This window comes from Crinia signifera, chromosome 7, assembly GCF_055691185.1.
Source record: "Crinia signifera chromosome 7, ASM5569118v1, whole genome shotgun sequence".
Classification (NCBI taxonomy): domain Eukaryota; kingdom Metazoa; phylum Chordata; class Amphibia; order Anura; family Myobatrachidae; genus Crinia; species Crinia signifera.
The window spans coordinates 69566723-69674155 of NC_139223.1; the positions used below are offsets into that span (position 1 = coordinate 69566723).

The 107433-nt window shown below is 42.6% G+C and overlaps 3 protein-coding genes across 9 annotated transcripts in view; 2 read left to right on the forward strand and 1 right to left on the reverse strand.

The window, feature by feature from the left end:
- The window catches only part of MYH11 (myosin heavy chain 11), a 96229-nt gene extending 78123 nt beyond the window's left edge, over positions 1-18106 (forward strand). For 2 of the 3 annotated variants that reach the window (XM_083153293.1, XM_083153294.1), the window contains 15 exons: positions 952-1096; positions 1187-1393; positions 1511-1615; positions 1717-1869; positions 2965-3213; positions 3308-3520; positions 3702-3914; positions 4076-4237; positions 4538-4666; positions 4770-4858; positions 6333-6456; positions 6533-6741; positions 8732-8840; positions 9706-9878; positions 17063-18106. In XM_083153293.1, the coding sequence (XP_083009419.1) occupies positions 952-1096; positions 1187-1393; positions 1511-1615; positions 1717-1869; positions 2965-3213; positions 3308-3520; positions 3702-3914; positions 4076-4237; positions 4538-4666; positions 4770-4858; positions 6333-6456; positions 6533-6741; positions 8732-8840; positions 9706-9878; positions 17063-17204 (2422 nt within the window). In that variant the 3' untranslated portion in view covers positions 17205-18106. Of the gene's footprint in view, positions 1-951; positions 1097-1186; positions 1394-1510; positions 1616-1716; positions 1870-2964; positions 3214-3307; positions 3521-3701; positions 3915-4075; positions 4238-4537; positions 4667-4769; positions 4859-6332; positions 6457-6532; positions 6742-8731; positions 8841-9705; positions 9879-12580; positions 12614-17062 lie in introns of all 3 variants that reach the window. The other variant, XM_083153295.1, reaches the window with a different exon arrangement.
- Positions 18107-22902: 4796 nt separating this feature from the next.
- NDE1 (nudE neurodevelopment protein 1) lies at positions 22903-71143 on the reverse strand. The gene is made up of 9 exons (XM_083153302.1): positions 70816-71143; positions 57303-57434; positions 56472-56625; positions 50651-50799; positions 42365-42501; positions 41085-41264; positions 39956-40053; positions 28068-28216; positions 22903-23930 (listed from the first exon to the last, which is right to left on the reverse strand). Exons 2-9 carry the CDS (start codon positions 57425-57427, stop codon positions 23837-23839), a joined length of 1086 nt encoding a protein of 361 aa, XP_083009428.1. The 5' UTR covers positions 57428-57434; positions 70816-71143; the 3' UTR covers positions 22903-23836.
- Positions 71144-71558: 415 nt separating this feature from the next.
- On the forward strand, positions 71559-106785 carry MARF1 (meiosis regulator and mRNA stability factor 1). 5 transcript variants are annotated; one of them, XM_083153296.1, is made up of 26 exons: positions 71559-71900; positions 74145-74352; positions 74892-75566; positions 77332-77500; positions 77626-77840; positions 78186-78303; positions 78558-78730; positions 80346-80774; positions 81071-81249; positions 83839-84000; positions 84081-84264; positions 84964-85142; positions 85269-85349; positions 85604-85840; positions 89457-89576; positions 92798-92973; positions 93186-93406; positions 98972-99114; positions 99339-99472; positions 100168-100370; positions 101322-101549; positions 101863-102093; positions 102176-102388; positions 102890-102950; positions 103158-103313; positions 104305-106785. In XM_083153296.1, the coding sequence occupies exons 2-26, from the start codon at positions 74203-74205 to the stop codon at positions 104523-104525; spliced, it is 5058 nt and encodes a 1685-aa protein (XP_083009422.1). In that variant the 5' UTR covers positions 71559-71900; positions 74145-74202; the 3' UTR covers positions 104526-106785. The 5 variants fall into 5 exon arrangements, with proteins under 5 accessions (XP_083009422.1, XP_083009424.1, XP_083009427.1 ...); XM_083153298.1 differs by having other exon boundaries at positions 74149-74352; XM_083153301.1 differs by having other exon boundaries at positions 71560-71900; positions 74892-75044.
- The last annotated feature ends 648 nt before the right edge of the window (positions 106786-107433 follow it).

Consider the following 107433-nt stretch of genomic DNA (forward strand, 5'->3'; position numbering starts at 1 on the left):
TAGTTCGCTCACTAGAGTTATGTTCACGAAACTACAATTTAGGGCATAGACATAGTTGGTCAACATACCATTTATGTCCAGTAGATAAAGTATGAGTATTCACAAAAAATATCAAAATGGATGCTTTATCTAAAACTAGCTATTCTATTCATTGAACAATTAGAGGTTGTGGAGCATAATAATTATGTTTTATTATTGTTTTCATGGATTTTTTCTTATGTTTTCCTTGTCTCTTCACAAGCTATTAGTAATTTGCCATTTCCCCCCCAAAGAAATCCTCTTCAAACCCCCTACTCATCTATTTGTATCTGAAATTTGAAGTAAAAAAAGATAACACCATTTTTGAAAATGTCTAAGAGCCATTTCTTATTTATTTATGATCCTTTATTTAAAAATCCATCTACATCCATCTCTTAGAGTCCATGACACTTACTCTAAGGCAGGGCTGGGCAATAGCGGCCCTCCAGATGTTGATGAGCTACACATCCCAGCATGCCTTGCATCAGGTTCAGCATGGCCACATAGCAAAACTAATGCAAAGCATCCTGGGATGTGTAGTTCATCAACAGCTGGAGGGCCACTGTTGCCCAGCCCTGCTCTAAGGGGTAGATTTACTAAGGGGCAGATTGTCAAGGCTGCCAATCATTGGCAGCTTTGACAGATAATATTAAAATGACAATTGCAATAAATGCTTAACCGGGCATGTTTAGCATTTGGTTTTAATTACCATTTTAATGTATGAAAGGCATCTATGATTGGCAGCTTGACAACCCACTCCTTAGTAAATCTAACCTTAAAATTCTGTTATTGTTTGGGTTGTTATAACATAATGCTTATCGATTATTCTTGAATTATGTCTATAATTATAGACAATAAAAGCAATAATAGTAATAAGTTTTAGGCTTAAAGTGCATTTTACATTGAGAGTAAACATGACAATTGCATTTACAGAGCAAAGAGAGAACAGGAGGTAACAGTCTTGAAGAGAGCTTTGGAAGAAGAGACAAGAACGCATGAAGCTCAGGTCCAAGAGATGAGACAGAAACACACTCAAGCTTTTGAAGAGATAACAGAACAACTAGAACAAGTGAAAAGGGTAATAGGTCTTATTATGTAGCACTAAATATAAGGGCATTCATTAGATGCCCAATGTAACTTAACGTGGTCACAACTTCCCTGCCCTTAGGTTAAAATCAACTTGGAAAAGAGCAAGCAAGGTTTGGAGAAGGACAACTCTGAGCTCACAGTAGAAATCCGATCACTAAACCAGGCCAAGCAGGATGTAGAGCACAAGAAGAAGAAACTTGAAGTCCAATTGCAGGAGCTGCAGTCTAAGTACACTGAAGGGGAACGGGCCAGAAATGAGCTGACAGAAAAATCATACCGAATACAGGTAGGGAGGTGCAAAATAAAATGTACTGAGGCTCTTTCTCTTCTAAAAAACCCCCACCATTCTCAATGTATTGTAGCTGCCAATGCTTACTATAAAACAAGTGTCCTTTATCTGTAGGTGGAGCTGGAAAATGTTACTGTTCTACTCAGCGAAGCAGAGACCAAGTCCATTAAGCTTTCCAAAGATGTTGCAAGTTTGGGATCTCAGCTCCAGGACAGTCAGGTAAGTAGTTCTACCTTAACTATATATCTATAGATTCTTATTGCACAATCTTAGGCATGTGCATTCTGAGAAGACATTGACCAATGGATTTGGTTCTGTAGGAGTTGTTACAAGAAGAGACTCGACAGAAGCTGAATGTGGCTACAAAACTCCGTCAGGTAGAGGATGAGAAGAACAGTATCCAGGAACAGCTAGATGAGGAAGTGGAGGCCAAACAGAACCTGGAACGTCACATCTCCACACTGAATATTCAGGTAATCGATCCAGTATAATGTAAGAGTTCATGTGTATTGCCCATTCTATTAAAAAGGTTTATATATATGTAGTGCATAAGCAGCTATGCATGACATCGTTCATAGATATTTCACGTTGGTCTTGCAGCACAGCTGAGGCCAATATATATGGCAGACAAATTGGCATGTATGGTTGTGTGTACAGATGACCCGCTGACCACAGTACCTGTAGGTACTGACATCACAGCAGTGCAGGCAAATTCAAATGATATTAAGACACATCGATTGGCCTGTAAGTAAGTGCGTATGCTTAGAAAGTCATCCACTATGTTGGCATATAGGCCTGGGAATGTGTTATTCGTGCATTATCTCATTATATTACTTGTATTTGAGTCCAATTACCAGAGCAACAGGAATGTGATGACCGGACATTGTGATTCATACATCTAACCTATTATGAATCACAATGTCCGGTCATTGTGATTCATACATCTAACCTATAGCGCCTGTGACTTATCCTCCATATCTTCCTTTTCTTTTGTTCCTAATTACTGCTGGTTGATTGAAGCAGCTGGAGGAAAAATAGGTTGCTGGGACAGGGCGCATTTGATTTGATCCACACACCACATTGTATATCGTCCAGGAATGTGATATAATCCCATTTTAATAACATAATTTATGTGTTATAGGGTTATCATTAACTGTTCCCTTTGCCTGCAACTGGTACTGCAAACAAGATACATACAGTACTTTTATAAAAAAGTGTGTCCACTATTCCAGAAAGGCCCATGGAAATAAATCTGTATTCTGGGTGTTTTTACATTTGAACTTTCTCTGCAACTAGAACTGCTCAAATTACACAACTGACACATGCATGTTTTACATACACAGCAGAATGTTGTGGAGATAGTGATGTTAGTAAAATATTCTGTAATGTTACTTGACTCTAGTAATGCAAGTTCTGACCCACGCTATGCACACATCTGTCATGATTAGAAACTATTGATCCTGGACAGTAGGTTGCCACATACCAATAATCAGTGACCCGAAATGCCTTTTAACAAACAATACATCAATTACCCAGCTTATCATGCACTCCCTACTTCCTGGTTTCAGCTCTCAGATTCCAAGAGAAAAATGCAAGAGTTTGTTACTACTATAGAGGCAATGGAAGAAGGCAAGAAGAAGTTCCAGAGAGACATTGAGGGCATGACCCAACAGTTTGAGGAAAAGGCTGCTGCTTATGACAAACTGGAAAAGACCAAGACCAGACTACAGCAGGAGCTCGATGACCTTGTAGTGGACTTGGAGAATCAGCGCCAACTTGTGTCCAGCTTGGAGAAAAAGCAAAAGAAGTTTGATCAGGTGTGTTATGATGGCTGCAAATGACACTATATATATGTATATATTAATATATAGGTTCATGAATATGTGGCTGATTATCATTTCTTTCTTACAGATGTTGGCAGAGGAGAAAAACATCTCTTCAAAATTTGCAGATGAGCGAGACAGAGCTGAAGCGGACTCCAGAGAGAAGGAAACAAGAGCATTAGCACTTGCCAGAGCTCTCGATGAAGCCTTACAATCCAAAGAAGAACTTGAGAGAGTGAATAAACTACTGAAGGCTGAAATGGAGGACTTAGTCAGCTCCAAGGATGATGTAGGCAAGAATGTAAGTGCCACCTTCCATGTTAATGAATGATGATCAGTGTATAATTAAAGCTCTCACAAGCTATTTAATTTCTATTTAAACAAGTAAAAAATCCTAGATACTAATCTAACATAAACAAAGTTTTAAATAGCTAATCGCCATGTAAAACGTAATGGTGGAATTATTTTTTTTTTTTCTGCAGGTCCATGATTTGGAGAAAAACAAGCGTGCTCTGGAAACACAAGTTGAAGAGATGAAGACACAGTTAGAGGAGCTTGAAGATGAGCTTCAGGCAACAGAAGATGCCAAGCTTAGGTTAGAAGTCAACATGCAGGCTCTGAAAGCACAATTTGAAAGAGATTTACAAGGTAGAGATGAGCAGAATGAGGAGAAGAGAAGACAGCTGGTTAAACAGGTGACTAATTTACATGACAAAGGACATAATGTATAATACTTTGTTTAATTAAGATTACTAGACTTTGATGGATTATAGGAATTTTGCAATCTTTGTTAACCAGAAGTGACTTTGTAAGATTGTATAATCAACTTGGGTGATAAACATTTTCCTTTTCCAAGGTTCATGAGTATGAAACAGAACTGGAAGATGAGCGGAAACAGAGAACCGCAGCAGCTGCAGCCAAGAAGAAGTTAGAAGTTGACCTTAAGGACTTAGAAGGACAAGTTGACTTTGCCAACAAAGGTCGGGATGAAGCTATCAAACAACTTAGAAAGTTACAGGTTAGTATTATCCGAAAAGCTAATTACAACATATAGCCATAAAATAATTTAGCATGTTTTATAGTATACACAATGGTTAATCATAGTAAGTAAGGTTGAATAAAGACCTACGTCCATTGAGTTCAACCCCCCCCCCCCCCTAAGATTAATTGACTACTGATTATGCTTACAATAATGTTCCCCTGTAATCTATGTTCAATATGCAAAGTACAAAATAGTTACTTTAACTGAGGTGGCATTACTACGTACATATTACATAATACGTATGCAGGGTTTTATTAAATGTTTAATTTATTTCAGGCTCAGACGAAAGACTTCCAAAGAGATCTTGATGATGCTCGTGCAGCCAGGGAGGAGATATTTGCCACTGCAAGAGAGAATGAGAAGAAGGCCAAGAACTTAGAAGCTGAACTTATGCAACTTCAAGAGGTAAAATAGGTCATCTTTTCTTTGAAAGAAAACTAAACAATTGTTGCATGAGAACACATTATAAATAGTTCCAGAACCTCATAGATGGTATTTATTCTCCTAGGAACTGGCTGCTGCCGAGAGAGCAAGAAAGCAATCTGAATTGGAGAAGGAGGAACTGGCAGAAGAACTTGCAGGAAGTGCATCTGGAAAGTAAGGATAGAGCCAAAGGCCTAGTTATTATATACTTTTTGGATTAAACATAGTGTAACCTTCCTAGCATTGCATTAATTCAGGAGATGGTTTCTTGGCAGTTAACACTCTGTATTGAGTTTCACACAAAATATATTTTGTACGAGAATGAGCAATCCTTATCATACCTCCCAACTGTCATTGGTGGACCAGCGGGACCTTTGCATGCGGTGGAGCGTGGCCTCGCTGTGAGGGGGCATGGCCTTCAAATTGCATCATTCATGCGAGGCCATGCCCCCGTTTTGCTGCTGCTGCCCCTCTGTCTGCAGGGAATAGATGCTGTGCACATACGCACATCGTCTATTCCCCGGTGACAAGCGGGTAGCAGCGGGGACTCCCAACTCCCCCCCCCCCCCCACCGTGGGACACTGCTGGCCCCAGGCGGGCTGCCGGACCGTCCCCAAAAACCGGGACGTTCCCTTGGTAAACAGGACAGTTGGGAGGTATGCTTTATTCTTTATAATGAAACATTTCTGGTTTGAAGGAGTTACTAGGAATATACAGGCGCTGCACATAGGTCTTGTTGTTAAACTATATTTCTAGTGGCTATAGATTATCCGGTCTGGTGTACTACAATAGCCATAGTCTTACATTTAGCCTTATGCCTCCAGGAAGGGGTGGGATTCCTAGAGAAATGTACAAAATGTATATTGATAGCTGTAAGATTTTCTGACTTACAATACATATGTTTAACATTTCCCCCCATAAAAAGAAAGCAATATAAATAAACCAGATTGTATAATTAATTCCATGACTAATTAATCCCCCGGGGGCTATTCAACTAGTTCTAACAAGCTGGCACTTATTGGGAATTACACTTTGCATACCTAGTACCGATAACCAGGCCTTATGGGGCATACACACGGGGAGATTTGAGCTTGATTTCTAAGCCATCTGGCTAGATGGCTTAGAAATTAAGCACAAATTGCTCAGTGTGTATGCCCCATAGGAATGGCGATGCGTGGTCCCGCGTGTCACTATTGCCAGGCAATATCATTTAACCCTGCAGTATATATCTAGTCATTGTAAATGTTCTATCACCAGAGAACACTGATTGTGACATATTGCTGGAGCAGAGGTGTGTGCTGAGCAATCTGTACTTAACTAGATCGCTCAGCACAAAGGCACAGTTGCCCCATGTGTATGGAGCATTTTTGCTAAAATACATAGGTCCGGGAACTTACCCTGGAGCCCATATGTTTCACAAGAAACCCGGGACATGTTTCAGCCAAAAATGTAGAGGGGCTATGATTGGACTGATAAGGACAACTGGGCTTAAATCCCATACAGTCAGTCAGCCCATGTTGTCTCTGACATCTTTCTGTGTGTTTTATCAAAGTACCATCTATATCATGTTTTATTTAGCAGTATGTAAGTATTGAAATACAATAAGGGAGAACAGAAATTTACAGAATCATTGATTTCATGTACTTAGATCCACTCTACAGGATGACAAGCGCCGCCTGGAGGCCAGAATTACTCAGCTAGAAGAGGAGCTGGAAGAGGAACAGAGTAACATAGAGGGCATGAGTGACAGGATGAGGAAAGCAGTGCAGCAGGTAGGTACCACAACACTGATCCTTATTTAATTAGAAAGAAACTGGCTGCAATAGACCATGTCCATCTCTTTTGCAGGCAGAGCAATTGGCGAATGAACTGGCAGCTGAGCGCAGTACTACACAGAAGAACGAGAGCGCACGCCAGCAGCTGGAGAGACAAAACAAAGAACTCAAGAGCAAACTGCAAGAAATGGAGGGCACTGTCAAGTCCAAATTCAAATCCAGCATCACTGCTCTGGAAGCCAAGATCTCTCAGCTGGAGGAACAGTTAGAGCAGGAAGCCAGGTAGGTTGTGCCGGCAAGTAGTAAATATCCATGGAGGAAACAGTATATTTAGGGTCAGTCACTATTACAAGTCGATGGCTTAGTGCAAATGTCCAGCAAGAATAGTGTTTGTTCAATATTGTGAAGAATGTAGGTAATGATGTGTGTGCAGGCGATATATAAAGGCACCCACCAGTAGATGTATCAAACTACGAACAGCCCAGTTACTTAACAAGTGGTGTTGATTTATTGAAGTATAACAGGTACAGCCGTACACACTGTTGTATACACAACATACAGCTCACCAGTTGGTGAGTATATACTGCTTGCACATAGTGATGCAGAGTTGCAAAATATCACTTACTGGTTTTGAGATATACTGTAAGGAGTCATTGACCTGAGATACATATATTTTTTCTGATTGCTATATGGTAAAATGAGAGTGTAACATCATGTAATAGCTGGAAAGAGAGAAGAAGAGAAGATGGAGTCTTTAGCACAGCAGAATTCTTTTGGTAATATGGTGGCGATCTGAAAATGAGTCAGCCCATGATTGAGAACTGATTGTGCTGATTATAAGAGACAGTGTAAAAGGGACACAAGTAGCTCAGATTTTTTTTAACATCACTTTATGGGTTCTGTTATGCTCTGATGATCAATTTCTATAATGCCCAGAGCTATTCAATTACAGCACCTGGTAAATCCTTATGAGGGTGCAAACAAAAATCCATGTCAAGTGAATCCTTGGGGATTATCAGGCTTTCTGCATGATACTGTATCTGCATAGTTCCTTAATTTGGAATCTACAGTATGCCTTACTGCACATTAGGCATAGTGCTTAAAGCAGGATGTGGAGCTTACTGCAGGATATAATTGAATGGCTCCAGGAATTTAACCTGATAAACCCTGTGGCTAATTGAATTCCCCTGTTACTCTATCATTGTTAATTGAGGGCCCAAGGATCAGTACATAGTCAAAATACAGACAGAGATTAAAGGGTCAATCCAATAAATAGGATCGACCCCTATGGTTCTAAGCAGTAATCCTTACAAAGGATAATAGGAAATGCTGTGAGAAAACTATTTTATTCTAGTAATAGGTCGGCACCAAAGGTTGGCATGCACTAAGTAAACATGGACATAGGGTTGACACAAGCAAAAAGTCGACATGGAAAAAGTTTGCCATGAGTTGTTCATGATTTTCATGCTGTATCATTCATGTGGACTCCGATTGGGATGAGTAAAGTGTTCCGAGCCATACGTGGGTATGCACTAAGCAAGGGGTTCCCAATGTTTTTTGATTCACGGCACCCTAGAGAATCAGAATTTTTTTTCACGGCACCCCCAGGTCCAAAAAAATTTATTAGATTGGGTTTATATGCGATTCTTAGGGTCAGTTATGTGGTAAAGGGCAGGATTTGCTTCTGTTTGTACACATTCTATGATTGGCAGCCCCCAGCACTGGTTTTGCTCCTAAATAATTACCATTAATAATTTGACTTTGTCCTGGACCACCAAGCCGCGGCACCCCTGCATGTGTCCCGAGGCACCCCAGGGAGCCACGGCACACAGTTTGGGAACCACTGCGGGACTAAGCTAATTGGGGATCCACATGCTCAGGTGTCGATATTGACACAAAAAAACCCTTAAAGATTCATGACCTTTGTTACTGTCGGCCTAGTGCAATTTGAACTTTTTGGTGTGGACCTATTGCCCGTCTCCTTAGACATGGTCTGTGAGCTAATCCATACCTGGCTGTGGGTTCTTGAGCACCTTCAATATTTGTACTGCCCCAGCCACTAACCGGATCTATGAAAGCAATTCCAGACCCTTGTATGGAGGATGGGGGTAATCTATTATACCCAAATATTTGGCTCCCATGACTATATGACTTGTTAGTTGGTTTGTCATTACTCAGCTGGTTAATGTCCCGACCATTCCTCCTACTGTACACCAGTCGTTAGTGTTGCATCCCACACAGTTTACATAGGGATCTGTGTCACTCATTACAGAGACAAGCAGACATCAGTGAAATCTCTACGTCAAAAAGACAAAAAGCTTAAGGAAGCTCTTCTGCAAGTTGAAGATGAGAGGAAGCAGGCGGAGCAGTATAAGGAACAGGTAAGCTCTGCAGTATGGTATGATGTTTTTGCTGCTTAGCAAGCTTGGAAACTCAGCCCACCAGGCGAGCAAATGACCTGCAGCCCCCTGCTGCATGAATTCCCATGCCGGCATCTGAATGGATGTGTACTCTTACACATCCATTCGAATGTGGGTGTACGGGGGAAAAAAACTTCCATGGTTGCCGACCATCTAATAACTTTTTGCCTGCTCGCAGATAAAGGTCAGGCTGATCTGGAGATGGCCAATCAGGGGGCAAGCGCTAAAGTCATGTGATGTCAGCCGCTCACCTTCAGCAGGCACCGGCTCACCTGCGTTCCCAGGGGAACGCCCAGCATTTTCATAGGGCCGCCTCTCTCCAACCCCTTCCCTCCCCTGCCCGTGCGAATACCCGGCGAGTGTAATACTCACCAAAAGCGTTCACACATCGGGTCTGCACGTGCGTATTTTAGCCTAAACGCATGCGCAGACCCGCAACAGCGATCTCCAGACTTAATTTGTCTTACAGTGATCCAACCTGAATTACCCCCTAAGTTTCCTAATGTTTTGTAACTCATATGCAGATGTCTTTAACGTTTGCATCTTATTCGCATCTCAGACTCAGGTTTCTTCCCACCACTGCACCTCCTTCTCTCTGCCCACCGAGGTGCAATCCTATCATACAGAGACCTCTCCTGTGACTAGGTACATGCACACTGGGGGTGCAAAAGAACCTGCAATTAGGCATTTTAGCTATATATTCTATATTAATAAGGGAGGGTTATTCCTTAACCAACATGACAGCTAAATCTGGACTTATTCTGTCTGTCATCCAGGTTCTGGACAATAACTGGGTTCTGTCTAAATCCATTTTTCTTCATTTTAGGCTGAAAAGGGAAATGTAAAACAGAAACAACTGAAAAGACAGCTGGAGGAGGCTGAGGAAGAAACACAACGACTCAATGCTTCCCGCAGAAAATTGCAGAGAGAGCTGGACGAGGCCACGGAGAGTAACGAGGCAATGACCAGGGAGCTTGGTGGGCTTAAGACCAAACTCAGGTGAGAGATCCAAATTCACTGACTTCTGAGCTTCTTTTTGCTAAAGGTGGTACCATTGGTAAAATAAAGGCACTCAGGTCAAAGTCAAGAAGACAATTAATAGGGATGAATGATTCAAACTTTCAAATGTGTTACTTAAATTCAGTTGTTTTGATCTAGTTGACAATATCCTGAGTGTTGCCAAGGCAGGAATATTATTTATCCAGCCAGTCTATTAGTTGGGCATTTGTGGCTCTTAACTTGTAGTTAAAGAACACAAGTTGTACTAGCTACAAGAAAATAAAGAGATATAACATTTAGCAATTGGCCTGATTAGAAGTCTAATAGTCTTAGGAGTTCTATAAAATGCCCCTGTATTTATTGTATGTAATGGTACCTTAATTTACCTTCTGAACAATGAAACCAAAAGACATTTATGAGTGTGAGAACAGGGGTGGAGATGAAAGAGCATTATGTATCACATGGTTAAGCATTGGGGCATTTTAGGACAGTACTGTTTATTATTCCACACTGTGGTCACTCCAATCCCTTATTAGACCACATTATCAGGGGAATTGAGTGTGCCAGTATACTGTGCCAACCATATCTGACATCTTGTCCTTTACTTTACCATGTATGGTAGAAGACATAAAGTTTGAGTAGTAACAAAGTATTTCTGTCAAGCTAAATTCTACCGAACATTATTATGTAACCAGAGAGCTATTCAACTGTTGTCACTTGTTAATGGAACGGAAACCCCCGGAAACTGCTATCGAGATAGCGTTGGTTGGACTCATAATAGGCTTTTACATGACAATTTCTGAACAGCCATATTTAAAGTAAAGCCATTATATGTACATGAAATATAAATATATTTTTTTAAAGGTACTTGTTGATTTTGGGAAATTTAGAGTTGGTTATGAGATTATTGGGCTAGGTATTCCGGAGACGATCTTTTGTACTTCTGAGCTCCACACATAGAACTCTATGTAATAGTACCATCAGAGGCGCAGTATGTGGGCTCATGTTAAGGTTACTAAGGAGAGTTAGATAAAAACAACAACTATTCTCTAGTTATAAATTGGTGCTGTGCAGACCATGGCTAGGCGATGCTTTATACGGATTAATACGATACTGTGTGACATCATGACTCCATGTGGAAGACATACAAGATGTACAAGATCATGTGATCAGGAAGGAGTGCCTGTAAGTCATTCAGTGGTGAGATGGGTCTGTCAATGAATATACACTGCGTGTACTCTTAATTACTGCAAGCCCTGAAGTACCGTACTGGAACGTATTCCTAGCACATATAAAGGACCTGTTAGCACAAGGATGACGTCTTCTTGTTTGTTTTTATTTTATATACTACATACTGATAGAAATATTAGACAAGCCTATGTAACATGCTTATTAGCCTGGGCGGTGCTCTATCTCCACCCATTGGCTGCAGCAGTGCAATCTATGCCGTACAGGAGCAGCTAGTTATCACCAGAATCTCTCCCATGTTGGGAACTTGGTGTAGATGTATAAAGCAGTCATAAGGGAGGATAAGTGAGCCAGAGAAGAAGTGGCCCACGGCATTTTATATTATGCAAATTATAGATGTTACTTCAGTGCTGATTGGTTGCCATGGGCCACTTCTCCTCTGGCTCACTCCTCCTCCGTATCACGTTCATACAGCTACCCCTCAAGGTGGGATGGGAACATTTTATTTTCTATCAGTGTGTGGTTATTAGTACAAATTCCTCCTGGTTACAGAGCTATATGAATGTTTTTAATCGCTCACCGCCATCAATATCGACATTTCGTACATACCAATGTAATAATACAGAGGTGTCCCAACTGGTCCTCAAGATCCTCCAACAGTTTTAGTTTTCAAGGCTACCTTTGGGTCTGTAGAATGTATGGGGGGGCGGTGTCTTGAAATGCACATCCTAATAATATACATGTATCACGAGGTGCCATCATGCTGGGACCTGTAGTTCTATAAAGAAAGACATGTGGTGCCTGATGCACACTCTATAATATTAAGCTCTGCTATTTCATGTAGAGCAGTAAATTGGGGTTCTTGGAATATTTATTGGCCAAGAAATACTAGCCCACCAACCACATCAAGGTGACCTCAAATTTTCTGGTGGTCTGTAGAATGTGTCAGTTAGGAATGAATGCAGAACATGTTTGAAAATGTGGTTAGTAATGACTACACCTGTGCACCATCTAGGTGGTCTGGAAAATCAAACTATTGGTAGATTCTGAGGACCGGTTTGGAAAGCCCTATAATAATACATCCGTCACCAATACACTTTGAACAATATATCATTCACTGCCACATTTAGAATGCATACCAACGTCACATCTGATGTGCAGAACATCAGATATGATGAACCCGATGACTGTGGACAGGAGTGCGCTATCATGGGTACACACCAGACAATCTGAGCGATATATTCCTCCTAAGATATTAAAGAATTATCTAATTAAACTGGTTTAAGGACCAGTTATAGATTGAGTTTGATTAAATTGCAATACCATACAAAACTATAAAGGAACGGTTTGTTTTATAATGTTTGTGGTTTTTTTCCCCAAAGGTTTTTATAAAAAGAGCCACAATACAGCTAAAAGGGCATAAATACAAAAGAATGTGTACTTAAATGTAATTGTACTTGTTTTGTTCTTCTTTATGATGTGCTAGTATAACAGCTGCAGACTTTCTGTTTCAGAGGGACACAGGACACTACGCAATGACTAAGCAGGTACCAACGCCTTCAATTTTGCAGCTCCTCTTGGTCGGGCAAATTTCCACCTTAAGCTCCTTGTTTTAAAAACACATTGTATGTCTCAAGCGCTAATTATTTGGAAACCACATAAAAGATGATTGTGCTTAGAACACAGAAAGAGTACGCTCATTATAAGAACAATACTTTTCTTTTCCAATAGATACAATTGGAGTAGCACGTTGGGAAATATGAAACATGCAATGTGTCTTTAAACACCCACCCTTTCCCTGCAAAATCTGAAGGCTTGGACATCTAATTCATAAGGGAATATTTATATTATGAAGACTAACGTTCCCCACTTCTATAGACATACTACAGACAGTATATGGCACGTAACTAACACGTCAGTCTCTCCATTGTCATGTTGGAATGTCTCAGTCATGCATGATGAGGAACACTAGTAAAGCAGAATTAACTGTACTTCATTTGGAAATGGAAAATCAGAAATTGTTGGTGAAAAAAGAGATTGTTTTGAAAGGCAAATTCTGCATATGTTGACAATATCCAGGCACCCTGGATTATTATAAGGCCATTATTATCCCTCGTATTTGGAAGTAATGTTTTATAGCAGAGTTTCCCAAACTCCAAAATTGCCGTCCAGGTTTTAAGGATACCTATGCAGTGGCGTAGGTTCGTACCAGTTGGCCGGAGGCAAGATAAATATTGGTCTTGTCTGCATGTGTTAAGATCTGAGCGGGCAATAGTGACGCACTCGACCGCAAATCACCATCGCTTTGTTGCATACACATAAAGTGATGTGTGCTACATTTCTACAACACATACGCAGTCGTTCGATTATTAGCCAGCCGGCACACACTCGCCTCCCAGCGATCAGGTCTGAATAACCCCCCGTATCTGAAGTCAGTAGAAGTCATATGCCTAATAGGGAACAGGGAGAACAGTGCAATATGATTAAAATAGGTTTGAAAAAATGTATGCATTATGCTTCTAAAGGTGCCCTTATATTCGGGTGATTCCAAGGCAATTTGGTAACTTTTCATTTAATTCCGGCGAGAAATTGGATCAAAAGTGACCAAATCGCATGTGTTTGACCTCAAGATGCACTGCGATGCGCGGTCCCGTGCACATCGCATCGAAGCCTGATAATCGCACCCACTGCACGATAGATTTATCAACAGGCTTGGCTGGGATTGCATAGGATATATATTCTATGCAAACTGACTGCAGTCCTGCCACCCAGGAAGTTTCTGGTTGGTTCAAGGGGGACCCCCCTCGGAGAACTCGCCCTAGTGTACGTGTGCACCCTAAGATAATACGTTTTGGTTAGCACTATTCTCAATACACATCCAATTGGGGATGCTTGATTAGATAAAAAAATGGTCTGCAAAGTGCTAATACACTAACATGTAGGTGGGAACTGAATTCCTGATGAAGGGTACAAATTGCCTTTGCAGCATCTTTTAAATGCTGGCAACAGCACTGCATCTCATACCATTTGCTCAAAAGTGCGCGATCGGGCTGCTGTAAAACCCAGCTATTGCCACACTGATTCAGGTGAATGGGTGTCTTCAACTGGTACTGAACTTCCCACACAGCATATTTTCTGAAGATCTGAAAAAAGTACATTGAGTTTATTGCATTGTACATTATCCAGGGTGCCTGACTAATCGGAGACTGTATGGATATTGGCAACATTACGGATTTCTTCAAAAATACTCTTTGCTCTACTGAAATTGCTAAAAAGTCTCTATATCTACCTCTGATTTCAAACCATGTGACTTCAATGGGCTTTGATATTTCCTACAGTATCTAGTACTTTTATATAATGCAAAGCAACAAAAAATTCTGATAATAATGAATAATGTCAGGGATATGATCCTGTTAATTAGCTCATTTTAAACCTTAACATTATTTTACCAACAACTTTATTTGTCATGATATAGGTGAGAGAAGGTAACTCGCAATACATCCTGCTAATACTGCATATTATTAACTGCATTGGAAAACCCATTTGCATGGTCAACCCAGTAACATGACTATCATCAAATACAAAATGCATGCAGTAAATGTATATTCTTTTTTTAACAAGGCGAGAATGTAAGACTTATCATTATAACATATTGTCACTGTCAAAATAAATGTACTTCCACACTAATCCACTTCTATCCTATTACAGGGGGATCGTGTACAATGTATATGCGCTGTATCTGTTTTCTACTGGTTCTGATACAGATACATATATTTAAAGGGGATTTCTACTTAAATACAAATATCCAATTATTTCACTGATCACTAAATTATTGCATAACTCTCAACTGTCCCACTTATCGCGGGAACGTCCCAGTATTCCGGAACCTTCCAGCGTCCCTCCCGCGGCTGACAGTGTCCCGTGGCAGAGGGGGCGACAGTTGGGAGTCCTCCCCTGTCATCCGCACAGCGTCTATTTATTGCAGCCAGAGGGGCTGGGGGCATAGTCAGCAGCTCATGGAGCTGCTGGGCATGCCCCCACAGCGGTGAAAACAGGGGCATGACCTCGTGGCAGCGCCACAAGTCCAACCAAGCCTCCTTTTCTATAGACATTTTCCGATAGCACAGTCCTTCATCACCACAACCGAATGTTGGGAGGTATGTTATTGACATTACATTTCCTGAATAATGCATTATTTGCTGCTCGCTATTAAATTAGCCAAGAGGTTCTATACTAGAATCTAATAATAAAGAATCTAATAATGATTACCTAGCACACATTGTGGTGACATGGGCTCCTTAGCTTGGAATAATATTCCTATTAATAGAGGACAGCCTAATTGGGGCCTATGTGTTTTTAAACAATCAAAGTATTCAGTACTGGCTGCTATTTCTGAATACTCCCCTGTATCTCAGCTGACTTTTTTTTTATTGTTAACAAAAATGTGCCTTCCATTTTAAAAATGAAACTTGCAGGGAAAGTGGACGTGAGAACACAGGGTAAGTTTCTGGCACGGAGAGAAGCTGTGGGAGAGGGGTTGTACGATCCCTCTCCTGCAAGAATGCCTCCATAGTTATAAAGGGTGTGGTATAGGGTTACGACAGTCAGGATCCTGACTGGCCAGACTCAGACAGCATGGCGAGCGCAACAAGGCCCCTTGTGGGCTAGCTGCGCTTGCCACGCTGCGGGCACGGTGGCTCACTACACTCGCCATCTATTCTATTCTCCCTCTATGGGGGTCATTGACCCCCATGAGGGAGAATAGCCGGTGGCCGTCTGGAACCCGTCTGCCGGTGTTTTAACAGTCGTGATGCCGACGTCGGGTAAATGACTGTCGGGATCCCATCCGGCACCCGTTATAAAGCGGTTTATACCCTTTAAATCAACAGTGAAAATGTAGTCTGCAGAGTTAGTTAGCTTTTTGCACGATTAGTGCATGCTGCCGTTTTTACAGCATTTTCTGACTGGGAAAAAAGGTTTATAAATAGGCCTACAAACCTTTCAAGTTATCAACAGTATGACCTGATAATTATGAGACATAAAGACTTAGACCAGGGTTAGCCAACTCCAGTCCTCGAGAGCTACCAACAGTGAATGTTTTCCAGATCTCCTCACAGAATCACAAGTGAAGTAATTAGCTCCATCTGTGGATCTTTTAAAATGTGTCAGTCAGTAATGAGTGCACCTTTGCAGCAGCGAGGTGAGCTGGAAAATGTGAACTGTTGGTAGGTCTCGAGTTGGCTACCCCTGACTTAGACAAATGAAATATCGGCAGAAACAAGTCAGCTAGCTTTAAAGTGCAGGAAGAAAAGAGTAAAAAATTTAACTTAATTAAAAGTCAGTCTTTCCAGGATTAAAAATGGCATACATTGTGATAAACGTGGCACAGACAAATAAAAAGAATTACTTGAAAAGGGTATAAACTACATATCTAAATTAGCTGCATGCATCATTTTCTATCATGTTCACTTTTCATGTAACATGCTATATGCAGAGAGCTTATGTAATTAACATGGAAGTACCAGGGTGGATTGTAGAAGCATCACCGATGATCTACACAATAAAGGTGAAAATTTCACAAGATTTTAATGAACAAAATAATAAAAGGACAAACATTTAATCTACTAGAATTTTCTACTGATCAGTGAAATTAGGAAGTGACAACCGTAAGAGATCTGAGATCCCTTTAAATATTAAGGGTTGTATTTATCAAAGCATGGAGAAAGTGTAACGATCCAAAGCACTAAACAATCAGCTTCCAACTCTCATTTTACAGATGGGGTTTGAAAAATAACAGGAACTAAATTTCATACTGCTTTATCTCTCTCCACTTTCTCTCTCTCCAAGCTTTGATAAATATTCCCCAAAATCGTGATTGCTGGGGACAGAGATTCAGGCATTCTAAATGTTTGTTTCCTCTGTTATCAGAAAACAAAGGATAAAATAGTGTAATGGTCTCTAAATAAGAGTTTAACAGTTGTTCTTATGCCTGGCAGACGGGGGAATGAACCTGCATCATTCGCCCCTCCTCGGCGATCCGGAGGGAACAGAAGAGCTGTAGAGAACGCAGGAGATGGGTCTGAAGAGGATGTGGAAACGCGAGAAACAGATTACAACGGAACAAAAGCGAGCGAATAATCCTATTCATTGTCACAACACGTGCCTTTGGACTCTATCACAAGTTTATTTATCCCCTTCAATCCACGAGATGCCTGCAACACTGTTTCAGGTGTACCGGCAATGAAGAGTATACCCACCAGCGCACATACAACAAACAGTGACCAAGTAACTACCGCAGCCGGGCCCATGCAGAAGGTCATGCTCTTTTTCAATGAAAACATCTGCTCTATGCACAATAACTGTTGCAATGCATTTCCTGAGGCAGCCACAAGCACTTATGTAAAAGAGGACAAAGGTTCAGCCCTCCGGTTTGCCATTACTAGCAGTAAGCGTGTGCTGAACTTTTTGCCTCTTGGGCAAATTGAATCCTGTCTCTTCAGTTTCCACCACACAAGATTGTAAATTCTGCAACAGGCCAATGGGAATGTGCGTAACAAGTGGTCAATTAGATAAACCCCTGTAAACTTAGCAAAATGACATCCCCCTGGCTACGCTGGCTGACAAAGGAATTGACTCCATATTTTAAGTCTATATCCTTCTATGATCCAGTGTACAAACAAGTGTCTTAACGCTCAAGATTTCTTTTTTTTTTCCATGCACTTAGTGCCTTTCTGATCACAAGTATTGAAGATATTTGTTTAAAAATAAACCCAGATCTATTAAACACAGTTTCCTGCTGCACCCGGATTGTGCCAAAGCCACATCCACTGAAATTATAAAGCACCAGATTACATTGTAGTGGTCTTCTCTATTCGCTGCACATATTTTAGGGGTAAAATTAAAGAGGGTATTTTAAGAGTGTTTCCTTGATTTTAACAATAGTGGACTCTTAATCCAGCTCTTTGTGTTACTAATATATTTTTAAGTGCAAGGTCTTTTGATTTGGCTTCTCTAATAAAGGTCAATTTTATTGCAATCTCTAGGAGTTGTTTTACTTGCTTTTTATACCTTTGCTGATAATGAGTTTAATGCACATACAATGGAGGTATAGAAAGGGGAAAATAAAGAAGGGGCAACATTTACTAACAAGTTGATTAAATGGAAGGCTACATAATTATTACCTATGGTATTTACACCATGGCACAGCAAATGACGACACTTCAGTTGATAGAGATATCCACTATCACTGCCCAAAATACATCTAAACCTCCTTGCCTGCTCAAACCCCCAATGGTCTTCTTATAAGACTTTCCAAAGCTGCTATAGAACTTCACCTCACGCAAATGTTTAACTTAGTTATGGACGGAAATACCTTTCATCCAGAAACTATTAAGGCCAAAATCAGTTATTCCTAAACCCAACAAGGACTCTCAATTGGTAACTATTGACCCATATCCTCCTCAATATTGACCTGAAAATTTTACTAAAGTGCTTGCCAACAGATTAAACCCGATCCTTCCAAACCTTATGCATTCCGATCAGGTTGGCTTTATCCCGTCCGGACAGGCACTAGACAACACTGGTCGGACTATCCACATAATGAGAGCTGAAGATCTCTTTTGAGACTGTGGTGCCTATGTATCAAAGCTTGAATAGAGACAAAACTCCAGTAAGTCAGCTCCTGTCATTTTAGAAGTGGTGTTTGAAAAAGGCCAGTTATGAACAGATTGGTATTTTTATCTCTCTTCAAGCTTCGATACAAAGGCACTGGATCACAAGTTGATGGATCTTGTGAGATTCCTTGTGGTGCTGAAGCTTGGTGTCGCATGGACTATGTCGATTTTAAAAACTGCAGCATGGACGGTGTAATGGTTAGCATTACTGCATCACAGCACTGAGGTCATGGGTTTGATTCCCACCATGGCCCTAACTGTGTGGAGTTTGTATATTCTTCCCATTCTTGTGTTGGTTTCCTCCTTCAAACCAAAAACATGCAGGTAGGTTAATTGGCTCCTAACACCATGAACATCAGTGTGAATGTGCGTGCCTCAACATGTGGTAAGGAATATAGGATTGTAAACTCCACTGGGGCAGGAACTGATATATAGACCAGTAGTTCCAAAACTGGGTGCCTTGGATTGGTGTTCCAAAACTAAATTAAAACAATTTATGGTCAATGACGGTAAAACTAATGCTTTCATAAAACATGTGGACAGACAGAAGCAGATCGTATCCCACATAATTGAACCTAAGGATGACAAATTGAATATTTTTTGCTAATTGCTCAGAAAGAAACTTTTGGCCTAGGGGTGCTGTGAATTTTTTTTTTTTTTTTTTTTTTTATAATCTAGGGTGCTGTGATTAAAAAAAAAAGTTTGTGAACCAGTGGTATAGGCACTGCAGGACACGAGTGCACTATATAAATAACTGGTAATAAATAAAATCTTAACACATCAATTTAGAGGAATTTGGACACACCCCTCTCAAAGCTAAACCTTTGTGCACATTTTGTATCTGAGCCACCTACAGTGCAATACGGTGTAACCCAGGTGGACAGTGACTTGCTCCATAATAGTTTATTCTTTATTCAGAACCAGGCCATGAATCCCAAGTATCACTTCAAACTGGACAGATTGTGTAATATTTTTGATTAGATTTTGCTTCTAGAAGCAACATCTAATTGAAATGGAACGATTTTCAGATGCGTTCAATCCGCACTCCCATTTGGTCTAAATCGAATACAAAAGTAGGACTGTGCAGGCAAGACTATATCGGATACAATCTAGTAAATCAAATGAATACACTCAGAAATCAATATTGAAAGCATAAAGTACAGATCTAATGCCAAATCTAATGGAAAAAAAAACAAATCGAACCATGTGTAAACACCATTATAGAATAACAAATGTTACAGGCAAGTGGTCAGGTAACCAGGGTATCTGCAAAAGAAATAGGTTATTATGAACAAAGACTAGTGAACACACACACTAATGGTGTTTCAAACACTACTTTGTATTTATTAGTCATACAGGGGTTTATAGAACCTTTTTAGAGCAAGTATCATAGAATTTATTTTCTTATATCATATTCTGTTGAGCTTTACCGATATCATATTTGAGAGCACACGTAAGCTTTTGCTAAAAGTCTCATCAGAATCATGTACACATTTGAGTGTCACTTATATTAGCAGCATTGCCTAAATTATTATTATTATGAAGAAACAATTACAGATTTATAGACTTTCCTACTATACTATACTATACTATACAACTATTGGTCGACAAAGCAAAACAAGATCAATATGCACAAAATTAACAAAAAGTTTGACACAAGTAAAAGGTCTACATGGAAATGGCCGACACAATAAAAGGTCCACATGACTTCCACAGTTCTTTGGGCTCGGTTGACATAGAACTCCAATTAGTGTAAAGTGTAAAGTTCGGAGAGTGAAAAAAAAAAAAAGTCACAGAAAACCTTTTCATGTGTCAACCATTGCCATGCCAACCTTTTGACCAGATGCCTACAAACATGGACATTGACTCCTTTGCGGTTCACTAATTGCTCAGTTAGGTTTGACTATGAAACTGATCATGGAGCTTGAGCAGTGTGTTAGATAAAAATTGGTGGATTCACAACTACAGACTAATCATTACCTCTCAGATAAAATGAATGAGTTCTAATAACTTCAGATTTATAGGTATTAAGAGCCGTTCTAGGGATTTGAATTTATGGATTTTTCGGTACTTATGTAGTATCTGGGCTGCCGATTTCTAAATCGGGTACATCGCATCGCATGCGACCATCGGATGCGATGCGATGCGATGCGATGACCCGATTTTTCCATAGGAATCAATGTTAAAATGGACTGAGTCCATTTTAACATGGAATTCAATGGGAAAAAGGGGTCCTTTTCATACCCCTACTATCCAAGTGGGCATGGAGTTGGATATAAACCTGTGGCGAGCGTAGCGAGCCACCGAGCCCGAAGCGTGGCGAGCGTAGCGAGCCCCGCGAGGGGACACAGAATACCGTCGCTTCGCTCGCCACGCTTCGGGCTCGGTGGCTCGCTGCGCTCGCCACAGGTTTATATCCAACTCCATGCCCACTTGGATAGTAGGGGTATGAAAAGGACCCCTTTTTCCCATTGAATTCCATGTTAAAATGGACTCCATTTTGGAGTCCATTTTAACATTGATTCCTATGGAAAAATCGGGTCATCGCATCCGATGGTCGCATGCGATGCGATGCGATGCGATATCGCATCGCATCGCATCTGATTGTATGCCTTAACTTAAGGCATACAATCAAAAAATCGGCAGCCCAGATACTACATAAGTACCGATTTTTCTTTTGTTGAATTGGTTCAATCTGTGCAGGTCACTAGTACCCCTGGCTCTACACAGAACTGGGACTCCCGAAGAGCGACCCCATGTCCGGTCACTGTCTTCAGTTGAATGGCTTCCTGTTTATCGTGTTAGCTTGTTACTATGTACTGAGCATTCTTGATTCCTGAAATATTCCACATACCTTAAAGTCATTGTCCGGGAGGTTTATTGCCTGAACATGGCTGCTAAACTTAAGAGGGATCTGTTGCATCTTAAGAAGCTTCACACAGGAAATGGTCGAAGATGTGACCTTTTATGAAGGGTTTTATATACATAATTAAACTTTTTTTCCACATATTGTATATTCACTATAATAGAAGATACAAGCACAACAAACTATAACTGAAGCTGGAAACTACAAGTACCGATTGATTAGAAGTAGCACAAATTTAAAATATGGCACATGATATAGGTTATTTGAGAAATAATAAGTAAGCACAAGATAAGTTAATTATGAATAATATAAAGAAGGGCAATATATCTGAGGCTCGCAAACACACACGACAGTAGGAGAAATAAAGTGAAAAGGGAGAAGAGTGATGATAAGAAGAAGTAGCAAAACTCAAAGTACAGGGCAAGAAAGGACTCGGGAAAAAATATCAGTAACACCCCAGCAAAATGAACAATAACCACAGGAAATGACAGATTATACAATATTCTGGATAAAGGGGGAAACCGGGAAACACTGGACAAGCATGTTATATGTGTGTGAAACAGGGAAACCATGCTTTTCAAAATATGGCTGTAATATTTCATGATCATTCCCTTGTTTTACAATGTTTGTTATTTATATTTGTAAAATTGAATAAAAAAAAAAAAAAAAGCTTCACACAGACATTGGGGCTGATTCAGTCTCTCACACAGTCATCAACTGGTTGTAACTAACCAGTGTTTTCATTACTGCGCATACACCAGAATGGCAGTGTCCTACGTCTGATGTTGATCTGATGCTGCGTCTCTGATAAGCTACTGGTAAGTGTGTTTACACAAGACACCTTCTGCAGCTTTCGCATATTTTCATGCAGAAGAGATGCAGTTACCTCTTACCTCAGACTCTTGCTACAGTGCCCTGAGCTCTTATTGCCCTATCACAATGTACTCCTGTAGACATTATGACTAGTCCTTATAAAAGGCACTTTAGACGGTTTATTAGAATACAAACTTAACATGAATACATGATCCTTTGACTTAAATTGCATTGTTGAGCAGCAATCCCTTCATTTGGTACAATGGTTTCATATAAGAACCATTTAGAGCAGTCACTAGGTACTTGTTAAAAAGTTAATTAAAAAGTTATTACAACAGAGAGCAATGGCTTGAACACAAGGTAACTGAATTTTTCCTAGACATTAGCGAATGTTCAATTGCGTTCTGCCATAATTAAATCACTTGGATTTAGTAAGAACACGCAGTTTATTTCGAAACTTAACCAGAAATGTTTTCAAATAAAAAAAAAAAAAAAAAAAAAAAACCCCATACACACTCTACAGGTTTTCTAGTTAAAAAAATAAAATATTTTGATTGGTGTTAACATTTTAATGTAATGAATTACACTGAGGCATACCAAAGCATAGACATTAGTTGGTATAACAAAATTAGGACATGAGAATCTTCGTGCCTCATTAAAATGATGACAATTACCTATACATTCTTCAATTATAACACAGGTATATGTTGAAAAATAGCAAAAACACTAATACACAAAAAAACTTAAAAGGTTACTATAAAGTGTGAAAACATGAAAGACGTGACCCCTTACTATTCAAGACTATGGACATGTAATTAGCCCTTCAGATCTGTATGATATGGTCTTAACATGTGAAATGTAAGCTGCTGTACACGTACAGCTATAGCATTGACCTCACATCCACTAAATACAGTTTAACAGCTGTGTAAATAACTGTGTGCATAAAATGTGTTTACTTGAAAAGGAAGATTTAAAATGATTCTACTTTGTGGATTTCTTTCCAATAAGAGCTTGTTGTGGGACTAATAGTCCACTACATGATGACTTGGGCAATTAATTCTTTACAAATATTAGTAACTAAACCCATACTCCATATATAGTGTTCATTTGTTTTTAAATTTTAAAAAGCTGTGTACACAGTACCTTGACGTACGGTTTACTTTAGCCATAAGTTATGTGCATATACCTTAACTACTGGAGTTAGATACTGCAACTCCATCTTGAAAATAAAGATCAGTTCTAAAACCACAAAGCTGAAATAACTACATGCATGATCACCATTATTGGTCCTGTTATATTCTTGAGTAGAACATTAGTATTGTCTAGCGAGATCTGCTTGTACAGTTTCATGTGCAGGTTTCTTGATGCGATTTAAAGCTACTAAAATCAATAAGTTAAGTTTATAGTCAGTAAACAGCCTACAGTATCATTTTCACTACTCCTTGAGGCGAGTGCATCCCCTGCACAGGTGTATTCTGAGATCCCGATCCATAATCCAGTCTTCTAAATAACCTGGGGAAATAAAGGAAAGAGAAATGGATCCATAAAATAAATGATGACGTACTAGTTACACTCATCAACCTCCCCACAAAAAGCAAAACAAAAAACTTCATAATAATAAAAAAAATCTTCAGTAAACCCTTTCCACAATTTTAATTTAAAAACAGGTCAGTCCATCCCAATTGGAGATATTCTGGGAACCAAACCAAGCCCAGGAGAATGCCCTGTGCAAGAGGTTAGCACTAACATTAGGAGTTTCATTTCCGCTGTATAGTTTCTTTGTGCGAATTCCCTTTGTAAAGTCTCCCTGTGTTTGTATCGATTTCCTCAGGTCTATCTCACCTTGTATAGATAAAGAGAATGGTTTACAGCCAGGCATGTCCAACGTTGGCCCTCCAGATGTTTTGAAACTACACATCCCAGCATGCTTTGCAGTAGTTTTAGCATTCTCTAATAGCAACACTGTGGCAAAGCATGCTGGGATGTGTAGTTTCAAAACATCTGGAGGGCCAACGTTGGACATGACTGGTACACCATGCCACACTATTGTATAATATACACAGTCACTTAAATAATATATATCTCTATTGGGAAACCCTTTATAGATCCAAATTTCATCTAGAATATACTTGTATTGTCAGGGGGTGCTATCCCAGTCAACTAGGAATCATAAAAACAAAGAAGGAGTGGTCTTCTATGGATGCGCATACATTTAAAAATTAAATTACTGAAATAGAACAAAAAAAAAAAAAAAAATCGCAAAACAATTTTCCTAGGCAACTGACATAAAAAGAAGAATATAGAAGTGTAAAAGTTAGAAAAAGTGTTTTCAAATTCACACCACACTGTATGGATTGATAGATAGATATGGTAATGAGAAATTAATAGATTAGATACGGCAGTCGATAGATCGTTGAATACAATTTGGTAGCAGAGAACAAGTCAGTTGGTTCTCCATCATAACAAATTTTTGAATGGATACAATTCCACTATTCACATACACCTTCCTAATATTAGGCATCAGATAGAAGGTATTCCTGTAGAAATAATAACCTTCTGGTGAAAACCATACCAGTAAATCAGTACGCATACACTAACATCCATGTCACGTTTTTTTGTGTAAGGATGTGAAATGGTTTGGTTCCGATACATGTGTGTCAGGGGCAAACGCAGGATTTTCAGAGCCAGGTCAAAGAATTATAGATAGACCAAATGTATATAAATAATAATAAAGATATATAGTGGAGTGGGTTTATTATTCATAATTTTCTGGTGGAAGGACAGCTTGCTTGACTGCAGATATCTCCAGTTCCCAAAAATAGATTTCTTATATTTTAATGGAATTAAAAACTAGAGAATCCCACCTACCAAATGATACTAGGGATTAGGGGTTTAGAGTTCAGGAGGCAGAGCAATCTGTCAATGAGTATATAAAACTACATACCAGGTGTGTGGAGTTGGAGCAGTAACCAGCTGCTGGAAGGCTGATAGCTCTGCCTCTGGGAAAAGTAGAGACAAGCTACTAGTGTCCATCAAAGGGGGAGAGTCCCAGCTTTTGGAAAATACCCTCAGAAAAACTCCACGACAGACAAAACCTGAAATATCTGACTGGGAAAAGCAATTAACAGGCTTGGATGGGGACCACTGCTTTGAAGTCAGATATCTCCGGTTCCCAGGGGCCGATTTTTTAAATGCCTTTACCCATGGCAAGTGGGGACCCTCAGCTTTCAGTCCAGGGCCCTTAGACTCCTAGGGGGGTTTCTGGGTACTCAGAAACCCCCCTGCGTGCGCTACTGTGTGTAGTATCATTCTATTAAAGGTTAGTGACTAGTCAGCATGTATGCATAGTGTTCCCGCTAGGCTTCTTTCATAGGGCGCTGCGCCCTGCCCCTTTACAAGCCGTCGAATTTTGCCCTGCCCGTTTCCGGCCGGCCTGCACAGTTAATAGCCGCACTGAGAATTCACTTTTCCTACCCGGCCATGGCTGCAGCAAAAGTCTCCACCCGCTGACATTGTGTGTGTGTGGCTGCTGAGCAGCGGTGGCATGTGGACACTCTCCCCTGCAGTCTCCGTAGCCTGCACTCCATAGCTATGCCTCAAAGCATGCCTCCTCCCCCCTGCTGCGCTGACACGCTGGTCACCAGGATCTTTCAGGTGCTTGCCCACCCCACCCAGAGTATACAGTATATCACAGCGGCGGATAGGAACCCAGCTGCTTATTGTCCATACGCCGCAGAGACCTCCTGCCCACAGCGGCTCCTGATTGACAGGTGGACCACGAACAGGGCAGGCGCGATATTTAAAATAGTCATGGACCTGCTCTGGTGTCTGATACACGGCACCACCAGAGCAGCGCGATCTCCTCGAGTCTGCCCGGCTCCAGCTGCCTGATGCATTTGCCCTCCCCCACTCGGCAACAGGAATTCCCCCCCCCCCTCCCTGGGCATTGAGCATGAAGGCCCTGGCATTGAGCATGTAGGTAGGCAGCATTTATATGGCATAATATATAATCGCCATTAAGCTATTTGGTATATGTAATGGGCATTACCTTGTGTTTGGGATAACGTGTAATGGGCATTAGAGTCTGTGGCATAATGTGTAATTGGCATGTATTATACTATGTAATGGGTGAGTGATGTACAGTATAATAGGCATTGTGGTGTAAGTTTTTGGCGAGCACCTTTGGCGCGCACTGTCCCAGTTGCCCTAATTTTTTTTTTTTTTTTATTGTTGAGCCCTGGCATAATGTGTAATGGAAATTATGCCATGTGGTATAATATGGGTGTGTGACGTGTAATAGGCATTATGGTGTAATTTTTGGGCGCGCGCCTAAGGCGTGCACTGTCCATGTTGTCCCTCATTTTTTTTTTTTATTGTCCAGTCATGGCATAACGTGTAATGGGCATCAAGGTGTGTGGCATAACGTGTAATGGGCATCACGGTGTGCGGCATAATGGGCATCACAGTGTGTGGCATAACGTGTAATGGGCATCACAGTGTGTGACGTTACCACAGCCAGTTTAGTATAGGTAATCCGTTTTGTGCTACCATGATAAGATAGATATATCTATCTATCTATCTATCTAGATCTCGCATCATTTTGCCCTTCAAAATTAAAATGTGCCCTCACGATTGAAAAAGGTGCCCTGACGATTGAAAAAGGTGCCCTACACGTGGTCAGCACCCTGCCCTAAAAAAATTTCTAGAGTGAACACTATATGCATGCATAAATCTGATTATAAGGCAGTGCACACGCTGTTCCAATGTTATTCATCGTGCCCCGCCATGAATATGCTAGGATACCCAGAGTATATTGTGCATATATATATATAATGATAGGCTACCATTTCAAAAGCTGCTCCTGTGCCTAGATGTTCATGTAACAATTACCTAGTCCTGCCGCATCTGTGTCAGCCGGGACAGGCAGCTTGTGCCTGAGCAGTTGTACACCAGCATGCGTGTAACTACAAACACATCTGCTGGCTCCCACCGCAAATGCACCGGCTGGGACAAAGATACACATATATACTAACTAAACAATTCCAACATAAGGCTCGCGACACAGTTCTACGATTCAACCATTCTCTATCTCACACAGCCGGTAAACAGACATGTGTTTCACAGTCTAGCTGTTTTTACACCTTGGGCCAGATGGACTAAAGACCTTATTCTGGTTGACTCGCAAGGCTGTGAATTTCGAGTCCCCCAGACAGTGCCCGGCGCGTGGCCACTCACCGCACACTGCGATCTCCCGCAGGGCTGCGAATGGATGATTTGCATAATCATTTGATGCTCGGTGACCTTGGAATGAGGTCTCAGATCTGTGAGCACTGGAGAAACCTCTGTGCTAGAGGTAGAATTCCCAGTGTTCCCCAAGGAAGTGAAAGACTGAAAAAAATAAGTTGTGCAAAAGGGCGTGTCACAAAAGTGACTATTTCCTCAATGAAGTTGAATTTTATAAATCAGAAATAAAATCGCTTCGATACAAAATACAACGGGGGAAATTTACTAAGCATTCGATTTTTCGTATTCTTAATAAGAATGAATACGAATGCATACGGCCGTTTTAAATGAGGTCCTTTCCTGGCACTATCCCCCAAAAAAATTGTTTTCTTTTTCCCAACATAAATTCTATTACCAATGACTTACCCTTTATCTGACGGTGACATAGACATGCTGAGCCGGTTCTCATTGCTTTCTCTTGTCTTGTTCATTCGAGCGGACAAGGGAGACACCAGTCTATTCGGGGACTGTTCATAGACAAAGTTTCTGCAAGATGCTAGCTTGGACTCCAATGCCTGTGAGGAGAGGCCTTTAATAATTAGTCACAAGTTGAAATGCATTTATCCCCAGTGTCATAAACATTCTAATGCAGCCACACCAGACACGCGTCTGTTTTGTTAGGTTTACTCTACGAAAGTATTGACAATTACTATACAGGTAACCTGACAGTCTGGGCTTAGTGCTACTTCTGGAAAAATAAAGTCTTCATTTCCTCAAGCACAGCTCAGTAAATGCTCACAGTGACTATTGCAATAAATAACATAAAACATTAGTCCCAGATGCCAATACGGAATCTCCTCTGTGGTAAGATAATTACAATGAATGGTTTGATGTATAAATTATAAGCCCATCCTGCATATCAAATCATATGTGGTGTGGAGCACACTGTAAACCATTAAAAACAGTGTGAATCAATAGGAAACATGATCAATGCCATGGGGGAGACTATTAAGTGCATATCCCAGTAGATGCCTTGCACATAGAATCACTCACTTGTTTAGAATTCTTCAGTATAAACACTCAGAGGGTGGTATTCAATGCCGAAGGCAAGGGGTTTTATTCGGCGAGGATGACTTGTTTTTGGTGAGGATCGACGAAAACAAGCCATCCTCGCAGTCTAACCCCCTTGCCGTATTCTATGTTACTGGGAAATCCACACCATCAGAGGATGGTGAGGATTTCCCAGAACAGGGAGGTTTACCACAAATGCAGCGAGCACGCTGCATATAGTGGTAACCAAATAGGCGTGTCAGGGTTTGCAGCCAGTGTTGCTCTTCGACTCAGAAAAAGTAAAAAAAAAAAAACAATTCCCAGTGGTGGGACACTGGAATCCAAGGGTGTCCCAGTGCATACAATTAAGGGAGGAGATACTCCTGTGCTTCTCTAAAGACTCTACACCAATAGGCCCCATTGACAGAGGTAAAGGTGGCAAAACTGTAAAAATGTAATGAAAGTGTGGGAAGATGACCATGTTGCTGCCTTGCACAGCTTCTCCGCAGAGGTACAAGGTCTAGACACCCACAAAGTCCCCACAGATGATATTGTTTGAGCCTCAATAGGCATAGGGATACACTGATTAGCCAGAAGAAAAGCCGCTTGAATGGCAAGATGCAACCAATGGGCCAAGGTAGTCGTAGAACCCAGCCAGTAATGCTTTTGAAAATCAGAGCACAAACAAAGAATCGTATTTATGAAGATCTTTGGCACGATCTACATTAGTACAGAGAGCACAAACCTCTAGGCCAAGAAGCCAAAATCAGTTTATATTGTAAGCGAGAAAATAAATAAATAAAAGGAACCACAACCTCCTGGTTTATGAGGAAACGGGAGACCACTTTAGGAAGGTAATCTAAGTGGATACACATATTTGCACGGTGCAGCAATCCATCCAAGAACAAAACCCAGCTTGCCGAAATGATCATTTAAAAAAACAACACACAAACAGGTTTCCACATTAGCCAATGAAGATAAAATCTAAAAGATTCAAATGGGAGTCCAGTAGAACTAAAGGGGCATACACCCGTATAGATTAGGTATGCTAAGCGATTTTCAGAAAGGAAAGAGCAGACACCTGAACCTTTAAATGAAACATGGCTGTTAACCCCTTCCTGACAGAGCTAGTTTTTGCGTTCCTGACAGAGCCATTTTTTTCAAATCTGACATGTCTCACTTAAGTGGGGATAACTTTTTTTTGCTTTTACTTATCCCAGTGATTTTGAGATTGTTTTTTCGTGACACATTGTACTTCAAATTAGTGGTAAATTTGGGTCGATACAGTCTGTGTTTTTTTGTGAAAAATACCAAAATGTCGTGAAAAAATGGAAAATTTAGCGATTTGCAAAATGTTAAATTTTCTGCTTGTGAGACAAATAATCATACCACTCAAAATAGTTAATAACTAACATAGACCATATGTCTACTTTATATTTCCATCATTATTTCAACTTCCTTTTAATTTTTTTGGACACTAGGAGGCTTACAATATGAATAGCAAATTCTCAAATTTTCAAGAAAATTTCAAACACTGATTTTTTTAGGGACCAGTTCAGTTCTGATGTGACTTTGAGGGACTTGTATGTGAGACACCCCCATAAATGATGCCATTTCAAAAACTGCACCCCTCACAGTATTCAAAACAGCATTTTGGAAGTTTGTTAACCCTTTAGGTGTTTCACAGGAATTAAAACAAAGTGTAGGTGAAATTTCAAAATTTCATTTTTTTTGCAGATTTGCAATTTTAATACATTTTTCTAAGGAACACAGTACATTTTACTAGAGAAATGTGACTAAAAATTGATTCCCCCAATTCTTTTGTTTTCATAAATATCCTATATGTGGCCCTAGTGTGCACGTTGACCAAACCACAGGCTTCATAATAGAAGGAGCACCTACTTGATTTTGGAGACTCCTTTTTATGAGATTATTTTTTAGGCACCATGTAGGTTTCTAGGCACCATAAGATGCTAAAATTTAGGAACCCCCCCACAAGTGACCCCATTTTGCAAACTACACCCCTCAGGGAATTCATCTAGGGGTATAGTGTACATTTCAAACCCCCAGGGGTTTCACCAATTGTGGTACAACTGGGCAGTGAAAATGAAAAATTAAATTTTTTACACAAAAATGCAGTTCTGGCTCAAAATTTTTCATTTTCAGAAGGAATGAAGGAGACAAAGCACCCCAAAATCTGTGCCCCAATTTCTCCCGAGTACGGCAATGCCTCACATGTGACCAAAAAATACCAGTTGGGTGCATGGCAGGACTCAGAAGGGAAGGAGTGATTTTTGGATTTTGCAGCACAGATTCTGGTGGAATTTTGGTGGGTGCTATGTCGCATTAGCAAGACCCCCCAAGCACCAATACAGTGGAACCCCCCCACAAGTCACCCCATTTTGCAAACTACACCCCTCAGGGAATTCATCTAGGGGTATAGTGTACATTTCAAACCCCCAGGGGTTTCACCAATTTTGATACAAGTGGGCAGTGAAAATGAAAAATTACATTTTTTTACACAAAAATGCAGTTCTGGCTCAAAATTTTTCATTTTCAGAAGGTATGAAGGAGAAAAAGCACCCCAAAATCTGTGCCCCAATTTCTCCCGAGTACGGCAATGCCTCACATGTGACCAAAAAATACCAGTTGGGTGCATGGCAGGACTCAGAAGGGAAGGAGTGATTTTTGGATTTTGCAGCACAGATTTTGGTGGAATGAATGGTGGGTGCTATGTTGCACCAATACAGTGGAACCCCCCCACAAGTCACCCCATTTTGCAAAGTACACCCCTCAGGGAATTCATCTAGGGGTATAGTGTACATTTCAAACCCCCAGGGGTTTCACCAATTTTGATACAAGTGGGCAGTGAACATGAAAAATTACATTTTTTTACACAAAAATGAAGTTCTGGCTCAAAATTTTTCATTTTCAGAAGGTATGAAGGAGAAAAAGCACCCCAAAATCTGTGCCCCAATTTCTCCCGAGTACGGCAATGCCTCACATGTGACCAAAAAATACCAGTTGGGTGCATGGCAGGACTCAGAACGGAAGGAGTGATTTTTTGGATTTTGCAGCTCAGATTCTGGTGGAATTTTGGTGGGTGCTATGTCGCATTAGCAAGACCCCCCAAGCACCAATACAGTGGAACCCCCCCACAAGTCACCCCATTTTGCAAACTACACCCCTCAGGGAATTCATCTAGGGGTATAGTGTACATTTCAAACCCCCAGGGGTTTCACCAATTTTGATACAAGTGGGCAGTGAACATGAAAAATTACATTTTTTTACACAAAAATGCAGTTCTGGCTCAAAATTTTTAATTTTCAGAAGGTATGAAGGAGAAAAAGCACCCCAAAATCTGTGCCCCAATTTCTCCCGAGTACGGCAATGCCTCACATGTGACCAAAAAATACCAGTTGGGTGCATGGCAGGACTCAGAAGGGAAGGAGTGATTTTTGGATTTTGCAGCTCAGATTCTGGTGGAATTTTGGTGGGTGCTATGTCGCATTAGCAAGACCCCCCAAGCACCAATACAGTGGAACCCCCCCACAAGTCATCCCATTTTGCAAACTACACCCCTCAGGGAATTCATCTAGGGGTATAGTGTACATTTCAAACCCCCAGGGGTTTCACCAATTTTGATACAAGTGGGCAGTGAACATGAAAAATTACATTTTTTTACACAAAAATGCAGTTCTGGCTCAAAATTTTTCATTTTCAGAAGGTATGAAGGAGAAAAAGCACCCCAAAATCTGTGCCCCAATTTCTCCCGAGTACGGCAATGCCTCACATGTGACCAAAAAATACCAGTTGGGTGCATGGCAGGACTCAGAAGGGAAGGAGTGATTTTTTGGATTTTGCAGCTCAGATTCTGGTGGAATTTTGGTGGGTGCTATGTCGCATTAGCAAGACCCCCCAAGCACCAATACAGTGGAACCCCCCCACAAGTCACCCCATTTTGCAAACTACACCCCTCAGGGAATTCATCTAGGGGTATAGTGTACATTTCAAACCCCCAGGGGTTTCACCAATTTTGATACAAGTGGGCAGTGAACATGAAAAATTACATTTTTTTACACAAAAATGCAGTTCTGGCTCAAAATTTTTAATTTTCAGAAGGTATGAAGGAGAAAAAGCACCCCAAAATCTGTGCCCCAATTTCTCCCGAGTACGGCAATGCCTCACATGTGACCAAAAAATACCAGTTGGGTGCATGGCAGGACTCAGAAGGGAAGGAGTGATTTTTGGATTTTGCAGCTCAGATTCTGGTGGAATTTTGGTGGGTGCTATGTCGCATTAGCAAGACCCCCCAAGCACCAATACAGTGGAACCCCCCCACAAGTCATCCCATTTTGCAAACTACACCCCTCAGGGAATTCATCTAGGGGTATAGTGTACATTTCAAACCCCCAGGGGTTTCACCAATTTTGATACAAGTGGGCAGTGAACATGAAAAATTACATTTTTTTACACAAAAATGCAGTTCTGGCTCAAAATTTTTCATTTTCAGAAGGTATGAAGGAGAAAAAGCACCCCAAAATCTGTGCCCCAATTTCTCCCGAGTACGGCAATGCCTCACATGTGACCAAAAAATACCAGTTGGGTGCATGGCAGGACTCAGAAGGGAAGGAGTGATTTTTTGGATTTTGCAGCTCAGATTCTGGTGGAATTTTGGTGGGTGCTATGTCGCATTAGCAAGACCCCCCAAGCACCAATACAGTGGAACCCCCCCACAAGTCACCCCATTTTGCAAACTACACCCCTCAGGGAATTCATCTAGGGGTATAGTGTACATTTCAAACCCCCAGGGGTTTCACCAATTTTGATACAAGTGGGCAGTGAACATGAAAAATTACATTTTTTTACACAAAAATGCAGTTCTGGCTCAAAATTTTTCATTTTCAGAAGGTATGAAGGAGAAAAAGCACCCCAAAATCTGTGCCCCAATTTCTCCCGAGTACGGCAATGCCTCACATGTGACCAAAAAATACCAGTTGGGTGCATGGCAGGACTCAGAAGGGAAGGAGTGATTTTTTGGATTTTGCAGCTCAGATTCTGGTGGAATTTTGGTGGGTGCTATGTCGCATTAGCAAGACCCCCCAAGCACCAATACAGTGGAACCCCCCCACAAGTCACCCCATTTTGCAAACTACACCCCTCAGGGAATTCATCTAGGGGTATAGTGTACATTTCAAACCCCCAGGGGTTTCACCAATTTTGATACAAGTGGGCAGTGAACATGAAAAATTACATTTTTTTACACAAAAATGCAGTTCTGGCTCAAAATTTTTCATTTTCAGAAGGAATGAAGGAGACAAAGCACCCCAAAATCTGTGCCCCAATTTCTCCCGAGTACGCCAATGCCTCATGTGTGACCAAAAAGTGGCAGGACTCAGAAGGGAAGGAGTGATATTTGGATTTTGCAGCACAAATTCTGGTGGAATGATGGTGGGTGCTATGTCGCATTAGCAAGACCCCCAAAGCACCAATACAGTGGAACCCCCCCACAAGTGACCCCATTTTGCAAACTACACCCCTCAGGGAATTCATCTAGGGGTATAGTGTACATTTCAAACCCCCAGGGGTTTCACCAATTTTGATACAAGTGGGCAGTGAACATGAAAAATTACATTTTTTTACACAAAAATGCAGTTCTGGCTCAAAATTTTTCAATTTCACAAGGAATGAAGGAGAAAAAGCACCCCAAAATCTGTGCCCCAATTTCTCCCAAGTACGGCAATGCCTCACATGTGACCAAAAAATACCAGTTGGGTGCATGGCAGGACTCAGAAGGGAAGGAGTGATTTTTGGATTTTGCGGCTCAGATTCTGGTGGAATGAATGGTGGGTGCTATGTGGCATTAGCAAGACCCCCGAAGCACGGTGAAATTATGAACCTAATATTCCATAGATGTGTGGTATAATTTAAAACACTCCTTTATACATAGGCCGGGTTTGTCGGGGCAAGTGTCACACTGGAAAATAGTTTGCTTTCTTATTCCCTTTTTATAGCAAACTTTGCACCTTTTTTGTGTCCTGCCCTTTTTTCCAGTGGAGGGGATTTCATCAGGAAAATGCTGCCCTGGTACAATACGGGGGCCAGTACTAGAAGTACTGGGGCCCTCTGCCTGCTGGTTCCCAAATATTAGGCCCTTTATGACTTCCTCTTGAAAGTGCATAAATGTCCCCCTCTGGCCGGTAGAACGGAATAGCACGTAAGCGTTATACAGTGCCATCTGGATGATATACACGGCCACCTTCTTGTACCAGATTTTTGTTTTCCGCAGGGCACTGTACGGCTTCAGTACCTGATCTGAAAGATCCACTCCGCCCATGTACCTATTGTAATCCAGGATACAATTAGGTTTGGAGGTGTGGGTACTGGTACCTCGTACAGGGACGGAGGTGGTACTGTCTCCGTGAATTGTTGTCAGTATAAGGACATCCCTCTTGTCCTTATATTTGACCAACAACATATTTTCGTTGCATATTCCCCTGCTTTCACCCCTTCTCATTACTTGGGCAATGTGCGTTTTTGGGAGGCCTCTTTGGTTCTTGCGCACAGTACCGCAAGCTGCTGTACCTCTTGAACCAAGGGCCTTAAACAGGGGGATGCTAGTGTAAAAGTTATCCACATAGAGGTGATAACCTTTATCCAGGAAGGGGTGCACTAAATCCCAGACAATTTTCCCACTAACACCTACGAGGGAGGGGGGGCATTCTGGCGGTTGAATTCTTGAATCCTTCCCTTCATAAACCCTAAACCTGTGGGTGTACCCTGAGGTGCTTTCACACAGTTTATACATTTTTATGCCATACCTTGCCCTCTTACTGGGAAGGTACTGGCGGAATTTAACCCTTCCTTTAAAATGTATAAGGGACTCGTCGATACAAATAAATTTTTCAGGGATGTACACCTCTTCAAATTTGGCACTGAAATGATCAATGACCGGCCTGACTTTGAATAGCCGGTCAAAGGTGGGATCATCTCTGGGTGGGCACTGTGCATTATCGGTGTAATGTATAAATTTAAGAATTGTCTCAAATCGAGTCCGGGGCATGGCCATACGGTAAAATGGAGTACTGTACAGAACATCTGTACTCCAATATTGCCTAATTTCTGGCTTTTTTACTATGCCCATATGAAACACCAGACCCCAAAACGCCATCATCTCTACTGCATCTACAGGGGTCCACCTAGCAAATGATGACGTGGGGTTTTGAGCAATAAACTGCTGGGCATATAAATTAGTTTGGTCCACCATTAAATTTATAAAATCATCAGAGAAAAATAATTTGAAAAAGTCAATTTCTCTGAGACCTGTGGAATCAAATTGGATTCCTGGCATGGCCAAAAACTCAGGAACCTGGGGCTCAAAATTGTCTGGTGGTGGGGTCCATACTAGATCAATTATTGGGGGGGGGAATCTCAGCTGATCTACGGGGGCGTCTTTGAGGGGGTCCCTCATCACCAGAGGAGGAAGAGGAGCTTAAGACGAATCCTTCAAATTCCCCGCTTGCATCACTGGCTGTGTCAGAGTCAAAGGCTAGCATGGCATATGCCTCCTCCACTGAATACATTCTCCTGGATGACTGGGAGGACATTTGGGAGGACATTTGGGATGCCATTTTTATTTTTGTGTTACTGGTAGTGAAATGTTTCAACACGTGTATAGTGTAGGGGGGGGTACAAACTTTATTTCAACCCGGGGGGTATGTAGTGTGTAGTGTGTATGTAGTGCAGAAAAAAAAAATACTTTATACCAATAAAAAAAAAAAAAAAATGAAGGGGTTAAAAATAAAAAATTGAAGGGGTTAAAAAAAAAAAAAAAAAAGGTCCTGCGCCAAAAATTGAGCACAGATGTTGGTCAGTAACGTCTGTCACTGAACAGCGCTCAAAGGCAACAGGAATCTGATCAAAAAAAAAAAAAAAAATAGATCAACCCTGTGCCGAAAAAGCTGATCAGTGATGTACGTCACTGATCGGCGCACAGTGGCCACAGGACACCCACAAAATCAGTGTGTGTAAAAAAAAAATTAAAAAAAGACCCCACAGCACTCACAAAAAAAAAAAAGGTGATCAGTGATGCGACACTGATTACCAGTGAGGGACAGCAGGTGCACAACCTTTGGTGCAACTGACAGTGCAACTGGCAGCAACTGACAGGTATATATATAAAAAAAAAACCTCTGCGCCCCCAAAAAGTTGCTGATCAGCACAGATATACTGATCAGCACAAAAGGAGGGGTAGCAGACACAAAATATACACTCTCTATCACTCTCTGTCACTATCTCTCTATCTCTCACTATCTCTCACTATCTATCACTCTAGGACACTGCAGCAGCAGCACTGACAGTTATATGTATAAAAAAAAACTGCACCCCCAAAAAGGGGGGGTAGCAGACACAAAATATACACTCTCTATCACTCTCTGTCACTATCTCTCTCTATCTCACTATCTATCACTATCTATCACTATCTATCACTATCTATCACTCTATGACACTGCAGCAGCAGCAAAATAAAACCCCTGCACCCCCAAAAAGGGGGGGTAGCAGACACAAATCTCTCTATCTCTCTACCTCTCACTATCTATCACTATCTATCACTATCTATCACTGTATGACACTGCAGCAGCAGCACTGACAGTTATTTATATATAGAAAACCCCTGCACCCCCAAAAAGGGGGGGTAGCAGACACAAAATATAGCTCTCTCTGTCACTATCTCTCTCTATCTCTCTCTATCTCTCTCTCTATCTCTCTCTATCTCTCTCTATCTCTCTCTATCTCTCTCTCTCTATCACACTGCAGCAGCAGCAGGAAGTCACAAGAAGTCAGATCCAGGAAGCATCCAGCACGCTACAAGCAGTGAGTAGGTGATCAGGTAAGGTATTTGCAAGGATCAGGTAAGTATTAGCAAGGATCAGGTCGGTATTCACGGCAGGCAGGCACGGTGACCGTTCTGCACGCTATTCCAGACCGGAATGGCGTCTGCAGCGCAGTCACCGTCAGTTTAAATGTCGCGCCTTGGCTGTGATTGGTCCGTGGGTCCCACGGACCAATCACAGCCTTGGGGGCAGGTGGGGTGAGGGTGGGGTGAGGTGTCATCGTCACCGATGACCCCCTCATGCCCCCTGACGCCCGGCGGTGATTGACACCTGTGTTACCGAGCGTCTGATTCGCTGGTAACACAGGAAAACGCTGTGAATGGCTGTTCACACTGAACAGCCAATCACAGCGATCGCCGACGGGGGGGCGGCATCGCAGCCCCCCCTGGGCATGCAGGGACATGTCTGCTGTCAGGGACAGCAGACATCGTCCCACTGTCACTGCGTCTCGAGACGCAGTGACAGTTTAAACTCATGACGTACATTTATGCCATGTGTCGGGAAGTACCTCCCGGCCATGACGTAAATGTACGTCAAATGTCGGGAAGGGGTTAATGGCTGAGACCAAGGTCCACGCCACACTGCAAAAAGGCTAGAACTCTAAACAATCTGTATAGCCTAGGATTAAAGCTTTTAGGTTCACACCAAAGGAAGTATTTCGACCAAATACAAGCCAAGGAGCCAATAGGGCATCCATTAGGCAGGCCTGAGGATCTCTCATTCTGGACCCGTACAAGGGCAGGTTTTTGTTGCGCTGGGAGGCCATCAGGTCCACCATTCATTGGGCAAACCCAACGATCTGTTAGGAGGAAGAAGACTGTGGTGAAGGGACCATTCCCCGGAGTGAACCGTTTGGCAACTTAGAAAGTCTGTCTCCCAATTCAACACTCCGGGGATGTATACCGCTGACAGGTACCTCTCTGCCCACGTCAGAATTTGAGTTACTTCCCGGATTGCCACACAGTGGCGGGTTCCCCTTGATGATTCACGGATGCAACTGTGTTTCAGAGTAGCGAAAAGTCTGATAAATGGCCCGCAGTTCTAAGATGTTTATTGGAAGTGACCACCAACCCTGGAAGGAGCGGTCTTCCACCACCGTGCAGGCTGGCGTCCGTTGAGACCATGACATAGTCGTGGTTTGCAAACGAACGGCCCTTGCAGAGGTTGCATGAGCGTAGCCCCACTGGAGAGAAATTCGAGCCTCCTTCGAGAGGACGAGAAACTGTGTTTTGAGATGGAGATGTGAGCAATTCCATCAACTCAGTAATGCCAATTGGAGAGAATTAAAGTGGAATTGCTCGAACTGCACCATTGGAAAGCTCGATAGACACTCTGCGTTGGGCCAAAAATGATTATTTTCAATCTCTTGTTCTATGGAATACCCAATATCCCAGCATCCACCACTGACCGACAGCTACTCTGTCAAAGCTACATAGGCTACATACAGGGCCCTTTGCGGCCAGTCCAATATGACCACAATTGCAGTGACCCCTTCCAATGTCAGTTTACAGAGCACTCATGGAAAAAGACTAATTGGAGGGAAGAGGTACACCAGGGCAAAGGGCATAGGGACTGCAAGAGTGCCTACCAAGAAAGTATCCAGGTCCCTGGTGTGGGAACTGTAGCTTGTGGTCCTGTTTGAAGATGCAATATGACAGACAAAAAGTGGACAGGCACAAGATTGACATACAAAAAAAAGCTCAACATATAAAAAAAAAAAAAAAAAAAACCATAAGTTTTTTAGTATTTGTAGATTTCAGCACATGGACCGCAAATTTGGATTCCTATGTGGCGAAGGTTGGCTTCCATTATTTGCAGGACCTTCGTGAATACCTGGCGTGCGGTGGATAGACCTAAAAGGCAAAGTCTGAAATCATAAGTGACTTCTCTGAACTGCAAATTGAAGAAGCCTATGATCCTCCCAAATCAGAATATGCAAGTAGATATCTTGGATGCCCAAGGAGTCCTAGAATCTATGAACCCCCGAGGAACAGGTTGAGGGGTTTAGATTGAGCAGGTGACAGAAGGATCAGTCTGATTTCTGGACAAAAAGACCAGGAAGTCGCCCGATAGGCTCATGTGTTCGGCAGAATTTTATGTATGTGAATCTGCAATTTATCGATCATGTTTGTACTGTTCTAATTTCAGTACAAACAAACAATCACACAGAAATTCAAGTTCTTAGAGACGCAAAAGCAGGGACTAAGGGCCTATTTCAGACCTAATCGTAAATTTGTTCTCAAAATGGGCAAAACCATGTGCACTGATTTTGAAGATCATAAAATGAGCCAAAAATAAACATCCGAGGCAGACATAAAGGAATAGGCCATCTAATTTCATGTAACATGAGTTGTTGAGAACAATTCTTACCCCAACTTTTTTAAGAAGATCCCCCACAATGTTCAGTGCAGAGATCCGTGCTGAAGGCGTTAATGGTGTGCCACTGCCACTGTAGCCTTCATCCAAACCTGGTAAAAGCCAGAAAATGGTTAGAGCAGAGTGTAACAGATGGAAAAAACAACAACACATTTTATATTAGTTTTGTAGGTGCAAATATTAGTGCAAGCTCCCCTGATCACTATGTCTCTTAAAAGGCGCTTAATGTGATGGCTTCAGTAAACCTGTGAAACATAATAAAAAATAAATAAATAAAAAAAAAAAAGGAAAAAGAACAGAACAATCTCTATTGCATAAACACATCTAGATCAGAAGCAGCTACAAAACAAGCTAAAGATAGATAGATATTACAGGTTGAGTATCCCGTATCCAAATGATTCCGAAAACCATACATTCCAGAAAGTGATAAAAATTTTTTTTTTTTTTTGCTAAAAACTCACTGGGGACATCTGTAACAGCACTACTGAGGACATGATATGTAACTGGCACTATATATGTACAAGAAAATGATTGCTTGGCATTCAAATTCAATATCTGAGATAGTACACAAATTTTGTTTCATGTTTTAAAACCTTGTTTTTTGAACAAATAAAATATATTTGTATGCATTTTAGGTGGTTGATGTGTTTATACAGCATAAATGCAAGATACTTCAAAATACATCATTGAAATATTAAAATATTCCGAAATACGGAATAATCCATTATCCGAAATTCTCCTGGTCCTGAGCATTTTGAATAAGGGATACTCAACCTGTAATAAAAATATTTTGGTATGGATACTGCAGAAAGACCTAAATGTATACAGTTCCGGTCCCTTAATATATGGAAGGAGTAGTGCTTGACCCTCTGACCCCATGTAAACAAATTTGTGGCCTATATCCCATTGTTTTAAAAAGTCATATTGTGGTCTATTAGTGATAAAGGGAACATTCACTCATTGTACAACTAATAATAGTAAATCACCAGACCCCAAGGTATGAGAACACATAGCATTAAACGTTCACCTAATGACAGATGGGAAGTGCCACTCATAGTTTGGTGCCACACTTATCTGAGCAGGTATTAACTTTTAAAAGAAGCATCAGGCAGAGGCTACTTACATGTTCTGATTTGCATTGGTAAACTTAATCCAGATATTGACCCTCTGTGACCAACAGGGGTTGATGGATGGGATAGAGATGCTTGGACAGCTGTGTCTATGCGTTCAGCTTCTGGGGTATCATTTACAACAGGTTTCACGGTCTCCTGCTTATGCTGCACGGCTAGCTCTTGTCTTAAGTCTAGAATTCACAAACACAACAAGCTTAAAGTATTGCCATTTCAGGACCGGGGGGGCTCCCCTTGTCCAAAAAGTAACAACCTCCAGAATATTAAAATATTCAACTATAAATATATGTTTCATAGGCATCAGATCTTATGGTATATGGTATAAGTGTTGGCTGAGGAGTCAGTTAAACACAATAGAGGAAGACATAACACCACAGGCACTTATACACTCACATGTCAATGTGTGCACACTGGGCAACTGAACTGAAATCAGCTCCGTTTACTCGTCTGAGCTGCTTTTGTTGCGAAAGCCGCCCAGTTTGTACGGGGCAATGATGAATGGTGAGCACTGATGTGTGCTCCCGCATCTTCGCTGGCCCATGGCCACTCATCTGCTTGTATTACCAGCAGATTATCGCCGGAGTTGATGCATTTCCATAGCGTCCTGCTATGAAAAGTGGCCTGCACAGCCAAACTATTTTTCCCCATCACCGTTATCCATAAATGCTTGGAAAAACACCTAGCGTGTATGTACCTTTAAGACCATTGTATTAAACCCCCCCCGTTTCTTGAAAGGGTAAAAACAAATACCCTTGAATCCAGTTACCAATGTAGTTGTTAAATTAACCCCTTTGACTGACAACATCTGTGAGAGGTTTAAAATATCTACTACAAACACCAGCGTCACTCACATTTGTTATATAAATTCAAGTAAAAAATGGCTGTGTAAAAAAAATAAAAAATAAAATAAAGATTATATTTCCTATAGAAGGTAAACATTACAGGTCATTATGATGAATAAAATGGTTTGCTTGGCAATTTTCACACCTATTTTGACAGATTCACTTGGCACTCAAAGGGTTAATAGGCATAAACATTCTTCAGTACTTTCAATAAAGCAGAATAGGATTACAGAATAAAATGTGAATTCTAATTGTTAACAATAATGAGAGCTTGCCATATCTCTCTCTCTCTTACACAAAACTCCCTTTCGGTAAGCGTTAAAAGCTCTGGAAAGCCTTAAGGCAGCTTAACCAAAAACGGTTTAATACTGCCATCTAAGCGACACAGAACAGTTTTCCATTCCAAATGTGTGTCCAGAATATCCTCTTACCTCGCGTTTCATCTTTCAACCTTTGGATGCATTCAAGATGATTTTCCTTCTCATCAAGCTCGCTTTCAAGGAATGCATTTCTTTCAATTGCCTGATTTAAACGCTGCTCAAAATCCTCCAATGACGTGATCGTAGACCTGTTGAAAGTAGATGACAATTTTAAGCATGAACTCCCTAGTACATGAAATACTACACTAGCCAGATGAAGAGTAATACGGTAAAGCACATGAATAATACCTAGAAGAATAGAAAGGACTTTTCCCACTATAAATCTGGAGACCCTGAACCGCAAGAATGAACACCTCTCTAAAGCTCCCCTACTTGGGAGTTATCCTAAACAGGGGGAGGAACAGGGCTATTGTTCTGATTTGTACTGCACCCTAATTTTCAGCTTTGCAGTTCTACAGTCTGGCTGTCTTAATGCTGTAGATGTTTGATCCATTCAGTAGAGCCGCTTGTCTTGTAGCAAAAAACAAAAACAAAAAACAACACACTTATCAGAAGTGTTCTGGACTCCATAATGTTTCACAATATTTCAAAGTGGGGTAAGTGATCCTTTCTTTTCATAAACAATAGAGTAACTGGGATATCCTTAAGAAGGATCCCGTAATAGGAAAATAAATTCCTATTGCTCCGAATATAATTTTTAGACTAGCTCCTAACCTAAAAAATAAGCTTGTAAAAAGTATATGTGCCCAATTTCGCCCAAAAAATCATTAACTACCTCCAAAGGGTTTTATCGTTGTGGCGAATGTGTTGGATGCAAAAACATCCCCAACACCCTTTGGCATGAAAATTGAAGATCTTGTCATTAATGGAAAATCGTTTAAAATTAGGGATTTTTTAACTTGCCATACGTCAAGTGTAATTTATGCCGTCCAATGCACTGACAGATTTTATATATGAAGAACGAGTAGACCCTTCAAGATCAGGCTAGGGGGGTGAATGTGATAAATATCCGTAAGGGTCTCAAAACTCATGCTCTATCAGCCCACTTTAGGTCTTGTCATGAGTGCAGTGTAACGGGATTAAAGAATTTCTATGTTTTACAAAAAGTGTTACCTAACATAAGGGGTGGAGATTTAACTAAAAAACTGGCAAACAGTGAAATGACGATTATTTTTAATTATAATACCTTGATTCCTAATGGTCTCAATAAAGATTTTGAGACCAAATGGTTTCTATAGGTTTTTTAAAATGTCATGATGTATTTTTATTCTACTTGTTTTATCTTTATACATTGTTATATATTTATACATGTTTTTTCTATCTCTGAGGTAAATATCCTGTGCAGAAAGTAATTGTCATCTCAAAATGCAACTATATAAATTTCAAATGGCGGCCGCAACTACAAAATCAGCCTCCGGGGATGTAGAAATTCATCACTCCCGGAAATACCGCCAGTGGAACGCAAATGACCGGAAGTGACGCTCCGCCCGCGACCGGAAGTCACAGACCCGCGATCTACACCCGCGAAAATGAGATTGATGCCATCTCTGACAAGAGTCACAACAAAATTGAGTAATGGACCTTTGGATTTTAGTTTTCTTATGTGAATGGGTACTTGTGTACTTTCACGGCTCCCATCGCATGCCATATGTAGTGGCATGCGATTTTTAAGCATTAAAAAATAAAATAAAAAAAAATTGCATGCGATTTTTAACAGAAATGCATCCAAATGCATTAAAATTAGTATCAAACATGTTCAATGGCCCCCAAATGTAATTTTTCAGGCTGTACCACCCCCACTATCAACGCGAACCCAAAGCATGGCGAGCGGCGCCGGTACGCGTCCTACGACCTTTTCATACCCCCACTATCCACGTCGGCGTTGAGTATAGAAAGCCCGAAGCGTGGCGAGCGCAGCGAGCCCCGTGATGGGACGCGGACACCTGTGAAGCCCGCGAGGGGACGCGTATACCTGTGAAGGTATCCGTGTCCCCTCGCCACGCTTTGGGCTCGGTGGGTCGCTGCGCTCGCCACACTTTCTATTCTCAACTCCACGCCGACGTGGATAGTGGGGGTATGAAAAGGTCGTAGGACGCGTACCGCTGCCCCTTGCGGACTCGCCACGCTTCGGGTTCGCGTTGATAGTGGGGGTGGTACAGCCTCAAAAATGACATTTGGGGGCCATTGAACATGTTTGATATTCAATGCATTTCTGTTAAAGATCGCATGCGATTTTTTGCTATGCGATGGACATCATGGGAGCCGTGAATGTACACAAGTACCTGTGAATGTACTTAGTGGATAGGAACTCCATGTCTGGAAATAGGTTTGACCAATTATGTGAACATGAGAGGTATAAATATCAGACCTGGTACAACAGGGAGACATGCCTTGAAAAAGACACTGTAAAGTGTCGAAACCGGTTGGCTTGCAAAGCAGAGGAATGAGTTTGTGGATCCCCACCGCATGTCAGCATTCAGGGATGCCTGATTGTACCATTCTTATGCGATATTTGTCTGCATTTGTTTGTAGGCAAAAACATATGGTGAGAGTCCTTAATTACCTGAACCTGCTGTTTTTACTGTTTATTAAAATTTACTGCACCATGATATGTCTTCTCCCATCCTTTTGAGTTGAAAGCATCACTAAGGAGGATAAGAAGCAGAATCTATTGGTGACAGATTGTCCCTCAACCAAGCGCATTTGTCTACTATCAAATGTAGACAATTTTATTGGTACGGGTCAATAATATTCGAGTCCACTAAATTGCCAGTATTTTAACATAACAGTATTACACTATTGTATGTTTCTTTTTTGGGTTTCATTAATATGGAATAATTCACCCAAAATTCAACATTAAGCGCCCAGGGAACCTCCCAACATCTGTTTTTGGTATCGTATAAGCTTTTTTGAAGTGGTTCTTCAATTGATTGGCCGTGTGACCTAGGCTGCTTAAATAGCGCATGATATATTGGATTTAATCTTGCTTTGTTAATAGAGTAACAAGTTTAAAATATTTGGCCCATTAAAGTTTGACGTGAAGAAATTAATCCCTGATGCTTTCACCATAGAGGCAAAACTGCGGTAACATACCCCCGCCCACCTCAACTGTACCTTTTTTGGCCGGTACAGTACTGGCCTAAAAGGGCTTTGCACCAGGTTTCTGCTTCGCCAACGGTCCACTGAAAGTACAGGAAAGGGGCTAGCCACACCCCTTTTCTGAATTTGTACCGATTTCAGCCATACAGATGTTGGAGGGTATGCAGTCAGTATCCTCCATGTCCCAGCAAAATGTGACTGTTCAAACAGGGGAAACGACGGTGGGGGCAGAGACTGGCTGACAACTTTAGCCAGGGAGGGAGAAAAATACCAGCAAGTGACCATCTCTTTCTAGAAGAGCACGGCAACCTAAAATAGACACGAAACCAGGGTAAAGGACACTGCTGCAGAGCCATGTACATTTCACCCGCTTCTACATTTATGACTGAAGAGGCTTGATGGAACAGCCACAGAGTTGGTTGTTAAGTGTAAATCCTGCTTACTCAGGCATCTTTGGCAACAAGTATAAACTGATGCACTGTGAGGATTAGTAGCACACCAAACACACAGATGTAGTCAAGAACATAGAGCTGTGGGTATTACTGGTACTGCATATGTAGTGGGATGCTGCCAACGCTACAATCTGACTATATACTTCCTGGGAACAGTGCTGGCCACTGAAGGTCATGGTCGCCGGTATATACACATAAACCCCTCATTACAAGCACCCCTTCTACACCTAAAAATACCTGCAGCAGTAGCGCCCCTTCTACACATAATGCCCGAGTAGTAATAACTTATACACATAATCCCTGAAGAAGTAGTGCCACCGATACACATACTTGCCCCAGTAGTAGTAATAGTGCAGTTTACACACCATGCCTTTAGTAGTAACATCGCTTATACACATAATGCTCGTAGCAGTAACGTCGCTTATACACATAAAGCCCACAGTAGCAGCAACATTGCTAATACATATAATGCCCACAGTAGCAGTGCCGCTTATACACAATGCCTTCAGTAGCAGCATCGCTTATACACATAATGCTCGTAGCAGTAACGTCGCTTATACACAATGCCCACAGTAGCAGTAACATCGCTTATAATGCCCACAGTAGCAGTTCCGCTTATACACAATGCCTTCAGGAGCAGCATCGCTTATACACATAATGCTCGTAGCAGTAACGTCGCTTATACACAGAATGCCCACAGTAGCAGGGTTAGAGCAGAGCCAGCTGACTAGATTCACTATTGCAGCCAGGTTGAAGAGAGCAGAGATGTCAGTAGGCTGCAGCAGCTGCACACAACCGGGGCTCAGCCTCATGCAGGCAGGAAGTTACTGGTCGGATCGGACGCTGCAAAGATTGTTATAGTTTAATCATAAGAATACAGTAATGTTTTTAGACAGTGAAACGCATGAGTTGGCATAATGCCCAGTCTGAATGTCTAGTAGTTTAAGAAATAAATGTTGACAATGGGACTGAAGTAACGGTTTCCCTAGGCATGGCAAAATTTGTTGTCACACTGCATATTTACATGCACTAGAATTGAAGGTGATATCTACACTATGACAACACTGAAGTTTGGGACTCTGTAATAAAACATAAGCAGATATTAAATCCTACATCTGCAAAATTAATTCAGAGATTCTGCACATATTCATAGGAATTCAGCAGCTGGGGTTAAAATGTTATAGTATAACCCATTTTGAGAGTATCTTATACTGGCACATACCGTGTAATTTACGAAGTTAAATATATTAATCAATTACATTACATTACATGGCCAGAAGATGGCATCAGAGATCCATCCCAAGTAAATAACCCAATACCTCATAATCCGCTCCGTTACACATACCTGAGTTGATCATTTAATTTTTATACACTGATATTTTTCTATTATATTTAGCACATATAAAAAAAAAAGGCACATATTTATGATACCATCTGAATCTAAAGGATTTAATTAATTACATCGCAGAAGAAGTGGACACTGTGTCCACATGAAGTAGATTGCATAAAAATGACTTCAGTTACGTGTACCATTCAGGAGCACTTACCTGGTCAACATTGTCGGCTATACTTGATAGACCTCTTCACATGGACATCCGTGTAATTTTTACACACTAATTTCTTTGAGCACATTGTATAAGAATCAGAATCACCTTTATTGGCAGGTATACTTCCGTATACAGGTCGAGTATCCCGTATCCGAATATCCGTTATCCGAATTATTCCGAAATACGGACATTCCAGAAAGTGAAAAATTTTTTTTTTTTTTGCTAAAAACTCACTGGGGACATTTGTAACAGCACTACTGAGGACATGATATGTAACTGGCACTATATATGTGCAAGACAATGATTGCTTGGCATTCAAATTCAGTGCTGAGATTGTTTCACGTTTTGAAACCTTGTTTTTTGAACAAATAAAATATATTTGTGTGTATTTTATGTGGTAATAAAATATATTTGTGTGTATATTATGTGTTTATACAGCATAAATGCAAGATACTTCAAAATACATCATTGAAATATTAAAATATTCCGAAATACGGAATAATCCGTTATCCAAAATTCTCCTGGTCCCGAGCATTTTGGATACGGGATACTCAACCTGTACTAGAAACTAGATTTGGATTGCTGTGCAACAGCCAGGGCGGGAACTAGTAAACAGTGACCGTACAGATATGCACTAGATCAGTGGTAGCCAACCCTAGCCCTCGAGAGCTACCAACAGTTCACATTTTCCAGACAACCTAGCTGCTGCACAGCTGCACTCATTAATCACTGACACATTTTACAAGATACACAGATGGAGCTAATTAGCTCACTTGTGATTCTGTGAGGAGACCTGCAAAACATGCACTGTTGGTAGCTCTCGAGGACTAGGGTTGGCTACCCCAGCACTAGATGTATCCTGATGAGGGACACAGACGTGAGGAATATATTTGCTAAGCTGCACAGCCCCCAGGCAGCCATTCAGCAGAGCCACTTGGTGATTGCAACAGCCAGATAGGCAGCAAGTGAAAAACAGTACAGATATAGAACACAACAGGGGTGACACGGGATACATATTTCGGCTAGCGGCACAGATCCTAGGCAGCCATCAGCGGCACCATCTTGATGTTACTACTCCGAGGGCAGCAGTGGAGGGGTTCAACAGGCCGCCTCCCCTTCAGCACAGTGAGGCCTGGGGCCGAAGATGGGCCCTATCTGGGCTGAGGTCTTCTGCCGCTGCCCCCAATTTCTGGAGCCATACCTACTTCTTGGGGGTCCTCCCAGGTCACTGGGTTTACCGGGTGGGGACGGATGGGCTTCACAGTCCAACTGAGGGCTTCTCCTCTGCTGTACAGGCCAGCATGGTCCTCCCCTGTAGGCCGGTATCCTCGTCTGTGCTTTGGCATCTGCCTGGGGGGGGTAGCAGCTGGGATGTTCCTGGGGACCGGAAGGGGATCCTCAGGCCGATGGTGTTGCCACATCAGGGGTTCGTGCTGAGGGCTGTGACCCCACCTGTCTCCTGTCTCTGGCTGGAGGGCGCTGATTCCAGCGTTGAGGGCACACGGCACTCCTCTGAACTCTGTCTCGTCCTCCCGTCCATGCTAATCGCCACTTTTTCCAAGGGGTGTGGATGGAAGCTCTGAGAATGGAAGACTGGAGCTCTCCTGCATGCGACCATACCTGGCCGCCACTGGTGTATGTGTATATGTTTTTTTTTTGTCTGAGATTTAACCACTGTTTGTATTAATTCACGTACAGAAACACAGGGAATTTTAAGATATCATTAATAAAATTTTAATTTTAAAATGACGACTAGTTCGTTCACCTTGACAGTCCATTCCTTTATCCTGAAATTTTTTATAGTTTAATCAGCCCTGGCGAGAACTAGCTGGCCAATTACACACTACGCAGTCAAACTGCACGGAGACACCTTCTCAGCCCAGCTCTGATTGAATAGACGAGGAACATTGAAAAAAAAGGTAAAAAACAGGCCATTTCTCCTTCATTAATATAATAAAATAAAGAAGCCTTTATTATGGTCTTACTAGTTAAAAGCCCATCAAAATGATGGCTTAGTCCTGATTTGCTTCTACCTAATCTGTTTTTACAGCTCCCTCTCTCCATATCCAGTAGAGATGGGTCGTTCGCGAAGGAAGCGGGTATTTTGGACGGATCCGCCGTTCCCAAAAAGGTGAACCGTTGTTGTTTTACTTCCAGTTTAGTTTTTCATTACAATGCATTTGCCTGCTCTCGGCACTGCCACCTGTGGCAGCTGAGATGTACTAACTCTGGAGACTAAGTACAGTGCTGCGACTGCAAGTAAAAGAAAGAATAACAAGGCTTCTGCTGCTAGGAATGGCCATCGGTGCAGACGCCATCGATGGTGATTCTGCACCCAGCCATCGATCAGTTTTACTCGGTCATGTATGTTCTTATTTGTTCAGCTCACGGTTTTAAAAAAAGTTAAAAAACGATTGTAAAACAAATTATGCTTCTTTATTATCAAATTACCCTTTCTCTCAAAGTGAGTCGATGATCAGTGTGAAAGATCCGGATCTTTCCACGGACTGATCTGCTGGATCCCAGCTCTCGATAGTGCCCCGTTTTGCCCATCTCTTATATCCAGCAGGTTTGAAACAGATAATTTTTCTTTCACTTTCGGTTCCAAGTAATTTGGTCCATCCAGTGTCTTTTAGTGGTCATTGGCAGTACTTCACCTCAGAGTAGAGAGATAGATTGGGAAAAGGTCTTAACCCTTTGTGCCAACATTTTTGAGATGCGAAAAACATATCCACTTAAACTCCCAGCGTCGTTCTTATTTGTTATATAAATTCAAATAAAAATATGTTGCAGTTAGATATGAGGAATAAAAAGGTTTGCTAGGCAATATGCACATCAAATTCCCTTGGCACTCAAAGGATGATTTGATCCTGCCACCAGTTCAGGTAGGGGGGGCACCTCTAAAATTTAGAGTATAAATAGTATAGCAGTATAGCTTAGTGGTCCTCTGTCTTTGCTGACTTGTTTTTTTTAAATGTGCCCTTCAGTGTCTTAAAGGTCTTTACATCATCTGGGATTGCTCTATAAATAAGGGTCTTTTAAGATGGACCTTTCATTTGACATATGTTATATTGTTATTGGTGTACTACCATTCTTTTAATGGATGAGATGACCAACATGATGTGCTTTTCCTCAATAAAAAACATATTACAAAATAAAAAAAAAAAGCTCAACCTCAAGATTAAAATATTATATGGTCAAATAATTTTCATTTGATAACCAAAGTAGAAGTCACGTACCTCTTCGTCCTTTCCAAGTCATCGTTTGCTTGCTCCAGTTCTCGAACATATTTCTGCAGTTGGTTTTGGACTGCTTTGGTCTGCGATAGATCACTTTCCAGTGTGGAGATCTGTACGTAGCTGCCGGCATGCTGTTCTTCATACTTTTCCTAGTCGGTGAGAGATACCAAAGTAAGACACATTAAAAGCTTACTGTAGTTGGGCAACCATGTGCAATTGTAGGGTAAAAGAAATAGGGTATAATTAATGGCAGTTTAAAGCCCCGTACACATAAGACGTTGCCCGCCGCAAGCGATATCTGTGGTAGTGGGGTCCCAGCAACTGTATACACACTTACTGATGCTGGGGCGTGGGGGTGTTAACAAGGTCTTCTCTTGTTTGAACTTCACAGAAGAGGGTCATTAACAATGCACAGGAGTGCGCATCGGCAATGATATTGAGTGTACACACTAGACGAAAAATTTAAAAGATATCACTCGGAAGGGCACTACTGAGTGATATCTTACTTTGTCTAGTGTGTATAGGGCAGTGGTTCTCAAACTCGGTCCTGGGACCCTACACAGTTCACCTGACAGGTGCACTCATTACTGACTGACACATTTTAAAAGATGGAACTAATTATTTCACTTTATTCTGTGAGGAGACCTGCAAAACATGCACTGCGTGGGGTCCTGAAGATCGATTTTGAGTACCTGTGGTATAGGGCAGAAGTCTCCAGATCTTAAGCAGTACAATATGGCAGCTTTTGTTTCATACTATAGATTGTAAGCTTGCAGCAGGGCTCTCCTACCTCAAAGTCTGTCTGTTGTTACCCAGTTTGTTTTATCACTGTTTACTATTGTAAAGCGCAACAGAATCTGCGCTATATAAGAAGCTGTAAATAAATACATTTATAAATAACTTTAATCATGGCACTGCACCATTAATAAGGAGAATGCAGCCTATCAAGTCATTATCAGCCAGTGACATCCCGAAAGCACTCAATGGGGCTGATCCCAGGGGATGCAAACTTCACCACACAGCCGACCAACCAGTCCCACTGTGGTCCCAAACGGAGCACAGTAATTTATCCAACCTGAAAAGAGCAGATTATAAAACATGATGACACATGCAGCTCACTGTACATCAGCTAATGTGGGCTAACTTAGTAAGTGATCCTGTCCTGGGATGAGCAGCAGAGTGCGTATATGGTTTATTTCCTAGCAACCAGTTACCGTACCGGTAAACAATGCTTGTCAGATTACTAACACTTTGGAAGCACAGTATAATGAGACACCTAGTTGCCTCCACCCCCCGTGCCGTCTGAACAGGCAGTTATAAAAAAGGTGGCATATTTCTTCATTAGTAGGCACAAAACCGGACAGAAAATAAATCTGTTTATCTGTTTCTAGAAACAGGGTAATTTCTCATGTGGATTACCTCAAACCCTAACTACAGTTAAAGCATTACAAATAATATGACAATTTCCAACTTTAATATTGTGGAATTTTATTTTTTTGGTCCTCTTTTTCAGCCCCTTAGGGAGTTCTATTTCACATGGGATGTTGCTATAGGCAACCAATCAGAATCTACTTCTAATTTATTTAGCACATAGAAGAGAGTAGACAGAATCTGATTGGTTGCCCATAGCAACATCCCATCTAAAATATAACTCCCATTTTAGTACATTTCCCCCGTGGACTCCTATTGGGCGAGTATGGCAAGCCATGGGTAGAGATGCGGTACAGTCATTTGGAGTCTACAAACAGACACCAAAAAAACTCAATACAACCATTTCCACTTCAACCTTTCTATCACTATTAAATACAGAGACTGTATTTAAAACAGAATTATTGAAGGCAACACAAATCCTTACAAATGTAAAGTTTTATATTAAAGTGTACTGACTTGTAAAGTTATTTAGCAATACTCCTAGCTGTGCTGGCAATGACTAAGTAGCTGTACCTGCCATACAGTCATCTGGCAAAGAAGACATTTATTTATACTGTTGCTGTTCTGGAATGGGAACATCAGTACATATCACACAGGGTCTAGGGTTGGGCAGAAACCATAATTTGCCTCCAAAGTGACTAAACAAAGGGTATAATTAAGTAAAAATCTCTCTATTAGGCAGACCATGCTATAGTCACTGCTACTCCCCTGCATAGTGCTCCTTACTGTACACACTGCATATAGTCACTGCTACTGTACTGCATATTGTCACTGCACCACACAGTGCCCCTTACTGTACACTGCATATAGTCACCGCTACTGTACTGCATAGTGCTCCCTACTGTACACACTGCATGCTATTGCTACGGCCCTGCATATTGCCCCTTACTGTACACACTGCATATAGTCACTGCTACTGTACTGCATAGTGTCCCTTACTGTACACACTGCATATTGTCACTGCACCACATAGTGCCCCTTACTGTACACACTGCATATAGTCACCGCTACTGTACTGCATAGTGCTCCCTACTGTACTGCATAGTGTCCCTTACTGCACACACTGCATATTGTCACTGCACCGCATAGTGCCCCTTACTGTACACACTGCATATAGTCACCGCTACTGTACTGAATAGTGCTCCCTTACTATACACACTGCATATAGTCACTGCACCACATAGTGCCCCTTACTGTACACACTGCATATAGTCACCGCTACTGTATTGCATAGTGCTCCCTACTGTACACACTGCATATAGTCACTGCTACTGTACTGCATAGTGTCCCTTACTGTACACACTGCTTATTGTCACTGCTATTGCACTGAATAGCGCCCCTTACTGTACACACTGAAAATAGTCACTGATACTGTACTGTATAGTGCCCCTTACTGTACACACTGCATATAGTCACTGCTACTGCACAGTGCCCCTTACTGTACACACTGCATATAGTCACTGCTACTGTACTGCACAGTGCCCCTTACTGTACACACTGCATATAGTCACTGCTACTGTACTGCATAGTGCTCCCTACTGTACACACTGCATATAGTCACTGCTACTGTACTGCATAGTGTCCCTTACTGTACACACTGCTTATTGTCACTGCACCACATAGTGCCCCTTACTGTACACACTGCATAGTCACTGCTACTGTACTGCATAGTGTCCCGTACTGTACACACTGCTTGTTGTCACTGAACCACAGTGCCCCTTACTGTACACACTGCATATAGTCACCGCTACTGTACTGCATAGTGCCCCTTACTGTACACACTGCATATAGTCACCGCTACTGTACTGCATAGTGCCCCTTACTGTACACACTGCATATAGTCACTGCTACTGTACAGTGCACCTTACTGTACACTGCATATAGTCACCGCTACTGTACTGCATAGTGCCCCTTACTGTACACACTGCATATAGTCACTGCTACTGTACAGTGCATCTTACTGTACACACTGCATATAGTCACCGCTACTGTACTGCATAGTGCACCTTACTGTACACACTGCATATAGTCACTGCTACTGCACAGTGCTCCTTACTGTACACACTGCATAGTCACTGCTACTGCACAGTGCACCTTACTGTACACACTGCATATAGTCACTGCTACTGCACAGTGTACCTTACTGTACACACTGCATATAGTCACTGCTACTGTCCTACATACGGCTTCTTACTGTACACACTCCTTACTGTACACACTGCATATAGGGCCTGATTCAGACATGTTGTACTGCAGGTGGGGTAGATGGAACATGGGCAGAGTAGTTTTTGTGGAGCTATTTTGGTTTCTGTGCAGGGTCAATACTGGCTATTTATTTCATACACTGCAATTTAGATTTCAGTTTAAACTTGCCCCACCCAAATCGAACTCTGCACGTTACATCTGCCCCAGCTGCAGTGCACATGGTTAGCGAAAGATTTTGCTTTTGAGATCCTTGCAGAATTACCCCCAATAATCTGATCATAAGAGAATATTCAAAACCATAATGCCAATAACACACAGTATTAATTAGCAATAACATGTGGCACTATGGTAATGCATATTTGATCTGCAATATTCCACAAGCAAGCTTTAATACATATACTATGCGATTTGGTCCCGATTTCACACGATTCAGATATATCAGACAGTAAAATCGGGCCAAATCGCATGTTTAGACACCTGGTCCAACCCGTTGTGTGGTCCCGTGCGCATCGGATCGGAGTCGGGAGGTCGGACCGGCTGCACATAAGGGGCTAGATTCTCTAAACTTCAAAAGTGATAAACTGGAGAGTGATAAATCGCCATCCAATCAGCTTCTACAGGCCATGTCACAGACTGTTTGAAAAATGTCAGGCAGAAGCTAATTGGTTGGCTGTTTATCACTCTCCATTTTATCACTTTTGAAGTTTAGAGAATCTGGTCCAAGATCTGCTAAATCTTATGTGCAGCCAGGCAGGGGACTCTGGGGCAGATTTATTAAGCTCGGTGAAGTGATAAAGTGTCTGGTTTTTATCACCAGCCAATCAGCTCCTACCTGTGAAGTTACAGGCTTGGCTTGAAAAAATGATTTATCGGTGATAAAAACCAGACACTATCACTTCACCGAGCTTAATAAATCTACCCCTCTGTGAGGTGGCTGGCGAGCCAGAGCAGGGAGCTGTGCTCCGGGCAGGTGGTGGGAGCAGGGTGGCAGTAACGGAGAGCCTGGAAGGGGAAGCAGGGAGCTGTCAGCACTGGAAAAAAAAAAAAAAAGCCCATACAATGAATGGGCAGCCTGTGATTGGCTGAGCGCTCTCTCAGCAAGTCAGCAATTGGCTGGGAAAGCGCTCAGCCAATCACAGGCTGCCCATTCATTGTATGGGCTTTTTTTTTTTCAGTACTGACAGCTCCCGGCTCCCCCTGCTCGGCTCTACGTTACTGCCGCCTCTGTGTCACTGTCGCCCCCCTGCTGCCTCTGCCCTACTAGCAGCGCCCCCCGCCAGCTACCTTGATGTCCGCCGCCCCCCTGCAGCTCCCCAGGAGTTGCATAGGATACATCGCATGCTATATATCACATGCCAAACTTGGCACATCAAGTGCCTAATCGTGTGCCCCCCTCCCGGGGAACTGCAGGGGAAATCAGGTCCGACTTGTCCAGGCCTTAATGACTAAGAAAATAAACTTTGACAGTTTGATTGTGCTAAGCTAATTTGTTAATTTAATTTACGGTCAAGTGCAGAGAGCTTTGCATAAGTACATATAACTAGCTCACGGTTTTAAATGCTCTGTAACAAGGATTATGGTGAGCGGAAGAGAGACAAGCGATGCCGTGCTATTGTTTAAGGACATCTGCTGTTCCCCTCAATGGAACCAGTTTCACAATGCTGTTTTGTGAGGAGAGATTTCTGAAGCCTCACACTACAAGCTTTGAGACACGACATGGAAAATTACTTAGACATATTTAATGGTCTAAAAATCTATTTATTCCTAAGAACAGTATTAGGAAAAAAAAAAAATTAGAAAATTATCATTTTAATATTTTTTTTGCAAGCAATTGAGATGCTCTACAAACATCAAATTTATAGTGATCACAAGTAATGGATATTAAAACAGCATGGGAATCAGGTAAATCACTCCGGAGGGAACTCAATTGCCCAGCCCCCCCTCAGGGCCACGGCTAGATGGCGCCCAACAGAGTAATTCACCGGACACTTTGTTTGGACACGATTAGCCTCTGGAGGGGACACATTTGAGCTCACAGACCATTTTAAACATGTTAAGATGCTTTACGCGGGGCGCGGCAAATCGGGCAGGCATAAACAACTGACCTACCCCCTCAGCACCTTCCAGGAAAAGCAGTGCACTATTGTAGACAGAAAAAAAAAAATACAGGAGGTCTGTCCATTACCTTTATAGACTCAAGATCCATACGTAAACGGTTATTTTCTAAAAGGAGTTCTCTGTTTCTGCCCTCAGTTTGATGCAGTTGTGCCTCTAGCTCCGCTTCATATTCCCGACTGGCCTCTTGAAACTCATTCAGTTCTTCCTGGGCTTCTCTTGCACTAGAACAGAAAAGAGTGTTACTGCCAAACACCAGCTGTAGCAGGGACCCCCTCCTCTTTGTGGTCATGTATTAAATGAAGGTTTTAAATCCTGGTGGCAGCACAATCTGTCTATGTATTCTGCTATTTGTAAATATAATTCTTGATTTTTTTTTTTTACAAAATGTATTATACACTCACCTAAAAGTCCACTGTGATAAACCAATAATACTTGGTTACTTTTACCTTGGAAGAGGAGCACAGAGAGCCCCCACCAACACTAGCTCCATTGTTAGGGGTCATATGAATCTTGTTACAGCAGGTGATACAAAAAGGGAGTGTCTGTATTTGAGCAGATGAATCTGGATCCATAATACTGCTACTCAGACACGGAGCAATATGAGCGCTGAGCAATGCTGGCTTAATATTGCTCAGTGTCCTGTTTTATTCAGCGACCAGCGATGGTCGCTGATGAAAAAGACTCTCTGCCAGGGGAAGCCACTGGTCGCAGGAGCATGCTCCTCCCAACCAGTGACCACCCCAGGGCTGATCACAGGAGACAGTCGCCCCGTACACATGGGGACATGGTCATACACACGGTAGTAAAACAACTCCTCTGACTGGGTGGCAGCTTAACCCTATCGTCACCCCAGTATTCATGCTCTCCATACAGTGGAAATCAATACCAAGACACATACCATTTACTATAGTTTGTTGCCAGATGTTTCCAATAACGTATCTCTTCCTCCACAGAGTCAAAGGTGTTTGGTTCTAGATCATCCATAGCGACAATTCCATTAGCACTTGCATAAAGCACTTGCATTCAAATTCTGTAAAGATAAAGTTTTAAAGCCATTTTAAAGCATAAAAATATTACATATTAACAGTTATTACATAGCGCATAAATATTCAGCAGCTCTTCTACAGAGAATCTTGGTAACAGGATCCCGGCGCTTGGTATGCTGCCAGTCAGCGGTATCCCAATGGTCAGGATCCAAACACCTTTTAGATACGTATACCTACCCTCCCTGCAAGCAGCCAAACCCTAAAGCGGCCCCCTCTGCAGCCTAATGTAGGGTACACACCACGACGACCCGCTCACGATGCACATCGTGAGCGGGTCGTCAGTGTCTCGTCCGACCCGCTCACGGTGACGCGGGGGGGGGGCACGACCCGCTCACGATGTGCACCGTGAGCGGGTCCGATCCGATGGCGACCCGCACCCGGCTGTATGGTTGTCATTCAGATCCTACCTGCAGCAGGTAGGATCTCAATAACGATCGACCGACCCGCGGGACCGCGCATCGGTCCACACCAGGACAGAAAAGGGCCCAATCACCACACAATCTACATCCAATTGGTCGGAATTGGATCTAGATTGAGGGGATCGGGCCCTAGTCGTCCTGGTGTGTACCCAGCATTACCTTAATCAAACCCCCTTAGTGCCAAACCCTATCACTCCCTTCTTGGGGGGAGTATTCAATCTGTGCCGATATTTCCCGACAGGGAAAATATCGGCACTCGCCTATTCAAAGCTGCTGTTACCAACCGTATTGAAGTAACAGGAAAAAAGGGATTGTGGGAGGGGCTGTGCACAAGCTATTGGGTATCCAATATAGATAAATACCACAATATATGGTGTCTAGACTGAAAAGTCTTTAAAGTATTGAAGGCTGTCAGATGAGACCTTTTTTTTTTTTTAAGTTGGGTCTGTTTTGTCGGATACGGCCATGGATTGTCTTATTCACGTCCATTTTCAGGACTTTCCGACACTCGACTGTCTGTACTTAATACCAATAGTAGAATTACTGTCAAAGCCAGCAAAAACGGCTGGGATTAGGACTGTCGGGATGTTCTGAGCAGAATTGTAGATTTTTATTGCCTCACCCTAAACACCCACACACTAGCGCCAGCATTGTGAGTGATATGGGATGCTGACCGTCAGGATTCTGGCATTGGCGATGTAAGCGATGTCACCTTCCTGACCAACAATATGCTAACTCACTAGCCACATAAGTCCTTGCCCCAGTAGAGCTGAATTATTATTTTTTTTTTTTAACAAAACCGTACTAAAATTTGAGTTTATAGAAACCATAAAGCAAATCATTTAGGTACAGTAGTGTGTTCTAGTACAATGCATACAATTAAGTTCCAGTAATAGCAATCTGTACAGTTTCATTAACATTAGTATGTACATTGTACACCCTATCATTTTAATGCAGGCATGGCCAAACTATGACCCTCCAGCTGTTGTGAAACTACAAGTCCCATCATGCCTTGCCACGGTTTTGCTATTAGGGAATGTTAATACTATGGCAAGGCAATCTGGGATGCATAGTTTCACAACAGCTGGAGGGACACAGTTTGGCCACGCCTGTTTTAATGGGACCTATTCCATGCCCGCATGTTACACTAATACGCCTTTTCCACTAGTAAATTCTACCCGGGTTTTTGCGCTGGGACGCGCACCGACACAGGTTTTCTGTTAGAGTGAACGGCCCGACTTCCAAAACACAGGTAGAGAGACCAGGGAATTCTACCAGGGTAGAACACAGCAATGACACGTGTCTGTGCACAGTGTAAACGCACATTACCCGGGTATTTATATCCGGGTAATGCTCAGAGGCCGTTTATTGGTTCTTTATTGGAAAAAAGCTATGTCTTGTGGGCATTCTTGGTTTTTTTCAAAGCTTACATGGGTTTAGTGTAAATGGCTCCGACACGGGTCTATGTGCAGTGTTTTACCAGTGTCTTACATGGGTATGATCCGTGTTCAAAAACCCGTGTTTTAACACGGGTTTCAGATGGAAAAGGGGCGTAACAGTGAATATTCAATGAGCCATGATATATGGCTTTTGCATCGTGCATCTCAGATCTCCCTGCTTCTCTGCACAGCCTACTGTAGCTCAGCTGTAGTAACTAAAAGGTGGTTTGGGGAAACCAACAAGGGCCCTTCAGAAACAAATTACAGAGAATACTGTGCATATAAGCAAATGCAAAATTAAAACTATGACCATCTGTGGAATGTGCCAGGTACACATTCAAATAAGCTATGGAGAATCAGTTTTCTTCTTCAGTCCACCATGGCAGCTTACAGTTCCCGCCACACTTTTGCAGAACACTGTGCCATTAGTGTTCCTTCTAGGAACCGTGGCAGGCAGGGCGCCGCTGCACGGGGGGCATCGTCAAGGGGGCGGACCGGGACCGCCGACGTCACTGTTCTGGGCGGTCCCGGGCCGCGTCGTGACGAAAATGGGTGGGCCCGGCCGTTGTCGTCAAGAAAATGGGCGGGCCCGGCCGGCATCATCATTGAAAGGGGCGGGCCTGGCACCGCTATATACGGCGGCGCCGGGCTTCCCCGGTATCACGCTAAGAGTAGGAGACAGGCTGTTTTAGCAGGGCGCTGCCAGAGGGGCAGGGCGCATTTTGCCCTTTAAAAATCGGGCAGGGCGCAGCGCCCCGCTAAAACAGCCTAGCGGGAACACTAGCCATGCCCATAATTCATGGCAGCCAGTCGACCTTCTGCAGAACTCTACAGCTCCATATGCGCTTTCCTGTTGCCGTGACCTCCAGGTGAATTGTTTTAGTGACTATAGAATGCAGCGTCTACAGCAAGCAGCATTACGGGGTACAGTAGTAGTCACTATAGCATGCAGTGTGTACAGTTATGAGCACGATGTTGTACATCAATAGTGACTATAGCATGCAGTGTATAAAGTTATGAGCACTATGCTGTACAGTAGTAGTCACTATAGCATGCAGTGTGTAAAGTTACAAGCACTATGTTGTACAGTAGTAGTGACTATAGCATGCAGTGTGTACAGTTACAAGCACTATGTTGTACAGTAGTAGTGACTATAGCATGCAGTGTGTACAGTTACAAGCACTATGTTGTACAGTAGTAGTGACTATAGCATGCAGTGTGTAGTTACAATACAGAGCATGAAGAAGGAATATTCACTAGGAATAATCAGGCGCTTAGCAATGAGCTGATCCTACAATGTAAGCAGCTGCTTCAGTGTGGGGGCAGTCACTCCCCACTGAAGGAAAAGAAAAAGGGACTCGCACTAGGCGGGTTAGGCAGCACTTATGTCAATGAATAGAACTCAATGGTAAGAAAAATGTAACAAATTTTACTGTTTAAAAATTGCATACAAGGTACAATATTACATGAATAAAGCAATAAAACAATGATCTATAATAATAACTTAATAAAATGAATAGGTGGGGAATAAAAGTAAATTGGAATTAACGAAATAAAAATAAAAATAACCCCGCCTCAATGGACATGTCTGGTTGTATTTTTTGTGATCACTTTTTTGGGGGGCAGGTAAGTGCACGTTACCAACAGAAGACTCTGGATCCTTTGAAGAGTATACAGTGATAAAGCTGCAGGACGCAGTGAAACGTGTTAGATGATCTCCCCCCCTGCCTCTGGACATTGCTGTGACGCTGTATCCCACTGTGGACAACATTTCACTTCTCCTTCATTTGGACATTATTCCATGGCGGACACCGTGCTCTAAAACCCCTGGTAATACCATCTACACCAGTGAGGCTTTATTCCTGGGCACGGAAGCCACATCTGATCCAATTGCTGGAACTTCATTTTGGGCGCATCGCTTCAGATACACCTCCGGTGTTCGAGACAACCAACATCTGCTCTCACACCCCCAATTAGAGGACTGAATTACATCAAGCGAGCCATTTCTCCTCCAGTGGCAGTCCATGTAGCCGCACACATCGTGAGGACTTTCCAGCTCTGTATACTCTTCAAAGGATCCAGAGTCTTCTGTTGGTAACGTGCACTTACCTGCCCCCCAAAAAAGTGATCACAAAAAATACAACCAGACATGTCCATTGAGGCGGGGTTATTTTTATTTTTATTTCGTTAATTCCAATTTACTTTTATTATTATTATTAATATTTGACTCCTTCAACTTAGAGTAGCACCCCGCCCACCTGATCTGAACATTAGTTCACCAGTTTGGTCCCTGGTAGCCACAGACTGCAAACTGTAGGCACAATGAAGGTAAGACCTAAAAATTTACACTAATTGCTAGTCTTGGAGATGGATTTGGGGCGCGGCTCCCCTTGGGTTGGTGTAACCGAGTTGCTTTCGGGGTGGCACACCTTAACATTTATTTAGCACTATTTGTTTTCACTAATATTATACTTCCTAGCACTACACTTTTTAACCTCTAGCTCCTGCTTCTTTCTTATTAACACACATTTATAGCTTAGTTATTCACTTGTGTGCTGCCCTGGGGTGACTGGCTTATACTGGCCTTTTTGGGGTTCCGCGCCCCAGATTTTTTTTTTTTTTTTAATTAAGTTTTTATTTTCTTATGCAAAGTACAAACATAACACTTAAATACAATACATCACATATACATAAAACAACGCTTACCTCCCCATGGCCGGTCACTCCCCCAACTATACAGGAAATCTCTACACCTATATGCTATAAACACTAAGGCTGTGAATGGCACTGAATCAAGCAATCCTATCTGCTGTAACCATGAACACAAAAAGGAAGAGAACCAATCATCAGTCAATATAAAATTATTACTCATGAATTCATCGTGATTACACTTATACCCCTTATACTCCTATACTTAAGACCCCACTAAAATAATTACTATCTTATCATGAATCAACAAATACTATCATTATTAAACAGTGCCTAAATAATTCACTAAATACAATAAGGGCATTTATTATTGCGTGAGTCCAAATGTTTTAACAAAACTATATAGTATTTAGATAACCTCCTCCCACCCCAAACCCTATAAATCTATAAACACACCCTCGTGTAGCATACACGTAATTTCATCAAACCAGGTACCCCATAATGCATGTTAATAATTCATTAAACTACGAAATGGAATCAAATATTATATCCACCTATATCCTCAATCGTGACCTTAACTTATTTACCATTATCTCATAGTTCTATCAACCATTATTATCTTTATTAAACCGTGCAAAAAATAATTCACTTATAATGATAATGAAAACATTTAACAATAAGTGAGTCGAGGTATCTTTACAAAGCTATATAGAATTTGGATGTCGTCCACCCACCCCATACCTTATAAAATTTAGAAAAACACCCTCGTGTAGCATACATATATTTTTCATGAGAGCAGGTAGCATTGACTAAATTAATCCATTCCACCACCGAGGGCCCCACCATTGCCATCCATTTCCTAGCTATAATTACTTTAGCACATGATACTAAGATCCTGATCAATTGGGTCCATTGCCCACTTTGTTGAGCATCCACCACCCCTAATACTAAACAAATAGGGCTAAAAATAGAGCTTGAAATTCCTAGCTCCAGCATAACATTACAGATGGCTGACCAGAACGCTTGCACACCCATACATTCCCAAACTAAATGCCAATGTGTCCCAGGCTCAACTCCACATCTAGGGCACCCCGCAGTGGCTGGGTTCCCCATATGCCTCAGTCGCTCCGGAGTAAAGTAAATTCGATGTAAGATATTAAATTGAACCTGCTGGACTGAGAGAGACATTGAGGATTTGCCATTGGCCGATAGAACCTCCCTCCAATCTATTACCAAGACTTGAGGGATAACCCTAGCCCACTGAGACCTCAGCTTATCCAAACCACCTTCTTGTTTAAAGGAGTGGATAAATCTATATATTTTAGAGAGGTGCTTCCTGGTACCCAGTTTTTTCATAAATTCCTTGCAAGGAGCTTCCCTAATATTCAGGGATCCAATCCTTGTCATACAGGCTAACGCGCTCCTGACCTGAAGGTAATTAAAGTACGCTTTCCTAGGGAGGTCGTGCCCCTGTTGTAGGTCCTCAAAGGAACGAATTATCCCTTCCTGTACCCACGATCCTACAGCTAGCAAACCATGCGCCTCCCACACTCCCCCACCTAAGCCCTTCAATTTTTTGACCTCCGCCAAGGAGAAAACTGAGGTCTGAGGGTCCGTGTCCACAAAATTTGTCAACTTTTGCACCTGTCTCCACACGCGTATAGCTTGGCCTATCAGGGGGGGTGCTTTACCCCTTAACATCCCCGCCAACAACAATTGAAGAGGAGACAACCCTGATTGCCCAGCCAACGCCAGGGTCCTGAATTCCCCGACCTCCTCACATCCCTTTATCCATGGGCATAGATGACATAACTGGGATGAATAATAATAGAGTCTAAAGTCCGGGAGGGCAAGACCCCCCTCTCCCCTATCCCGGGTCAAGATGGACATTCTAATCCTCGAGCTTTTATTTTTCCAAATAAATGAGGAAAGAACACTGTTCAACTCATGAAAAAATTTAACACCTATATAACACGGAGAATGGAGCAACAGGTACAAAAGTTTTGGTTGAATACACATCTTCAACAGATTAACCCTGCCCAGTTGCGAAAGTGGCAAACCCACCCATCTCCGACACTTAGTTTTAATTTCCCTTAAAAGCGGCCTCAGATTGTCCAAAATATAATCCCGCGGGTTGTCAGAAATCGTAACGCCCAGGTACTTAAATTTACTAGAGATTTTTAACGGGCAGGCAAGCTGGATATCGGGAGTCACGGAACCCAGGAACATAACATGGGACTTATCCCAGTTCATTTTTATACCTGACATACCCCCAAATTCATTTAAGAGGTTCACAATTAATGGGAGATCAACGTCCGGACTGTCGGAACCAATTAGGAGGTCATCGGCATACAAAGATACCAATTTACTCCCACATGAATTATAACAGCCCAGCTTCTGTCTAAGTAAATGAGCCAGAGGCTCCACTGCCACCGCGAACAACAGCGGGGACAGCGGACACCCCTGCCTTGTACCCCTGGCCAACGGGAAGGAGGAGGAGGTGAAACCATTAACTGAGATACGAGCCAATGGCTGCCGATACATTAACCTTATCCATCCAATAAAACCCTCCCCGATACCAAATGCTCTTAACACGGGCCATAAATACTCCCACTCAATTACGTCAAATGCCCTACTGGCATCAAACGAGGCCACGGCCGCACTTTTATTACCAGAATTGATGATTTGAATATAAGAAAGTACCCTCCTCAGGTTGACAGCCGTCGACCTACCAGGTCTAAAACCAGTCTGGTCTTGGTGTACAATTTCATCCAACACTTTTCCCAAACGGTTGGCCAATATTTTTGCAAAAATTTTTGCGTCCGAAGACATAATGGATATAGGTCGATAGGATCCAACCTGGGAGGGATCCTTCCCAGTCTTGGGAATCATAACTATATAAGCTTCTTCCATAGAGGGAGGTAGCCTGCCCTCAGCCTGAACACCACCCAGCAATTCCCATAATGGAGTGGCCAGGACATTAGAGTATTTTAAATAAAATTCCCCCGGTAACCCGTGCAGCCCCGGGGCCTTATTTCGGGGGAGGGCTTGAATTACAGACGCTACCTCTTCTAACGTGATTGGAGCGTCCAAAAACTCTTTAGAGGCCCCAGAAATTTGCGGGAGTTCCAGTGCCCCCAAGTAATCAACAATAATATCATTGCTGTTCAAGGACTGAGAGGTAAACAGTTTTTTATAAAATGACACAAAACTGGATACAATTGCGGGGGTATCCATTACACTATTCCCAATGTCATCCTTAATTTCAGAGATGAGATTAGATGAACGCTCATTCTTAGCCATCAATGCTAGCCATTTCCCACCCCTATCCGAATTAACATATCGCCTATGATCTCCCGTTCTTACTCTCTGACAGAAGGTGTCCTGGACGTGATCGCGCCATTCATTAAGAGCAGCCTGCCACGCTACCCGATCCACTTCCAGACCGCTGGAAACATAAATATTTTCTAAATCCACTGACCTACCCTCCAGTCTTTCAGTCTCCACCCTATAATTCTTCTTGACAAAAGCAATCTTTTTGATGAACACCCCTCTAATATACGCTTTAAATGAGTCCCATAGGGTGGAACCACAGACCGAGCCATAGTTCAGTTGGAAATACTCCCCAATCAACTGTTCCACCTCCTCCACCTCGCCCATCTGTGTGAGCCAGAATGGCTGCAACTTCCAACTCCTATATCCAACCTGCCTTACCAAATCAAGATCAACAATAATCGGAGAATGATCCGAAATACCCCGCGACTTGTATTCAACCATCTGGACTTTATTTAATAGGTCCTTCGAGAGAAGCACTAAATCCAACCTCGAAAAGACCCCATAAGAATCAGAGTAGCATGAAAATTGTTTTCGGTCAGGGTACCTTATCCTCCATGGATCCCATAATCCAACTTCCTGAATAAATTCCCTAAACTTACTACCTTCATTCATGGGCTGCACACCAGGCCTCCACCTATCCAGTCGGGAATCTAAAACCTTGTTGAAGTCTCCAATGCATATAAATCGAAGCTTGAGGGAAACCAGCCGCAAATTCCACTGCTTTCTTAATAACCTCGTAGGAGAACGGGGGGGGGATATAAACTGATAGAATACAAATCTGAGTTTGATCTATACGACCTTCAATAAATATATATCGACCGCCCGGGTCAATTTTATGACTACCGAGAGTAAATGCCAGGGACTTCTTGATCAATATAGAGACCCCCCTAGACATATTAGTGTAAGGGGCGTGAAATACAGGGCCAATCCAGGGCCGCCTTAAGGAATTAGATCTTTCCGCACTAAGATGAGTCTCTTGGAGGCATATAACATCTGCCTCATACTTTTTGCATTGCCCCAAGACCGTCGCCCTCTTGACCCTGTCGTTCAGACCCCTAACATTTCATGACAGAAAACGCGCCCCCATACAAAGTCAGCCTTATCTAATACCTCTCCATCCACAGCCAACCAAGTTATTAATAATCCCCGCATAGGTTCTATACTCTCTCGGGGGTGACCGGACCATGTAAGCTCCCAAACAGTAAAATGACATCGACAAACACAACCCCCCCCCCACCCCCCCTCCCTGTAAGCCCTACCCCGGGCATACCTACCCTTAATTCTCGCTCTCCCCCCTTTTTTTTGAGGCTTACGATAATTAACCACAAGGAAACAGAAAAAAACACCCCCTCCCTCCGACTCGCTTACTGACCGCCAGTATAAACCGGCATGGCCTCCCCCAAACCCGTTAGACAATATGCAGGATTTAAAACTCCCCGGACCACCAGGTGGCGGGTCCCCCAATCAACTTAGCTGGCCAGAACCTGGCGCTTCCCTGGGTATGAGCGGTCTAGCCACTCCGCCACATCTCCTGGGGAAAAAAAAATGTTAGACACACCATCCACCGCCACTCTTAATTTGGACGGGTACAGCATATTAAACTGAATGTTTAACTCGCGTAACCGGGCCTTGACCAATTTAAATTTCATTCTGTCCCTCTGCACCTCAAGGGGAAAGTCAGGAAAGGTGGAAATCTTCTTCCCATTATAAGCCAGGTCCCCCTTATCCCTTGCCATTCGAAGGAGGGTGTCCCTGTCCTTAAAATGCAAGAACTTAGCAATGAGAGTCCGCGGTGGTGCCCCCGGTGCCCTGGGATACGGTGGGCCCGCTCAATAGAAAACTGGGGAAAAAAAATGTTCCTTCCGAATACTTGGACCAACCAGTCCTCTAGAAACTTTTCCGGTTCACTGCCTTCCACCCTTTCATCGAAACCCAGAAAACGAACATTGCTTCGTCGAAGCCTGCCTTCCATATCCGTGAGTTTCCCCCTCAACTCGCCAACTTGTGAGGAGATAGATTTAATTTGAGAGCTTAATGGAGTAGCCAAATCCTCTAAAGACGAAATACGCGTCTCCACCTCTGTCATCCGTTCTCTCATTCTTTCCGCATCTTGCCGGATGAGCATAATATCCGACTGAACTTTGCCCAACTGCTCGGCAAGGCGAGTTTCACATTTGTTAATTGCCTCTATAACCTGCTGCAAGGTTATATCCGGGGTGGCATGGGCCCCTTCGCTCTTACTGGGGGATGATACAGGGGTTACCGTACGTGAACTGCTCCCAGACTGGGACAGAGCCTGGGTTCTAGCATACTTCTCGAGCCTGGCGGCCGCGGTGCTTTGGCCTGTTTTACCCATATTAGCCAGAAACAATGTTGGACTGATACTCAAAGTACTATGCAATAATCACTGGAACACAGTCACTGACTGAGCAGTCCTTCAACCAGTAGGGAGACAATAAGTATATATTCAAGTGATCAGTCCCGTCCTGAATTACTCCAGACGACTTACTGTTCCCCACCCCTACTCCTCCAGGGCCAACTGGGTACAACCACCTCCTCTCAATAGACGTTAATAGGGCAGTTATAATGAGTCTTCCCTCTACATAATATGCCCAAAAAACAACAGTCCCAGCAACAACCTGAGAGAAAACAGGCTCTTTCGAATAGCAGTAGTTCAGGGCACTCACAGTTATTGCAGGCAGTTCTGTGCAGGGGGGGGGGAACAGGCGGCCTCACCACTTGATCGGGTGGGCAAATTCGTTACCTTAGGTTGGCTCACCCTCAGGGAGCGGGCACCCCACCGGCACTCTCCTCTTTCGCTGGTATGCACGAGGGCTCTAGGCTGCAGCGTGGTCAGTGATGTCGTCTGGTGAAGTGAGTCCGTCAGCGTGTACTCTCTCACAGTACAGCTGCCGGCGCCAACTGTTGAAGCGCACGCCAAACGCCACACGTGCGACTGCAACCCGCCGGCCGGGGCTCCGACACAGCGCTCACCGCGGCACAGGAAACTCCACAGTCAGCGGTCACCGCGGACGCCACCTCACACGCTCCGGGTCGGCTCAGGGTTCGGAAAAGGTCAGAAGCCACATCGGGTTGAGCTGCTAAGCATCTGGCTCAGTTACCAGGCTTCCATTCGCGCCGGAGGTGGGGGGAGGGGAGAGCGTGTCTCCCTACGCTACATGCGCCGTGGTTCGCCCCTTTCCTTTCTGAATATGTGCGCCCCAGATTCTTAGTATTAGGGACCCACCAGAAATGAGGTTACCGTGAAGCTGGTTGGTGGGCAAATATTTCTTGGCCAATGAATATACCAAGAACCTCTATTATTGATTGATTTTGATTAATAATATGGAGTGTGCATCTGCACCACATGTCTTTCTTTGCAGAACTACAAGTCCCAGCATATTAGCACCTCATGTAAATCGGGTGTGCATTCTAAGATCCCCCCCCCCATGTCAAACTAATGACCTGTCGACCTAGAACTATGTCGACCCTTTCCTATGTCGATCTAGACCCATGTCGACCATAATGCTGTAGAGTGTAGACCAAATGATCCCAACCCGCAGGGTACAATACTGACTATAGTTAAAATAAATGTCACTAAGATGTACAGTAGTAGTGACTATAGTATACACTGTGTATAGCAAGGAGCACTATACAGTTGTAGTGACAACAGCATAAAGGGTCTACGGCAGTGGTTCCCAGACTGGGTGCCTTAGGACACTTACAGGGGTGCCTTGGGTTGGTGGACCAGGATCAATTCATATTATTTATGGGCAATGTAACAGGCAAAACCAGTGCTGGTGTCTTCCAGTCAGAACATATTGTAAGCTTGCGAGCAGGGCCCTCCTACATTTTGACTGTCTGTAAATACCCTATTTTGTTGTATCACTGTCCCCTTTGTAAAGCGCAACGGAATATGCTGCGCTATATAAGAAACTGTTAATAAATAAATAAATAAATAAACATATGTGGACAAACAGTAGCAAATCCTGCCCCTTACCTCATAACTGATATATAAAAACAATTAACTTAATTTAAAAAAAAAAAAATCTGACTTTCTCAATAAGAAATAGTTAGCCTAGGGGTGGCTTCAAAAACATTTCGATGCTCTAGGGTGCCATGATTCCAAAAAGTTTGGGAACCGCTAGTCTATGGTAAGAAGAACTATACAGTAGTGACTATAGTATGCAGTATGCACAGTAAGGCACAATATGCAGTATAGTTTTAAACTAACAGTGAACAGTAAGTAGAGGTAGTGTATTAGTGACTATAGCATAAAGTGTGTACAACAAAGAGTATTATATGGCATATATAGTGACAAAAGCATGCAGTGTTTACAGTAAAAAGCACCGTACAGTTCAGCAGATAAAACAGCATACAGTGTACAATAAGAAGCACTATACTGTACTAGTGACTAATAGCACGCAGTGTGTATAGTAAGAGTAAGGTACACTATGTTGTATAGAAATTAGAGCATAAAATATCTATAGTAAGGAGCACTATGCAGTACAGTATGGTTACAGTGAGGAGCACTATGCAGTATTATACTAGTGACTATTGCATAAAGTGTGCACTATGTTGGACAGTATTAGGGACTATAGCATGTAGTGCATACAGTTACAATAAGCAGCATTATGCAGTACAGTAGTGACCATAGCATGTAGTGTGAACAGCAAGGAGAGCTACATGGTACAGTAGTAGGGACTATAGCCTGCCATGTGTACAGAAAGGAGCACTATGCTGTAGAAAAGCAGTGACCATAGGCAGTGTACAGTAGGAGCACTATGCAGTACAGTAGTCGTGACCATAGTAAGAAACACTATGCTGTACAGTTGCAGTGATTATATGCAATGTTTACAGTAAAGAGCACTATGCAGTACAGTAGCAGTGGCTACATTATGCAGTGTTTACAGTAAGGAGCACTAGGCGATGAAGTGTGTACAGCAAGTACTATGCAGTACAGTAACTATCGCATTCATTGTGTACAGTAAGTACTATGCATCGCAGTAGCAGTGACTATGTGCATGTTGTATAGTAATGAGCACTATTCAGGGCAGTAACAGTGACAATATGCAGTGTGTATAGTAAGGAGAACTATGAAGGGCAGTGGCAGTAACTATAGCATGCAGTGTGTAGGTGGCAGTGACTATATGCAGTGTGTACAGTAAAGAGCAATATGCAGGGCAGTAGCAGTGACTAGTGTGTACAGCGAGGAGCAATATGCATATGCATAATGCAGTACAGTAGCAGAACTTTAAGAAGCATGTACAGTAAGCACTAGGCAGGTCAGTAGCAGTGACTATATGCAGTGTGTACAGTAAGGAGCACTAGGCAGGGCAGTAGCAGTAACTAGCATGCAGTGTGTACAGTGATGAGCACTATGCAGTGCATTCGCAGTGACTATATGCAGTGTGTACAGTAAGGAGCACTATGCAGTGCAGTATCACTGACTATAGCTTGCAGCGTGTACAGCAGCAGCAACTACAGTTATAAGTGGCACGATGCTGTGTAGGGATACGGACCAGGGTTTCCAAGAGACGGTCCTGAAGGCAGCCTATCGGGCACAGTGTAGGAAGAGCAGGTGACTGCCGGTCGAGCAGAGCTGATGTCACACAGGTAGCATGGTAGTAAATAAGGAAGCAGTCGGACGGATGTAGCAGTCCCGCTTCGTGTCTCCCCCTGCAGCGCCCTCAGTCAGTAGCGGGCGGGCAGGCAGCAGCACTCCTCCTGACACCGACTGATGACCCGCCCAGCCGCCGCCGTACACACAGCTCACTCGCCTAAGCCCAGAATCAAACTGAAACTTTCCCTCACCCCCATTGGTCAACACGAGACAATGACATCACAACCAACATCCAATCCGCGAAGTGGCGAGGCGGTGTTATTTTTAAATATTTTTTAACAACTTTATTGACAACAATAAATAACACTGGAAAACGAGATGTTTATTATTGTGCTACACATGTGACACGGGCCAGATGTATTAAGCCTGGAGAAGAGATAAACTGGAGATAAAGTGGAGATAACTTGGAAGAGTTAACGCACCAGCCAATCAGCTGTGTTTGAAATATGACAGTTGGGATCTGATTGGCTGGTGCGTTATCTCCTTCCAATTTATCTCCAGTTTATCTCTTCACCAGGCTTAATACATCTGCCCCACTGTTTCCGCCGATGCCCGCTCCCTGCCCCCGCAGTCACTGGGAGAAACGGGCAACGCCCACAGTCAAAAAATGCTTTGTATGTATCACGTGACAGAAGGACGTTATTATGTCCCGCAGCTTGCGGTTCTCTCCGTTATGCAATATGCATTGCAGCCCTGCCAGATAGACTAGAGTGGCATGTTGGGACTTGTAGTCCCCCCGTAGCTAGCGAGACAGCAAGGTGCGAGTGACTGGACGGAGCTGCAGGAGCTGAGCAGCACACAGCGAGGCCGTCCCTCCCCCTCCCGGAGCCGCTAGCAGCGGAGGGCGGGGAGTGACGTCGCCCGGGCGTGCTGCTGCGTACCAGAAGAAAACACAATAAGGGGAGGCGCAGAGCGGAAGTGTGCGGGCAGCACCGATACACTGGAGGGAGATGTGAGCGGAGGCTGTGGGTCAGGACGGGCCAGGTGAGCCGGGGAAGCTCCCCCAAGCGGCAGGTGGTGATAGGCGTCTGTGACTGCACCCGCCTCGTCGTCCCCTGTCCTGAGCGTTAAATCTGCTGGCCTTGGGGGGTCTCCTATTGCGGCTCTGTCCCTGTGCCCATGTAACAGACCTGCTATCCTATCCCCCATTTACATTACGAGGACGGGGGCACTGCCCTCCCCATAGCGTACCCTCTAGGTGCCCTACCCAATGAGCCCCCCAAGATGGGACCCGTTCCTGCAGTCAGGGACGCCTTGTGTTAACCGTGCCGTGGGTGTTATGTTGTTGCGCTGCAGTGCTTATTGCATGTATGTTTTGCTATTGGGTGATTGTTGGGTTCTTATCGGTGTGAGGAGGGGGGCTCAAGAGTCTGATATCCGCCCCTAAATATTTCAGGTGCCCAGATCTCTCCCATGTGAGGTGCTGCTGGGTTCTAAATCAAAATAATGCCAGATTTCTGGTGTGTTGAAAAAATACCACCACTACCTCATCCTTAAAGGCAGCGTTGGTGAATGCAATATGTTGTCATTCATAGCCAGCTGCCTGGTTGTGGGCGACTGAGCTCTTAGGGCAATGTTTGTTTGTGCTCTGCTTTCTTTACCTACTGTTCCCATTTTTGTATTTTTTTATTTCTGGGCACCTCTAGGTGCTCTAGAACACTGCTGGGCAGCAATCTTCCTCCTAGACCTAACATCTGCTCCTCAGGCTCTAACTACTTGTCAATTTTTTTAAATGATTGTTTATGCAGATATTAGAGAAGCATTTAATTGATTAAATACAAGCTTACAGGGCTGCCATTAGTGCCCACCTGTAGTAAGTTGTATACAGTCGATGGTTCATTATTGTCTAGGTCCACTAATTGTCAAACACATCTGACTCCTAAAAATAGCTGGCAGCATCTAGATTGACTTTAACATAAGATCGGACTCAAGCAAAAGGTGGTTGGCAGTGACAAGGTCAACATGAGTTTTTGGTACTTTAACATCCCTGTGGACTTTGAGGAAGAAAAAAAAAATAGTGCGCTCTGCACTGTGCCCGAAGCATGGTGAGCCTAGGCCATGTTGACCGATGTCAAAAATAGCCAACAAAAGTGAGAAACTCATGTCAACCATGATCCTGTCAACCTTTTGCTCGTGTCGCTCTTCTGTTGCTGTGGATCCTGCCAACTAATTTTAGGCATCTGTCTAGACATGTTCCTCCATTAGTGGTCAACCGCGTGGTTGCTGATCTGCTCTACCATAACAATATATCCTCTTTTGAGAGGAGTAAAGCAAAGTGTGCCTCCAAAGGCAGTCCTTTTTTAAATAATTGTAGTATCTAAAAATCCAGTGATTCCAATTTTGGATCTTCATTTGCCTGCTTGATATTGTAGATCTGAAAGCAAGACCAACCCTTACCACCTGGTCAATGGGCAAAGGTTTATTTCAAACCTGCACACCGCTTCTTCCTGACTATCTTTTAAAGAGGATCACTAGACCTATATATTAGAATACAATAATCTTGATGACTTTTGTGTGAATAGTTTTCAGTTTTAAAGGGGGGGGGGGGGGGAACAAAACATGCCCAATCTATAATTTTACATGTGTCAATTATATTTAAAATGTAGGAACCTCTATCTGCCCATGTACAGTACATGGGCATTCAGTGTTCAATCTAATATATTTATAGAGCAGGGTGCTGAGCACCAACTTTTTTTTTTTTATTATTCAACCGGTAGGGTACATGTTATATTAGAAAATTACATTGTAAACAAAAAAAGGCAGCGTAAGGTCGCACTGTGCCACTCTCAAAGGGCTGTTTGCATTTTGAGGTTTTAAAAATGGGCAGGGTGCAGCACCCTGCAAAAGAAGCTTAGAGGGAACACTATGCATTTAATCACTGGGTGATACTGCTTATTTTAACCCTTCTGAGAGATATCGCTCATTATGTTGCCCAGTGCCTATGCCTCCACCGACAGGCAAGGTGTGCTCCCGCTGTTCATGACTGTTAATAAAGGCCATAACGCAGCATAGCCCCCAGCTGCCATTGGCAAGTCCGCCTGATCCCCCATGGCCGCCGCAATACTGCCCAAATATGTTAATAATCTGTTTTATTTGTAGCAATTTTCTATAAACCTCAGTGTTAACTAATGAATTATTTAATTTATGCTGTGTGAGTAATAAACGTGATAAGGATTTGGCTACAAAGGTAAAAGTCCTTATCTGTTTTTTATGCCTTCTGTTTGGAAGGAAGGAATGATGAAAGAAAGGCGGCCCTGTAGGATGCTCATGTGCTTTGCGTGGCTGTATGATGGAAGGGAATGAGAAGGCAAACCTCTGTACGAAGTCTGTCGGATGGCTTCAAAGGCAAGACAAGGATGCTGAGCCCTGGGTGTGGAAATTATCAAACTGCTTCTCCACTGTCAATGCGGCATTACCTCCCCCTGGAGAGAAATCGGTAAGATGAAAATGTACACTTGGGAAAACTGCTAGTTCCGCTTCCTTTTAAGCTAAGAAAATGAAATAGTCTCCCCTATATCCTATTTAAATGGACTGCGGCCATTTAGTTTCTACAGAGTATATTATTGATTCTCAGATTATGGGGGGGGGGTTCAATATCTGCCGCTATTTACTCTGGGGTAAATATTGGCTGCCATTTATTCAATGCTTCCCTTTCAAGGGCGTTTATTTGCCAAACCGCAGCCTATTTCGCCAACACACCAACTTTCCAACACTCAGAACATTGAATTCCGGCTGAGTTAGTCAAGCTGAGTGAAAACAGCATGGTATTCCAACTGTCGGAATGTTCCGACAGTCAGAAATTGGATACCGCCCTATGTTGGATGACAACCTTAAATACTGTAGTTATATTAGTCTAATTTAAAGAAAATTCTGTTTTATCTCAGAGTCTGCTTGTTTTCAGGCATCGTTGAGGTTTTTGTTGTATTATTCATCTACTAGTCTAACCTGTTTCTTTACATCTCCTTTTGCTTGCAGAAAGATTACATGGAAGGCACTAGACCCACAATGGAACTGAAGGATGTTCCCCCTCCCCTCCCACCCACAATTCAACCTCGCACCAATATCTTCCCCCTCTCAAAAATCCAGCCTCCTCATATAAAGTCTGTCCAACTTCAAACTGGCTCCAAAGTAAGCTGCTGTGCTTTTTGTTCTAATGGCACCTCTTGCACATCTGATGTTCGCTTCAATGGGAGTGGTTTCATTCAGCCTAACCCTATTTTGGACAAAAACATTGCTGGCACTATTACCTGTCAAATAGCCCCAGGGCTATCCTTCTCTCCAGAAAGTCCCTTCAAAAAGGTGACTGTCACAAGCCCTTTCAGCAGCCACCCACCCAACTGCTCCAACATGTGTATGGAAAACCGTCTCTCTCCTTGCCAACTTCACCAATCTCACCCGGTTCCCTGCTGCACAAATGTTCATTTAAACCCATTTCACGGTGATCTACATAACTTTCAAGTCCCTGTTCATGGCACCTCTCCTGGATATTACTCTTATTCAGACTTCACTAATGGGGCTACACAGCATTTAAAGAAACATCTTGCACAGGCTGATATTCTGTCACATTTTTGCACGGGTTCTCTTCATCTAAACACTGCACCTTCTGTCTTTTTCAAAGGCTCTTCCTTTTGTGAAGTCTGCTTGGAAAAGGTTTGTTCAGTTGAAGTGTTTTAACTGTACTATTGTCTAGATTTTTTTATTTTATTATTTATTTAGCCTTATCACTGAAATAGAGAATTATACTTTGTTATCGTCCTGTACCTTTTTAAGTTTGAACAAATGTCATTGGATTGAGTTATTCTTGTTACTGCTTTATACACTGCCATTGTAGAAGATGTGGGCTAACTGTTTAGGTGCAGGGTCCCCAGTACAGTTTAAGCATAGAAATGTTAGAGGTCCTTGGTTGGTAGGCGATTGGGGGGGGGGGGGGGGGAGTATTCAATCTGTGCCAATATTTTCAAATGGGAAATATCGGCACTCACCTTTTCAGTCCTGTCGTTAATGACGACATGGAAGGCTGTCAGATATTACTTTTTAAAAAGTCTGAAACGGGAGCAGGTTCTCGGATTTAGGTCCAGGTTTTTTTTTTTTCGACAATCCGCGGCCCTTTGCGCCGATCCACGGCCTTTCCAACATTCGTCAGCGGAACATTGAATTCTGGCTGTAGAGTTACTGTCGGACCAGACGAAAATGGCCTGGGATTCCGACTGTTGGGACATTCTGACAGAATCCTAGATTGAATACCACCCTTGGTGTGCAAAGTGAAGAGACTCAATTACTGGAGCTGCTTAGCATTGCTCTGATGTCCCCTTAAACTCTAATACTGGTATTCTGTGTTCCCAGTTTACATGGGTGACCTGAAGTTCAGCATTAGTGTAGCTGCAGAGGGATCCCTCTACATCACTGGTTCCCAACCCTGGTCCTCAAGTACCCCCAACAGTGCATGTTTTGCAGGTCTCCACACAGAATCACCACAGTGCATGTTTTGCAGGTCTCCACACAGAATCACAAGTGCTATAATTAGCTCCACCTGAGGATCTTTTCAAATGTGCCTAAATGAGCGCACCTGCCGGGTGACCTGGAAAACATGCACTGTTGGGGGTACTTGAGGACCAGGGTTGTGAACCACTGCTCTACATCACTGGTTCTCAACCTCGGCCCCCAACAGTGCATGGTTTCCAGGTCACCCGGCAGGTGCACTCATTATTCACTGATGCATTTTAAAAGATCACATGTGGCGCTAATTATTTCACCTGTGATTCTGTGTGGAGACCTGGAAAAAAATGGACTGTTGTGGGCCATTGAGGACTGAGGTTGAGAACCACTGCTCTACATGACCGCAGACCACCTCCCCATAAGAAGCGGCAGGGCGCATAGAATTGATTCTCACACTACAACTTTTTTTGGCCCCCTAATGATGGGGGCCAGTTACGTAAAACATCCTGGAATTAGCATTCCTCCATGTTTAATGTGCTCAAGTGATCATGATATGTTTCTACCGTATTGGTTTGAGTCTGTATATGTAGCACAATGGAACTTAGCTTGGAGAAAGGCTGCTGCATCATAACACTTTGTATACAGATTCAGGCTCTGTCGCACTCAGATATGTGTTGCCTATCAAATTCATCTGAACTGTCACCTGGTGAGTCCTAGTTCCATTGCATTGCGATGAAGATGTATTTTTGGGTGAAAGCCCTACCAGCGCTAGCAGTCTATACATCTGTATGCATGCAGTAAGAACTAGTTTGGTAACTGGTATGTGTTCCCTATGCAGATCTGAGCACAAGGGCTTCTCTTAAATTGCAGCAGATGCAGAGAGATAACTGACTTGTTCTCTATGCAGAGTTGTGGGTTGCTTTTTTTTTAATCCGTATCCGTGACCACGTCTCCTGTTAATGATCTTTTGCTTATGCAGTCCCATGGTGATGGTGTAATTGATGCAAACAAAATATGGCCTAATATTCCTCCTCCAAGCACCAAGACTGTGACTCACCCAATGTGCAATGGCTGTGGAACACAAGGAAATGTGAAGGATAGGACCATTGTACTAGCTAAGAATTTCTGTAAAGCCTCACAAAAATATGGTAAGAACCTCTCACTACTCATTAGGAGTGCGCATTATTGATATTTAACCATTGTTCAATGTATCTTGCTCAGTGTCAAATTATCTATTTGCAGCTTTTAATAATTGGTGTGCAATGTATTGTAGGGTCTCCAGAATTGTCAGCTGCTGAAAATCTGCCTCCTATTGGTGTGTTTTGGGACATTGAGAATTGCTCTGTTCCCAGTGGGCGCTCAGCTGTAAGTGTAGTAAAGCGCATTCGTGAGCGGTTTTTCAAAGGTCGCAGAGAGGCAGAGTTCATTTGCGTCTGTGACATCAGTAAAGAAAACAAGGAAGTCATTGAGGAGCTCAATAATTGTCAGGTAACTTTATTTTTTTTATTTAAGATGCAGACTGGGTAGGGGGGTGCACGAGTGCTGGGGGCAGCCCAGCAGCTTACCTTGGTACTGGGCTTGCCCCAGCGCTTCGATTGGCAGTCCCGGCGCTTGGAGACCTGTCATCTCCAAGCGCCGCCTCCGGTTAGTTACACTGCGGGTAGGCAACGCAGCAAATACCGGATCTGACCTGGCTTGGATCTGTGTTCCAAATGCTGCGTCTGATCCGAGATTTTGGTATAAAAGGGGTATTGCTCTATTTAGAGTTCCGCCTAGGGTGGAGAGCACCAGTTGGAGAACCTGTGTACTAGACATTTGTTTCTGTTTGAACAGGTCACAGTTGCTCATATTAATGCCACCGCAAAGAACGCTGCAGATGACAAACTCAGACAGAGCTTGAGGAGGTTTGCAGACACACACACTTCTCCAGCAACTGTGGTTTTAGTTTCTAGTAAGTGTAATTCTATTTCTTAATTTTATATTTCTCTGAGAATTTTAGTTTTTGTTTAATTCGGTTTAGCTAATGGTGCAAAGCTCACTGCATCCGGTTTAAAGTGCCCAGTGTGACGCATGTTTTATCTAGCTCTTGTATTACTTCTATTGCTTGTACATGTAGGTCTAACCATTCGTATTGCTAAATTTAAATAAGTTCTTTGTTTTCTGAATTACATGCATTGTTTCACAATGTTGTTTTCTGTATTGTAGCTGATGTCAACTTTGCGCTGGAGCTCAGTGATCTCCGACATCGCCATGGTTTCCATATCATACTTGTACACAAGAACCAGGCGTCTGAAGCGTTACTTCACCACGCACACGAGCTCATTTGCTTTGAGGAGTTTATTTCTGATCTTCCTCCTAGATTACCTCTAAAGCCCCAGGTACAATATTCATTTGAACAGAGTGTGTCCTTTAGCTTTCTCATGAGCCAAAATCAAATACTTTAAAGACCTATTCAAAACCGTATAATGCAGTGGTTCCCTACCTCTATTGAATCCTTGCGCCCTAGAGTATAAGAATATTTTCACAGCACCCTTAGACCAAAAGTTTCTTGTTCCGAAATATTATGTATGTTTTCATTTTTGTCATCCTTGGGTTCAATTATGTTGTGAGGGACCAGATTTACTTCTGTTTGTTTATATGTTCTGATTGGCAGCCACCCACCAGAAGTGGTTAGGCCTTTTATATTGGACATCATTTCTATTGGCCCTGTACCACCACCCCAATGCACCTTGCAAGTTTCCCAATTTACTCCGGAATGCGTAGGCTCATGATTCCGGACCACTGGTCTAATGAAAAACTTGGTTTATATTGGGACAAATGCATTTGTATCATGGGCATAACTAGGCTTTTGTGGCTCCAATGCAATACTATGAAGGGTCCCCCAATTCTCTGAGAGACTCCTCTCCACAGTGGTTGTTCACTTATGCCCCTCTGTAGTGCTTTCAGTTGATATTTTATGGCACTCTGACATCTGCTGCTTTGTGCTTGGAACCTGTTGCAAGTGACCCATTGTATAGGTACAGGCCCAAGATTGCACGCCCTAAATACATATAATGAAAGATGCTACCCTGAGACTTTAATGCCCCACACAAAGATTAAGCCGGTGCGCTATTCACACATTACTAATACAAAGGTGATACCTTTTTCACTTTCTTTTCCTTTTATCTCAGCTAAGATGATGGATTTGCCCACCATGTCCTGATAACCTCATCATTTGAGATCTAAGTGGGAAATTTACTAAGATGTGTATTCTACTTCACATGTGATGTTGCTATGGGCAACCAATCAGAATCTACTTATTTATTTAGCACCCTCTAGAACAGGCATGTCCAACGTTGGCCCTTCAGATGTTGTGAAACTACACAACCCAGCATGCTTTGCAATAGTTTTGGCCTTCTCTAATAGCAAAACTGTGGCAAAAGCATGCTGGAATGTGTAGTTTAACAACATCTGGAGGGCCAACGTTGGACATGCCTGCTCTAGAAGATAGACAGATCTGATTGGTTGCCCATAGCAACATCACATGTGAAGTAGAATACACATCTTAGTAAATTTCCCCCTAAGTGTTCAAGTCTAGGGTGTGGGTCACAGCTAAGCCCAGCCAATCCTCCCTGAGGCAGTGAGACATAGCAAGTGGAGTGTTGAGTATTAGATAAGTAAAAGTAGCTACTATAATCTAGTGTATTCAATGCACTGGTTCCTTGGTTGCTAACCTTAACACTCCAGATGTTTTTTAAACTACACATCCCAGCATGCTCTGCGTCAGATTTAGCATGGCCAAAAAAGCAGAACTGAAGCAGATCATGCTGGGATGTGTAGTTAATAAACATATGGAGTGTCAAGGTTAGCCATCAAGGCACTAGTATAGCGTTCATTGGTCTTGAATAAGGCCTGTAGGTCCCATAGCACTACCACGCATGCATCACCCCTACTAGTTTATGTTCAAGCGCCTGATTTTATTTATTTATTTTCTTGTTCTTCCTACACTTGCAGCAGTGCCATACTCTCTTATATGTTTATAACCTGCCAACAAACAGAGATGCAAAAAGTATCAGCAACCGCCTTCGACGCCTTTCCGATAACTGTGGCGGGAAAGTGATGAGCCTTTCGGGCAGCAGCGCCATTCTCCGCTTTATCAATCAGGAAAGTGCAGAGCGGGCACAAAAGCGCATGGAGAATGAAGACGTGTTTGGCAACCGGATCATAGTTTCCTTTGCACCTAAAAATCGAGAGGTTACGGACACAAAGAACACAAACTGCACCAGTGGGGACAAATCAAAGTCTCCCAAAAAAGTGAACAAGAACACCAAACTGTGCCTTGCAGCTAAAGAGCAGTGTGACCAGTCACCCAATGCCAAAGGTGCTGCAAGCAAGGCTGCTCACAGCTCCGCTATCAAAAACTCAAACGTGAAAAGTCTACAGGTAAACTAAACTTTACTATTCGCATTTTAATATTCTAATATGGGATGAGAAGGATACAAGTGTTCACAGAAACTGAGTCTTAAACCAGCAGACAAAGCGCCTGTTCCACTTACAGGTCGCAGAGTTTACAACACCGATCATATAGCACACACTGCCTTTTCTAGAACATTAAGGTGGTCTCTGTAATGGATATGTTTTTACCATCTACCCCCCCCCCCCCTGTTCTCAATCTTATCAGATTGACTACTACAGTAATTTAATAGCACTTCTAACTTTTGTCACCCTTCTTATTCCAGGAGCTGTGCCAAATGCAGTCTGAAGCCAGTAATAGGGTAAATTCCAAACCTCAAGATAAAGACAAAAAGAAAACTGGAGATAAAATGAATTCTGTCAGTCAAAGCAACTCTAATGTTTACAGTCAGGTGTCAACAAAGAATGTTCGCACAGAAGAAATTGTTTTAAAAAATATTCAAAGGTATGTTGTACTACACGATGCTGGACTATAATTGCAGTTTTTGCCTGAGCTTACATATTCACTCTTAAGCTAACCTTAACCCTTTGATTCTCAACATCAGTGAGATGTTCAAAATATCCGCTAAAAATGCCAGCGTCACTTAAATTTGTTTTATAAATTCAAATAATTGTGTTAAAAAAAATACTGTGTATATAAGGTAAACATTACAGGTCAATTTTCACACCTATTTTGAGACATTAACTTGGTACTCAAGTTAATCATAAGCGCTTATGTAGTAATCCATATGTTCAGTTATGAGGTGGTTGGGGGGGGGGGGGGGCAGGACTGTATTTACCCGGTTTTTAAAACGGGATTTTATTGGCTATCCAGCTGTCACATGTTTTACAGCAAAAACATGTGACCGCATATAGCCAATAAGATCCGGTTTTTAAAACCGGGTTAATCCGGACCTGCACATCTCTAGTTTATATTGTTCACACTATGCTATTTTAGCAGGGTGCCACCCCGAATAATAATAATTTTATTATTATTATTATTATTATTATTATTATTATAATATATAATAATTTTTTTTTTCACGAACCCAAGCCACCTCCAGCGTTCCACAACTGGGAACCACTGATGTATGCTCTGACCTATAGTAAGCACTGGACATTATAAAAGGATATGACAAAGTAGTGTTATGCACTCAGTCTGCAAACAATTATTAAGGAAATGGTGTATGAAAGCGTTAGAACTAATTTCACTTTTGTGGATTCTTTGCTGACCGAAATGTTTAAATCTATGGGGATGTTGAATTAAGCATCCACAATAGTCTCATTAGATACTCTATTTGATGAGCACAGCCAGAGAAAGTGTATACTCTGCACAGGCGCTGGTACGGTACATCATCAATAAGGAATGGTAGGAAAGTCAGTCTTCTACCTGAATACTACAAGGCAAGAAGCGGTTTGAGGAAGAGACCTACTAAAATAGGGTAGAGGTGCTAAAGTGGGTGCAGCTGTAGCTAGCATTTTTTTGCTATAACTAAAATTCCCCTTGACTATTAGTGCTTTTGTCGACCCCAATTTTTCCATGATTCCTGGTAACTTAACAGCTTATTCTACAGGAGCTATGGCCTCCCTCATCAAGACCGGTTTCTTCTTGGTCCATTTATGTCACTGAAATGCACAACTAATGTCCCTTTCTCACTGCAGGTCTTAAACGGTATATTGACGTTTTTATCCCCCTTTCTAAACGTTTAAGGCTGCAGTGGGAAAGTGGCAGAGTTGATTTACCGGTTAAAGTTAACCGGTATTTCAACCCGTTTCCAAAGAAGAGTCCTACACGTTTCCGAGCCGTTTTCTATGCAGTGAGAATGGCTCTGAAATGTTATTTAAGATCCTACACTAGTCTTCCCCCCCCTCCCCTGATACCTGTCCTGCCCCACCTCTTCCCCCCCCCCCCCCCCCCCCCCGGTACCTTGCAGCGGGCATTCAAGGGCTAGTCTGCAGGTCCCAGACTGAATGCTGAAAGCATCATGCAGGAGGGGGCACTGGGGATCCGGGCAGCGTGGTCCGTGCTCAGGAGGAAGGTCCATTAGGAGATTGTCATTTCATCGGCGGGGGTCCCTGCCGTGAATGGGAAATAGCGGGCCTGAAAATTACATATGTTCATATCTAATGAGCCGCTAATTATGCGCATATTTAACGAATGGCTCCGCTATTTCCAATTCGCGGCAGGGACCCCCGCCGATGTAATGACAATCTCCTAATGGAGCTTCTTCTGCTTCCCACTCCTGAGCACGGACCGCGCTGTCTTTGCACCAGCCTCCTCCTGCATGATGCTTTCAGCAATTAGTCTGGGACCTGCCGACTAGGAGCAGGTACGGGGGGGAGCAGCATTAAGGTCATGGTAAAGTAATTTAAATGGAATCTGCTCTCAGATCAAGGAATAACAAACCTGGTAATAAACACTTGCAAGTAAGGAAGAGAAACTCTCCTACATAAGAGTGTGATATTTTATTACATGGTAAAGCCAGCTAATATTTAGTATGGGGTGCATTTTGCTATCTTTTTGAATGGAATAAATATATTCTTTTCCACTTTTAAGACTGCATGATGCACCATTACATTTGAGGGTGTTACTGATCGAACTAATTTTACTAATCCTCTTGTGATTCCTTGACTAGACCGTTTAAGTTTTTATAGGGCTATCTACCACTTCAAGTGGCTGAGAGATGGTGATCTCTAGAAGAGTGTATATGGGTTGTTCAGTTTTGGCGACCTACGCTAGCAGTGATCCACTCCCTTCTTTCATTCTGGGCAGAGTGCTGTTTAGAGTCCATTAAATGATCTGAATCTTTGAGGTTCAATGTTCGTGCCAAAGGATGCCAATTCTTCTGAGGAATGGCCATCCACATCCAATAAGACAGTTTTCAGATTGGGTGGGTATGTAGTATTCATTCCTAGGGATAAAACTGGGCCAATCCCCTTGTGTTTGAAATCTGAGCCTGAACCTTAAAGGAAGAAAGTGTCAGTCTTGTAGGTTTAATTGTGGTGTGTTTTTTTTATTTTATTTTTTATTTTATTTTTATTTTGTGCATTCTAGGTATGAGGAACGCAGCAATGAGCGGGTTTCCCAATCTCCTATTGAGAAACGTGATAAGGAGGAGACCTCTTTTCAAATAAGTAACCCATCTGCCTTCAGCAAACTTGCAGGATCTAGACAACTTAGTCCTCTTCGGTCATCTCAGAGTGGATGGTCTTCTAGGTAAAACCTATTCTTTATGTTCATATAAGAGAGGATTTAAACTTTTGCTGTTGTTTGACGCCCATTTATTATTCTTCAAGAAATGCCACTGTGAGTCTATCGAACGGATCTTCTCCCCTGCCAACCAATGAAAATGGTGCTCCTGATTTGTCCATTGATCCATTTGCAAATGGTGCTGATATTCAGATTGCTAATCTGGATTATAGGAGGTCTAGAAAGGAGCTTCAACAAACCTTACGGGAAATATTTTCCAGACATGGGAAGGTACATATTTTTATTTCTAGAACTTTCTTTCCTTGTTTGAAGTAATAAATCGTAGGGTATGTGCCATGGGTCAAAGTCTTTCTGTGTTTACACAGCACGGTTTCATCTGTGATTGGCTAGCCGCTGTCAACACTGCTTGAGGCTGGAAACCCATGTCTCTGGTAAAATGTTCCATGCCTATCACTGGACCATGGCTGGATGGACAGTGGTGTTGTCACTGAAGGTTGCTCGATCTGCAGTAGCCTTGTGCCTACTGCATACTGCTCCATACGCCTTTCAAAAAATCCCTGGTATCTCCCTGGTTCTGGCAGCACCTTTGTTCCCCGGAAGATTTTATCTGTCGGCCGTCTTCTCAGTGATGCCTTTCAACTGGGCCCTCACATGTTGGTCTCAATTTCTCCTCTTCCATGCTGATGGTGCTGTGTTTAGGAGTGTTTATTTTTTTATTTATTTTTTTCGGGGATAAAACTTTTTTTTTTAATTTGAACCAGGAAATAGGGATCCTGATCTTGGACTGGGATGTGCCTCTTGATAACAAGGATGATATTTATTATCTGGTTAGTTTAGTGACCAGGCTCCTTGAATCTTACTCATCTATCTATTGATTGCCTATATTTGTATTGAACGACAAGTAAAGGATTTAGCAAAGTACCGAAAATAAATTCCCTGTATGGTCTAATTATTTCTATTTTATTTTAGATAAAACATGTTGAGCTCAGCCCTCACACAGATTATCAACTAAAGGCCACCATTCAGATGGAGAACCTCCAAGAAGCAATTTGCGCAGTCAACAATCTACATAGGTATAAGATTGGAAGCAAAAGAATCCAAGTGTCTCTGGCCACAGGGGCAGCAAATAAGTCCCTCTCTCTACTCAGGTATGTTTCACAATGCTTGCCCTTTTCACAATATTTCACTACTCAGTAATAGCAGCATGCAGCCGGATCTGTGATCCTATTCCCGGCTTTGAAACTAATAAAATATATTCTTTCTTTCCCGAACAGCTTTGGCACCATTTCTATTCTTCAAGATGCTCCAGCTTGCTGTTTACCTTTGTTTAAACTTACAGAAATCTATGAGAAAAAGTAGGTGGTGGTCTCTAGTCTCTTCCTGTCCTCAATTGTTGAAGACCATTTTGCATGCGTGTTGTACGCAACGTACATCAACTGTTTTCAGATACCAGATTATTCCAAGCAGAGTTAGCACAGTAATGTGTGTCAAATCTGGCTAGGCTTGTTAGTATTCCTGTGCCAACTGTCTTACTAATTATCTGCTAGATATGTATAGATATCAGAATGAGTAATTGTCCTACTAAGCCGCTATTCTCCTGTGTTTTTAGGTTTGGACACAAGCTGATTGTGTCAGATCTGTACAGGTTAACAGACACTGTCACTATCCGTGACCAGGGGAATGGTAGGTTAGTGTGTCTGTTGCCAAGCTTCCAGACAAGGCAAAGTCCACTTGGGTCTTCCCAGTCACATGATGGCTCCTCAACAACTTGTAGTCCTGTGGTGTTTGAAGAGTTGGAGTATCATGAGCCTGTCTGTAGGCAGCACTGCATCAATAAGAAATTAAGGTACACTTCGCTCACCGTTACCTTACTCACATGTTCAACTATATAGAAGTGTGGGTATTTTTTAATTTGGTACTTGTTTCCTAGCACGGCCACAATCGCGGGCATCGGGTGTAATTTTTAGTGGTCTGCGACGCGACCGACGTGATGCCCCCGATTTTCCCATTGAAATGCATTGAAAAAAGTCAAAATCGCGTCGGTCGCGGCTAAAAAAAGGCTTAAATGGTCCAGACGCGATGCCCCCGATTTCCCATAGGAAACAATGTTAAATGCCTCAATTTCACCAAATCATCATAGGGAACAATGGTAAATGGGCCAAAAACACCCCTGAACAGTGAAATGTCCCCCCAAAAGTAGTTTACGCCACCCCACGATCAACACTAACCCGAAGCGTGGCGAGCCCACGAGGGGCGGCGGTACGCGTCCTCCGACCTTTTCATACCACCACTATCCACGTCGGCGTGGAGTTGAGAATAGAATAGTGTACCGAGCCCGAAGCGTGGCGAGGGGACGCGGATACCTTCACAGGTAAACGCGTCCCTTCGCGGGCTTCACAGGTATCCGCGTCCCCTCGCTGCGCTCGCCACGCTTCGGGTTCGGTGGCTCGCTGCGCTCGCCACACTATTCTATTCTCAACTCCACGCCGACGTGGATAGTGGGGGTATGAAAAGGTCAGAGGACGCGTACCGCCGCCCCTCGCGGGCTCGCTGCGCTCTCCACGCTTCGGGTTCGCGTTGATCGTGGGGTGGCGTAAACTACTTTTGGGGGGTCATTTCACTGTTCAGGGGTGTTTTGGGGGGTTTATGGCCCATTTACCATTGTTCCCTATGATGATTTGGGTAAATTGAGCCTTTTAACATTGTTTCCTATGGGAAATCGGGGGCATCGCGGGTAAATTGAGGCATTTAACATTGTTCCCTATGGGAAATCGGTACCATCGCACCCGTTTTTTTTTTTTTTTTGTTTGTTTTTTTAGTGCATGCGATGCCCCCGATTTTTTCCTCACGATGCACACGATCATGATCGTTGTGGCCGTGCTAGGAAACAAGTACCTTTAACTTTTTTTATTTATTTTTTTTATTAAAATTGAAAACCCAGTAATAAAACAAGACTATTTAACATAAATAAGCTTATAATGTATACGCAGGGCTTCGGAGTCGAGGAGTCTGAGGAAATTTCGAGTACCCGGAGTCGGCAAACAATGCACCGACTCCGAAAATTATAATTAATGACTTCTCTACTGTAAAAATAAAGACCAATGCATGCAGTGCCTCACGTAACCGCAAAACGAACACTTTAAGTGACCATGAAAAAGCATGCTTTTCATGTGCTTCACTATATGGCACGCAACGCACAATTCGGAGCACCAATACTTATAAATGTATTCTCCCTTGTAGTTTACAACATATTTCCAACGTTCAATAAGGTTTTCAATACCTCGTTGGTAGAAATCACCTGGTGGAGACTCAAAAAATTAATTCAACCAAGCTCTCCCACCATACGCACAACATCTTTTTACGCGGATGAAGATCTTGTTGCATGCGCGGGGTCGTTTGTTTACCTTGGCTAAGTCATTCCTTACGCTAGTTCATATTGATGTACAGGCACCATTTTTCGTCGCCAGTAACGATTCGGTAAAGAAATCGTTCCTTGTGTCCATGAATTGAACAGTGACGAGCAAGCAAACCAGCGGAGATTGTGGCTCGTTGGTTTTTGTTGTCACAAAGCATGCGGAACTCATGCTCCACACTTCTGAACCTTTCCTATTGAGTGAAGATTCTTCTCTATAGCTAGAAGAGCTTAGAAGGACTTGATGGAACAGCTTCTTGGATTCAACTGTTAGTGTTTATATTTATTTTAAAACCTGCTTGCCTGCTTGTCTGTATGAGGGTAGACATGTGTACATGTTTCTGGAAGAAACTGTCTATCCTAGGTTTTTAAGTGTGGTGCAAGGAATGTATCAAATACATTCGCATATTAATACAGAGGAGTCTGAGTTGGGGTCAGAAGTGCGAGGGGTCGGAGTCGGAACATTTATCTATCGACTCCACAGCCCTGTGTATAAGGGAATTGAAGTTTCAGGTACATATGTAGCCCCTGCCATCCTTGGCCAGGGCTCGCCAGACCATCCCCACTGGAGAGCGCTGGCGGACAGGGGCTACACTGAATCTATCGGCGGGGATGCTGTGTGTCCCTGCCTGTCTCCGCTTCAGGGAGACAGGCATGTTAGGATGGCAGCGAGGGGTACCTGCGGCGACTGAGGGGGAGGTGGCGGGGACCGGAGGCAGGCTCCGTTTCCAGGGGGCACGCGAGCGTCTCGCGCGTGCCCCCTGGTGGGATGGCGGGGGCTGGCGATAGAATCGCCAGCCCCTGCAAAGATGGGCTGAGCTCCATCTGTAAAGTGCTTAATATTGTTTATTAATCCAGCCAGTCTACATGGGGTAGTAAGTATTTAGTGGACTATCTATTTCAGTCATACTGCCATGCTATTCTGTTTGATCATAAAGCAAACACTTGTAACTTCTGTATAAATAGGTTAGAAGGGCTGTAATTGTAGCTATGAAACTTCCTGTTTGTAGAGGTCCCTCTTTTCAGGCTACGCTTTGTGGCTTGGGGGAAAGTCTTCGATTTAGGGAGGGAATTCCAAAAAATTCTGTTTAATAAGTGTGGCTAATAGAGAACAGAGGGGCACATTGGGATATTTTGTGACGCAAGTGAAAAAATGTATGGTGCCGTCTTATTTATGATTTTGCATACTAATATTATGTTGTATTTGAGAAAAATCTAGGCAAAATCTAGGCAATCTGTAATTACAGAGTTAGCGCAACCTTAGAGAAAACTGGTGCTAAAACTGTCTTGCTGCTACCTTTACAATATCTAAGCTGATCTTCATTTACACCCTGATCATTGATCTGGGTTAACGGTCTCACTGGTGGCCTATTTAATTCACCTCAAAAAGCTGCAGAATGCACTGGGATATCAGGTATTTTGTTTCAACTGCCTCCTGCAGACAAATCAAGATCCTCTGAGAACAGGGCTGTTTTGTAATTTATTTATTTTTTTGAGCGTCAAACATTGAATCCCTTTTCTTTTTTCCCAGCTTTCTGGGAGAACCTATTAATTTTGCAGATGTGGTGGTCTTATAGTAAAGTTATCTCCTTGTGTACCAAATCCGTAGACCACGCAGCAAAATTTTTATCACTGCCTTTATGTAATATGTAAGGAAGCATTTCGGGCTGTAACAAGGATGTTATGGGAATTTAGACTGCCTCCACAAGGTAGCACAATTTTCTACACTCCCTGGGGGACAGTCTCTCCATGCAGGAGTAATTCTTCACTCCTTGTGAATTACACAGTCTTCAAAATTGCTTATTATGACTGTAGCTTAAAACCAGTCTGGGCTTCTATAGAAGTATACTCGAGGCCTGGCACTACAGGAAACTACTAGGTAAGATGAGTCTCCTCTTGCAGCACCTACAGAAGCTACTCCATATTAAAGTAGTATTCACAAACCACCCTTATAGGAGATTATCGAATATCCTTCTTAGAACTCTTTCGTACCTTTTTACTGTAACTTGTATGTAACCTAACTGTTTTTGCAATTTTGTTTCTATTTCAGTACACATGATTTTGACCCAGACTCTTACATAATCCCATATGTCATCCAGTCTTTGAAAATCTTTGCTCCTCAAGTTCACAGCCTCTTGCAGACACACGAGGGCACAGTTCCTCTTTTAAGGCAAGTGCTCTGTTCTGTTTTTCTGATCCTGATCTTTAGAGAAGTATGTACAGACCCAATATTCAGTGGGGTGTTTTCAGTGTCCCCTTCAATGCCGCATAAGTGTATGTTGTAAAAGGAAGGTAGTCTTCCTGATGGTTGTAAATGTGTTTAGTAGACACTGAAAAACAATAAAATGACAGGTGGATAGGAAGGTAGGGAAAGAACAGGGAGGTACGGTATTATTATTATTATTATTATTATTATTATTATTATTATTATTATTATTATTATATTTTTTTTTTTTTTTTTAAGACCCCATACACTACGCGAATCTCCTTGAGCTGCCCGGGACCGCCCTGAGTGGCAGGATCACTTGCAATTATATTGTATGCGGTTCTTTCACATATGATATGTTATCCCAGTCATGCCTGCCTGGCATGGATGTGATCCTAAAGATCGCAACTGCAGCCGATGCGATGCACAGGCTCCAGTGCGATGCGCACGGGACCGAATCACACTGGACCTGCTTTCAAATGCATGTGGTTTGGATACTTTATGCGATTGATTGCTGCAATTGTAAAAAATAAAGCAGCCAGAATTTACTCTGCACAGAAACAATATGGCTCAACCAAATGTAACGCTCCCTGCACATGTTACATCTGCCACACTTGCAGTCCACATAGTTTTGTCCATTCGAGAGATTTTGCTCTTACAAGTGAACCGGAATCAGGACCTTTTTTCTAAGGGCAGTTTTCAATGAGGCCAATTCGCCATGTTTCATGGCGAATTTGTGCTTTTTTCACTTTGGAAGGTGACTTTTTTTTTTTTTTTTTTTGTGTCAGAAAGTGAATCACCTTATTCAACGTGCACTTTTCGCCGACGGTGAACAGTGAATGAGGGACAATTAACCGATACACTCCGCAACTCTCTGTGGTTTTTCAATGTGATTCGCTGTGAGTGTATTCAATTAAAAAGATGGTGAATTGCTTTCTAAGTAATTTTCGCCGTGTGTCACCGTGTAGCAATCGCCAAATCTTCATGATGAAGTGGAATGTGAACTTTTAAAATGTTTTTTTTTTTTTATTTGGTGTAAAGAAAATCAGGAATTTTTATTCTGTGAAGGGGCATGCTATTTTTATTCATGTGCTTACAGCACATGAATATATATTTAATTGAAAAAATATATATATATATTTTTTTACACATAGCAGCCAGCAGGGGGCCGGGAGCCAAGAGCCGCTCATTACATATTCATATATTCACTGCTCCCGGGGAGCCCCCCACCACATACGTTCTGGGGCAGACAGGGAGACTTCCATCTCCGTGCCTGCCGCCGTCCTCAGGCCGTCTGCCGCAGGGGTTCACATTCGCCGTCAGGGGCAGCGAGATCCTGCCTCATTGCATAGTGTCAGTGAGGGCAGCCCTCGAACACGGCGCGATTTGGGTCATTGAATACTGCCCTTAGAGGGCGTCCGCCGCAGGGGTTCACATTCACAGTCAGGGGCAGAGAGCCCCTGCCTCATTGAATAGTGTCAGTGAGGGCAGCCCTCCGGAACATGGCGCGATTTGGGTCATTGAATACTGCCCTTAGAAGGGGGTACAGCAGGCATGTCCAAACCAACCAGCCTCAAGAAATGGTGTACAAGATAGAATAGAATGGTAGTGCTCCGCTCCTTAATGAGTATTGTAATAAAGACGGACAATGGAGTGTATTGGGTAAGGACTTGAAATAAGACAATGGATAAGGATACCATACTAGGCACATTAAAGCACCTAAAGCATTACCAGTTGCATCACCCACCTGCGAGCAATAAAGCATCCATGGTCGCGGGACCAACAATACCCTTCATCCTACCCGGAAGTGAGCGGCATAACCACATCAAGACTGACTAGGTGGACCTGTGTGAGCGACGCGGATGGCTGGTGATGTGAAAGGCGCAGCCCGCACTGATCTTTAGACTGCCCACGTCCTCCTACAGCGGTGGTCGACACTGGCAGCAGGGGTCCACTCCGGCAGCCTGGGCTGTCACGCTTACTCACCCGGGGTGACACGCGGTGGGTCCAGACCCGCCACCACCTTCGTACTCTCCGGGAACCCTTCCCACACTGCCCCCACATCAGTTTGCAGCCATAGACTTCCTCCCTGTGTACTGCGCCGCGGTCGGACCAGTGTGTGTGTGTGCGCACATTACCACTGAACACCCGTATTCTGCCTGGACACGAACCTTCTTTTCTCTACAGTCCCCGACCAACCACCCCCATTTTTTTTTTTTATTGCATCGAGAGACTGCATCCCTACCTACCTAACCTATCACCATACAGTGCGGCACAGACCGATCCCCGTTGGTCGACCTCACATCTGTATTATTCTATCGTATCATTATGTAATTTTTGCATCACAATTTATGTCTAATGCGGTGTTTCTAATCATTGTAACTGTATGATCCATTTTCTTATGTTGAATAAATTTCTATCCCTTACCCAATACACCCTATAATCAGTCTTTATTACAATACTCATTGTGGAGTGCAGCACTACTATTCTATAATGCAGGATGGTCACTGAGTACTTTAAGTAAACTTACACCAGATTAGATTGTCACTAATGGGTCCAAAATTCCTAAAGATTGTATTAGAGATGCTTATATATGAACCCAATCCTTTAGCTTAAACATTTTGCTGACTAAGCTTTTGTAAAAATGATCACAGCTGGGAAATATTTCTAAGCCCTTTATAGACTAATGCCGAGGTCCCCAAATGCTCGAGGCACCCTAATGCTGGATACACACCTAAATATTTATCTGTCTGGTGACAACAAAAATCTGGAAAGGTATGAGAGCAAATGACAATTCAAAATTTGTTCCCAAATGCTGGAAAACTGACACTGGTCGGTCAAATTGATTAAATTTGTATTTTACAAATGTATCTAAGCAATTGTTTTGTCAGTTTTCCAGCATTTGGGAGCAAATGTATATTGTCATATACTTTCAGACATTACCAGATTTTTGTTCCCATTGGACAGAGAAAACCTGTAGGTGTGTATCCAGCATAAGTGTCCTGCAATTTGATTAACCATCTGTGCTAAGCCACCTCTACCATTTGGGGTACCTTGCAGATGGTATTTGGGAGCCTCTGGACTAATATATTAAAAATAAGTCCAAGTATGAATTGGAACACCACACAAACACACTTTATTCATTGGTGTATGTGTTTTATTTATTTTTCTAATGTTTGTTGCAGCTTTCCTGATTGTTATGCAGCAGAATTCAGTGCTTTGCATGAAGTGGATGAGTCGCAAGGAGGTGTGCCACTGGAGCATTTGATCACTTGTGTTCCAGGGGTTAATATTGCAACTGCACAAAATGGCATAAAGGTTGTGAAGTGGATACACAACAAGCCACCACCTCCAAATTCTGGTTAGTTTTATTAGGCATGACCTCTTCTATTCGTATCTCCTTCTCCAACTAGAATAACATAAATAATATAACATAACATGGACTGGTTGCAGAACACTCTAGTTAAATAGTTTGTCAGTAACTGGGCAGTTTCTTGTGTTAGTGTCTCCTGTCCTGCATCTTTTAAATGACTAACCGTACAAGTACATTTGGTAACAATTTGGTCTTTCTAGATCCCTGGATGTTGCGGTCCAAAAGTCCTGTTGGTAATCCTCAGCTGATACAGTTCAGCCGAGAAGTCATCGATCTACTAAAAAATCAGCCATCATGCATTATGCCCGTTACAAAATTCATTCCGATGTATCATCATCATTTTGCAAAGCAATGCCGTGTCTCTGATTACGGGTACTCTAAACTACTGGAGCTTCTAGAGGCTGTGCCACATGTTCTGCAGGTATGTGCCTGGTAGAAAATAACATCCGTTGTGGCTTTTTCTTTCTCTGTGCTTTTAAGTGTAGTCCTTGTTTATTATGTGTTAAACACAAACTTATTTTGGAACCTTGGTTTGATTTCAGTAAACCCAAATATTTTTGGTGAAATATAGGCTGGTTTTAACAGCTAACCAGGCTCAACATGTGACGTTTAGTGTAAAACTCAATGCTTGTAAACTAGCAAGGTGGGGGAGCTTGAAGATGTGGTATAGCTCACAGACCAGGTGTAGGTAGACCCTAATTATAGTAAAGCATACACTCGCTCAGTCTCTCTGCTTTGTAAATTTTTGGGCAAGGTGTCTCACTTGGCGCACTTGACTGTTACCACTCAGTCCACATGGATGGTAAAGCGTAAAATATCTTTTTTTTTTTTTTTTTTCTTCAGGTATACATTTGCTTTTGTCAGTATTGACACAGACATTGTCTATAAGTAAGGCATTCCCAACCACGGTCCTCAAGGCACACTAACAGTGCAGGTTTTAGTCCTATCCATGCTTGAGCACAGGTAACTTAATTAGTACCTGAGTGATTCTGATTAAACAATCTGTGCTGAAGCCTGGATATCCCTAAAACCAGCACTGTTGGTGTGCCTTGAGGACCATGGTTGGGAATGCCTGTTCTCGATCCATTAAATGTGCATTTTTAACAGGTTTGTATAACTTGATTAAGACCTACAGCTAAATTAATTGAAGGAAGCTCTCAACAAAATCTACTCAATGCAGGTGGTGGTCATTCCTGTACCTTAACTCCTGTCTGTTTCTAGTGCCGAAGTCGGATGGTTTGGACAGGCCCATCCTAAACCTGAAACTACTTAATCCTTTCTTAAAGGCCGTCAAATTCAGGATGGAGTCCCTCCAGTCTGTGATAGTCAGTCTGGAAAAGGAATAATTCTTGGTGTACCTGGACATCAAGGATGCATATGTACACATCCCTATTTGGCCACCACACCAGGCGTTCCTACGGTTCGCAATCTGACTGGCACTTCCAGTTTCTGGCCCTGCCCTTTGGCTTGTCATCTGCACCACGGATCTTCATGAAGGTTATGGCAGTGATGATGGAGCTTCTTCAGTCGCAGGGAATAATGATAATACCTTACTTAGACTTTCCAGACATCGCTTCAGCCCTCACAGAGGCTGCTATTTTTGGGAAAGATTATGGAGAATCTTATTGCCTCAGGGCAAGGTTTGCTCTCATCAGTTGTTGCTACATCAAGTCTACAGCACAAATGGGTCTCAGTTCATTTTTGCACCCGCCTTCTAGGCTAGATGATGGCTGCGTTCCAGGCTGTTCAGTACAGCCGGTTTCGCTTCCATCCTTTCAAACTGTGTCTTCTCAGTCAGTGGTCCGGTTCTCACCTGTCCCGCCAACAAAGGTGCCACTGTCGCCAAAGGCTCACCTATCTCTGATTTGGTTGCTCACATCAGCGAATCTCCTCCAAGGGAAGCACTTCGGCATCTGGAACTGGACCCTTCTCACCACGGATGAAAGTCTCTGAAACTGGCAGGCCAACATAACCACTCTTGGACACATCTGGATGCTATTGTTTATATCAATGTCCTCGAGCTTCGAGAGGTGTCCTATGCACTGGTACAGGCCCAGGCCCTTCTTCAGGGCTGAGCTATCAGAGTGCAGTCGGACAATGCCACAGAAGTGGTCAACATAAACAAGCAAGGGGAAGTCTGATTCTGCTTTGGGAGCAGGCCCATGCCAAGGTCATTTTGGCAGTCTTCGTTCCAGGAGGCCGCCTACCTCAGTCAGCTGGACGTCCACCAGGGAGAGTGGTGTCTTCATCCTCGTCCTATTCAGAGGCCGGTGTGGCATTGGGTGTCCTGAAATCGACATGATGGAATCTCGCCACAATCAACTGCCTCTTTAGTGTGCTCGGACAAGAGATCCAGAGGCAGGGGTCGGTTGATGCCCTAATAACCCCTTGGTGTTACCAGTTCATCTATTGCTTTCCGCCATCTCCGCTGTTGCCTCGGATTCTGCAGCGCATACGCAGGGAGAGAATGACCATTCTGCTCATAGATCCGGATTGGCCACGCATAACTTGGTACACCAACCTCACTTCTCTTCTGATAGATGAGCCACAGCCTCTACCATTTCTGGACGACTTGCTGTCTCAAGGCCTCTTCGTTTATTCGGACTTGGGGCATCTTCATTTGACAGTGTGGTTGTTGAGGGGTCTATTTTAAAGAAAGCTGGGATTCCCTCTGCGGGGATCCCTATCATAAGCACCAGGAAACTTTTTACCATCATATTTGGAGGAGGTATATTTCCTGGTGTGAGTGTCGTCGGATCACTCCTCCTTTTTCTTTCAGAAGGGTCTCTCCCTGGGTTTACACCTTGGGTCTCTAAGTGCAGATATCTGCCCTTTCAGTTTTCTTCCAACATAGACTGGCATTGTTACCCCAGATACAAACCTTCCAGGGGATGTTGAAGATTCAACCACCCTTCCGTGCTCCCCCGGTTCTGTGGGATTTGGATCTTGTCCTCCCTTTCCTTCAATGTTACCTGTTTGAACCGCTGGAATCTGTGGACGTAAAACAGAGGTGGCCAAACCGGTCCTCGAGATCTATCAACGGTCCACGTTTTCCAGGTTACCTAGCTGGTGCACAGCTGTAGTCATTACTAACTGTCACATTTTAAAACATGCTGCATTCATTTCTACTATAGATCCACGGGTTGCCTGGAAAACATGCACCGTTGGTAGATCTTGAGGACAGGTTTGGCCACCCCTGACACAAAATATCTCACGTGGAGGAAGGTTTATTGCTCGCTTTGGAGTCCGCCCAACTAGTTTTGGACCTCCGTGCCTTATCTTGTCATCCTCCTTACCTGGTATTTCATGAGGACTGAGCGGATCTTCGCACCAGTCTGCCTTTCCTCCCTAAGTTCATATCAATCAACTGATTGTGGTCCTGGCATTTTGTGAGGAATACCCTGACTTCAAGCTGCGGGCATTCCGCATTTAGGTGGACAGAGCAGCGGCTGTCTGCAAGTCAGAGGCCTTGTTTGTCCTTTATGATGCTGCTAAGCTGGGTTGGCTGGCTTCCAAGCAGACTTTGGCTTGATGGATTCACCTAACCATGCACCAGGCTTATGTGGCGGTGCCTCTGCCTCCACCTTCCATTTTCCACTCGCTCTGTGGGACCCTTTTGGGTGGCTGCCCATGGGGTGTCCATTCAGCAGCTCTGCCATGCTGCTACTTGGTAGGGTCGGAAGACTTTTGTTTAGTTCTACCGCTTTGACGCTTTTTGCAGCCTCTACTTCCCAGTTTGGTCGCTTGGTATTAGGGGGATCCCAGTGCCTTCCCTCCCATAATGAGAGCTTTGGGACTTCCGCACTGTAAAGCACTCCAGTGCCACCTAGTGGATGAAGGCTAAAACAAGATTTTGTACTTAAATCCATTTCTCAGAGTTCACAGGTGGCATTTGACGCCCTCCTGGTGCTGTTCTTCAATGTGTCCTTGGTAACCTTCAGTTATTGGAAGTTTCCTGCCAGGGATGATTCCTCTTGTGTGTTTGGAACTCCCCTTGTTTGATTTTCATATTAATATTCTCACATTACGTTCACTATTTTTCTTTTATGTTGTGTGATGTTAACCTCTTTTTGGAAGTATGTTTTCTTCCAGCTCCATCCGGGTACAATTGCTCAAGACTGCCTTGTGGAGGGAGGGAGAAGAGCTAGTCAGTTTTTAATATTTAAAGTGCCCATGCTCCTTGTGGTTGCCTTCTATTCACTGTAAAACACTCCAGTGCCACCTGTGGGCTCGGAGGAAAGTATTAAACTTAAGTAGAAAATCTTTTGTGTGGGTTTTTTTTTTTTTAATTAGTAGACCTAGTAATAAAATATTTTCAGAGTTATGTTAATCTTCACTTGCCACCGCTCCATTAAAGTGTTTAACTTTAGTGCTGCTGTGATGTAAAGGCTCCAACCAGCCAGATTGTAGCTTGTCAATCTTCAAACTGGGGGGCAGATCAGTTTGGAGCTGATTGGCTCGTAATAAAGTACCAGCCACATTATCACTTCACCAAGTTTAATAACTCTGCCCCATAGCCTGTGAACTGTTAGAGCCTGAATTGTTGGTACTTTATTGTGCTCTCTAGCCAAGCTTTGATACACTTCCCCCTGGGTTAACTCCAGCTTAGGGTTTTGTCCAGAAATAATGTTCGTGCATACTTTATTTCTGTTTTCCTCACAGTAGTATGGATGCTAATTTTGTGTTAAGATGCCGCAAACTTCCTTTTGAACCATTTGAATCTGTGGCATTCAGCAGGTTGACAAGCAGCCTTGTGGCAATCGATCCCTACTTTTTGCAAAGTTTGAGGTTTATGTGTTTTGTTTTTTTTTTTTTTGTTATTTATTTTTTTACATTGGTAGACCGTGTTCTATGACCTTCATCTGACCAGTAAAGCTGGGCACACATTATGCAGTTATAAGTCTGATTCACAGATTCTTAGTGGATTGGGCAGGTAATGGCATGAACAATGACTGTACGGTCATGTATGTAAAATCTTCCATCTGTAAAAGTGCTGAACACGCCATATCTTCCCTTTTTGCTTTACTGGGGAGCAACCCAGGTATTGTATTGCCATACACTGTAATATGCATGGCTGCGATATCTGATAACTGGTTAGTTAAAACGTCTGACACTGCCTGGCATAAATAAAGGGCACAGAAGTTCTGCTGCAAGTGTACAGTCTGTGTGAACGCAACACTAGCTCTTGGATAATTGAGTATAAACCATAAACAGGTAACCCAAGATCTTGGTAACAAAGTATGTGACACGCTGACACAGAGGGAGCATAACTGAAATAATGGGGATTGGTTGATTATAGTGGACTGTCTGTCCAAAAGGTAACCTGAAGCTGGGTACACATTTGAACAATATATTTACCCAGTCGGTCTCTGATCATATTGTGTAGGCCCTGCAGCAAAGCCAATGACTTTATCTCTGCTCGTGTGTACAGGCTTATTGCCCACCACCTGGGCAAAGTGTGTACCCAGGCCAAGAGTGTTTGGTAAAGCTTGGTGGTGGCAATAACTTTATGGATTCATTTTTTTTACTTGCTACTGAGGTGAGCAATTTCTTGTGACATACTTGCCCTTCTTTGTATGCCTTTACAAAGCCTAAAAAATATTAGTTTTTTTTTTTTAATAGAAATACATCTATTTTAATGGAGTATGAACCTTGCATTTACGGTGTGCTTAGATGCTGATGGGTTTGACTGCAATGCTCAAATTCCCTAGGCAGGGAACATGGGAGTCTCCACTTCCTACAGGGTTAATGTATATTTTATTTATATAGATTTCTCAATAGAAGGAAGTTTGCTTCGCATGAACATTACAGTGGGGGCATTTGTTACAGCAAAATTCTTTCCAGAAAGGTGTCGCACCAGGCTTTAAGATGCTTGGATAACTCCCATTTAAAATAATACCGCTGCTTTACTTTGTAGGCTAATCATAGTTGTAGTAAGTGTCTTATAGAACCTCATTAATTGCAGCTTTTACTGTTTTATTATTAGATCCTTGGTATGGGCTCCAAACGCTTTTTAACGCTGACTCACCGAGCGCAGGTAAAGCGATTTACCCAGGATCTTTTAAAGCTCCTCAAGTCCCAAGCCAGCAAACAGGTCATTGTAAGAGAATTCTTACAAGCTTACCACTGGTAAGTATTGCCATCTCTGATCTTAACATGTGCTTGCTATCTTTCAGTTTCTGTTAAACTAATATTATGACTAGGGATGCCAATCCCGGGGGCATTTTTTTTTTTTCAATCCCAGGACTCAGGATTGAAAAATTATTAAGTTAAGAATTGGCATCCCTAATTTATCTCTCTGGTGTCTGCCTTGAAAGTGCAGTAGTGCACTAATTTGGTCCTTTATTTTACAGGTGCTTTTCAAGAGACTGGGATGTAACCGAATATGGAGTGTGTGAGTTGGTTGACATTGTATCAGAGATCCCTGATACCACAATATGCGTTTCCCAGCAAGATAATGAGATTGTGATTTCAATTCCTAAACGCGGTATGAACTTTTTTGGGGGGTTGTGGGGTGCAGTGGTGGCTAGCTTGTAAGTCCCTAAAATGTTCCGTCCTTTCATTGGCTGCTTTTATCTTCTGACCTATTTCTTTTATTCCAGTTGTGTTTAAAGTAAGTGTGCCTTAATTAAATAGGAATTCCCATGTAAAGACTTTTTACTCTGTAGTCTTCACAAATAATTATAGAAATCTGTCCCCCATAAGTGGTAATGCACCACTATACATTAACCACTTATTTAGGTATAACACAGAATGTAGGCACAGCTGTACATTTCCATGCACTATATGCTTATTTTGTTGTTGTTGTTTTTTTTTTTTTTAACTTTAAGGTGCCCACAGACGCATCAATTATCGAATGCGTTTTGTAATTTTTAAGTACAAAACGCATCTTATGTACAATTATCGGGTGGTGTTTATGGGCTTGTGCGACGCGCGTTCCCGGTAGCCCGATATTGTATGTCTAAAAAAGTACGTGCTGTAGTCCATCTGAAAATTAACAGTGCAAACATGGGTTCATCGCATCCAAGTGCACATCGCATCGAAAGCTGGAAGAAAAATTGTATAGAACCATTGTACAATCAAAAACGCATAGCACAGTAAAATTGATGCATCTGTGGGCACCTTAAAACTGTATTTTTATTTCCTACCTTGTTGATAACAACTTTTTTTTTTTTTTCTTAGAACGTACTCCTGAAGAGATTGAACGAACAAAGCAGTTCTCAAAGGAAGTGGTTGACTTATTGCGTCACCAGCCTCACTTCAGAATGCCGTTTAATAAGTTTATTCCGTCCTATCACCACCACTTTGGCCGCCAATGTAAACTGACCTACTACGGGTTCACCAAATTGCTTGACCTCTTTGAAGCCATACCAGATGTTTTGCAAGTAAGTCTCTTATTTGGTTTGGGGAGCTTTTCCAGTGTGGCACAATTCCTTATGTGTGTTCTGCTGTCTGGATGCTAGTCACCATTGCTTCAAAACTTTGGTGGCCGCACCAGATCTGAACTTGCTTTTAGGCTGAGTGGGCAGGTCCTAATATGTCCCGTTATGGCTGGACATATGTCATCAATGTAGGTGCTGCCTGATTACTATTTGAACAATCCTATTGGGTGCAGTGAGAAGGACCATTTCGATCTCTTTTAGTACTCAGAATTGACATGTCCAGGCACCTCCTTGTGTTGTGTTCACATCTATGTAAGCATTTTTTCTCAAGTTAAGAATTGCTTTGAACTTTGACTACTGCTGTGGTGATCTTCTAGCATAGTGTTTCCCATGGTTGTATGTAGATACTGACCACAATGCTGGTTGTCTTGTGCTGACATAAATTGCATTTTGCTTCCCGTCCGCGAGTGTAATACTTAAAGGGGTATGCAACCACGGATCACTACGGTTTGGTCTGTCCCGACAGCCATGATCCTGGCCCGATTGTGGTTTTCCCAACAGCAAATCGGCAGGTGGGATTCAATGTCTGGCCTGCCGATCAGTGAAAAGGGGGGTTTTCCGTGGATTGTCGATTATATGGCCGGGAGCGTGACAATCCATGGCCGTTGTCGTCAGAATGGTCCTGACCACTTTTATAGTTGGGCTCGTTCTGTCGTGATGTCTCTTATATGCTATCGGTAAAGACAGCATTGTATAGGGCCCCGCCATGATTTCCCCCATCTGAAATAGCGGTGGAGGATTGCATAACCCCCATAATCTGTGATATGTCCGATTGTTAGGATACATAGAATTGCTTTACAAATCCATGTTGCAGGGCATTCCGTTGTTCCTCTTGGTCCCACTACCTCATTGAGTTTGGGGGGCTGAAATTTCTGCATTGATCACTTTTTGTAGGTCTTAGAGTGTGGTGAGGAAAAGATTTTGACCTTGACAGAAATGGAGCGTATTAAGGCTTTAGCTTCCCAGCTCGTTAAACTTCTGCGCTCCCAGAAAGACTCCTCCTTAATGATGCCCGGCTTGCTTACTGAATATAGCAAGACGTTTGGCTACAGTTTGAGGCTTCACGACTATGATACCAGCACTGTACCAGCATTGATGCAGAAGTTATGCCATGTTGTTAAGGTAACAATGAGGAGTGGAAAAAATGCTGTTCTTTACAACACCATAGAATTTCTTTGGTATTCACTTGGTGAAGGCTGATATGACTGCACTGCCACCTTGCCAGTCTGACTGGAAATGTATTCCTTGGCTTGTCACCTGGTGTTGGTGTGGAAATAGTCACTGATCTAAACCATACTTGTTCTGGTATATTTGTCTGTGTGTTTACTACTTTGCTTGTTACTAGTTTATGCTTCAAAACACTGTCACTTTCGATCTCATCTGCAATTACTCAGTAGAAATGAGCGGAGGCTGGTTCTGAATCATCTTTCTTTAGATTACAGACACCGCCTCCGGCAAGCAGATTCAGCTCATAAACAGAAAGTCTCTGCGCTCACTAACAGCACAGCTCCTGATTTTGCTCATGTCATGGGATGAGTGCTCCTTACTTACTGTTAACCAGCTGCGTCAGATATATCAAAGTGTCCATGGAGTTCCTCTTAATCCATGTGAATATGGGTTTGTGTCCTTGACTGAACTATTAAAAAGCCTTCCTTACTTGGTTGAGGTATGGTGCTGTTGTGGCTTTTATTTGTTTTTACATCAGTCTTCTTATTTATCACGATCTAAGTCTTGTGCTCCTCTTCCAGGTGCTTACTAATGATGTGAATGAGGACTGCATCCAACTGACACCCTTGTACATGTTTGCAAAGAATGTCCGATCATTGCTGCATACTTACCACTACCAACAGATCTTCCTACACGAGTTCCCAACTGCATACAGCAAATATGTAGGGGAAGTGCTTCAACCCAAGCAATATGGTTATAACAGCCTGGAGGAGATACTAGGAGCAATACCACAGGTATTAATGCACACAGGGTAATGCTAGGTTGGCTATTGGGTTTGTGCAGGAAGAATAGGGAACATAAATCTAGTTCTGCATGACCTAAAAAATGGTTGAAATCTATCTATAATGTACAGGTTGAGTATCCCTTATCCCCCCCATACTTACCCAGTCCCCTGGTGGTGCCCCAATGGTCTCCCGGAAGCCTTCACAATCCTCTTCAGCGGCACCTCCGGTCCCAGGGGATGTGTTGGGTGCACCGGTGACATCACGACTCAATGCACCCTTGCGACCGAGATGCCGCTGAATAGGGTCCCGGAGGCCACCCCTGACACCGGGGGACGGGGTAAGTATGAAAAAGGGGCGGGAATTTTTTTTTTTAAACTGAAATATTCTGAAAAACAACGGTTTTCGGAATATACTGATAAGGGAGACCCAACCTGTATATAGTTTAGAAAGAGCCATCCATGTGTTGAAAATGGCTACGTCTACGTTCATATCTTGTTTTGACATCTGTAGGTGGTTTGGATCAAGGGACATGGTCATAAGAAAATTGTCGTACTGAAGAATGATATGAAGAGTAAGTAGACTTACAGTAGAAAGCCACTTCCCTGCTACTCCCAGTACTTCTCTGTACTCAGCCTAATTTGTATGACCATTTTTAATCCTTGTGTGTGTTCCTACCATATTATTTGAGCTTACCAGGCTTTAACACATTTGAAGACTATTATGAGCCTCTTTTGGCCAAATCTAAACTTGAATTCAATCTCCCCACTTTTCTGTTAAGTTTGTCACCAGACTGAAAAAGAACTACTGTGCCTCACTTCACCTGTTGATCTCTTGTGTGGTCCAGTTCCTTCCTGCCTTCCATCACCTCAGTTACACCCAGATCCAATCACCCAAGAGTCAGGAGACCTCATACAGTTTGAGGAACATCTCTTTGGTAAGTCGGACAGTGTGTGCTTTGTATTAGTCTTTGGGTCAGTGGTAATACTATAAAAGCTGACATGCCCATCTGGTGAAAGTGCTGTTAACATACCGGCTGTTAGCTCATACTACACTGTAAATGTGCTTACAAATGATGTCTGTTACTGCAGTCACTAGATTAATTTTTTTTTTTTTTTTTTTTGATACTCTGATTTGATAAAATTGCCATCTGGCATATTGAAACTTTTTTTCAGTTGATGTTACATAGTATGGTAAGTTGAAAAAAGACTTGCGTCCGTCAAGTTCAACCTTTTGTTTACTGGTTTTATCACTGGATGTTTTTATCTAATGGTTTTTCTAGCTTTATTTTTAAACAAAATTTATTGCATCTGCCGACACCACCTCAAATGGAAGAGTTCATTCATTTTACTGCCCTTACCGCAAAAAAAGAAGTGTTCTAAACCTTCTCCCCTCATGTCCTAGTATCTGATTTCAAAGCAAATCGGCTGCCTCACAGATTGTAGTAATTGCCCTTAATATATTTTGTATATGTTAAGCATGTCACCCCTTAGGTGTCTTTTCTAGTGTAAACATTCCCAGTTTGGCTAGTCTGCCCTCATAGCTTAAGATCCCAATACCTTTTATTAGTCTGGTTGCCCTTCTCTAGGCTTTTTCCAGTTCTACAGTGTGTACTGAAAGTCTGCTCTCTGTGATCCGACACAGCCTTTTACATTGCAAGACCAGGTCATATGGAGATCCGTGCTTTAACCAATAACCAGCAACACCCATTATACAAACAGCGACTCGGGCTTAACCCTTATAACTTTGGTCCAATTGCCGGTTTGGTCTTCCCAGGTTATAAGCTTAAGTGCTTTCACACCATACCTCAACCCTGGTAGTCATGACACTAACCCGGATTTGAGGTGCCGTGTGAAAGGGGTATATGTAATTCGTTTTTGTGTTTTGTCTTTGTTGTGAATGAATTTGGTTATGGTTTTCTCACACAGGCTTGGTGAATGATGAATGCCATAACAATCTACCACCTTTGTTCCATGGTGACCATACATCTAACAGTGTAGAGACAACTACTGAGCCCTCTGTTCCTGACCCAGACCCACCAAAGGCCATTCTTTCAAAGGAATTGATGGAAAGCCCAGGGAAGAAACAGAGCCGAAACCGAGTCAGACTGGCAGCAAACTTCTCATTGGCACCTGTAACTAAACTGTAACATTTGCTGTTTTCTGTGAGTCTAGAGTGGGCACACATGGGTACCAAGATGTAAATGGCAAATCTCTCCCAAGATGTGCGCCTTTCTGGTCCTTGGTACTATTGGTCCTATACCTTTATATTATGCTGCTTCAAAAGCTTTTATTTTTGAATATTAGGGTATGATTTTGAGACCTCATTCTACAGGTTTCAGTTCATGAAATGTTCTGTGCAAAACGACACCAATTTTATTTCCTCAAAGCCTCATCACTGATGTAATCCCAAATCTCATTGTGACTTGTGTATGGAAGATCGATTACAGCTTGTACTGTCTGAAACCGTGGCTGTAATTCATCTTAAGACCTGGTCTGTCTGCTTGGCATCTGATCGTTCTAAACCCTCAACACTGTCTCCATTCACAAGACAATCCCAAACATTGAGGTTTTTGTTTTTTTCCTCTCCTTTATGGCAGTCCAATATGAGTATTAGGATTGGTCATGCAGTTCTGTAAATGTTCCGTTTTTTTCTCATGCAAGGTTATATGTGGACTTTCTGTTTCATTCCTAAGGGCTGTTTCAGGTGACTTGTAAGGACTGTAAACCTATCTGTATAGGAAGATATCGGAGTGTGGGATTTTTCTGCCCATATAGTTTTTGAGACTTGAAAAGGTTACTACATTTTCCTTCTGCACTAATCTGTTTTGTCCGTTCCCGTGAAGCAGCTTGCCTTCGGTCCTATAACCCATAGATCAGTTCAAAAAGCGAAATGTGTGTTGACTAGTTTTGTGTTCGAAACTGAAAATGAAAAAAAATAACTGGTTTCATTATACCTTAATATGCATCAAATGCATAAATCATGGATTAAGGCGCTATAGCAGATGTAGCACAGTCAGTTTCTGTAGATGTTTCCATTTCCACTGAAAAGGAAGGTTCATCTACAAGTGGAAAGGTCAAGGTTTTTCTGCTTTAACCTTGATTTAGCTTGCTAGATTTTTAAGACTTGGTAGATGAGGGGGGACAGTAATGATTTGATGGGATGGCATATTTTGTCTTTTTAACTGTCTGTTAATGTTTTTATTCAGATTTGTGTCTCTGGGTTTTGGAAACCTTTTGCCAGTTTAGAAGACTTGCTGTGGATGGCTTTTGGGGGAAAAAGGCCACACTTTCAGTAAAGCCAGTGGACTTGTTTGACTTTGTCATGTCAGAAGGCTTCTGACTCCTTCTAGGCTAACCTGGCCCTTACAATGGGTTGTATCTGCCAGGCGAGTGATGGTTTCTTGTAGAATCGTTACAAAAGGTTCTACGCTCACTGTGTTGGGTTCTTTGCAATATGCTCGAAAGTGTAGGATAAACTCTGAATCCGTAGCCATCTAAAATAAAAATGCTTTTACGAAATGGCTATTTAAGTTATTTTACCTTCTGGATTTTGCACAAGGATCTTTTAATTGTGGCCACTTCCAACTGAAAGTTGTAGCTACTGTGTAGACATAAGAATGAATTAAATGTTTTTTTGTTTTTGTTTTTTGAATTTTTTTTTCTTCTGCACTTCTAAACTGGAGTCCTTGCCAAAGGCACTATCTCTGTTTAACGTGGTGGTGGGTTCAAAACATGAAGTCCAGAATAGTTTTCATTTTAGACTGCTTTTAAATCGAGTTCAGTGTGTGTAAACACCCAACGTAACCTAATGCATGAATTTGGTTTTTTCGTAAAGTGGACACAAGACCATGTTAAAATGTGTAGCGTGAAATACCCATAGTACTTTTCTTTTTCATAGCTTGTAACCTACAAGTCACCTGAAATACTTTGTTGAAGTTCTTCAAAGTAATATAAAGCTCTTTGCAGCATATAACCGTCATTATAATAGTGATGAAAACTGCTATGCCTTTTACTTTATTTCCTCCAATAAGTCTTTACTTGTAACCACATCATTTGAGAGCAAAAATAACAGTTGAAATCTACTTTTGGTATGGATGGTCACATGCATACTAGAAAATGGACAGACAGTCTTTGCTATAGATACTTTTTTTTTTTTTTTTTTTCAAACTCTTGCATTAAATTAATCATTTATGAGGCTGAAGTAATACTTTATCTGGAAGAAAAAAATGTTTAATTTGTAATGGAAAATAAATGTTTACCACCTTGTGGAGGCTTTTGAAGCTGCCAGGGCTTAAAATTTATGCACTGTTTCTATTTTTTTTTTTCCCCCCATTTAATTCTGAGTCTCAATATGTAACTTTGTTTTTGGGACCAAGTTCTTGTGTGTCAATAAACTATTTGCAAGCATTCTGATGTCTTGTGGCTTTTTTTTTTTTTCTTGCTTCAGTCACTCAACGTAGTTTTGACGTGTTACAATACCACCTTAATCGAGCAATAAAGATTTGGCTGCTGTTGTGGTTGCGTTGTCAAGTGGCAATAACATCTTTCCAAAGATTACAGAAGGAAACCTATTAAAGTTCATACAGTGTACGTCTAACTGAAGCAAGAGCTTCTAATGAGAAGACTAAATTCTAGTTTTATAGGGGCCACATGCTATTTCTGCCTCTGACATCCCTGTTACAAATCACCCATAACATGCACAGTAGTTCTCAACTCCAGTCCTCAAGAATGCCCAAACACTTGTTTTCAGTATTTTTGCCAGATAAAACAGGTGAGAAAATTTCACTCTGCAAACTACCTTCACTCACCTGGGCATGATTAAAGAAATCTGAAATCATGGCCTCTGTCTGAAGCATATGTAAAGCACACTGTTTTTTTTTTTTTTTTTTGTCTTGAGAATACTATAATGGGTTAAGCTCTTATCCTTTCAAAGTAGTCTTGTTAACCTTCCTCTTCTAAAAACCTCTGTAGACTTGTCTGGGTTTTGATTAGATATCTCCTATTCGCCTTTAGACTATCCTTAATATGTCTCGCCTATTGTCCCTGCTATATATA

Bases quoted from the DNA above. Each gene is read 5' to 3' on its own strand.
- NDE1 (XM_083153302.1), bottom strand. From the start codon at position 57,427: ATGCAAGTGCTTTATGCAAGTGCTAATGGAATTGTCGCTATGGATGAT. The intron at 50,800-56,471 runs GTAATGGACAGA...CTCACCGACTAG, and splicing joins TGGATCTTGAGTCTATAAAG to GAAAAGTATGAAGAACAGCA. The intron at 23,931-28,067 runs GTAAGTCATTGG...TTATTTCCCCAG, and splicing joins ATGTCACCGTCAGATAAAGG to GTTATTTAGAAGACTGGATT.
- MARF1 (XM_083153296.1), top strand. From the start codon at position 74,203: ATGATGGAAGGGAATGAGAAGGCAAACCTCTGTACGAAGTCTGTCGGA. The intron at 101,550-101,862 runs GTAACAATGAGG...ATCTTTCTTTAG, and splicing joins AGTTATGCCATGTTGTTAAG to ATTACAGACACCGCCTCCGG. The intron at 102,951-103,157 runs GTAAGTAGACTT...TTTTCTGTTAAG, and splicing joins ACTGAAGAATGATATGAAGA to TTTGTCACCAGACTGAAAAA.